Raw genomic sequence first — 144,179 nt, forward strand, 5'->3', positions numbered from 1 at the left:
TCCCATGGGGTGCAGGGCCCAAGCACCTGGGCCATCCTCCACTGCACTCCCTGGCCATAGCAGAGAGCTGGCCTGGAAGAGGGGCAACCGGGACAGAATCCGGCGCCCCAACCGGGACTAGAACCCGGTGTGCCGGCGCCGCAAGGTGGAGGATTAGCCTATTGAGCCACGGCGCCGGCTTTTTTCAGATTTTTATTTGCGGGTTTTTTTTTCTTTCCTTTCTTCTAGATTACTGATTCATTCTTATAGTTGTGTGGGGGGGGGGGAGTGTCTCTTGCAAGTCTTTTGATGTTTTCCATATATGGAGTTTTTTTTTTTTTTTTTTTTCTCTTTGGTTACCTTCAACTTTTTGTTTTTGGTGTGTATGTGTCCTGGTACTTATTTTGCTTTGGGTTTTCTGAAATTCTTAGATCTGTGATTTGGCATCTTTCATCAGTTTTGGAAAAGTATCAGCCATTCCTTCTTCAGATATTTTTCTGCTCCACCTACTCTCTTTTATCTGTTATTCCAATTACATATCTGTTAGATTATTTGATATTCTACAGCTTCTGAAGGCTCCATTCTGCTTTCTGCCCCTTCTCCTTTTCTGTTTATATTGCATTTTGGGTAATTCCTATTGACTTGCTTGAAGTTCACTGGTTCTTTCCTGGGTTGAATTGAGTCTATCAATGAGCCTGTCAGAGCCATTCTTCATATCTATTACCGTGTTTTTGAGTTTTAGCACTTCCACTTGACTCATTCCTTTTTTTTTTCCCCCTCAGTATTTATTTATGTATTTATTTGAAAGGCAGCAGGAGAGACAGACACACACAGAGTACAGAAATCATAGTTTAAAATGATTATGTATTCATTTATTTGACAAGCACAGAAACAGAGAGAGGGAGAAAAACCCCATCTGCTGGCCCAGTGGCCAGGGACTGGGCCAGGCTGAGGCTGAAAGCCAGGATCCCAACCCAGGTCTCCCATGTGGATGGCAGAAACCCAATTACTTAGCCATCACCACTGCCTCCCAAGATCTTCATTAGCAGGAAGATGGAATCACAAGCCAGAGGTAGTATCAAACCCAGGCATCCAGATATGGAATGTGGGCATCTTAACTGCCAGGCCAAATGCCCACCTCATTGTTATCTTCACATCCTTTTCTGACATCTCCAACATCTGAAACACAGGTTTGTGCCTACTTTCTGTTGTCGTTTTTTTATCTCTTTGTTTTTAGTCATTCAGCCCTATTATTTTTAGAATGTTTTGTTAGGTCAAATCAGATGCTGGACAGTGCACATGAAAATCTGTAGATGCTCTGAATGATGTTACACATCCTTGAGGAGAGTCACCATTTCTCTTGTCAGGTAGATATAGCAAAAATGAATTAACTTCAACCTGTTGAGGCTTTGATTTAGGCTTGATTGTGCTGGTCAGTTCAGTTTTGAGTTTCCCTAGAGCATGGATTTAATTCCTGGGATGTTTCCTATTACTGGGCTATGTTTCTTTTATAGTCTCAGTCAAAACCTGAGGCATTTATTAAGGTCCACATCCCTCAGTAGGGCTTGAAACAAATTTACCCACGCAGCTGCTGTAATCTCTTCCTAGGTCTTTTTTTTTTTTTAAGATTTATTTATTTATTTATTTGAAAGGCAGAGTTACAGAGAGGCAGACACACACACACAAACACACACATACACACACACAGAGAGAGAGAGAGAGAGAGAGAGAGAGAGAGGACTTCCATCCACTAGTTCACATTCCAGACAGCTGCCAACAGCTGAAGCTGGCCTGATCCGAAGCCAGGAGCCTGGAGTCTTCTCTGGGTTTCCCACGCTGGCCCAGGGGCCCAAAGACTTGGGCCATTCTCCACTGCCTTGCCAGGCCACAGCAGAGAGCTGGATCGGAAGTAGAGCAGCTAGGACTCGAACCATCTTTAACATTCTAATTGGCACTCTAACTACTTTGAACACTATTTTTTTTTTTTTTAGATTTTATTTTGTTTGTTCAGTTTTTGGATGAATTTATTAGTGTTTTATCTTGAGCACACACAACTTATATGAGTTGGCCAATGACTTGGAAATTTGGTTGTAGGTTTTTGGGCTGCTTCTTCATGGTTTTTTTTTTTTTCCCCCTTTGTATGATTTCCCCCCTCAAATTGCAGCCATTATAACTGCTCCAAACTCGACCTTCTGTATCTTAAACCTCGTAAGATTGAGTATTATTTCTCTGCATTTTGATTTGAAAAATAAAATACCCACAGAAACACAGCCAGCACACTTACATTTGGCACAGCATTAACTGCATTAATAACTTCATTTCGGACACAGCATCCCACATCGCAGTGCCTGGGTTTGAGTCTTCACTCCACTTCCAACTTCACTTTCCTGGTAATTTGCACCTGTGAGGCAGCAACTGATGGCTCAAGCACTTGGATTCTTGCTACCAATGTCGGAGACCTGGATAGAGTTCCAGGCTCCTGGCTTTGGTCCAGCACTAGTTGTTGCAGGCATTTTGGTAGTGAACCAACAGATGGAAGATCTCTCTCTTTATGTCTCTACTTTTGAAATAATAAAAATAAATAAATAATGTTTTGAAATCATTTTTAGAAATAAGAAAGTAAAGAGAAATGAGACTTCAGGGCTTAGGATGGTTAGGGCCTTGAAGAACTTGCTGGGGGCAGTGCTGTGGCATAGCTGGTAAAGCCACTGCCTGCAGTGTTGGCATCCCATATGGGCTCTGGTTCGAGTCCTGGCTGCTCCACTTCTGAACCCTCTCTCTGCTATAACCTGGGAAAGCAGTAGAAGACGGCCCAAGTGCTTAGGCCCTTGCACCTGTGTGGGAGATCTGGAAGAAGCTCCTGGCTCCTGGCTTTGGATAGGCATAGCACTGGCCATTGTGGCCAATTGCGGAGTGAACCAGCAGATGGAAGACCTCTCTCTACCTCTTCTCGTCTCTCTGTGTAACTCTGACTTTCAAATAAATAAATAAATCTTTATAAAAAAAAAAAAAGAACTTGCTGTAAACAAGCAGGGCATTTCTCAAGTTAAGAAAAAAAAAAAAAAGAAGAAGGAGAAGGAGAAGAAAGAAAAGAGCTAGGATGAATGTGGAGCTCAGCTCTTGTTTTCCCTTCTTTCAAGGATCATTTATCCTCAAGTCCTTCCTCCACTGGCTGCTCTGCAATGCCTTTAAACTATTTTTGTATATAAAAAAACAGGATGAGTAAATACCAACTATTCCATTAAGACTACAATTGGAAGGTCCTATATTGTCTCTAGTTCTGCTTGCTTCTACCAGTAAAAAAAGGAGAGATAAAAGCAGGGAGAATGATATCATCCATTACTTTTGCCCTAATTCTTTCCCAGAAGGGTGTGTAGCTGGTCACCTTGTTTTCCAAGAATTGTTTCTAGCTTTAACACAATTATAAGGTTCAGCATCCATGGATATGACCAGAACTGCCTCTGGTCCCGGCTCTGTCCTAATTAGCTTTTATGACTTTAGATAAATTGCTCATCTTCTTTGAGTCTGTTTTCCTTTGTACTTAAAATAGGATTAGTAACTGACTTGCTTGCCTTACAGGAATATTATGAGGACGAACAGTGAAATTATAGAAAAATCTTATGGAAGACTATAAAGTGATGCAGAAACAGGCATCTATACTTAACCTTTAAATTCATAGCCAAGAAACAGCTCAGAACTAGAAGTGATGGTTTCAGTATTTGGAATTGGCTGAATCACTAACTAGCTGTTGATTCTGGGTAAATCATGTCCTTCCTGACCCATAATTTGACAGTTTATCAACCTCCCCTAGAAGTGATATGACAGAAAACAAACAGTGGAGTCCAAATCAGTTAACCGAGGGGAGGCACCTGTAAGGGTAATTCTTTTCCTTCTCTTCCTCTTGGGAGTTGGCTTATGTCAACATCTGCATTTAAAAGAAACCTGGGTCTCTTGGGAAGGTGAGAAGAGTGTTGTAGTCTGCAATTAGAAGATGAAGAGGAGGTTCTTTACACTTATTCAGGAAAAGAAAGAAGGAAGTGGGTGAGAGAAGACAGAGTTGTGATCGCTGATATGATGTTACCTGGACAGGAAACTAGGAAGTGCCTATCGTGATGCTTGGACCTGGTCCCCAAAATGGCAATTATCTAAGGTAAAAATGAAATAAGGTGTGGGATACGGTGAGCAAGATATACTTCACAGTCATATAGAGATGACAATCAGGGATTAGCTCAAAAATATCTGTAATCACATTTACTTGGAACATAGGTGTCTTATTTTCCTGAAGAGCTTCAAATAGCATCCTACAATTGCAAAGCCATCTACTATTTTCCAAAATGTTTCTCCTATATTGTTAAATAAGTAACTTCCATAGTAATCTTATGAGATAGCATTAAGCAAGTGTGTGTGTGTGTGTGTGTGTGTGTGCGCACGCGCATGGAACTAGGGAAACAGAAACATGTGTCCTCATTTTGATGACTGGAATCATTGTCTACATACTAAATAATCTAAGCCAGAATCCTGAGTTATTGTTGGTTTCGTTTATTTTACAGATATTTACTGATTGCCTGGTACTGTGGCAGATTGTAGCCTGGAGATACAGAGATGAACAAGACAGAGAGCCTGTGCCTGAGGAGATCACAGTAAGTGGGAGACAAGTGAAATTTGGAGTCCTCTGTCTTCTGTCGAGTTCTGCAACAATGTGCTGTGGTAGGAGCAGAGGGCAGGGGTTATAAGTCCTGTTGGAGGGAGTCAAAGGAGAGCTTCATTGAAGAGGGTGGACTTGAAGGAATTTGTTAGGTCCATGTATAGGGTCAGGGTCTTAGAGGCAGAGGGAACAACATCCATGAACAAAGTCTTTTGGTGCAAGGGAACACTGGGTGTTATGGAAATGACATTCACCTAAGTGTTACTGGAAGGTAGAATATGGCAGGAACAAGAACATTTTGGCCAATTCTGCAGATTTATCTTCTCCTCTTTGCTTCATCCTCTCCATGACCGGTTAATCACCAAGTCCTAATACAGATCCATTTGCTTCTGTCTATCCTCGTTTGCTTTGGTTAGAGCCTTACCGTGTACCACCTGAACCACTGCTTTTGTCTCCTGACTGGAAGGACTCTGTGTTGCTGGGAAGTATCTCCAATCCATTCTCCTCCTGCTTCTACATTTTGTCCAGAAAAAGCCCAGACTTTGTAGCTCAGCCTACAAAGTCCATGTCTACCCGGTACTTGACTGCAACTCCAGATTGATTTCTGTGTCCTGCTCTTACATCCCCCTGTCCTTAACTTTTTTTTTAAATTTGTTTCTATCTTTCTTTAATTCATTTCTCAGCAATTTTCCCCCATTCTTTAACTTTTGTAGCATGCTTAACTGGTCAGGAAGGGCTGCTCTTCTGTGTCTTGTAGTGTTCTTCCCTGCGCACACCCTTTTCCCTGTCAATGCTTCCTTCATTACCTATCTAGACTCCAGGCTCAGGGCAAGGGTTCCAGCTCTGTGAAGCGTTCACGATATGTCAGTCTTCCCTCCTGATTTGTAAGTTCTTTGTTGTCAGAGACACTGCTTCATTCATCTTTTCATCTTTAGCACTCAAAAACAGTTGCTTGGGAAATAGTGGGTACTGAAGAAATGACTGAATGGGTTAACAACAGAATTCCTAACAGTCGTTTGGCATTGAATAATGTACAGCTTTTATTTCTGCTCTTTTCTACAAAATGTCTTTCTAGCACAAAATGATGGTGGGTTTTGGAGCTCAGAGACTTTTTTTTCTGAACATTTCTTTAACACACTACCCAAGCCTAGCCCAGTCATGAGGAATGCTTCCTCCGATGAGTCTGTGAGAAGTTCCTGCAAAGTTCTTAGTTCTACAAAATAGTCTTAAAGACATATAAATATTTAACCTGAGAGTTTCCCTCCTCCTCTCCAAGAGAAAGGGCAGGCACAGAGAAGGAGGGCCCAAGAAACAAAACAACCAATGACAGGAGCCTCCCATCCCCCATGCTGGTTCTCCCTTGCCACTCTGTTTTTCCTTCAGTCCTTCCCTGAGGAGCCATTAGGAATCCCACAAGCTGGGGTAAGCAAGGGTACCGGGGTGGGTGGGGGAGGGGAGGGCAGATACTCAGCTAAACCAATTTCTTAATGGATCCTATTTAGGCTAAACTCAAAACTCAAGTAATTCTGGTCCTATATGGGAAGGGCCAAATTTACACAATAAAAATAGGGTCTCTGTGTTTCATGAGATTGTATGTTTAATGCTTGAAGAGATCACATTTTTAAAAATAGTTCTATGGGGAGGGAAATTTTCTGCAAAGTAAAGAAACATCTCAGAATGAACTTAGATTATAAATGTGAATGCTTATGCATTAGGTTTACTTATTCTGAGGCTCAAATGTTTGCTTAAGCTTCTTGATTAATTTGGTTTTAAAGGTTTTGTTATTCAGGATCATTAATATTCATACCAATTATTCTAAATGTAGGTTTCTTACAGTCAATAACTTGAAGGTTTGTTAATTTTTTTTCAGCAATATTTTGGGGTCCAAGATTTTCCAGCTGTCTTCCTCTGTTTCTTTCTTATTTAGCACAACTCACTGGGGCCAATCCTAGTTTAAGAGCAGACACCTATGACCTTCCCTCTGAGGGACCAAATAGGGTCTCTGTAGGTCAGGTCCTAGGGCCTGGAGAGCACACTCATCCCTTCTCTTCTCCTATCTTGATGCTCCTTCCTTAGCTATTAACAATAGGAAACAGCTCCAATATTTCATGACTTATGATATTAAAATGATGCATCCAATCATCCTAATTCTTAGCTCTTAAAGAAATCAACTGACCTTCTAACATTTCTGTTTTTGTGATTCTTTTGGGTAACTGGTCCTAAATATTCTTTCTTGCCCTACATGACAGAATGACCCGTTTTTCAGCCTTCGTCCTGAATTTGTTTTTCAGTTCAGAAGAGAGGATGGAGAAAGCCAGTGGAAGAAAGTCTCTTGCTCTGTCCACAGCGGAGAACGGCATAGAGAACGCAGGGCTGGAGCTCACGGTAATTCTCCAGTCCAGTGTCTGCAGTGCTGGGGCTGCCCATGGCCTCCTGTAGGGTCCTTGGCTGTGCTCTGGCAGGGCTCCAGGATTGACCCTACTCTTACTGTGCTTACAGGAAGAAGGGATAAATTCTGAGCAAACCAGGAGGATGGAAGTGCAAGGACACAGTCTCAGCGATGATGTGAGGCCTGCCACTCACCAAAGGTACCGATGTTCCAGAATTCAGTTCAGTAGAACCTGAGTGCCAGGGACAAGCTGACTAAGAAGAGGTTGAAGCTAATCCATCCTCAGAGTTTGTGGTTTTATTGTGGAGACTCACAACCACCCCATATTATATATGCATATATATGTATTCTGAATAATTATTACATAAGCCTGAGCCATAAAACAGGCTTATTAAGTGTTGGTTGAGCTGATAAAAATAGTAGCAACAATGATAAAAACAGCTAATGTTTATTATGTACTAAGTATTATACAGAGAGATTTATGTAATTTGTTACAACAGGTGCATATTAACATCAAAATCTTTCTAGAAGATAATAGAAATTAAATTACCTAGATCATTTAAAAAAAAGTCTTCTAGAATGCTTAGATTTGGGATGGGGAGAATAGAAACCAGGGAGAAAAGGGAGAAAGACCAACTATGACGTATAATAAAGAAACTCAGAAGGTACAGTGTCTTAGAGCTAAGTCAAAAAAGAAGAATTTCGGCCGGCACTGCGGCTCACTAGGCTAATCCTCTGCCTTGCGGCGCCTGCACACCAGGTTCTAGTCCCGGTTGGGGCGCCGGATTCTGTCCTGGCTGCCCCTCTTCCATGCCAGCTCTCTGCTGTGGCCCGGGAGTGCAGTGGAGGATGGCTCAAGTGCTTGGGCCCTGCACCCCATGGGAGACCAGGAGAAGTACCTGGCTCCTGCCATCGGATCAGCATGGTGCGCTGGCCGCAGTGCGCCGGCCGCGGCGGCCATTGGAGGGTGAACCAACGGCAAAGGAAGACCTTTCTCTCTGTCTCTCTCTCTCACTGTCCACTCTGCCTGTCAAAAAAAGAAAAAAAAGAAAAAGAAAAATTTCAAGAAGGGAGGTACAGTCTCAGTGTTATGTGAACAGGGGTCAAGGAAGGAGGAGTGGGCAATGCAGCTTTGAATCTAATGCTGGACTGGGTCACAGAAGTCATGCCAAAGAAACCCTGTTTGGGAAAAACAGGTCAGATGCATACCATGTCGCAGAGTGCAGGAAAGGTCTGGTTTTATGAGAGAGCATTACTTTTATAAGGTCATACTTTGAGAAGTTAGAAGAGGGTAGTTACTAAAGGGAATATAGATATAACTCAGGGTAGCTTCCAAACAAAAGAATATTCCTATTTTTCTTCTGTTATTTATTTTTAAAAAATTTATTTATGTGAAAGGCAGAGTGACAGAGAAAGAGAGAGAGAGAGAGACAAAGATCGAGAGAGAGAGAGATCTTTATTCACTGGTTCATTTCCCAATTGACCACAACAGCTGGGGTTTGGGCTGGGTCTGGTCCAGACTGAAGCCAGGGGCCAGGAATCCCATCTAGGTCCCCCAGGCACTTGGGCCATCACCCATTGCTTTTCCAGGCACATTAGCAGGGAGCTGAGTAGAAAGCAGAACAGTCAGGACTTGAACAGGCATTTTGATATGTGTTGCAAGCAGCAGCCTAACCCGCAGTGCCGTATCACTGATCCCCTTCTTCTGCTTATTTATTTTTTAAAGATTTATTTATTTATTTGAAAGGCAGAGTTACAGTGAGGCAGAGGCAGAGAGAAAGAGAGAGAGAGAGATATCTTTCCTCCATTGGTTCACTTCCCAAATGGCCGCAATGGGCCGAGCTGGGCTGATCTGAAGCCAGGAGCCAGGAGCTTCTTCTAGGTCTCCTACGTGGGTGCAGGGGCCCGAGTACTTAGACCATCTTACACTGATTTCCTAGGCCATTAGCAGGGAGCTGGATTATAACAGGAGCAGCCAGGACACTAACTGGCCACCCATATGGGATGCTGGCACTAAAGGCAGGGGCTCAATTTACTAGACTACAGCACTGGCCCCGACTCTGAATTCTTTTGTTGAAAAACCTTTGTGGCTCTTCTTTGATTCCAGAACAAAGACCAACTCAGCTGCCTGCATTCAAGTCTCCTTACACCCTCATCCTTCAACCATGACCTATAGTCAACTTGACTTTCCAGTGTTAATTCTTAAATTCCCCTTCTAATTGCTACCCTGTGCTCTGGCAAAAGTCACCTATCATTCTTTATACATAACCCTTCATTTTCTACCTCCAATGTCATGTCTTACATCATTGCTTCTGAGTGAATCATCTTCATTCTACATCTTTCTGCCCAAATGTAATATATCTTTCAAGGCCCAATTCAATACAAGTCATGTTCATGATATCTCCCCAGTGCTGCTCCTCCTCAGCATTGCTGGCCCCAGTCCTAAGAGGTTGGTTTTCCCTCCGAAATTCCAGAACATTCTATCTGGTCCTCTCTCATAACACTTAAAACCTTTGACATTTTGCTATGGACTTCTATCTACACTGTATTTCTATATTGGCCTGCAAATACATGTGTATTTCATGTATTTATCTTTACCTTTTACCTCTTATAACTCCTGGGACAATATTTTACCCAAAGTATCTACTAAGGCTAACCATAACCCTAACCCTAATACTAAAGCTGAACCTAGCCCTAGCCCTAAGCCTAAGCCTAACCCTAACAGTAAGGCTAACCATAACTCTAGCTCTAACCTTAAACCTAAATTTAAACCGAACCCATAATTGCATAATATTCAAAGTTTAATGAGTAGACTTTAATAAATTATTTATATATTTAGATAATAGACTATCAGTTATTCTTTCATGTTCACATTTTAATTGGATTCTGTATTAATTTTTAAATATGTTCATTTTTTTCCTTTAAAAAAAAGATTTATTTTTTTACTCGAAAGGCAAAGCTTCAGAGAAAGAAGAGGTAGAGGGATTTTTCTATCCACTGCTTCACTCCCCAAATGGCCACAGTGGCCAGGGCTGGGCCAGGTGGAAGCTAGGAACCTGGAATGCCATCCAGTTCTCTCACATGGATGGCAGGGGCCCAAGGACTTGGGCTATCTTCTGCTGCTTTCCCAGGAATGTTAGAAGGGAGTTTGATCTGAAGTGGAGCATCCGGAATTCATGCAGCCCTCATATGAGATGCTATTGTGCCAAAATGCAGGCCATTTTCTTGTTTTTTGCTTGATTAACTTTGATGAAGTGTGGCCCTAAGCTTATACTCTTCCATACTGATATCCAGTTTCTCTGCAATACTTTCTAAATTTTGAGTGCTTTCTCTGTTCTGATTCAGCTTCAACTTTGGCATTCATTATGTTAATGTGACAGTTTGAATCTATTTTTAATTATATGTTTCATTCAGACACTTCTGTATATTTAATACAATATCATAATTGTTTACACTGTACTTTTTAAGATTTGGTGGGCCAACCCTTTGCATTAATTTTTCCTTTAAAAACATTCCTTGGAATTCTTGTGGGTTTATTTTTCAAATAAATTGTCTCATCAAGTTTCCAAATTGTAAAAATATTCCCAAGGGTAGATAGATGTTATAGTACAGCTGATTAAGCAGCCTCTTGGGATGCCCACATCCTATAACGAAGTGCTGGTTCAAGTCCCAGCTACTCTGCTTCTTATCCAGTTCCCTGCTAATGTGCTGGGAAGGTAGCAGATGATGGCACAAGTACTTGGATCCCTGCTGCCCACATGTAAAACCCAGATGGAGTCTGGGGCCCCTTACTTCCAGCCTGGCACAGGCCCCACTGTTGCAGCCATTTAGGGAGTGAACCAGCAGATGGAAAAATCTCTCTCTCTCTCTTCCTATCTTTCCCTCTCTGTCATCCTGCCTTTCAAATGCATAAATAAATTTAAAAATCTTAAAAAAATAATTCTGTGAGGAGTTATGCATTAAGATTATGTATTAATTTTCAGAGTATTGTCTTCTTTATTCTCTGTAGTTTTCCAAATCAGGACAGTGATTTAGCTCCCTGTTTATTTATGTTCTCTACCTGCTGTTACACATACACGACTTTATTTTATTTAAGATCTATTTATTTATTTATTTGAAAGTCAGAATTACAGAGAGGGAGAGTGGGACAGAGACAGAGACAGAGAGATTTTCTACCTGTTGGTTCACTCCTCAGATAGCTGCAATGGCCAGGGCTGGGCGAGGCCAAAGCCAGGAGTTAGGAGTTTCTTCCAGGTCTCCATGTGGGTGGCAGCAGCCCCAAACACTTGGGCCATCCCACACTGCTTTTTCTCAAGCCATTAGCAGGGAAGTGGATCAGAAGTGGAGCAGCCAGGACACAAACCAGTGCCCATGAGCATTCCAGTGTTACAGGAAGTGGCTTTATCTGCCACGCCACAATGCTGGCACCTACGGTTTTATAAAATGAATGTCTTTTTCCTGACTTATACCATGTTTCAATGTCTCTAAAACTTTTTTTTTTTTTTGCATTTTAAAAAATATTATTTGAAAGGCAGGGATATGGAGAGAGAGAGAGAGATATCTTCCATCCGCTGGTTTACTACCCAAATGGCCACAATGACCCGAGCTGGGCAGATCCAAAGCCAGGAGCCAGGAGCTTCTTCCAGGTCTCCCATGCAAATACAGGGGCCCAAGTTCCTAAGCCATCTTCTGCTGCTTTCCCAGGCACATTAGCAGAGATCTGGATTAGAAGTGGAGCAGGAGGCTGGTGCTGTGGCATAGTGGGTAAAGCTACTACCTTCAGTGCCGGCATCCCATATGGGTGCCGGTTCGAGACCCAGCTGCTCCAACTTCCGAATCAGTTTTCTATTATGGCCCGGGAAAACAGTAGAAGATTGCCCAAGGCCTTAGGCCCCTGCACCTGCATGGGAGACCTGGAGGAGGCTCCTGGCTCCTGGCTTTGGATCAGCACAGCTCCAGCCATTGCGACCATCTGGAGAGTGAACCAGAAGATGGAAGACCTCTCTCTCTCTCTCTCTCTCTGCCTCTCCTTCTCATTGTATGTTAACTGTGACTTTCAAGTAAAATAAATACATCTTTAAAAAAAAAAAAGAATTAGAGCAGCCAGGACTCGAACTGCTGCCCATGTGGGATGCCAGTGCTGTAGGCAGCAGCTTTATCTGCTATGCCACAGCACCAGCCCCATTTTTACATTTTTAAATCAGTGAAATTGGGATATGTCTAATAATAGAATGTTTAATTAGCACCATTTTGCCTTTTTAGCGTAATGTTTTTTAAAGATTTATTTATTTGAAAGTCAGAGTTACACAGAAAGAGGAGAAGCAGAGAGAGAGAGAGAGAGAGAGAGAGAGGTATTCCATTGAATGTTCACTCCCCAGATGGCCACAATGGCTGGAGCTGCGTCAATCTGAAGCCAGGAGCCAGGAGCTTCTTCTGGATCTCCCACATGGGTGTAGGGGCCCAAGCAATTGGGCCATCTTCTACTGCTTTCCCAGGCCACAGCAGAGAGCTGGATCGGAAGAGGAGCAGCCGGGACTAGAACCGGCGCCCATATGGGATGCTGGTGCTTCAGGCCAGGGCTTTAACCCACTGTACCACAGTGCCGGCCCCTTTAGTGTAATTTTTAATGAAGGATAGCATTTATATGGAACAATAAACATAAGCAGGTTTCTTAATGAGTTTTCACGAAGAGAATACACCCATATGATCATCACCTAGATGAAACACCAAAACATTATCAGTGCCCAAGAACCATTTCATGCTCCCTTTTAGACACAATCTGTTTAAAGGTAATTGCTACTCTGACTTTTAGTATCATTGATTAATTTCACCTGTTTTGGATTTTTTACAAAAAATACATTTTTGGGGGGACTGGCACTGTGGCATAGTGGGTAAAGCCACCGAGTGCAGTGCTGGCATCCCATATGGATGCCGGTTGAGTCCTCCTGGCTGCTCCACTTCTGATCCAGCTCTCTGCTGTAGCCTGGGAAAGCAGTAGAATATGGCCCAGTTGCTTGAGCCCCTGCACCCATGTGGAGACCCAGAAGAAGCTCCTGGCTCCTGGCTAAGATTGGCCCAATTTCAGCCATTACAGCCATTTGGGGAGTGAACCAGCAGATGGAAGACCTCTCTCTCTCTGCCTCTGCCTCTCTGTAACTCTGCCTTTCAAAATAATAAATAAATCTTTTTTTAAAAAAGACAAATTTATATTTTTAAAGGAAATGTACCACAGATATTCTTTTGTGTCTGACTTCTTGTGCTTGGCATTATGTTTGGGAAATGGTATGGTCCTTAGTACATGCTTCACTGCTGTACAGTAATTCACTGTAAGAATTTAACACAGCTTACTTATCCATATCACCAAGTTTGAGAATTTGAGTAATTCCCACTTTTTACTATTATGAATAGTGTTCCTAAAAACATTTTTGTACATATCTTTCAGTAAACATAAATACCTAAGCCCATATATATATATATATATATATATATATTAAGATTTATTGAATTAATTTGAAAGTCAGTTTCAGAGAGAGAAATCTTCCATCTGTTCCCCAAAAGGCTCCAATGGCTGGTGCTGGACCTGGCCAAAGTCAGAAACCTAGAACTTCATATAGGTCTCCAACGTGGGTGGCCGGGGCACAAGCATTCAAGCCATCTTGTGCTACTTTTCCAAGCACATTAGTAGGGAGCTGGATTGGAAGTAGAGCAACCAGGACTTGAACCAGCATCCATCATTGGATGCCATCATTGCAGGCAGCAGCTTAACCTACTGTGTCATAATGCTGGACCCAAGCCTGTATGTCTTAACGTGGAATTGTGTCATAGAGGATGTAAAGGTTTATAAAGCTTTGACAGATGCTGAACATGATTGTAGTAAACTGTACTCCCCTGGCTGTGTTATGAGAGTCTGATGCTTTCATTTTCTCTGTTATGCCTGTACAATATTTTCATTTTTTAGTTTTGCTTTGTGTTTTCATAATGACTAAGGAAATTGATTATTTTTTCATATTTTTCCAGCCACTGAATATTCTCTTTTGTGAAGTGCCTGTTCCAGTCTTTAACTGGCAGCATTTTTATTTCTTAGTGTATATAGTGGTACATTTTACAAATGATGAAATAAAGAAGTAGATTTTAAATGCTTTCACATAACGACAAAAGGTAAGTATATGAGGTAATGCTTGATTTAGCCATTCCAGTGTATACTACCTATTTCAAAAGATCAGGTTCTAGGGGCTGGTGCTGTGACGTAGCAGGTAAAGCCACTGCCTGCAGTGCCAGCATCCCATATGGGCACTGGTTCTTGTCCCAGTTGCTCTACTTCCGATTCAGCTCTCTGCTGTGGCCTGGGAAAGCAGTAGAAGATGGCCCAACTCTTTGGGCCCCTGCCCCTGCGTGGGAGACCCGGAAGAAGCTCCTGGCTCCTATCTCCTGGCTTCGGATCAGTGCAGCTCTGGCTGTTGCAGCCAACTGGGGGAGTGAACCAGCAGATGGAAGACCTCTCTCTCTCTCAGCCTCTCCTCCTCTCTCTGTGTAACTCTGACTTTCAAATAAATAAATAAATCTTTTAAAAAAAACCAGGTTGTATACTATAGATGTACAGTTTTTATTTGCCAATTTAAAAATACAAAATTAATACCCTATATGTTTTTTGTTCCACTATTAATAATTTTTTTAACTTTCTAGCCATCCATCACAAGTTTATAGGCAATTAATTTTTGTGGATTTATTATATCTGCCCAGATATCTGCCTATTCCTTTATTCAGCAAACACTAATTGAACATCTGTGTATAATGGACAGGTACTTACTAGCTACTTAAAACAATAATACACAATGTATGCTAGGTACTCAGTTGGGTACCATGAATGTCAAAATGAGAAGATAAACTCACCTTTCCCTGAAATGCCTACAACCCGAGAGAGGTAAACAGAAAAATGGCAATATCATGCCACATAGTAAGTGCTAGAACAGAGATATAAAATGCTGTAAGACCACAGTAGATGAACAATTGACTCTTATTTTTAAGAAAGTCTTCGCCTAGGAGGTAGCAGTTGGATCCTGGAAGATGAATAGGCATTTATAAGATGGAGCATGGTAATAGAGCATATATCAGGCATGAAATTGTGAAAGATTGTTTCTTTGTTCTTTTTCTTCCCTTCCCTTCCTTTCTCTTTCCTCACCTCTCCTCCCTTTTCTCTCCCTTTTCCCCTTCCCTTTCTTTCCTCTTCTCTTATTTATATGGCAGAAAGATAGGAAAAGAGGGAGAGAGAGAAAGATCTTCCATCTGATAGTTCACTCTGCTAAATGCCAATAACAGTCAGGGTTGAGCAAGGCCAAAGTCAGAAACTCCTTCTGGGTCTTTACACGGGTGGCAGGGGCCTAAGTAATTGAGCCATCACTTGATGCTCCTTAACTTCTCCTTAACTGCTCAGCCAAAGCCTGCCCCTGGCAGGTTCTCCTGGGAGGGCAAGACACCTGGTGTGGCAAGGTACTCATTCATGGAAGCAAGCACCGAGACTGCGAGGCAGGCAGTGTCAGCAGGGACAGGTTAGAAAGTTATCTGGTTTTAAACTAGGAAGCCAAAGGGATTTCTAGGCAGGAGATGGAAAGGAACCATACTGCTTCTTAGGAAAGTAACTGCCAGCAGCGGGGAGAGTGGATTAGAGTTGGGAATTTTTGGTGGCAAAAAGCAGTTAAAAGGCTCTGATAATTAACTGTCCAGGCAAGAGATGAAGAGAATCTAGGCTTAGGCAGGATGAGTAGGGATAGATCAGAGAAGTCAGGTTCCAGGGATACTTTTGGAGAAGCATTGACAAGCTGTCATGACCTGTTAAAGGCCAGCAATGCTCAGACTCTGCTTCCATCCTCCCTTATCCTGCTCTTGCTTCCTCAGGACATCCTTAATCCAATCTTCCATTGCAGACTGATTTTGTCTTCCCTTTATTATTCTTTCTGAACTGACCCTTCTCTCTAAAGCAATTTAACAAAAACAAAAACACATGAGGGAGAGTTCTTTCTGTGGTTAGAATTCAAACCAATTTGGTGGTGGTGAAGGATGTTTATTTTTAAAATGTACTGAATCTGAGTACATTTGATGATGGAAAGAAGGACCCAGGAGAGCCAGAGAAAGGGAAGGGGGAGGGTGGTGGGAGAGGAAAAGAGCAAGATAATGAGACACTTGTTAGAACAGGGCCCTGAGGAACGGATGGAGGGGGAACTGAGATTAGGAGTTGGAGGACTGGCCCTGGTTAAGTGGGAAGAGCAGTTTTTCCTAAGCCATTTGAGAGGAAGCTGAGAAGCTGTTGGATCGGAGATGTGCTGAGGTGAAAACAAAGGAGAGCAAGGGATCTAAGTTTGGAGAGGCTGAGTTTCTGAAATGCAGAGGGTTTTTCTGCAGAGAGTGAAGGAGGCCAGGCCACTGGAGAGTCACCCTGTCCCCATGCCTTCCACAGGCCCTCTGAATGCCTTCTGCTCTGAGTGGTAGAGCTGAGGACAGCCAGGCTCCTGGGACTGGCCCGGCAGGACAGCATCCTGTCCTAAGCTTGGGGTCTGCCTGGGAAAGCAGCAGCACAACAGCCAGCCTTGGAAGAAAGAGTCACACTATCCTAGCTTGTCTTCTCAATACCACTTCTTCCAGTTCTGGACTTCAGAAAGGAAGAGCTGGGTCATGTTGAAATGTTTGTTTAAGTGAATGGTTTGCCATTCAAGATAATTACCAGACAAAAGGATAATGATCATATCCCAGATTAACTTCGTGGTAAACCTCAATGAATTTCGACTCCAAGTTCTTTTCAGGTAAGCCTACACTTTACATGGAGACCAGTTAAATAATCACAACTTAAAACAGTTGTAATTGTTGTAACATGCAGAATTCTGGTCCCAAACTGGACTGCCTGGGCCTTCTTCATCGATGGACACTTCATTTCATCACTGTAGATATATGTGCTCAGTTTTCTTTAGAAGTTTTTTTAGAACTTTCATTCTTTTCAAATTCCCAATTCCACTTAATCTACCCATTTTGCCATTCCCAATCCCATCTCCATTGCTATTTGGTTCATAATTTGATATAATTCCTTTTCTAGATTGATTAAGTATTTATGACTAGCTTCCTTTTCATTATGGCAATATCACTTATAATATAGCCTAATCATTTTTTTCTTTGCCTTTGTCCTTTTTTTTCTTTCTCAGAAAAACAGCAGTCTCTTCTAAACTTTATAGCCAATCTGTCAGTCTCTGTTTTTAATTGAGTTGTTTGGGCCATTTATGTTTAATGATTTAATCCTACCATCTTGCTGTTTGTTTCTATTTGTCTTATCTATTTCCTCTTTTGTTCTTTTTATATCTTCTTTTATATTAATAGACTACATTTAAATGATTCCATTTTATCTCCTTTGTTGCTTTATTAGCTAAAATTCTTTGTTTTGTTATGTTAGTGATTGCTTTAGAGCTCATAGTGTACATCTTTAACATATCAAGTTTACCTGCAAGTGACATTCCCATTCATATGAGTACAGTACTTGTATAAGAACTTTAATAGTATACTCCTTTTTTCCCCTTCCAGCCTTTGTATTACTGTTGTTACACATTTTACTTTTACATATGTTATAAACACCACACTACACTGATGTTATTTTTACTTAAACAGTAAAAGAACTTCCTATTTTCTCCAACTTTAATGTTCCTGCACCCACATGAATCCTTCTCTTTCCCCTCCTTTAGCAGAAGGCTCCCGGCTCCCAGCCTGACGCCAGTCTCTCTATCCATCTTCTTAATCCCATTCTTCTTAATCCCCTTCTAATAGGCCCTTCCCGGGATCGTCAATCACTCTTTTCTCTTAGACCCTTCCCCTGTCTCTAAGTCTACTCAAGTTTGTTTGCTTTATTTTATTTTTACAATAAACTTTACCTCAATTTTGTGATACCTTTCTTCTTCATGGCTAAGTTTCTTGCAAAAGTGAGATTTCCTTTCTGTTTCCATTTTCTCACCTGTCATTTACTTCTCAGCCCAATGCAATCTAATTTCAAAACTACCTTCACTGCTCAACTAAATAGTCTAAATATTCTCGTCATGGGACCAATGAAACCTACTTTTCAAACAGGTAACTCCTCGCTATGACTGTCTAACCTTTTCTATTTGGAACTCATGTATAGGCATGTATACCCTATTTCTCTTGATGCTGCTTCTTGTCTGTTTTCCAGGGTTTTGTGCTTTGTCTTCTCACTCCAATACTTAATATCTTTCTAAAAAATATTTATTTATGTATCTGAAATTCTGAGTTACAGAGAGAGAGAAAGATACAATCACAGAAATCTTCCATTTTCTGTTTTATTCCCCAGAAGGCTAAAATAGCCAGGGCTCAGCCAGATCAAAGCCAGAAGCCAGAAAATTCATCAGGGTCTTCACATGGGTGGCAGGGGCCCAAACACTTAGGCCATCTTTTGTTGCTTTTCCTAGACCATTAGCAGGGAGCTGGATCGGAGGTGGAGCAACTAGGACACAAACTGGTGCCTATATGGAATGCTGGAGTTGCAGATAACAACTGTATCTGCTATGCCACAATACCAGCCCTGTCCAATACTTAATATATCTTGACTCAAATCCATATCTATAGTGTGCACCTTTGTTCTAAGCTTCAGCCCAATATATAATAATGCTTTGTCAAACCAAACATCTACACCAAGATGTTACATATATTTTTCAAATTAAACATGTCTCAAATCAAACTCCTGTCAGTGTAGACTTCATGCTTTCTTACTATGTTAGGCACAGGGCTGGGCTCTAGGCACATAAACTCACTTTTCATCTTCGTGGTCTTCTCCTCCTCCTGGATTTTCTGTTTTGTTGTATGTTATCAGATTTATTGAGTGGCTCATAGCAGAAACCTCATTGTCAGGTTAGGTTTTCATATCTCTCTTCCTTCACTTGTGCTGATCCTTTCTCTTAAACACCTACTCCACTCACACCTTTCATCAGTCCTCCTCTGCACATCACAGTTACCCCCCCACTTGGCCTCCAGCCCATCTTCCATCCCATCCACCAAAATGATCTTTCTAAAACACACATCTGCTATGTTACTTGCTTAGATTCCCTTTGGGTTCTCCTTGTCCTACAATGTTTAAATTCCCAAGCATGACAAATAACCTACATAATTTCTGCCCTTCTTTCCAGATTTTCTTCCTATCATCTGTCCACATACTCCCTTCATCTCAATGACAGTGAAACATGCTGTTCTTTCAAAATACGGGGCACACTCAGCATGCTTTCTCTCTTCTAGGGAAACTCCAAACCTCTCCTAACTCTACAACATATGCACCAAGCAAACTTCTTTGCCTTTTAGATCAATTCATCTGTCTCCTTCTTTGTGAATGTTCCTTTGTTATTCACAGACAGTATTTGCTCCCTCTTCTTCTCTACTCTCTTAGCAGTCCTAACTTTTTTTTTTTTTTTTTTTTTTTTTTGACAGGCAGAGTGGACAGTGAGAGAGAGACAGAGAGAAAGGTCTTCCTTTGCCGTTGGTTCACCCTCCAATGGCCGCCGCGGCCGGCGCGCTGCGGCCGGCGCACCGCGCTGATCCGATGGCAGGAGCCAGGAGCCAGGTGCTTTTCCTGGTCTCCCATGGGGTGCAGGGCCCAAGCACCTGGGCCATCCTCCACTGCACTCCCTGGCCACAGCAGAGGGCTGGCCTGGAAGAGGGGCAACCGGGACAGAATCCGGCGCCCCGACCGGGACTAGAACCCGGTGTGCCGGCGCCGCTAGGCGGAGGATTAGCCTAGTGAGCCGCAGCGCCGGCCTTAGCAGTCCTAACTTTGGAACCCTGGAATGCCCCTCTAGAATTCTAGTCTTAACATCTGTAATTAGAAGCAGCTTCATGTAATGGAAAGATCTGAGTTTAAACCCTAATTCTGCCACCTGCTGGCAGGCTCTGTTTCCTTACTTACAAACTCCTTAAAATATGACCTCTGCGTTATTTTGGGATGATGACTCATGAAGTTTTGCAGTACCTGATAAAAGGTGCCTAATAAACAGCATCTGTTCTTCGCAGGCAAAATTTTGGAAAAATTAGTCCATATGTGCTCATGCTCCCTCTTTAATTTCCTGCAATTCAGTTTCCAGTAATTCTCCTGGAAATAGCTCTCTCAAGCAGAACCTCACTGCCAAATCTAGCACCTTCTTTGTCATTCTTTGTCATGTCATTGACCTCTCTTCTTCCTTAAAGATCATTCACCTTTTTGATTTCTCCACTAGCTCTCCAACTGGCCTTACTAAGTCTGCCCTATAAGAGTGACTGTTCTGACTTCCTGGTGAGAAGGTGGGAAACCTGCAGGGATTGGTGGGTGTTGACAATAGAGTCTTGGACGGGTGTCTAGGGGCCTGACTATGTTGCAAATCACTGCAAGTCCTAAGGAAGAATTTTAAGCAGCCCATCCTTGCAGGATACCCCCACCTCCACATTTTTTTTTTTTTTCCATTAGGGTCTGATTATGCTCTCAGTAGCTGAAGAATCTAGAACTCCTTAGTCTTCAAATTCCTATTGAGGGGCCAGTGTTTTGGCATAGTGGGTTAAGCTGCCACCTGTGACGCCAGCATCCCACATGAATCCCAGCTGTTCCACTTCGAATCCAGCTCCCTGCTAATGGCCTGGGAAAAGCAGCAGAAGATAGCCCAAGAGCTCGGGTTCCTGCTCTCCATGTGGGAGACCTGGAAGAAGTTCCTAGCTTCAGCCTGGCCCAGCCCTGGCTGTTGCAGCTATCTGGAGAATGGACCAGCAAATGGAAGATCTTTCTCTCTTTCTCTCTCACTCTGTCTCTCTCTCCGTCTCTGTAACTCTAAATTTCAAATATATAAATAAACACTTTTAAAAAATTCCTATTGAAATCATTCAAAGAATTTGTAAACAAGATAAATAATATCAGAGGACGCCCATGATGGACATTATCTGTATTATAGAAACTTGGAGAAACTTTTGCTTACAATAGAACTAAAGGGCCTGGCCTTGGAAGTAGAGTCACAGCTCTCCTTTATGAGAGAGCACCTTCCTTGGGAAGACCCCACTGCCTGTCAGAACCACTGCTACCTTTAATTTGGAGAGGTAGGATTCTGGAAAGTAGAGATTGTGGGAGATTGAAGGGCTGGTTGGAAATCCCACTTTGCAAGTCTTTCTGAGCCTTTGGCATTGTGTCTCCACCATTAGTATGGAGAAGATCTGATGTTTGCTTCTAGCTGAAATAAGCGCATCAAGTAAAGATGTGGTTACCTGAAGAGGGAGAGTTCTTTTCCTAGGCAACACATCCACCCTAACTCAGCAATGAGGTGTCTAGCTATATGGGCCGAGTGCACTCAGAACTGGCCATCTCCAGCTGTACAGAGCCTTTGCCTCCAATATACAGTCTGCTGGCTTCCCTCTGAGTGGCCTTTCCTTGCCTCTCCTGGCTTTGACTTTCTACCTTGGCTACTGACCTTTTTGCTTCTCTGACCAGCTGTCATTCTTCCTTGGACACTTTTGGTAATTGTTTTCTGGTCTCTAAACAACACCACCTAGCTTTTCTCTAGTTCAAAACCAGTTGCATACATTACTTTGATCCTGATAAAGTGCTACCCAGTATGGTAGTTATTAGCCAATTCTTTTTATGCCATCATCAAAATAAAATCTTTGACCCCTTGAAAAGATTCTGGTCACTTCTTCCTGGAGGTTTTCACCCTTTACTCATACCACCATTTAGTTCTGGGTTGATTAATTTCCTTTATTTTAGTTCTTACTTCAAGCCCGAGCAGCAGAAATTCACTCAGGGCATCACTGTCTCCGGTCAGTGGAGCTAGATTCTCCGGAGGCTGTCCAAATTTTCTACTCTAATTGCTAAATCATAGTATCCCAGACTCTGGAAGTTCCTGTAGCTCTGTCTGCCTTAGTTGGAAATTTCTACTCTTGTGAGACAGTCATTGAGAAGACACTTGAATACCCTGGCTTCTTGGTCTGACATACAGTGCTTACTAAAGTTACTTTGAGCTAGCACTACCACCACACCACCATCACCTACTTGCCTTGTCATTTGGGGCTTCAGGAAGTAAGCACATTAAGTGAGAGGATTATCATTAGCCCATACCCAGAAAACCTCTCATACACAGAGCTCTCATCAATGAGTTCATATTTCCCAGAAAGTCATGAGAAACATTTATCAAGTTGCACCATCTATCAATTAAATTTCTTCTCAATTCAGCTTCCTGATGTTAAGCCTTTACAGTAAGTAATGCTCAAGCTGTACCATTATGTAAAGAGCGTGGTACTATTAGCAAGGGCCTTGTCCTAGCAGGATACTGGGACCCCAATGGATACCTGCTTATAAGCCTTTATGTACTGCTTCTCAGTTGGCGTGAAAGGGTAAAAAAGTTTGCTTTCTCTTTTTCCTTTGGAAAGTCTCTATGGTTTTTCTTTTTGCTTTTTAGTTTTTAAACTAGAAGGCTAGTTTCAGCTTGATAGTCTAAGATCAGGTTGTTAATGGGTGTTCCAGAAATAGATATTCTTAATTAATTTCTTGTAGTACCCACTAATTTAGTGTTTTTTTTTTTTTTTTTTTTTGACAGGCAGAGTGGACAGTGAGAGAGAGAGACAGAGAGAAAGGTCTTCCTTTGCCGTTGATTCACCCTCCAATGGCCGCCGCGGCCAGCGCACCGCACTGATCCGATGGCAGGAGCCAGGTACTTCTCCTGGTCTCCCATGGGGTGCAGGGCCCAAGGACTTGGGTCATCCTCTACTGCACTTCCTGGCCACAGCAGAGAGCTGGCCTGGAAGAAGGGCAACCGGGACAGAATCTGGCGCCCCGACCGGGACTTGAACCTGGTGTGCCGGCGCCGCAAGGCGGAGGATTAGCCTAGTGAGCCGAGGCACCGGCCCTAATTTAGTTTCTGTTCAGTCTGTGGTAGCAGAAATATCTGCTAGGCCTATGGTTTATACCTACTCTTGGACTAGCTCGTGTTCCCTCTTGTTTTGCAGTGGCCTAGCTCAACTGGCATTTGACTGAGTGTAATTTTAAACCAGATTTAGCTAGGGTAACAGTTTGTGTCCCACTAGGAAACAGATGGCACACTTAAATTAGGATAATTAGGAGAGGGTTAATTTGCAAAGACACCATTATAAAAATGTGTGTTAGGCATAGTGGAACCATGAAAAGACAGTATAAGCTATCATTAAACCCAAGGCTTTAAGCAGTGAGCAGTTATTCTTCCCAGACTTGAAGGGACAAGATGTAAGAGAACCCAGGGAGAGAGTCAGATGAAAAGATCTCTTTCCTCAACGTGCTAACCTCAGTTAGGTCCCACTGGCAGAAGCCAACTTAACAAGCCAGAGGGCATTGGGAGCCCAACATGTATTCCACATGGATTAGACTTCCAAGGCACAGAGAACAGTGGGGAGAATGAATCTGGAGGAACAAACCCAAGAGATCTGGCCTAACCAGGAAGTCTAGGATTGAAACACTTGATATAATCTATGAATGATGTTCCAACACCAGTATCTCCAAGCAAAGCTTTTTACTATTTTCTCTTTTAAACATGGAAAGGTTGTAGAGTTCTTGAAATCCCAAAATAGTCTCTTGAATCTATCCAGTCAGATGATAATAGAGACTTCTTTCTCCTTACACAGCTTACCTGTATCTGATAATAGACACTCTGCTCAGCTAACACAGGGGTAGGTTCCCTGCAGAAAGGGGCACTAAGGAGAGGGTGGAGGCAGGAGTGACAGGAAGGCTATAAATGAGAAGCAGGGAATGTACTGGACTGGAGAGGAAGCAATGAAGAAGTAGCCATGGTACTCCCAGGACCAGTGCCTCAGGGGATTTGGAGTTAGTGGCTGCTCCAGCACTGGCTAAGGTGTCTGGCCTCAGCCTGATGGCCACACTGGGATCTTCTGGTTGGGTCACCTTCTTTGGAGTTTCTCATAGTTTAGACATTAGAGCTTTTCACTCATGTGGCTGCAGTGTACCAAGGATTCTTAGGGTGGCAAAGACAGCTAAACCTGGGGTCTAGGTAAGATGCAACATAAAATGAAGGTTAAGAGCTCAGATTTTGAAGCTAAACTTCTGGAGTTTATATTCTGTCTCTGATCCCTTTTTTTATGTTTTTTTTTTTTTTTTTAGTTTGAAAGGCAGAGTTACAGAGAGAGAGAGAGAGAGAGAGAGAGAGAGAGAGAGAACCTTCCATCAGCTGGTTCACTCCCCAAATGGCTGCAATGGCTGTGACTGGGCTGGTCCAAAGCCAGGAGCCATGAGGTTCATCTGGGTTTCCCACATGGGTGCAGGGGCCCAAATACTTGGGCCATCCTCCACTGCCCTCTCAGGAATATTAGCAAGAAGCTGGTTTGGAAGTGGAGCAGCTAGGGTTCAAACTGGCACCCACATGGATACCAGTGCCACAGGATGCCACAACGCTAGCCCGTCTCTGCTCCTTACAGCATCTATAACCATTTGAAAGTTACTTAACATGCGTGTTTTTCATTTTCTACATCTGTAAGATGGGAATAATAGTAGCTACCTTCATGGTTCTTAGAAGGATTCAATGAGTTAGTATTACATAATTCTAGGAAGAGCCTAGCACATAGAAAGCACTATAATGTCCACTAAGCCAAACTTGAATGGCCCTACTTGCTGGGCATCTTCTCTCATGCCTAATCATCCAAGGATTCTTGAAATAGATGGTGTTTCCCTTCTTAACAATGTATAGCTGAATGGCTATTCAAGGTTATTGGTTTGTGTGGTTTTTAGGGAAGGATAGGCCCTATTCTGAATATCATAGCTGTCCAATCCCCTGTACTTTGGGAATGGGGAAGGAGTCAACCCCTGATATGACCAGTGTCCACTTCTACTGTAGGTTACCAAGGGCACTGCTAGCAGAGGGTCATTTTGATTTGCTGCCCATTGGCGAGGTTTTGTCTGCCTTTTTTTGGCCTTGCCTGGACACTACCTAATTTCTCCTTCGCTGAATAATTTTCTTTGTTGGTTAAAAGCAAATTCGAAGTTCCTAGAATGAATACAAATGGAATAGAATAATTCTTGTGTCTTAACTTTTGTGCCCTCATCAGGAGTTATCTACAGCCTCTCACCAAGGCAAGAACTTTCTGCCAAAGACATGCAAGCTTGTTCAAGAAGATCCTGTTGGGCCTGTTGTGTCTGGGTGAGATATTGAGAAGTCATGGGACCAAGAAACACGATCATTTTAGGAATGTTACTTTGTGATAAGATGATGACCAGATGGAAAGCATTTTTACTCAAAAACTGATCTAAAGGGCTATTTGATGTATAAGTACATCTTGCTGAATCATAATTTATTGAATTGTGCCTATAGGAATAAGCAAAATATGAGAATAATCCATTTATCAAAACTGTATTATTTGATAAACTTGAAATATTTCTGAGAATATAGACATCTCTTTTTTAGTGTCTTGATTTGATGCTGGGCATAATTTCTTGTAGTCTTTATGAGAGAAGACTTTATTATTCCATACTTATTTGTTGGTTTACTAGTAAGATCAATGATATAAAATATTTTTAAAAGACAGCAACCTCCTGTTTCATATATATTGCCAATGATTATGGGCCTTTGTTGTCAACGTTAGAGGCAACTAGGATGATGAGAACAAAAATTATATAATGAGATGTGTAAGGGAGCCATGAGGCTGTACTTCCTAGTGGTAGCCTTGTTTCCATGGTTTTGTTGAAGAGGAAAGGTTAAAATGACTAGAGTAATAAGGTTTCAAGAAGAGGGGTGGGAGTTGTGGTGTAGTGGGTTAAGCTGCCACTTAGAATACTAAAATCCCATGCTGGAGTACCTGGGATGGAGTCCTGCCTCCACTTCTGACCCAGCTTATTGCTTCTGAGCCTGGGAAGCAGTGGGTGATGGTCCAAGTACTTGGGTCCCTGCCACCCACATAGGAGATCTGGATGGAATTCCTGGCTCCTGGCTTTGGCCTGGCTCAGCCCCAGCTGTGGTGGGCATTTGGGAAGTAAACCAGTGGATGGAAGACCTCTCTCTTTCTCTGTGTCCCTCCCTCTTGGTTATCCTGCTTTTCTAATAAATTGATAAACAGATTTAAAAAAAAAGGTTTCAAGAAGAGATGACTGACTTTTGAAGTCTGTGGTGGATGCTGATCCCATTTACTCCAAGGTGCAAAGAGAAGTCAAATAAAATAAAAAGGGAGTGAGATCATCAGGGGCAAGTGAACACATGAGGTCTTCAAACTAAATTGGCTTCTCCTTGGGAATCCTCAAGAAAAGAACAGTTGGATATCTATACTGGCCTCAAGAAATACAGCCTAGTGCGACAGCAGGGTTGGGTGGCAAGGTCTTGGAATGGTTTTCTTGCTTTCAGTCTTGGGCATTCAATTCATTGTTGGAGTTTTATATGCCTCTTGGAAGCTCTGCCTTGCTGATCCTTACCTGACTTTCTCTTTTTAGCGTATGCTGCCTATTTCTTGGCAGCTTGCATCTTGGATTTCCAGAGGGCACTGGCCTTATTTGTCATCACCTGTTTGGTGATCTTGGTCCTGCTTCTCCACTTTCTGAAAAAGTTCTTGGGTAAAAAATTAACAAGATGCCTGAAGCCCTTTAAAAATTCCCAGCTGAGACTTTGGATAAAACGGTAAGATTTTTGGTATTCTTGGCCCCATGATGGATCCTGAACCACAGCCTGCTTCCTTATCCCTCTTTGACAGTTCCTGAGTGATCTCTCAAACCTTCACCTATACTTTCCAAACTAAGGTGTAGACCACAAACAGCCATAGACTTTTGAGCACATGACCTCAGTCCAATATCTTTTTTTTTTTTTTTTTTTTTAACAGGCAGAGTGGACAGAGAGAGAGAGAGACAGAGAGAGAGGTCTTCCTTTTGCCGTTGGTTCACCCTCCAATGGCCGCCGCGGCCGGCGCGCTGCGGCCGGTGCACCGCGCTGATCCAATGGCAGGAGCCAGGAGCCAGGTGCTTTTTCCTGGTCTCCCATGGGGTGCAGGGCCCAAGCACCTGGGCCATCCTCCACTGCACTCCCTGGCCACAGCAGAGAGCTGTCCTGGAAGAGGGGCAACCGGGACAGAATCCGGCGCCCCCTCAGTCCAATATCTTATAACCTTGGTTCTCAACATTGCCAAGGGTCAGGGAGGGTTCAGATTCAGAGAAGAGTTACAGGGGGTCTGGGCCAGAAAGCAGGAGAACCACGGTCCTCTTCAACCAAGTGCCTGGACAAAGACACTGTGGCTGCAGGAAACTGTCACGTTGATTTTGTGGTTGTCCATGTCTCCCTCAGTTCCTTGATACCTTTTACGCTTTTTTACCTCTAGTCCTCCAGACTTACTATACCCACTGGTGTCTTTTATAACTCTTTAAGGAGCAAATTCACTGCTTAGAATATACTGAACTGGATTCTAAAGCAGCCACAGCTCATCTAACTATGGTATACACACATCCATAGGCCAGGAGTGAGATAGTAACTTTCAGACTCTACAAAGTTCCTCTTTTCTGCCCATTTGCCAGTGGGTACAAAGAAAATTGGTGCTAAAGATGCTTGCAACAGTGATAATTTAGAGAAATTGCCCTAGACTGCCATCGGAATTCAAATTATTGATTTATTTGACAGCTGGAAAATAGAGCTGAAAGGATATTTTTCATTAGCAAGATGGATATGGAAGCCAGATTTTATTCACCTTAAGTGAAATGGAAGAACACCAACATTCAACCCCGACTTGAGATGCTCTTTGTTGTTTGCTTCCATGGTGTCTCTCAATGGACAACATGCTCATTTTGTTTCATTTTCATCTGTGATCTCCCTCCTGATTCCTTTCCCTTGAACCTGAAGAACTCTAACACTCAGATATGATGAACTCAGTTTGTATATTGACGTAATAGGTCATAACAGACCATGAGTAGTTGGTGCGTGGCTAAGGCATTGCTCTTTCCCTTGGAGTGGTTTCAAAGTGGGTGGAGATCCACGGAGTACCAATAAATACTTTTCCTCCTTCAGTTTTTAGTATCTTGGTTATTCATTAGAATGACCTTTAAGAATGAGTATTTACATCACATCTTATTAATATGGAAGCTTGAGGGAAAGGAAGTCACATGATTTGGGTACTCAGATTGGAATCTTTCAACTTCATTCTGTGAGTAAAATAGTTGGAGGGGGAGAAGTAGAAGGTGGGGAACTCCCAAATGAATGTTCTCAAGCTATGTCTGTGTGTCTAATCAACAATAAACTCTTGACTTATTTAATTTATTGTTGGGGTGAAGTTAATTCTTTGTTATTTATTCTCTGAGTTGATGACATGGCCTTGGCATTCCTTCTTCAGGGTGTTCGCAGGAGTCTCCTTGGTTGGCCTTATCCTGTGGCTGGCACTAGACACAGCTCAAAGGCCAGAGCAGCTGATCTCCTTTGCAGGAATCTGCATGTTCGTCCTCATCCTCTTTGCGTGCTCCAAACACCACAGTGCAGTGAGTTTTGGGTATCGGGGTTGGGCACTGCAACACATAGCCAAGGGCCAAGCGGTAATTAGAAAGTTCATGTGTCCAGTATGAAATACAAAGGCAGAACTAAGTTTCTAACATCTCCTGATATTTACCACTTTGGTAGTTTTCTTCCTAAGAAGAAGTTTAATGTATAGGGTCCAGAGTCCCGAGGCCACTTATTTTCAATCTGTAGATTGCCATCTATTAGTGAATCATAATGTCAATGTTGTGGATCCAGGCCAGCATTAAAGAAAGAGCAAAAGAAAACAAAGAAGGAAAGAAAGAAAATAGAATACAATAGAGAATCAAATTACATTTTACATAGTGATGTTAAAGTGTTGATTTACGAAACTTTCATTTACATATATGTATGTATATACATATTTTAGATATATATGCATATACATAATTTCTAGACAGGTTTTTAGAAACCACAAGAACATATGTGGCTCTTTACATATTACTGCCTTGTCTCTCCTTCCTATTCCCCCTGCTCTTTATGCAATCTCACCCCGGATTTACTGTTAACATCCTAGGTTGGTTTCACCTAGAGTTCATATATCTATGCTTATAACCCCAACAGGTTGTGGACAAGTAGGGTTTATAACTCATATTGGAATAATTTTCTTATTGATCCTAGGTGTCCTGGAGGACAGTGTTTTGGGGCCTGGGTCTTCAGTTTGTCTTTGGATTATTGGTCATCAGAACGGATCCTGGATTTATTGCATTTCAGTGGCTGGGAGATCAGGTCCAGGTATTGGAAACTGAAAGTGAGGGCTTTGCTCTTTTAGAAACCTAGAGAAGAGAGATTTGAAGGAAGCATGAGAAAATAGGTGGTGTCTTGTTAATGATAGTGGTGGGAAATCCAGTTGGGAACGGAGACAGGATACTGGGGTACAGCTAAGAATAAGAAGGAAGAGTACTGAACTGCTAAGTCCTGTCATTCAATAAATCCTTCATTGGGACACGAAAGCTCTCAATGGGACCTGAGTGGCGGAAATGCGTCCTAATTATGCATGAGGCAGGTCTCATTCCCCTGTGTCTTTCATGGCTTAACCTTTGTTCTCTGTTTTATTTTTGTTTTTGCTCCTTTAGATTTTCCTGGCCTACACCGTCGCTGGCTCCAGTTTTGTCTTTGGGGATACCCTGGTCAATGATGTCTTTGCTTTTCAGGTCTGTATGCATTATGAGCAGGAGTCAAGGCCAGTGGAGGAGAGGGGAGTAAAACATGGATGAAAATTTATGTCCATCCAAGGGATCATCCAGCCTGCATGCCAATTTGACCCTAAGAAGAGGGCTTAATTCTATGACTAAAAGAAACATCATCCATTTCTTACATTTTGACCATTAGTACAGGTGGGGCAGAAAATATCTTGTGGGTTAATTCCAGTGGGGTAATAGATTTGCAATACATTTTAAATTCATTCCTAAACCAGTGTGTGTAGATAGTGAATGTGGAGAGCTGAGCCTAGTCCACTTATGGTATACATAGCACAAACAGTGCAGGGTCTCACCAGCTACCCACCACTCTCATTACAGTCGTTACCAATCATCATTTTCTTTGGATGCGTGATGTCCATTCTCTACTACCTGGGCCTTGTGCAGTGGGTTGTTCAGAAGGTGAGTCATTCTCCTGTACCATTCAGGAGATGGGCCCTTGTGACTTGTTAACAGCATGAAGATGACACTTGCTTTGGAAAAATTCTCATATGTAGGATGTAGAGGGTAAGAACCAATATGAAAAGACAAATTCTTGCAAGCTCACCTGAAATCAAATAATCAGTCCAGGACCTAGATAGGCTGAGAAGCAGAGCAGAGAAGATAGCCTGGATTACCTTTTAATTCTATTCTGAGTTTTACTACCCTTGGTCTACAGTTGGGATCTACTCTAGAGTACTGAGTTCTGCTCAAGGCTCCATAAATTGTTCTGTGGCCTTGCCTTCTCCTCTTCTAGACCTTAGTTTATTTATCTGCAAAATGGAGGAAAAGGGTTTTTTTTTTTCCTGGACATTCTCCAAGATTCTTGGTAATGCTAATGGTACAGATCTCTGTATCTTTTTAGATCGCCTGGTTTTTGCAAGTCACTATGCGTACCACTGCCACAGAGACCCTAGCTGTAGCAGGAAACATCTTTGTGGGTATGGTAAGCACGCTGAGGCCTTTTTTTCCTTTTCCTAGGGAACTGAGAATTTTCAGAAAACAGTTCAGAAAGTATGCTTTCCTTCTGAAAGATCAAATAAATGAAGGCTATGGGGCAGCCAACCCCTGATAAATGAAAGCTCAGACACTCAGTGGGGGCTCTGATCATTGCTTTCCTATCCTCAAGCCTAAAATACTTACCTGGGCATCCCTAATATGGACACCTTTAGCCATTGATCCAACTTCTTATACAGAAAGTTAGGGGAATGTCTTTGTCCAAATATTATCATCTTTTATGGGTCACAAAAGAATGTGTGATCTAAATTCTAGTTTCTCCCTGTGACTCCCGGTGACCCTAGTTTTCTAGGGTCTCTAAGGAAGACATAGCTTGCCTTACTCAGGACTACCATCAAGGCTTTCCCCCAGAATACTTGTTTGGTACATTTGTTTGTAAGGAATAGGTGTTCAGCATATGCTATTGATGAATTAGCTCAACTTTAAGGAAAGTGACTTGTTACACTGATAAGGAGTTAGTACTGAGATCATTCCTCCCAGGGCCCTTAGCTGGTTATCTGCTTCTGAAATGTTCTTGAAGCACTTATGGATACTTCTATCACACCCCTCCACATTTTGCTGAAATTATTCATTATCAGCTTAGTTTCCTCTGTTGGACTATAAGCTCCTAAGAATAGGAAACTTGTGTTATGCTAACAGCCCTAGCTTCTAGCTAGCACTAAATATCTAGTCATCACTTGCTAAGTGATAAATAACATTATCTTACATCAATGCTAGATATAATTTACATAGTCAGGCCTTCATAAATTTATAACATTTTCACAATTTTTTTTTATTCTTTCATAGACAGTCAACTTAGACAATTTCTTTGTAATTCATTTAGTGAGTACTTTTGAAGCATCTAATCTGTACTCAGTAAGTGCACTGTATTTCCCAAGCTAGTTTCAGACATTTCTCTTCTACATTCTAAAATGTAAACAGATGAGACAAAGACATATGGAAGCAGATGAGAGCAATGCCAGCTGGGACAGAAGTAGGTACCAAAGGGAGTGAGACAGATGCTGGGAGGGGCTGAGAACTGAGAACTGAGCTTGCTGTTCACTACTTGGGACTATGTCTTACTGAACAGCACATACACTGGAAGGAACTGCATCTTATGGTCCAGTCCCAGAGGCTGGGGTGGGCACTCTGGTGTGGGGAGTTGCGCCTTCTTGGAATCTGATTGTTTTCTCCTTGTTTATAGACAGAGGCACCTCTGCTCATCCGCCCCTACCTTGCAGACTTGACCCTCTCTGAAATCCATGCAGTGATGACTTCAGGGTTTGCCACCATTTCAGGCACTGTGTTGGGAGCCTTCATATCCTTTGGGGTATGCACAATCTGCTTTATCCCTGCTGGGTGAGCCTGGGTTGGGATCTACAGACACTGATCCCTAAGTCTGGCCTTGCAGATTGATGCATCATCCTTGATTTCTGCTTCTGTGATGGGTGCCCCTTGTGCACTTGCCTTGTCAAAGCTGGTATATCCAGAAGTGGAGGAGTCCAAGTTCAAGAGTAAAGAGGGGGTAAAACTGCCTCGTGGGTGAGTCCAAGGAAGCAATGATTTGGGAGATGGTGGGGAAGATGCAGAGTCAAGAGTGGCCTTGTGGTGGCAGAGACTTCAAATCTCCTTGGGGGAAGTATATGATTCGATATCTCCTCTTGCATCTTCCTGCCTCCAGCTGATCATGTTATTTTTGCTTTCTCAACCTCCCTATTTGCAATAGCTTCTGTATGCTAGTGCTCTCTGTCCTGGGCATCAGTCCAAATTCATGGCTTCAGAGTAATTTCCATTAATAAGGTCACTAAGGGACCCCTTAGCTCTCAAACTGGCCTTGTACCCTTCTCCTTTGCTATAGGGACAGTGCGGTTTCTCTTCTTCTAGGGCTGAGACTCCTCTAGACACCATATTATTCCCCTTTGTTCAATAACCACAGGAAGGAGAGCAATGTCCTAGAAGCTGCCAGCAATGGAGCGACAGATGCTATAGCTCTTGTTGCGAATGTCGCAGCCAACCTGGTTGCCTTTCTGGCCGTGTTGGCCTTCATCAATGCTGCCCTTTCCTGGTTGGGGGAACTGGTGGACATACAGGGGCTCACTTTCCAGGTAAGGGATTATATTCACTGGGCTGCCCCTCTGGGATATGTAGTTAAATAGTCCTTTAACTGTGCATGTTCTCCTGACCTGTGGGTAAGCTAAGAGAGCATGAATATTGAGAAAGGGGGAAGAGTTTGGGTGAAGCTCCCAGAGAAGGTCTTTGGCATCTGATCTTTGTTATTTGTTCTTCCTTTCCCTGAGATATCTCTCTCTCACTAAGGTCATCTGCTCCTATATCCTAAGGCCCATGGTTTACATGATGGGTGTAGAGTGGACAGACTGTCCAATGGTGGCTGAGATGGTGGGAATCAAGTTCTTCACAAATGAGTTCGTGGCCTATCAGCAACTGTCTCAATACAAGAAAAAACGTCTCTCTGGAATGGAAGAATGGATTGATGGCCAGAAACAGTGGATTTCTGTAAGTAATAATAAAAAAAAAAAAAGTATAACTAGTATGAGATCTCAGCCATGGCTATCCAAGGGTAGACAGAAAGTGCTACATGGAAGTTTGTGGCAGACCCAGAGAAGCCTTCTCAGTGTTACAGCCCAACCGCAAAGCAACCTTGTCTCCAGGGTCTGAGCTACTCTGAGGTCTGTGTGCTTTCTTCTCTGCACTCTGACCCAACTTCTCTCTATAATGTATTTGTGGGGTCTTTACAGTTGGGACAATCCAGGGAAGATCCCATTTTTTGATGGTTTAAGATTCTCTTCTTCATTTAGAAGTTTAAATGGTTATAAATTGATCTTGTGTTTCTCTTCCTTTGTCTCTTTAGCTCTTCCCTCTCAATCATCTTCATTCTCAGGCCTTCTTCTTATTCATTGGCTTCCACAAGAACAGTGTTGGGCAAGGAGGCCTGTGGTGTTTTCTATATCTTTATTTCTATAGTAACTTAAGAGAACAGTTATTTTCTGAGAGTCCTTTGCATATTCTTTTTTTTTTTTTAAAGATTTATTTATTTATTTGAAAGAGAGGCAGAGGCAGAGAGAAGTCTTCCATCTGCTGGTTCACTTCCCAGATGGCCACAATGAGCTCTGCCGATCTGAAGCCAGGAGCCAAGAGCTTCTTTTGGGTCTCTCATACAGGTGCAGGGGCCCAAGGACTTGGACCATTTTCTATTGTTTTCCCAGGGCATAGCAGAGAGCTGGGGCAGAGGTGGAGCAGCCGGGACTTGAACCGGCAACCATATGAGATGCCACCGCTGCTGGCAGCGGCTTTACTTTCTACGCCAGAGAACCGGACCCTCCCTTTGCATATTCTTAGGACAGTGTAGAAAAGATTGGGGGTTCTAAGTACTCTGAAACTTGTCATGATTATAAGATTACACACATGGACAATTTATTTACTTGTTTATTTTTATTTCCCCTAGGTGAGAGCTGAAGTCATTACAACATTTTCACTCTGTGGATTTGCCAATCTTAGTTCCATAGGAATAACACTGGGAGGCTTGAGTGAGTTAATTCATTTCCCCAGGTCCCTAATAAGCCAGCCAGATCCAAATCTGTAGAAGGCAGTCCTGGTACTTCAGTAAAAGATGAGATCAAATAGAGAAGCTGATCCTAAATGGGCCCTCTTAGGTTGCAGTAAATGTGGAGCTAAGACAATCAGGCCACCTGGCTATGCTTAAAAACCCTTTACAATCTCAACTTTACTTACATTTCCCCTCTAGATTAGAGACCCAAAAAGATCAATGTTATCTTTATTTTCCCTATGAGGGATAAAATGTTTTAACATTCTTTCTTTTTTTTTTTTTTTAAGATTTGTTTATTTATTTGAAAGTCAGAGTTACACAGAGAGAGGAGAGGCGGAGAGAGAGAAAGGTCTTCCATCCGATGGTTCACTCCCCAGAAGGCTGCAACGGCCGGAGCTGCGCTGATCTGAAGCCAGGAGCCAGGAGCTTCTTCTGGGTCTCCCACGTGGGTGCAGGGGCCCAAGGACTTGGTCCATCTTCTACTGCTTTCCCAGGCTATAGCAGAGAGCTGGGTCAGAAGAGGGGCAGCCGGGACTAGAACCGGCGCCCATATGGGATGCCGGTGCTTCAGGCCAGGGCATTAACCTGCTGCGCCACAGCGACGGTCCCAATGATATTATATCTGTTTGCCATTATGGGCATAGTTCATGTATAAGTAAAGATCTTTTGTTTTTAATTCAGTAGTGAAGGTACTTTCTGAAATTTCTTACTGGTTGTCTTTACAGAAGAATTTTCACAGTGAATCAAAAGACAAAATGTGCCTAGGTATACGGCAGATAGATAGCAAAAGCAAGTAGTATAAAATGTTGGATTAAAAGCTGCAAGTCACTGGTGCCATGGCTCACTAGGCTAATCCTCCGCCTGCGGCGCCGGCACCCCAGGTTCTAGTCCTGGTTGGGGTGCCGGATTCTGTCCTGGTTGCTCCACTTCCAGTCCAGCTCTCTGCTGTGGCCCGGGAAGGCAGTGGAGGATGGCCCAAGTGCTTGGGCCCTGTACCCACATGGGAGACCAGGAGGAAGCACCTGGCTCCTGGCTTCAGATTGCGCTGGCCATAGTGGCCATTTAGGGGGGTGAACCAACGGAAGGAAGACCTTTGTCTCTCTCTCTTTCTCTAACTCTGCCTGTCAACAACAACAACAAAAAAGCTGCAAGTCACCAAGTGTGAGAGGAGTCTTTGAAGCAGACACAGATAATTTAGATTGGATGAGTTAATGCTGAGTCTGGGCAATGGTTAGAGGACTAATAAGAGAGATGTGGAATTGTCCTTGAGACCAGGGTCAAGGGCATCACTAACAAATCCCAAGAGTTTGGAAGATCCAAGTTAGAAATGGATCTTAGAAGAAATGGAGTTTAAGTATGGATCAGTGTGTCTATTTTTAATGGCAATCATAGTCTGGAGTAGAATCATTAAATTCATTTAACTGGTAGCTGATTGAAAAATTTAAAGGCAAAGTAATTTCCTTTCCGTTTAATGCATGTCTGCATTGTTCTAATTCTGATGCCTGAGTACTATCTGATTACGAGATTGCCATCTAGAAGCAGGGTATGTGTGTGTCTAAGTGTGTCTAAGATTTAAGTGAATGTTGCCCTCTTTAGCCCACTGGCTCAGAAAAGTCCATCCAATTCTGGTCCAGGCATAAAAGTACAGATCTCAACTGGTGAACACCAGGTATTGCACCTGCCTGGAGCCATCTAAAGCTTTGCTTGATCCAGATACATCTTGGGTATGCTCCCAGAACCACTGAAGTTAGGGTCCGATGCATGGTTCCTGACCTAGTTAGGGATCTCTCAGGACTAATAAGCATATACACAACCAGGGCAACGCTGGCCAGTCTTGGTAAGGATGATGTTCATCTAAATTCTTATCAATGGGGGTTAATGGGATATACCTAATTGCTAGATAGGGAAGAGATCAAATTCTTTTGTTTTGTTGTCTGCAGCTTCAATGGTGCCCCACCGAAAAAGTGATCTGTCCAAAGTTGTGATCCGGGCCCTCTTCACAGGGTCCTGTGTATCCTTTATCAGTGCCTGTGTGGCAGGTAGGTGCCTCACCTTGGTCTCTTGGCAGAAATCACTTTCCTCAACCATGACAGGTTCTTTCTCAGAATATGGATTTAACCATCCATCTCACAGATACATAGAAAAGTCACCTAATCTAGTTCTCAGTCAACAACAAAGGGTACAGAGCTTTGAGGAACATGTGTACAATCTTCCCCTTGGTATCTCTGTCTCCTTTATCCAGGAATCCTCTATGTTCCCCGGGGAGCTGAAACTGACTGTGTCTCCTTCCTAAGCACAAGTTTCACCAACAGAAGCTATGAGACCTATGTGTGCTGCAGGGAGCTCTTTCAGAAGTGAGTGAGCACCAGGACCCCTGTTCCCTTCTTATACGCTTTGTGAAGACATCTTTCGGGGTTGGGGAGAAAGGTGATCTTTAGGGTAATCCTAAGGAGGCTGAAGAGAAAATAGAGAAGAGACATGGGTATTGGTGACAGCCTGGATTTGTGTTTTTTTTTTTTTAGTTGAGTTTTCAGGATTAGCTCTACTATGCTCAACTGACAGGTTCCATCTGGGGTACTGAGATGAGAGGTAGAGGGGCAAATGAAAAAGTAGAGAAGGGTGGCTTCCCTGACAAGAAGATCCTGCATTAATTGTGATTGGAATATAGATAGATTATAAGAGAAGCCTTCGCAATGGTCCTAAGTAGCTAAAAAAGTCTTCATCGTACAGAAATAAAGAAGACTGACAGCAGATAAAATTGAAGTTAGAAAGCATGATGATTTCATGTAGTGTAAATATGAGTATATTCACCAATTTTAGGCTATGGAAAGAAGAGACTATCATTATACTGAAAGAACTAGTTTGGGGACACACAAAAGGAAGGATTTTAAGAGCTAGTGTTTGGTATAACAGTGTTTTTAATAACTAGTTTTTGGTAAAAATAAAAGGTGTGTGTATTGGTGGTGACATACAGGTGAGTGAAGAGAGTTCTGGGAGATGAGGCTGAGAAATTATAAAAGGCCTTGGATGAAATGCTGAGGAGTTTAGGTTCTGACCTTCAAAATTCTGAACACTGGCATGTCAGCTATGCTTTTTCAAAAGATCATTCTGGTAGCCATATGGACGTCAGAAAGACCAATGAACACACCACTGTAATAGTCCTAGGAAGAGATGATGAGAACTGATATTAAGTGGTTGTGAAAATGGGTAAGAGGAAAGGGTAGGGTGAGGAAGAGAAGGAAATCTCAAATGAGTCTTTTCTGCTCCAGCAAGTGGGCCTAAAGGAGGGTCATTCAGTCGCTGACAAGAAAAGGATTAGCTTCAGGAATGGGAGTAAAGGGGAGAGATAATGGCTTCTATCAGTTTTGGAACTGTTAACTTGGAGGAATCTATGACACTGTCATGTGAAGCTACTCATAAGCTAAATGGGGTCTAGAGTTCAGGAGAGCAATCCAAGCTGGAGATAGCTTTGGAAGTTATCATTAAGTAAATGATCTGTTCAGTATATAGGTTAATGGTCAAGTGTTATCTGCTTAACAGATTACTTGTCCAAGTAAATGAATGTTACTCTTCCTGTGTTTGGAGGTTATCAGAAAAGGCAATTAACTCTTCCAAGAAAATAATCCTTTTGACATACTTTTTTTAATTTTTATTTTATTTTTTATTTTTATTTTTTGACAGGCAGAGTGGACAGTGAGAGAGAGAGACAGAGAGAAAGGTCTTCCTTTTGCCGTTGGTTCACCCTCCAATGGCCGCCGCGGCCGGTGCGCTGCGGTCGGCGCACTGCGCTGATCCGAAGGCAGGAGCCAGGTGTTTCTCCTGGTCTCCCATGGGGTGCAGGGCCCAAGGACTTGGGCCATCCTCCACTGCACTCCCGGGCCACAGCAGAGAGCTGGCCTGGAAGAGGGGCAACCGGGACAGAATCCGGCGCCCCGACCGGGACTAGAACCCGGTGTGCCGGCGCCACAAGGCGGAGGATTAGCCTAGTGAGCCGCGGAGCCGGCCTTGACATACTATTAAAGATAAATTATAAACTGGACAGATCATTGGTCTGGCATAGTTTTGATTCCTATGACCTGATGGCAATCAGTGGATTTCCTAAAGCCACATATTGAGGGTCATTAGCAGTAACCCTCATTGAATCTGAAAGAGATATGGTTTTGGCCAATTAATTTATACTAATTAAGTCTGAACTGTTTTCTTTCCTTAGGAGGAGACTGGCTTTAGGATACCGCCCTGCTTTCTAGAATAAATTTGATACAAAATCATTACAGGGAATAAACTGTGACTCAGAGATTTCTAGAAAGGAAATTTCCAAATGGGCCATGGTTAGGAATTGGGCACAGGAGCAGACACAATCATATAGGGTTTCTTGCTAGTATTATATTGGATATGAAAGAGAAAACAAATCTAACTGAGTCCAATTTATTTGGTCACGACTCATAGATCTGTTTATTGGTTCTTGGTTTTGTTTTCAGTTGCTGACATAAAATTTATTGATCTATTGTGCTGCCTTGCTATCATCTGACCCAATATGTTATCTTTCTTTTCAGTACTTATCTGAATGGCACCAATCCACCTTCTTTTTCTGGTGCCTGGGAAGACAAGGCATTCAGTGCCATGGCCCTTGCTAACTGCTGTGGATTCTACAACAATACTGTCTGTGCCTAAGGATGGTTGGTCCATTTCTACCACAGTTTTAATCTTAACAGCTTTTTGGTGCAAAGGTGTTTATTTACTCAGGATTCCAACCCTTTAACCAACTCTCCAAGATCCTTAACAGTAAATGTAAAAGATTCATTTGGTTCAGTGCATTCCACTAATGAAAATTAGCATTCATCATTCCACTATTTCACTGAACCATAAAGGTACTCATGGGTAGGTACTGCTTGAGCATTTACTTGAAAAAATAAATTTTATAATATCAGATAAATCTTGCTTCTAGTCCCCTCTTAAAAACTATGAAATGCAGTGTACTACAAATGTGATTTCTTAGTATTAATATATATGAGGGACGGCTGTATTTCTTGGAATTCTGAGGATGAGTTGGTTTTATTATACTAAAGTTACAAATGAAGAGTGCATGAATATTCAATGAAAAGATTTTTCTGGTTGTCATATATTCGTAAACCTGCAAACTCCAGGGGCCAGCGCTGTGGTGTAGTGGGTAAAGCTGCCGCCTGCAGTGCCGGCATCCCATATGGGTGCCGGTTTGAGTCCTAGCTGCTCCACTTCTGATCCAGCTCTCTGCTATGGCCTGGGAAAGCAGCAGAAGATGGACCAAGTCCTTGGGCCGCTGCACCCACATGGGAGACCCGGGAAAAGCTCCTGGCTCCTGAGCTTTGGATCAGCTCAGCTCTGGCCATTGTGGCCAATTGGGGAGTGAACCAGCAGATGGAAGACCTCTCTCTCTCTGCCTCTCCTCTCTCTGTGTAACTCCAACTTTCAAATAAATAAATCTTTAAAAAAAAATCTGCAAACTCCTTAACATTATATAGTAAAACAAAAAACACATCACATATACAGACTTCTAAGAATTTCTTAATGGCCCTTGCTTTGTTTTAGTATCTGCCTTAGTGTCAGCCATATATGCTTCATGTTTACAGAAATCCATTAAAACAGTAGTTTTCAGCAGGAAGTGGGAGTGGGAGTGGGGAGGAGACACTTTTGCTTCCCAGGGAACATCTGGCAATGTCTCCAGACACTACTGGTTGTTACAACTGGGAGGATTCTACTGACATCTACTGGGTAGGGGCCAGGATTGCTGCTAAAATTTTTACAATGCTCCATCAGCCTCTCACACAGAGAATTCTTTGACACTCCAACATCAACACTGTTGATGCTAAGAAGCTTATTCAAAATATTTAATAGGTTTATAATATCTCTTTTAGGTAAGGGTTTCAAAAGGATATAGGAGTTCCTTAAAAAGCTAAACATAGAATTATCATATGGTCTCACAATTCCACTCTAACATATACTCAGAACTGAAAACATGCTAATACATGCACATGCATGTTCAGAGCAGCACTATTTACTGTAGTCAAAAAGTGGAAATAGTGGCAATGTCCATCAAGAGACAAACAGATAAGCAAATCATGGGATGTACATATAAGAAAATGTTATTCGGTCACGAAACGGATGAAGCACTGATATTTGCTATATAGAGGAGCCTCAAAAACATTATGTTAAGTGAAAGAAGCAGGCACAAATGGCTTATTATTATATGATTCAATTTATATGAAATATCCAACATAGATAAATCCATAGCGACAGAACACAAATTGCTGGTTGTTAGGGACTGGGAAAAGGAGCGCTGAGAGTGATTCCTTAATGAGTATGTGGCTTTATTTTGGGGTGATAGGAACTAGATGTTGTGGCTGTGAAACATAGTGAATGTACTGTCACTGGACTGTTCACTTTAAAATGGTTAACTTTCTGTTATTTGAATTTCACCTCAATAAAAGTTTTTAAAAGGATGTGGGTACTTGTGTGTTCCCTTAGCTAACCTATCCCCTCCAACCTCCCACTTTTCTGAGCTCAGAACCTCTTGATCTTTGATTAGCTTCCATTCCTATCCCATCTCCTTTATTTTTCCAACTTGACATTAAAAAGCCAATAAATTGCTTCTTCAACTGCAGACTAACTGGAATGCAGCAAAATACAATGGTTGGTGGTACTGGGCACTAAGTGGGACTGACTCTGCTTCTGGCTCGGCCACTTACAGAGACTGATCATGGGCCAGCTCCTTGACCTCTCTCTGCCCCCTGGCATCTTCATGTGTAAAACAGGGCTGGTGAGACATGCCTTGTAGATCGTGAGGAAACTCACTGCTTCCCTCAGTCCAATGTAGAGTTAGCTACTATTATTTTTTTCTTTTTTAAATTTTCAATTAATTGTATACACATATGATTAACTCTATGTTAAGTAAAGAGTTCAACAAATAGTATGAAAAAAAAAACCCTGTTCCTCAACAGTCAAGACAAGGGCTGTTCAAGGTCATTGCTTTTCAAAGTCTCAATTTCACTTCAACAGATTGCCTTTTAGCTATTATTATTAAGGACTGCACAGATATCAATTTGCTGCATGTGAAATTTGGTTCACAGAAGGAAGCATGTGGGAAGGAGGGAAATTCTTATCTCCTTTCAAAGGGCTAGGGCTGGTTTTATAATTCAGTTTCTAATTTTCAGTTTCCTATTTAAAGTAGATCTGGCCTAAATCCTCGCCCTTCCAGGGCCTCGCAGTAAATCTGGGAAGCCTAATAATCTTACCAGCATCTTCAGAACAGTCTCAAAAATAGGAGCAAACAGAAAAAGGTGGGCTAACTGTGGTAACAACAAACAGGACGCCTTGTCTTCCTGGCCAAGAGTTGCTCCCAGGCATGGATGGAAGTAACCCGAAGGGCAGTGAGCTGGGCCCACCTCGGGGCCAGGGGCTGAAGAATCCCAGGAGGCAAGAGAGCTCCATCAATAGCTCTCCAGCTCCGCCCTAGGGGCGGTGCAAACTCGCAGACACTGCAGTGTGGGAGTTGTAACAGCGCCTGCTGCGGAGGCGGTGGAGGACGAAAATAAGGTGGTAGAGCAAGAGTGTGGGGAACGGCCCCCAAGAGAAACTGGAGGCTTAGGAGCAAAGGGTGTTGCGGAAAGGGGCTGTGTTTGCACGTTGGGGTAGCAGTGTGGAAAGGACGCCACGGGGATAAGGAAAGGAGAGAGCCAGGCTGGGTGGCCCAATGGGTAGTTTGTTGTCTCAAACACAAGGCCTCTCCTGCACATACTCTTCCACCATTTACCTCTTTGCTTAATGTGTTTAGACACCTTTCTAGGCTGGTGCATACCGAGCTGCCTCATTCATTTTATTGGCTTCATGGGAGTCCACATAAGGATGCACCATAAGTTATCTGTTTCCCTATTGATGGACACTTAGATTGACTTATGTGCCAGTTATTTCTACAGCCTACATAAGGTGGACAAAGTGTGTTTGACTCCCACTTCTGACCCTTCTGATCTGCTCTTGAAAGTCTTTGGTTAAGCTATTGGTTGTTCAGCATGTAAAGCATTTATCATCTCTAAGGAGCAGTTGATTTTTAATTAAAAGTAATAAAAAGAATAGGAGCCACAGGATTTAGATTCAAAGTCCTGGCCTGAGTCCTTTTCAAGCCATGTGAAAGTTCTTAATCTTTGAGCCTCAGATTCCATTTCTGCATAGTAAAGGTGATGATAAATCTACTTAAGAGTTACTAGAAAATTTAGTAATATTTGTGAGGAAAAAGCCACATTGGGTAAACAGCAAAGTGTTCCAAAAATATCCTTTTCACAAGTGGTTCAAGTGAAATGACCTTAAAAGCCTTTGCTGCTTTTCACACAAACATTTACTCGACACTTGCCACACTCCTGGCACTGCTTCAGGAGCGTTACATAGTTTGGTTTGTGCTTCCCCCAATCCCCATTAGTCCACACAACTCTTTGAGGAAGGTACTATTTTTTCTTAAGGAGGTACTTTGGTTTTCTAAAGGACAAAAGATAAAGTAGTTTACCTATAGTTACACTGTAAGTGACAGAGCTAGGATTTGAGCCTAGGGTCTTCCAAAGGCCTTGCTCTTATCCACTGCATCCACTCTCACACTATCCCAGCCCTTCCTGCCTGCCTTCCCTCTGCTTACTCCAATCCAGTGTTTCAAGGTCCACCAATTTGTTCCACATGACCTCTTCAGCTTCTAAACTTAAACTATTTATACTTTCTGACCTACATGGTGCCACTAATATCCTGTTGTAAGGCATCTTTTGTATTTTTGTCTTATCTTGTTATTTGTTTTATTGTTTTCTTGTATTGCAACAAGTAGAAAAACAGTCCCTATAAAAGCTGGCAATTCCCTCAAAGACAGAATTTACTTAATTAGCAAGTTACTTTGATCAGCTCTTTGATTTCTAAGTCTCTTTTATTTGTTACCAAAGCCCCAGGAGCTAGCACCAGGCCTATCTAAAAAAAGTGAGGTGGGGAGTTGGGAGCAGGTACTTGCTATTTGCTGAATGAGTAAAAAAGATGAAGCCCCAAAACCTAGACCTGAACACTTGGAGAGAAACAAAGGGAGAGAAGATATGGGCTAGATGAAAGAACAAACATAAAACATTTATACTGCTTGGTGCAGAGTAAATCGTTTAACTGGTATTAACTATTATTGCTACATAAGTATAACAGGAATTGGAGGAGGTGGCTTATGGGTAACAGGTTGAAAAGGGAAAGGTAAAAGAAAGAAAAATGGATCAAAATGGTACTAGGCTAGAATTGTTTGTGAAGAGAAGGCCAGTGAGGACTTCTCAAGCAGGAATTGATCAAGAGGGTATTTAAGAACAGAAATACCTAATATTTGCCTTGCTGTAAATCTCATCCTCACTGGCCTCAAATCTTACTAAAAGGCTACTCTACATAAGATTCGGTACCAGTGTATTATGCAGAATTCAAGAATCCAGGAGGTGTCCATTGTGGGTGGTGTGGTGTCAGCAGCCCAGTGTGAGGGGCAGAGCATTGGGCAGCAGTTACACAGAGCCATGGAATTTTGTAAAGGGAGAGGTAAAGTGGCCAAGAAACCTCAGGATATTGGAAACAATGCTAATTTTTTTCATTGCATATAGGATGCATGTTCCAGGCTGTTTTCCTTCAGTCTTAAAATAGGCCAGAGGACTCTAGGGAAATCAAGATGGATAAACCTTCAAAAAAAAAAAGTGTAATTCAATTACACTTTTGTGATTATTCTATATAAGTTTTGTTTATGTCATGTCCTCTCAGCTGGACAGCAAATTTCTTGAACTAGAAACTATGACAAAAGATTTAAATTTGTATAGCATTTTTCTACATATGGATTTCTTTTCTTAATATTAATCCATTGAAACTGACAAAACTTTTTGTGGTAGGTATGGCAGGAAACACACCCCATCCACCATTCTAAGGTCAAGGAAATGCAGAGAGGTTAAGTACACTTGCCCTCTGTTACAGAGCCAACAAGAACCAAAGTCAGCCTCAGAGGGAAAAGGACATAGGAGCATCAGATTTTTCACCATGGGTGAATTCTGGCTTTCCAATGCCTTTCTGATCACTATTTCCTGTCACCTGTCCATGTATAATGTATGGTACACAGAGTTGCCCTAAGAAATCTACACTTGGCTCCTAGGTGACTTTGAAAACGGTACCTACTCTCTCAGAGCCTCTGTTCCCACATTACACAAATGAAGGTAATGGCTTCATGGAAAGGTTGCTGTGAAGATTAAATGTCTTCATTTTAAAGCCCTTGGCACTTATAGATATTTAATCAGTGTTTTCTTCTCTGCTTGGTTTCCTGATTTTCCAACATAAATATCAGACATGATAAACATTTGTCATCAACAGGAGAGCAAGAAATTTCTTTGAAACCACCCTTGTTACAGCTGATACTTTAATTAGACTAGTTTTGATCATTTTTTACTTAAAAACTCAACTCTTTCAGAAAAGCAAAATATATTTTTGGAAAGCCCAAAATTCACTTTATCACTGTCACAAGGTTCATGTCTGTCATACTCATCAGCAGATTTCCCTTGACTATAAAAATCCTTTTCATTATTTGAAGCAGGAATCAAAACAGAATATTGAAGTAGTTTTTAACAAATACAGAGCAGCAAGTTTTCTGCTGAAATCGTATTTCACGTGTCAAGAGCATTTGTCCCCTTGAGGGAAGTAAACAGTATGTCTATGGCACTGAATGCCTCACAAAGAGAAATAGGAGAAGACAGCCTTCTTTTCCATGGTGACAAGACTCAGATTTGAATTATTCATCAAATGAAGGATATTTCTTTCTGGTTAACCAAACTCAGAGGATAATGTAGCACATTCCCAAAGAAAACTATTCTTCAGTTATTTGACATTTGAGGGCTCCTGTATTTATGGTTTCAGAAGCAAATCTATGACTCTCTGAATAAGCAAACTATCCTTCAGCTACATGACTGTAACTTATAGAACAAGAAACTAATATCAATTTATTTCCTTAGTGGATTCTAGAGACAAGTTAAATATTTAAAAGGATGTTTTAAGGTGGCTAGAGAAATGGATGGCATTCCATCCACTCCACTGCATCACCATATGCTGCCTGGATGGTATTGCCATTGTTGTGGATTTGCTACAGGGCCATTTGGCTGCCAGGCTGCCCATGCTTCGGTGGACCACAGCCTGAGGCATTATGGGACCATTCAGATTTGACTGGCTGTGTGTTCGTGCTGACTGAGCACAATGGTGTTTAACAAAATATAGATAGCATGGAGACACACATCCCAGCCATATGTCACACACCAAAAGTTTACTTAATTGCTATTAATAATAGCTGACATTGACTCTGGGCTTACTAAATGCCAGACACCAGATATTACTTGATCAAATCCTCACAAACTCTTGATGTGCCTTATAGCCCCTACTCCCTTGTGCCCACAAACTAAAGGGCCTCCACATGCCGCAGGGAGCAGGAAAAAAGACTGAAGAATGAGCATCTTCAAGAAGCTACATGTAAGGGCTGCATAATTCAATCAAGAAAGGAGAGGAATTTAATGTCTAGGGTGGGCTTAACTTCAACCACTGGTAGACAGGAGACAGAAGCAAGCCAGCATCACTCACTCTGCCTCACTTCTGATAGCCAGTTCCCAGAGACAGTAGTTTCATCTCTGGAGATGCCCTGGAAAATCAAGCAATCAGCTTTGTTTGCCATGAAGCTACAGTCCTCATGTAGCACATTCTTTTATGTCTGTTTCCACTTCTTCCCTACCTCACTTCCTTTTCACTCTCCCACTTTCTTCCCTGGAATTTCACTGATCAACAAAGCATTCACCGCAACAAAAAAATTTTTTAAATAAAAATAAAATAATAAAGTGCATACTTCTTGTTACCTTAAACTTTTATTTTCTTAGGAACCTAAGTTTAAAAAGACTGCTGCCAAAAATGGGCTTTAGGAATAGACCTTCAAAATGCAATTTTGGAGTTTAATAGCCCACATGCCTAAAGGCAACAGGAACTGTTTTCCTGGGGGGTAAGTGGGATAGTAAAAATCCCTGCCATGCAGTGGCACGCATCAGAATTACTGGTGCTTTCACATACAGTTAACTGTAATGAGGTGCAGGTGATAGATAAGGCATTGGGATACCAAGTGAATGCTGTACTTGACTGTTATGGAAGCAGTGCTAACGATACAGATTGGGGGATATACAGGCTGCCTTGGCAGCTGTGGAAGCCTTGCAAGGAGAAACTGACAGTTTAAAGCAGCCAATTGCTAATTTAGAAAGCTTGTGAAAACCAAAAGACTCCTATGACAGTCATAAATGACACTCCTATCTCTTGAAGCAGCAGGCTAGACACTGTTGAAAATTAGTTCAGGATCCAGAATGGCAGAGCTGCAAAAGAGACTGAATACACAGCTTCAACAGGTCTCCTAAGCCAAAGTCTGTTCCAGAGAAGAATGGGAGACCTTAAGATAAGAAATATTTGAGTAGATGAGCCTCAGAATCCTATTTCCGATCATCCCTAAATCTCCCAGGCCAGCACAAGCAGTCTTTTTTCTCTTCACAGAGGAAAACAGCAAGCCCCCTTGCCTGGAGACCACAGATAAACTCACCGAGAACACGGTTGTAGATGAATCCACTTCTCGTCAGCATATGCCTCCATCACCATGCATTTGACTCCACTCTGATAACCTTCATCATAGCGTGGCAAAGCCTGAGCAGGAAAGTACAGTTCTTATACAGAACTTACAGGATCTGGAAAATACGAGAGAATCAGGATAATGCACGTGAGAAAATACCTTGAAGCTGTAACCCTGGAGAGAGGTCTAGTGCACACAGTAGGATTTTTAGGAGGGAATTCATTGAGGTGAGAGTATCTGGCCATGAATATTTCTTCAGTTTCCTGGCATGTACACTTAAGGTAATTTTAATTAGTTTGTTGTGATGGTTCCTGCAAGTTTGGACAGAAGGTAAAAACACCAAAAATTTCTTGGCACTAATGCGGAAGGTATTAAAAGTGAGAATATTATAATAGAAAAATTAGAATACTAGAATGGACTTACCATATAAGACCTGGTAACTTGATCCTGACTATATATATACTCCAGGAGAACCAAAGGAACTTCTCTTAACTAAGGAACCAAGGAATACATTAGTAAAGGGAACCCTGGCATCTTTGTTCTCCATAATCAGGGTCAAAGCGGATGATGGGATTCCAGCATGGCAGGGGCCAGATAATAGCGCTCACTAACAGAGCTAAGGCAAGTGTAATCATCATCAACGGCAGTAAGGCCTGAGTACCAATCAAAATGCCCCAACTTGCAAGAAATTTTGGCAATTATCAATCACTTAGGGTGCTCCCAGGATTGACATATATGGCCAGTTAGGACATTGCTTAGTTTATAAAATAAAAAAAAAAATTAAGTGTAACAGTGGTTACCAGCAGGCTGATATCAATGACCAAATCTGGCCTGAACATCGCAGTTTGCCAGTCTCTGTTTTAAATCCCCATCAATTGGGAGACTCAAAGCATTTACTTGGCCAGAGTAGCAGTACTCTTGGCTGTTTTGACTCATGGCTATGTTAATTCTCCTGGTCTCTCTCAAAATACAGTCTACAGGGATTTTTATTATCTGGATTTCTCACAGCATGATATGCTAGTCCCATTACTTTGCATCATGCTAATTGGATCTGGAAAACAGGAGGCATCAAGTACCCTAGATGCTTTTGACTCTTTTGCTGGTGAAGTTTTTTGTTTTCTTCTCTGCCTTCAACTGCTAAAAACAACAATTTTGTATTGACAGGGGTGGGAATTGGAAGCCATATTTTACAGCCAACTACTGCTCTAGTTCTCTATAGCTTTCTATTGCAGCTGAAATTCCTTAGGAAACAAAGCCTGAGGCAAATGCTTCTGTGCTGATGCTCTGTTGGGAGTCTCATGCTAGGAAAGCATGGGAAAAAGAGCAGCAGGGCAAGGAAGAAGGAAGAACAAAGGCAAGGAGTATTAGAGCTGAGCGGCACACAGTCCTTACTTCATCTGACACCTCTGCAGCATGGCCCTTCCAACAATCCTTCCATCTTGAAATTAATCGCTTTGTTTCCATTTCAACAAATTTTCGTGTTCTACCTTCCTAGCTACCTGTTTTCTTAGCTCTTCTTTCTCCAATTGCTCCTGTGTATTTTCAATGCTTGCCTTTCTTTTGAGAGGCAGTGAGACAGTGAAAGAGACAGAGGGGCCGGTGCTGTGGCGTAGCGGGTAAAGCTGCTGGCTGCAGTGCTGGCATCCCATATGGGCGCCTGTTCAAGTCCTGGCCGCTCCAGCTCTGATCCAGCTCTCTGCTATGGCCTGGGGAAGCAGTAGAAGTCCTTGGGCCCCTGCACCCACATGGGAGATCTGGAAGAAGCTCCTGGCTCCTGGCTTCAGATCAGCACAGCTTCAGTTGTTGTGGCCAACTGGGGAGTGAACCAGTGGATGGAAGACCTCTCACTCACTCTTTGCCTCTCCTCTCTCTGTGTAACTCTGCCTTTCAAATAAATAAATATTTAAAAAAAGAAAGAGACAGAAACAGAGAAGTTCCCATCTGCTGGTTCGCTATCCAAATGCACACAGTGGCCAACGCTGAGCTGGGAGTGGAGCCAGGAGCCAGGAACCTAATCTAGGCCATCACTACTGCCTCCCATGTCTGCATTAGCAGCAAGCAGGAGTCAGGAGTTGCAGACAGGAATTGAGCCTAGGTACTGTGATGTGGGACACAGGCATCTCAACCACTGGTTTAAGTGCCCACTCGTTTATTATCTCTTGATTCATAAAGCAACTTTGTCATCCACAAAACAGCTTTGTGGACCCACATTGTTCCCTTAAGTTCCTATATTCATATTTCCAACAGTTTACTGAATATTTACATCTGCATACTCCAGTGGAATATCAAACTGAAATCAACATACATTTAGAGCCTGTCTTCTCAGTCAGTCCTAAATTACATTATAGGTATACAATGTCAAATAAAAACTTCATACTTCCTTCCTTTGTCTGCATTCTCTATGTTTTGTAAATATTATGGGCATTCCTGGTGACCTTGGAAAAGTCCTTTTGGTCATCCCATATCTCTTTTCCCTTCACATCCTATTGCTTCTCTTTCTCTCTCTTTTAAAGATTGATTTGTTTTTCATTCACTGATTTCAGAGGTAGAACGACAGAGAGACAGAGGAAGACACACACACATACACACACACACACACCTGCACACATACTACGTACACAGAGAGAGATCTTCTTTCCACTGGTTTACTCCCTGCCTGAGACAGGCCAAAGCCAGGAGGAGCCCAGAACTCCATCAGGATCTCTCACATGGGTGACAGGACCCAAGTACTTAAGCCACCATCTTCTGCCTTCCAACTGCATTAAAAGAAAGCTGGATAGCAAGCAGAGATGGCAGAACTTGAACAGGCTCTCTGATATGGGATGGAGGTCTCCAAAGTGGCGGCTTAACCCCCTGTGCCACAGTGCCTGCCCCTTATTCTCTCTCTTCATCCTTTCTACTCTGGATCATCACAGCTACTTCCTAATTGGTATATTAAGTCCAGCTCACACTATTGCAACTAGCATGACCTTTCTGAAAACAAAGCTGGTTAGACTGATGTCTTGCTTAAAACCCCTCAATGACTCCCCACTGCCTACATGAAAATTCTCATCTCCTGGGCTTGGTAGATAAGGTTCGTTAAGACAAAACCATCTCCATATTCTCCCTGTTTTCCAGAAAGTTTACATTGTGCTGTTGTGTTCGAAATGGAAGACTCACTCAAGCTTCAAAACCATTTCCCTGGTATTTTCCTTGATCTTGATTTTCTAAGAGGCAGCATAGTGCAGGTTAAATTCAGAAGTTGTAGGGGTTAGCGTGAAAGGGGTGGGGTGGTCACTTTCCATCATAGGTCAGGCTTCCCGGTAGCAGATGTGCAGTGAGGAGGACCCACAGACAAGGAAACAGGGAACTTGCCAACCCTGGAAACCATCTCTCCTCCACTGGCCCAGCATTCTCTACCTTACAAATCTTCCTCTCTTTACGTTACCCCCTCTTAAGCTACAAGCCAGCACTCACTCTCCTTGTTTTCTTGCTGATTGTATGTGGCCAAAGGTCTTTAGAAAGCAGTGACACCTGCTGTTTCCATTGCTGCGTGTGCAGTTCAGGTTACACTCACAAACTCTATCCTTTACTGATATGGTTGACACCACTGGCCACTTGTTTTCATGTAGATCTCCACGGCACTGCCTTCTTCTGGTTCTTCTGCTTCTCTGACTGCTCCTTCTCAGTGTCTTCTGCCTGCTTTTGAGCAGGATGTGGTACAGTGTGGAAGCCTAGCTCCTCCCTTCTAAAAGTTAACTGAAATAATCAATAGAACATAGAAGGGAAAGTAATTTATCACTACTAAAATCCAATGCTGGAATCGTCTATAAACTAGAAGCCTACAGTAATTTCTGCTAGCACTAAGGATGGGTATAGATTGAAAAGAGCCAGTATCTTCTGAAGGGAAGACAATTTATCTACAAAGAAACTCCTTAGTCACCTCCACGGCCTCTTTGTAATTCAGAGAGGGAAGGACAGTGCTGCTCTGGTAGAGGAGGGTGAGGAGGGTCCTACACTTGACGACTCCATCCAGAATTAGCTTCTGGTCTTTGTCTAACACCAGGACCCTGCTGCTAGCCTGCAAGGACTAAGATTTGCTACAGTCTGAAATGAGCATTATGCAGAGAGTGGAGTGCTGTGTGTGTAGAGACCTGGGGGTCCTTTTCCAGAGCACTGGAGCAGTGCACAGACAAAGCTCCCAGCTGTGGCTTCTGCCTTCCCTCCCTCACAGCCCAGCCTGTGGGTCTCAGCTCATTACCTCCCTGCCAGCTTTAGTCCAGGCCATCTGCTACTTGCCCACACCCACCTATTCCTCCTCTCCCGACTTCCTGTCCTTTCCAACTCCCATTTGGCCCTTGACCAACCCAGTCCTCTCAGGGATGTCATTCAGCTCATACACACAGTTTTAAAAAATAATGTCTATAGATACAGCCTGGTGGGCTGGTTTGTAAAATCCCTGCCTCCTTTCTTGGGAAGTTATCTGCCTTCTGTCCAAGCTCAGGACCAAGATAAAGACAAAGGAGTTGTTTAGGAAGATATTTTTAGCAGTGAGAGAAATCTGCCATTCTGTTCCAATTATTCCCCCTCCTTCTCCCTCTCTGGCATAGAGGCAGTGAGGCAGGGAGGGGCCAGCTACATGAAGGCAACTTGGCAGTGTGCCCTTCCACACCAAGGACACAGAGAACTAATGTGGAGAGGAAGGCACTGTGCCCACTGGTGCCTGAGAACAAAGACAGGGAGCATACAGGTGTTGGACAGAGGAGACAACCAACATGGAGACTGTTTACACTGAGAAAATACAAAAATCAATCTAACAAATAATTCAATATATTTAGGCTAAAACAGCCAGAGTTCTCATCATTGGAGAAGGTGAAACATAGAAACAGGCAACATGTGAAAGAGCCCAGCAATGCTGGGTTGGAATTAAAAGTGTTGGTATAAATTGATGGATATGTACACTGAAAACTATAGAACTCCAGGCAAATAATGACTCTGTCCAAACTCCTACCCCAAGTGACTTGGCCAAATTTTAGTACCAACTCTAGCAGCTTAAAGCTGTGTCCCTAAGATGACCCAAGCCCCCCACTAAAATGCCTACCTGAGAAAAGCTCAATACTGCCAGGAAAATTTACTGTTCATGTCACACTTAAGTTGTAGATCTGCTTCTTGGTGAGTAGGAATCAAAACCTCTATCAGAAGTTGTTGTTACACAAAGTAATTTATTTGCAGCAAATAAGGAGGCCACAGAATCATTTCCAAATTTGTGGCTCTGTGAGCAAAGAGAAGTGGGTATCTATTATCTCAGGTGGAATGAATATGCAAGAGGGGAAGTACTTATCACAAGCAGAGGTGGGCATGGGCTCACACAAGCAGTTTTGAAACATGCTAGCATGTTTAAGCTCCTCTTGGGGTAGAGATCTTGGCATTAAAATTAGGGAAAGGTTAATACTCTGACATTTGCACATGCTCATTGTCCTCCCTGTGTTCATGTCTGAGTCTAGCTAGATTCAAGAGTTGAAGCCACCTGTTCCAGCCAACACCTGATAACAGGTCCCCATCTCTGTTTGTAGGGCTTACAACTGTAAATACATGTCTCTTGCAAATCAGAAGCATTTCTCCCAAGACCTCAGAGCCTTTGCTTTGAAATGTAATCATTGAGAAGGATACAGCTTGGTCCCCCAGCCTCTGTGTGAGGACAGACCCTGAACTTTGACAACCTCAGCTAATAAACACTGCTGGCCTAATCTCATGTAGACTGATCAGCCCTTTGGACTTTACTTCTCTGACTCTAATGAGTCTGCAAGCTCCCCTCCCTTTTCTCCTTTTAAAGCTTTATTTATATATTTGAAAGGCAGAGTGACAGAGAGGGATCTTCCATCCACTGATTCACTCCCCAAAATGTGTCCCAACAGCTGGGGTTGGCCTAGGCCAAAACTAGGATACAGGAACTCCTTCTGGGTCTCCCATGTGGGTGGCAGAAACCTAAGTACTTGAGATCACCTGTTGCATCCCAGGGCCATTGCAGGAAGTAAGACTCAATCCCAAGCACGATGGGATGTGGACATCCTAAGTGGCAGCTTAACCCACTGTGCCACAATGCCTGCCCTTATTCTCCTTTTAAGGTACTCAAACTAGGGGCAGACATTGGGGGCAGTGGTTAAGATGCTGCTTGCAATGTCTGCATTACATATTAGAGGGCTTGGGTTTCAGTCTAGCTCCCCTGTTGATTCTAGCTTCCCGTGGTTTTTTTTTTTTTTTTTTTTTTTTTTTAAGATTCATTTATTTATCTGAAAGTCAGAATTACATAGAGAGAGGAGAGGCAGAGAGAGAGGTCTTCCATCTGCTGGTTCACTCCCCAATTGGTTGCAATGGCTGGGGCTGTGCCCATCCGAAGCCAGGAGCCAGGAGCTTCCTCTGAGTCTTCCCACATGGGTACAGGGGCCCAAGGACTTGGGGATCTTCCACTGCTTTCCCAGACCATAGCAGAGAGCTGGATCAGAAGTAGAACAGCTAGGACTTGAACTAGCGCCCATAAGGGATGCTGGCACTGCAGGCTGCAGCTTTACCCACCATGCACAGCACTGGTCCCTAACTTCCTGTTAATGCAAACTGGTGCAGGCAGTAGGTGTTGGATCAAGTAGTTGGGTCCCTGTCACCCTTATGGGAGACCTGGATTGAATTTCCAGCTCCTAGCTTTAGCACGGCCCAGCCCTGGCTGGCATTTAGGGAATGGACCAGTGGATAAGAAATCTCTCTCTCTGCCTCTCAAATAAATAAATAAATAAATAATTTTTGAAAAAAAAATTTTAAGTGCACAAACTGGAATGGAGCTCAGCTCTCTCCCCTGCTGTCAGTACTTACTGAATAAAATCTGTTTTCAGTAATTTAACCAACTCCTGGCTGTGTATTTCTTTGGCAGTACACATTTATGAATACATACACACATATATACACTTGCTAGCTCTGTCCACTAAAGAAGTCTAGAAGCAGTGACACTCCACTAGCAATGTTTTGAAATACTGCTTTTCCTGTAAAATACCAGGACTCCTTGGAGAAATAGCTGATTCTAGGGCTAGGGCAGGGAAGATGAAAGATGATTCTAAAATATGTTGTTATGCCAGAAAATAAGAATACACTCAAAGAATGATGGGGGAAATGTCAAAAGATCATTAGTGCCCCTTGCTGGGACTCCCATTGGCTAACCCTGAATCAATCTGAGCATGAAAATGACAGTAATTTACTATAACCAATGAAAAAAACAGGATTCCATGAGACCATACTATACAAGTAAATGAAAAAAATAAATCAATAGGCAGGAGGGAAAGTATTTCTTTACAGTGAAGAAGTAAATGTTAAGTATGCCAACTAGTAAATAAAGCAGGAATGATGGAGATAGCAAAATCACAACAACCTTCACAGTAGTGATTCATCCAGGTCAGACTGTCAAATGAAACTCAGGGTTAAAACTGGAGGTTTGATGGCATAATTTTGGAACACATTCTCACAGAGCATTAATCTTAATAATAATATAATTAATCTTGGGGGTAAGTATTAATCTTAATATAATTAATCTTGAGGGTAAATGTTGGCTTTATGATAGATAAAACTACGATGACACCTTGACCAGGTGGTGAACATCAACATCACCAGTGGAGGTATGGTTTCACATTGTGTGCTCCTGTCTCAACAGTAAGACATGCACAGCAGTGTTTCTGAAGTTTTCCTGCCAAGAAAGCACCTACTGAGCCTGGTTGTGAGGAAACACGGGTCTAAGGCTCAAGGTCATCCCTACAGAATGGAAGACTTGTATTCTCTAAAATCATCAAGGACGTGAGAGGTAAAGCTGTTGAATGGAAAATGGGGAGAGAAGGACTATTCCAGACTGGAGGAGATGGATGAGACAGGTCAATAAAGTATGTGTTACTAGAAGGGAAAAGAGGCATTGCTGGAGAAGTAGTGAAATCTGAATTGGGGCAGGATGTTGGGGCAAGTGTCTGTGAATTAAATGATGGTGTTGAATCAGGGTTGATTTCTGAACTTGTAAGGTTATATAGTGGTAAAGCAGTCAAGAGTCCTTGGCGTGGAGAAATAGACTCTGAAGTGTTTAGGGATGATAGGGCATCATGGATGCAATTTGCTCTCAAATAACTCAGAAAAAACGGATTTTATATGTGTGTGTTTGTGTGTGTGTATATATATATACACACACATACATTATATATATAAACACACAGTGCATATATAGAGACAGAGCAAATGTGATTTGTTAACATTAGTTAATAACTAGGAATTTGGGTGAGGGGTATATGGAAACTCTTTGTACTGACAATTCTTTCAAAATAAATAACTTTTTAAAAATTTATTTGACAGGTAGAATTATAGATAGTGAAGAGAGAGAGACAGAGAGAAAGGTCTTCCTTCTGTTGGATCACTCCCCAAATGGCCACTACGGCCAGAGCTGCGCGATCTGAAACCAGGAGCCAGGTGCTTCTTCCTGGTCTCCCATGCGGGCACAGGGGCCCAAGCACTTGGGCCATCCTCCACTGCTTTCCCGGGCCACAGCAGAGAGCTGGACTGGAAGAGGAGCGACTGGGAGTAGAACCCAGTGCCTATATGGTATGCCAGAGCCACAGGTGGAAGATTAACCAAATGAGCCATGGCGCTGGCCCCTCAAAATAAATCACTTTTAAAAAAGAATATCAGGGGGCTGACGCTGTGGCACAGCAGGTTAAAGCCCTGGCCTGAAGCGCTGGCATCCCATATGGGCGCAGGTCAGAGTCCTGGCTGCTCCTCTTCTGATCCAGCTCTCTGCTATGGCTTGGGAAAGCAGTATAAAATGGCCCAAGTCCTTCGGTCCCTGCACCCACCTGGGATACCCGGAAGAAGCTCCTGGCTCCTGGCTTCAGATACGCACAGCTCCAGCGGCCATCTGGGGAGTGAACCAGAGGATGGAAGACCTCTCTCTCTGTCTCTACCTCTCTCAGTAACTCTCTTTCAAATAAATAAAATAAATCTTAAAAAAAAAAAAAGAATATCAGGGGTTCCAAGATGGCAGAGTATGGAGAGAGCTTATTGCTCTAGCCCAGGAGAAGATAGTTTAAAAAAAGTGGAGAGAGTATAGTCTCAGGGAAGAGTTAGGGAGAAAATGGCAGAGGAAACTCTACTGAAATTAGAGGGACATGGTGGACTTACATGGAGGGCATGAGCGCCCACAGCTAGAGACTCCAACAGCCAAGAGCCTACGTACCAGCATTGGAAAGTGAGATGAGACGAGACCGCAGCAGCCCAAGCCACTGGTGAAAAAGCTCTACAAAGAGCCTAGAGGGAACCTGGCTTGGAGCCCCCGTAGGGGAAAGTGTATCAAACAAACTAGAGGAGATTAAAAAAAAAAATAGACGGGACTGACACATTTCTCTCTCCCCATCACTTTTCAATGACGTCCTGTAACAAGCCAATAGAGCAAGTACCTTTTTGGACATACATAACAGCTGTGCCAGCTCATGTCTGTGCCCAGCAACCAGCCGAGCAGAGACATAACAGAGGGGAGAAATAACAGGGAGCTAGGAGTTTGTAACTGTGTTAGAACTCCTGTACCATGACTGTGAAAAAAATAGGGTGTATTGGAGGACTCACGGTGTGGCCAGCACTTTGAGCGGTCACAGTGGGAGACTCCACATGCTCAGGGTTTCCTGGTTACCTGGTGAGAAACATTGCTGGGGAATCTGAACGTATACTGAGGACTGCACAGATCCTTTGTGTGGTCCTTAGGACAGAGCAGACGATTATTATACCCAATGGGGCTAGTGCTCAGGCACTGGTCTCCACTGAGGAGAGGAGCTCATCTGAGCAGAATAAATTTCTCTTCTGATTTAAGAAACCAAAGAGAGAGAAGATTTACCACACCAAACCTGGGTGTGCCATCTTAGGCAGGCCCATAATCCTGTAGAACTGAACAGCGCTCTCTCACACCCACTAAAGCCTCTAGCTATTCACTGAAAGCAGACATTTCACTTATCTACAGAGTCATAGTACAAAGATAAAAGCCACCATAGCAAAAAAACAAAAACAAAGCAAACAAACAAACAGAAGTATCTCTACAAATGCCAAACAACAAATGCACCAATTCAAGAAACAAGAATAAATAAGTCAACATGATGCCCCAAAAGAACACGACACTTCAATACAAGCTTGTGAAGATGATGAGATGGAAGAAATGCAAGAAATGGAATTCAAAAAATTGATCATAAGATTACATATAATAATCAGAAATAAATGCATGAACTATTGAAATCTGTACAGGACATGAAAGAAGATTTCTCCCATGAAATGGAGATCTTAAAGAGAAATCAAAATGAAATGAAGAATTCAATAGAACAAATAAAAAATGCAGTTGGAGAGACTTAACAACAGAATAGGTGAAGCAGAAGAAAGAATATTCGACTTAGAAGACAAAGAACAGGAAATTATACAGTCAAATAGAAGATAAGAAGAGGAAATTAGAAAACTTAAAAACACTGTTGGAAATCTACAGGATACTATAAAAAGACCCAATAAATGGGTTCTAGAAGTTTCTGAAGGAATGGAAAGAGAGAAAGAATTAGAAGGCCTTTTTGGTGAAATAATAACAGAAAACTTCCCTAGTTTGGAGAAAGGGACATCCAAGTACAGGAAATACATAGAACTTTATGTCTCATAGACATGAGCAGAAAAGATCCTCACCATGACACACTGTAATCAAACCCACCACAGTAAAACAAAAAGAAAAGATTCTAAAATGTGCATGAGAGAATTACTTTCAAAGGATCATAATTACTTTCAGAGGATCTCCAATTAGACTCACAGCAGACTTCTCATCAAAAACCCACAGGCTAGGAGAGAATGGAGAGATATAGTCCAAATCTTTTTTTTTTAAAGATTTATCTTTATTTATTTGAAAGAGCTACACAGAGAGGCAGAGAGAGAGAGGTCTTCCATCCGCTGGTTTACTCCCCAAATGGCTGCAACAGCAGAGCTGAACTGATCTGAAGTCAGGAGCCAGGAAATTCTTCTGGTCTCCCATTTGGTGCAGTAGCCCAAGCACTTCGGCCATCCTCCACTGCTCTCCCAGGCCATAGCAGAGAGCTAGATTGGAAGTGGAGCAGCTGGGACTAGAACTGGTGCCCATATGGGATGCTAGCACTTCAGGCTGGGGCTTTAACCTGCTGTGCCATAGCACTGGCCCCAGCCCAAGTCTTAAGGAAAAAAGAACTGTCATCCCAGAATATTATACCCTGCAAAGCTCTCATCTATGAATGAAGGTGAAATAAAGACCTTCCATAACAAACAGAAATTGAAATAATTTGTCACCACCCATCCAGCCCTACAAAAGATGCTTGAAACAGAAACATGGTCATGACTATGAAAGAAGGTAAAGAAAGAAAATCTCTCAGTAAAAATTCAAAGAAAATTCAAAGTAAAAAGTAGGAAAATTTTTGGAAAAATGGCAGGGCAAAGTCATTACTTATCAAGTCGCCTTGAATACAAATGGCCTCAACACTCCAGTTAAAAGACACAGAGTGGCTGAATGGATTAAAAAACAAGACCCATCTATTTGCTGCCTACAAGAAACACATCTCATCAACAAAGATGCATGCAGACTGAAAGTGAATGGATGGAAAAAGATATTTCATGCCAATAGAAATCAAAAAAGAGCTGGTGTAGCCATCTTAATATCAGACAAAATAGACTTTAACACAAAAACTGTTAAAAGAGACAAAGAAGAGCACCATATAATGATTAAGGAATCAATTCAACAGGAAGATATGCACCTAATTACAGGGCACCAGGCTATTTAAAGATATGTTAAGGGATTTAAAGGGAGACTTAGACTCCAATAAAATAGTACTGGGGGACTTTAATACTCCACTTTCAGCAATGGACAGATAAACCAGACAGAAAAATCAATAAAGAAACAACATATTTAATCGACACTATAGACCAAATGTACCTAATAGATATCTACAGAACTTTTCATCCTACAGTTGTAGAATACATAGTCTTCTCAGCAGTGCATGGAACCTTCTCTAGTATTGACCACTTACTGGCCCATAAAGCAAGTCTCAGCAAATTCAAAAAAAATTAGAATCATACCATGCATCTTCTCGGACCACATGGAATGAAGCTGGTAATCAGCAACTCAGGAATCTCTAGGGCATATGTCAATACATGGAGACTGAACAACATGCTCCTGAATGAACAATGGATCATAGAAGAAATCAAATGAGAAATAAAAACATTTCTGGAAACAAATGAAAATGACAACACAACATATCAAAACTTATGGGATACAGCAAAAGCAGTGTTAAGAGGAAAGTTTATAGCAATAGGTGCCTATATCAAGAAATCAGAAAAGCACTCAATAAATGAGCTATCAATGTATCTCAAGGATCTAGGAAAACAACAGCAAACCAAACCCAAAACTAGTAGAAGAAAAGAAATAATTAAAATTAGAGAAGAAATCAACAAAATTGAATAAAAAAAAACAAAAGATCAGCAAAACAAAGAGCTGGCTTTTTGAAAAAATAAACAAAATTGACACATCATCAGCCCAACTAACCAAAAAGAGGAGAGAGAAGACCCAAATCAATAAAATTAGAGATGAAAAAGGAACTGTAAAAACAGACTCCACAGAAATAAAATCATCAGAAATTACTACAAAGAGCTGTATGCCAACAAACTGGGAAACCTAGAAGAAATGGATTCCTGGACACTTATAATCTACCTAAATTGAGCCATGAAGACACAGAAAACCTAAACAGATCTATAACCAAGACAGAAATTGAATCAATAATAAAGGTCCTCCTAACAAAGAAAAGCCCAGGACCTGATGGCTTCACTGCTGAATTCTACCAGACATTTAAAGAACTAACTCCAATTCTTATCATGATATTCAAAACAACTGAAAGAGAGGGAATCCTCCCAAATTCTTTCAAAGAAGCCAACATCACCTTAATTCCTAAACCTGAAAAAGATGCAACAGAAAAAGAGAATTACAGACCAATTTCCTTGATGAACATAGATGCAAAAATTCTCAACAGAATTCTAGCCAATCAAATCCAACAACACATCAAAAAGATCATCTACCCGGACAAAGTGGGATTTATCTCAGGTGGGCAGGGATGGTTCAACATTTGCAAATCAATCAATGTGATACATCATATTAAGAAATTGAAGAACGAAAACCATATGATTATTTCAGTAGATGCAGAGAAAGCATTTGATAAAATATAACACCCTTTCATGATGAAAACTTCAAGCAACTTGGGTACAGAAGGAATATTCCTCAACACAATCAAGGCAGTTTATGACAAACCCATCGCCAGCATCCTATTGAATGGGGAAAAGTTGGAAGCATTCCCACTGAGATTCGGTACCAGATAAGGATGCCCACTTACACCATTGCTATTTCAATATAGTCCTCGAAGTTTTAGCCAAAGCCATTAGGCAAGAAAAAGAAATCAAAGGGATATAAATTGGGAAGGAGAAAGTTAAACTATCCCTATTTGGAGATGACATGATTCTGTATATAGGGGATCCAAAAAACTCCCCTAAGAGACTACTAGAACCCATAGAAGAATTTGGTAAAGTAGCAGGATATAAAGTCAATACACAAAAATCAACAGCCTTTGTATACACAGGCAATGCCATGGCTGAGAAAGAACTTCTAGGATCAATCCCATTCAAAATAGCTACAAAACATCAAATATCTTGGAATAAATTTAACCAAGGAAGTCAAAGATCTCTACGATGAGAATTACAAAACATTAAAGAAAGAAATAGAAGAAGATACAAAAAAAAAAAAAAGGGGAAAAATCTTCCATGTTCATGGGTTGGAAGAATTAATATCATCAAAATGTCCATTCTTCCAAAATCAATTTACAGATTCAATGTGATACTAATTAAACTACCAAAGATATTCTCAGATCCAGAAAAAATTATGCTGAAATTCATATGGAGGCAGAGGAGACCTCAAATAGCTAAAGCAGTCTTATACAACAAAAACAAAGCCAGAGGCAGCACAATACCAGATTTCAAGACATACTGCAAGGCAATTATAATCAAAACAGCCTGGTACTAGTACAAAAATAGATGGATAGCCCAATGGAACAAAATAGGAATGCCAGAAATCAATCCATGCATCTACAACAACTTATATTTGACCAAGGAGCTAAAACCAGTCCCTGGAGCAAGGACAGTATATTCAACAAATGGTGCTGGGAAAACTGGATTTCCATATGCATAATTATGAAGCAAGACCCCTACCTTACACCTTACACAAAAATCCACTCAACATGGATTAAAGATCTAAATCTAAGACCTGACACCATCAAATTATTAGAGAACAATGGAGAAACCCTGAAAGACATTGGCACAAGCGAAGACTTCTTGGAAAAGACCCTAGAGGCACAGGCAGTCAAAGTCAAAATTAACAAATAGGATTACTTCAAGTTGAGAAGTTTCTGTATGGCAAAAGAAACAGGAAAGTGAAGAGGCAACCAACAGAATGGGAGAAATTATTTGCAAACTATGCAATTGATAAAGGATTAATAGCCAGAGTCTACAAGGAGATCAGGAAACTCCACAACAACAAAACAACCCAGTTAAGAAATGGGCCAAGGACTTAAACAGACATTTTTCAAAAGCGGGAATCCAAATGGCCAACAGACACATGAAAAAATGCTCAGGATCACTAGCCATCAGGGAAATGCAAATCAAAACCACAAAGAGGTTTCAACTCACCCCAGTTAGAATGGGTTTCATACAGATATCAACAAACAACGAATGCTGGCGAGGAAGTGGGGAAAAGGTACCCTAATCCACTTTTGGTTGGAATGCAAACTGGTAAAACCACTATGGAAGACAGTCTGGATATAGTCCTACCATATGACCCAGCCATCTCTTGGAATTTACCCAAGGGAAATGAAATCAGGTTAAAAGTTATCTGCACCTCCATGTATATATATATATATATATATATATATATATATATATATATATTTTGACAGGCAGAGTGACAGTGAGAGAGAGAGAGACAGAGAGAAAGGTCTTCCTTTGCCATTGGTTCACCCTCCAATGGCCGCTGCGGCCGGCGCGCTGTGGCCGGCGCACCGTACTGATCTGATGGCCGGAGCCAGGTACTTATCCTGGTCTCCCATGGGGTGCAGGGCCCAAGCACTTGGGCCATCCTCCACTGCCCTCCCTGGCCACAGCAGAGAGCTGGCCTGGAAGAGGGGCAACCGGGACAGAATCCGGTGCCCCGACCAGGACTAGAACCCTGTGTGCCGGTGCTGCGAGGTGGAGGATTAGCCTAGTGAGCCACGGCGCCGGCCCTCCATGTATATTGAAGCTCAATTCACAATAGCTAAGACATGGAATCAACCTAAATGCCTGTCAATGGAAGACTGGATAAAGAAATTATGGAATATGTACTCTATGGAATACTATAAAGTGATAAAAAAAAAAAAGCTGAATCCGGTTATTTACAACAAAATGGATGAATCTGGAAAACATCATACTTAGTGAAATAAGCCAGTCCCAAAGGGACAAATACCATATGTTCTCCCTAATCTATGACAACTAACAGAGCACCTAAAAAGAAACCTGTAGAAGTGAAATTGACACTATGAAAAGAAATGACTTGAACAGCCCTTGTCTTGACTGTTGAGGAACAGTTTATTATTTTATTTTTTGACTATTTTCTTTTTCTACTTAATACTATTCATTGAACTCTTTACTTAACATATAGTTATTCATAGGTGTTTAAATCCAATTGAAAATAGATCCCAGTAAAAAATAAGAGTGGGAACAAGAGAAGGAGGAGATGCACAGTTCAGCACATATTCCCACGGACTTACACCTAAGGGTAAAAACTTTGCCATGGAATTCCAAATCTCATTGGCTGGGTGGTACTAATGCCATCTTACGTGTTGAAGTGATCATATTATCATATTAAGTGTGTAATTGATCATATGGATAGGATTAAATGTCAAAGAGATCACATAAATAAGACCAAGTGTCTGGTAATAACAATAGATAGAATTAAAAAGCAGAGAATGTTCCAACATGGGAAGCAGTCCACACAGCCAACTCATAGAATGATAAATGCCCTAAACAGCACTCTGACCTCAGAATCAGCCCTTAAGGCATTTGGATCTGGCTGAAAAGCCCATGAGAGCATTTCAGGCATGGGAAGCCAAGACACTGTGGCAAAATATGATCTACATGAAGGATCTCTGTGAGTGAGATCCCAGTGGAAAGAAGGGGCCATCAAAGAAGGATGTACTTTTCTCTGAAGGGAGGGGAGAACGTTCACTTTGCTTATGGCCCTGTCTAAATACTGACAGAGTTTGTGGACTCAAAAGGCTTCCATATCCTTGGCAGCTCATGACAAGAACCTCAGGTGATCACTGACATCATAAATAACAGTGTCAATTGGTGTATGAAAGTGAAAATACGTCTTTTATTCACACAGCCATTGCTAGAGGCTTCCCTCCAGCTTTTTAGTTTGGTGATTGGTTCAGTCTTGCTGCTGCATATCAACTACCACATACTCTTTCATCTCTGCACTGGCACTTCCATATAGGGCACCACTTTTCCCAGTCCCTATGTGGGACAGAGGGTATTTTTAAAATTAATTATTTTCATGTTTTATTTCAAAGGCAGAGAGACACACAGGGAGAAGGAAGAGCAATTTTTCTGTTCACTGTTTCACTCTCTAAAAGCCTACAACAGCCAGGGCTGGGCCAGCCTGAAGCCTGGAGCAGGGAAATCAATTCAAGTCTCCCTTGAGGATGGCGAGGACACAACTACTTGAGCCATCACCTACTGCCTCCCAGGGTGCACATCAGCAGGAAGCTGGATCAGAAGCAAAGTAGAAAAGGACTCAAGCCAGGCTTTGGAATATAGCATGAAGGCATCTCAAGTGGTGTCTTAACTGCTGGACCAAACACCTACCCTTAGTTCAGTGTTCAAGAAAACCACCATGCCTAAGTCTGGCCCATTTCCTTAGCAGTCCTCATTCAGACTACCTTTTTGTCAGCAAAAACGTCAGTTCCTGCTCTATAATTAATTCATCATGATCTCTAATAGAAAATGCTGATGTGAGGTTAGTTCACTATAGCCTAACAACGAAAACTTACTGAATAATAGTGTGAATTGCCCATGGGCTCCTACCCAAATTTAGATTTTTCATAATTTAAATTTGTATATATTTGGGAGGCAGAGAGATACACAGAGTGGGAAAGAGCTCCCACCTACTTTTTAACTCCCCAGATGGGTGAAATGGCTAGGAACTGCAATTCAGGTCTCCTATGTGAGTGGCAGGAACTCCACCACTTGAGCCATCACCACTGCCACCGAGGGTCTGCATCAGGAATTGGAATATCTATCCCTGGCCCTCCAATTTGGGGTGCAAGTGTTTTACACAGCATCTTAGCTGTTAGACTAAATGCTTGCCTCTGGACTTAGATTTGAAATAATAAGTATTAGCGTATCAAAATCTTAACATTTTTATTTCTGATAATCATTCCATAAATTATATGATGTACTGTGGAATACATGTGGCACAGTGAGGAATGGTTCTTGGGAACAATGGTTCTAGTTCTATTTCTGGAAACTTTGAGGATAAGCTGTGGTTTACAGGACTACAAAATAATTTGAAAGGTGCATATAAATAATATGTACCCCCACATTTATATAGTTGCTGTATATCTCTTTAAATATTAACAGATAAAGTATTTTAATACTTTAGCAAGTTAGCTTTAAAGAATTGTGTCAAGAGGCCAGTGTTGTGGCTTAGCAGGTTAAGCCACTGTCTTTGACACTGGCATCCCATGTAGATGTCAGTTTGAGTCCCAGCTGTTCCACTTCCAATCCAGCTCTCTGCTAACGGCCTGGGAAAGTAGCAGATGACTCAAGTACTTGGGCCCCTGCCACCCATGTGGGAGATCTGGATGATGTTCTAGGCTCCTGACTTCAGCCTGGCCCAGCCCCGGCATTGTTGCAGCCATCTGGGGAGCGAACCAGCAGATAGAAGATCTCTCTCTGTGTAACTCTACCTTTCAAGTAAATCAATAAATTAAAAAATTTTTTAAAAAAGTCATAAGGATACCCACATCCTTTATGTTCTCTCATTGGAGCCCCTCCCCTTTCCAATTCACCACTCCATTTCTTAAGTCTAAACCTCCTTACATTTTTGGCAAATCTAATTATCTATACCATGTATGAACAGTACATAAATATGCTTTAAGCTTATTACTTCTGTTTGATCCTGCAGAGCATTTTAGTTTCTAGAAAATTTATATTTTGGACTTTCTTGCAAAATTAGGAGATACAGAATGCTGACTTCACAGCTTTGACTGTAGCAATAGGTTGTGGAGTAGGCAATTAGGAGGAGAGGGAGGAGGGGGAACAAAAAGCCAGAAATTACTGCATTAACAACTACTGACACTTTTGGGTTTAATCTGCTGTACTCTCCTTTACTGAAGGCTCTCAAGTTGAGAAGTAATGTAGATAACATTTAAAGCTTTGAGTAATGGTTTTATACAGTGAGTACCAACTTCTGAAGTGAGTGCTGTGACCTTGGAGTTGTCCATCTTTCTGTGTGCTCAATTTCTGCACAATAAGCAATGCCATAATCTTTTGGCATTTCATGAGATTTTATAATAAACTCAAGTTCCTGCTACATAAAATTTGTCATTTTTACACTAACCATTAAATGACAGAGCATTCCTCAGTCATGAAGCAGTCATTTAATATCTTAATTTCTAAAAATTGGAATGAAAACCTGATGAATGCATAGGTAATATTCTTGTTCCAAAGCTGGTTTTAGGTTAACTTTTTTCCAAATATATTTTAAAATACATAATCTATGTTTCAAATTATGTAATCCATAAATTACTGTTTATTATAAAGAATTCAAAAAGAAAAGTATTCATGGTTAAATGATAAAATCCTCTGATCCCATTCCTTTAATCTTATTCCTTTTCCCAAAATATTCACTGTTATAATTTGGTATGTTCCAATCATCTAGACCTTTCCACAAGTATCTGGGGGCCTATCTATCTGTGTGCATACGAAGATTCTTCAAGAAGTTTGTGGAAATTTTAATTAAAAGAGAAGTTTCTTTTGGTTCATACATTTTTGAAATTCATGCAGGCTTTTTATTTATTTATTTATTTTTAAATACTATGCCTGTTCTCTGCAGGGATTTCAAAAATAGTTGCACCAAAATAAACTTTTCTTTTAACTTCATTTCCACTATCATTTCTGGTTTTCTAAAAGATTTATTTATTTATCTAAGAGGCAGTGTTACAGAGAGGGAGGGACAGACAGGTCTTCCATCTGCTGGATGGAAGCAGCTGAATGGCTGCAAGGACAAGAGCTGGGCTGATCTGAAGCCAGGAGCCAGGAGCTGCTTCTGCGTCTCCCACACCGGCACAGGGGCCTAACCACTTGGGCCATCTTCTACTGTGTTAGGCCAGCACAAAACATACCAAACACCAGAGTAAGGGAAAGGGTTTATTGACAGGGGAGACAGGCGGGAGGGAAGGGGCTACGAAGAAAGAGGGGGTGGGCTGAGAGCGAGATCAGGAGAGAGGGAGCACGTGTGCGGGACCTTTGCAGGGGGCAGGGAAATAGGAGCAAGGAACCACGAACCTTTAGTATGGAGGTGGAGCTGACACTTGTGGCTGGGCCATCTGGTCACCTGGCTTCTAGCAGTGGCTGCGGGGGCCAGAGCCTAGGAGGATGTCCAGGGCGTAGATCTCACCGGATAAGACAGTGCCATTTTACTAACACACTGCTTTCCCAGGTGCAGTAGCAGGAAGCTGGATGGGAAGTGGGGCAGCAGAGACACGAACTGGCCCCCATACGGGATGGCGGTGCCGCAGGCGGAGGTCTACCCTACTACCTCACGGCGCTGACCCCACATGTCTTTTTTTTTTTTTCTTCTTCTCTTTTTTCAAGATTTATTTAGTTATTTGAAAGGGAGAGATGGAGAGGCAGAGAGACAAAGATCTTCCACCCAATGGTCCACTCCGCAAATGGTCTCAATGGCCAGGGCTGGGCCTGGCGGAACCCAGGAACCAGGAACTCCATCCGGGTCTCCCACGCGGGTGCAGGGGCCAAACCACTCCGGCCATCTTCCGCTGCGCAACCAGGGAGCTGGATGGCAAGTGCGGCAGCCAGGCCCAAGGGGCGCCCATAGGAGAAGCTGGCGTCCCAGCGGTGTAATTCACAGGCCCTTGTGTGTTTATCTATATGGCTTTTTTTTTTTTTTAAGAGATAGTTTATCAGCCAAGGTTCTAGTCAGGAGACAGAAACCACACATTAAATGGACAAAGTTTACCACAATCATTAGTGGTAAGAGAAAACTTTTAAAGGAGTACAGGGAGCAGCCACTGTCTCTGGGGGAAAGAATATGCGGGAGCCCCTCCTCCACTGAGGCTGCCAGGTCTTCTGGACGGCGTGTGACTGTGCGCACTGACTGCGGTGCGTCTAGGGCTCTGAAACACGCTGCTGTTGATACTCACTGGGAAGACGCCCTAGGGAAGGTTGTCGAAGCTCCACAGTAGGCGAGCACCGCGGGTGTTCCTCAAGCCAAAAAAATAAACCCCGGAACCGGGAAGAGGAGCCCTGCTCCTGAGGTGTGCCTCCGGCGCCCTCTACTGGTGAGTCCTAACGTCGGCTCAGCCGGGGAAGGAGGAACGTTAATATTCGCTGTACCCAACAGGGACCGTCAACAGACAACTGGCACAGCGCAGCTGACGTCTTTGGCTCAGCATTGTAGAGAATGCTCCACGTTGATGCATGCCTATCTATCTCATTCTGTTTCATAATTGCATAATATCGCGTGTGTCCTAATTGAATACGTCGATAGGCATTTGGATTGTTTCCAGTTTGTCACTGTTTGCAGTGAACATCCTAATAATACCTCTTTGTATACACGACAACTCTCTGTTTTAAGATTTATTTACTTTTTTGAAAGGCAGAGTTACAAAGAAGGAGACAGAGAAAGATCTTCCATCTGCTGGTTCACTCCCCAAATGTTTGCAACAAGCAGGGTTGGCCCAGGTGGGAGCCAGGAGCCTGGAACTCCCGCCGGTCTCCCAGGGGCCCAAGCACTTGCACCCTTTTCTGTTGCCTTCTCAAGTGCATTAACAAGGAGCTGGCTAGGGAGCAGAGCTGCCGGGACGGGACCTGCCACTCACATGGGATTCTGGTATCAAAGGCTGTAGCTTAACTGGCTACACCACAACACCACCTCTCAACTATTTCTTTTCTTTTTTAACCATTTCTTTAGGATTACTTTTTGAAGTGGAATTACTGCATCAAAAATTACAAATTTTAAAAGCATACAGATTTTAAACACAACAATACAAATTGTGCCATCTGTTGTATGCTAGTTTTGTCAAATTTTCACCAAAATGAATGTTATAATCCCTCTTTTTTTGACAATCTGATGGGCAGAAAATATTTTAATTTGTATTTTTTCATTTGCTCATGTTCATTTTGTCTCATTCTGTAAAAATTGTTTTTAATTTTAAAGGTAGTTCTGGGGAGCCAGCAAGTTAAGCCTGCTGCTTGCAACATGCTGCCCATATGGGAGACCTGGATGGAATTCTTGGCTCCTGGCTTTATCCTGGCCCAGACCAGGCTGTTGAGGCCATTTGGGGAGTGAACTAGCAGATGTGAGATATCGTTCTAGCTCTTTCAAATAAATAAATGAATAAACTTTTTTTAAAAAGTAAATTTTGTAAAAATTCATTTGTCATAATTCAAATTATATAGACAAAAAGATCATGGGAAACATAAATATTCACTATGGGCCAGGCACTGTCTGAAGGTGTTATCTGACAACTTAAACACACCCGACTATTACAATCTCAGGTAACCACTGTTAATAGCTCAATGTGTGGTCTTCCCTGTTTTTTTTGTTTTGTTTTGTTTTGTTTTTTCTTTTCTAAGTGAGCACAAAAACATACATACATTTATAGAATTTTGTTCCTTGGGACTTCTTGTTTTGGTTTTATCATAATGCAAGCCCTTCTAAATATATTGTTCCATAGTGTGCATTTTTCCTGCTTGGTTATGTTTTGGACCTCTTTCTAAGCCTCATCCTTTTTAACTTCATCACAATAATTCACTGTGTGGCTTTATCATAAATTTTCCATTATTGTATTCATTCTATACCTCCTTGCTTTGTTTTGTTTTATTTGTTTCATGATGTTTTTCTCTATTTTTACTCCTAAGGATTTTTTTTTTTTTTTTTGACAGGCAGAGTGGACAGTGAGAGAGAGAGACAGAGAGAAAGGTCTTCCTTTGCCGTTGGTTCACCCTCCAATGGCCACCGCAGCCGGCGCACTGCGCTGATCCGATGGCAGGAGCCAGGAGCCAGGTGCTTTTCCTGGTCTCCCATGGGGTGCAGGGCCCAAGCACCTGGGCCATCCTCCACTGCACTCCCTGGCCACAGCAGAGAGCTGGCCTGGAAGAGGGGCAACCGGGACAGAATCCGGCGCCCCGACTGGGACTAGAACCCGGTGTGCCGGCGCCGCTAGGCGGAGGATTAGCCTAGTGAGCCGCGGCGCCGGCTCCTAAGGATTTTTTGATAGGTCCTTCAGCATATCTCTCTCTTTCTCCGTCTCCCACTCCCTCCCCCCCTCTCTCTCTCTCTCTCTCTCTCTCTCAAATCAAGATGAAGTGCCTAACATAATGTTAATAATTTAAAGGGTACAATTCAGTGGCATTTAGAATATTCCCGATGCTGTGCAGCCATCACCTGTATTTGGTTCCAAAATATTTAATTTCCCTAAAATAAAACTCCATACCATTAAGCAGTCACCCCTCAGTCTTCCTTCCCCCATCTCCTGGAAACCACAATTCTGCTTTCTGTCTTTATGGATTTACCTATTCTGGATATTTCATATAAGTAAAAACCAAATATGTGACCTTTTGTGTCTGGCTATTTCACTTAGCATAACGTTTTCAAGATCTCTCCATATTGTAGCATGTATCACAACTTCATTCCTTTTCATGGTAGAATAATATCCCATTGTATGTATTATATCACATTTTGATATGTATCCCACCCATTGGTGGATATTTGAGGTGTTCCCATCTTTTGGTTATTGTGAATTGTGCTGCTATGAACATTTGTGTACATGTATTTGTTTTGGTATCTGTTGTCAGTTCTTTGGGAGTGTGTACCTAGGAGCGCAGTTGCTGGGTCATGTGGTAAGTCTGTGTTTAATTTTTGAGAAACTGCAAAATTGTTTTCAACAGTGGCCACACCATTTTTCTGTTCCACCAGCAATGAGTAAGGGTTCCAATTTAAATCTTCAGCAACTCTTTTAATTTTCCTTTTTTGTTTGCTTGAAATTATAACAATCCTAGTCAGTTAGAGGTGGTATCCCATTTGGTTTTGATTTGTAATTTCCAAATGACTAATGATGTTGAGCACCTTTTTATGTGATTGTTGGCCATTGATACATCTTCTTTGGAGAAATTTCTATTTATTTTCAAATTGGGTTCTCCTTTTATTGTTGAGTTGTAAGAGTTCTTCATATATTCTGAAAAGTAGGCCCTCATCAGATTTATGATTTATGAATATTTTGTTCTATTTTGTATGTTATTATTTCACTTTCTGAATAACATTCTGATTCACAAAAGTTTTTAATTGTGATGAAGCTCAATTTACCTATATTTTCTCTTGTTGCTTGTTTTTTTTTGTGCCATATCCAAGAATCTACTACCAAATCTGAAGTGATTAAAATTTACCTTGATGTTTCATTCTAAGTGTTTGATAGTTTTAGATCATACAGCTATATTTATAAATTCATTGTGAGTTAATTTTAAAAAACATAATTACTTATCTATTTTTTTCCCAAATAAACCATTTATTTAATGAGTACAAATTTCACCAGTACAACTTAGGTATATAGTGATTCTTCCCATCATACCTGCCTTCCCACCTCCACTCCCACTCTACCTCCTCCTCCCTCTCATTCCCAGTCCCATTCTCCAATAAGAAAACAACAACAAAACCCAAGAAATTGTTCCTCAACAGTCAAGTACTTGTCTATTTTTATTTTATTTGAAAGGCAGAGAGAGACAGAGACAGATGGAGATAGATGTTCCATCTGCTGGTTCACTTAGGAGCTGGAACTCTTCCATGAGGGTGGCAGGGAACCCAGTACTCGCCATCATTTACTGCCTCTTTTTTTTTTTTTTTAATTTAATTTAATTTTTTTTTTTTTGACAGGCAGAGTGGACAGTGAGAGAGAGAGACAGAGAGAAAGGTCTTCCTTTGCCGTTGGTTCACCCTCCAATGGCCGCCGCAGCCGGCGCGCTGCGGCCGGCGCACCGCGCTGATCCGATGGCAGGAGCCAGGAGCCAGGTGCTTTTCCTGGTCTCCCATGGGGTGCAGGGCCCAAGCACCTGGGCCATCCTCCACTGCACTCCCTGGCCACAGCAGAGGGCTGGCCTGGAAGAGGGGCAACCGGGACAGAATCCGGCGCCCCGACCGGGACTAGAACCCGGTGTGCCGGCGCCGCTAGGCGGAGGATTAGCCTAGTGAGCCGCGGCGCCGGCCCATTTACTGCCTCTTAAAGTGTGCATTAACAGGAACTGGATTAGAAGTAGAGTACCAGGACTTGAATCAGGCATTCAAACATGGGATGCAGGCATCCCAAGCAGCATCTTAACTGTTAGAACAAATGTCTCTTCCATTTTAATTTCTGTATGTGGTACATGGTAGGGAGTCCAACTTCATCATTTTGGATGTGAATTACCAGTTTTCCCAGAAATATTTGTTGTAGAGACTGTTTTCCTCATTGAATGGTCTTATCAAAAAATCAGTTTCTGAATATGTATGGTTTTATTTCTGGACTCTCAGTTCTAGTCCATGGATCTATTACTCTATCCTCATGCAAGTTCCACACATAGTTTTTATTATTGTAGCTATGTAGTAAATTTTGAAATTTGAAAGTATGAGTCATTTTTTAAAAGACTTATTTATTTGAAAGGCAAAGTTACAGAGAGGCAGAGAGAAAGAGAGAGAAAGAGAGAGAGAGAGAAAAAGCTTCCATCTGCTGGTTCAGTCCCCAGATGGCCAGAGCTGTGCTGATCCGAAGCCAGGAGCCAGGATCTTCTTCCAGGTCTCTGACATGGGTGCAGGGGCCCAAGCATTTAGGCCATCTTCTACTGCTTTCCAGGCCATAGCAGAGAGCTGGATCGGAGTGGAGGAGCCTGGGCTCAAACCAGTGCCCACATGGGATGCTGCGCCACAGCACCAGTCCCATGAGTCATGTTTTTTAAAATATCTACTTATTTATTTATTTTCATCTCCTTGAAGTGAGAGTTAACACAGAGAGAGAGAGAGAGAGAGAGAGAGAGAGAGAGAGAGAGATCTGCTGGTTCACTTCCTAAATGCCCACAATGGCCAGGCCAAATCTGGGCCAGGCCGAAGCCTGGATCCCAAGCCTTCATCAGGTTGCTAACATGGGTTGCAGGGACTCAACCACTTAAGCGTCATCTGCTGCGTCCCAGGATGCATTAGCAGGAAGCTGGATTGAAGTGGAGGCGGGACTCGATCCCAGGATTCTAGTATGAGATGTGGGCACCATACGTGGTGGCTTGACCTGCTGTATCACAACACCTACCTTAAGTTCTGCAATTTTATTCTTTTTCAACATTTTTCTGGATAACCAGAGCTGCTTGTACTTGCATGTTAATTTGAGAGGATCAGTGTTTCCATTTCTGCAACAACAATAAAAAGAGCCTGGGAATTGTGATAGGGATTACATTGAATACGTATATAACTTTGGATAGCATTGCTATTTTTAAAAATTTTTTAAGACAATATTAAATCTTCTAATACATGAACATGGGATATCTTTCCATTTATTTCAGCGATGTTTTATAGTTTCCAGTATACAACTCTTTCACCTCCTTCATTGAATTTATTCCTAATTATTTTATTCTTTTGTATGCTAGTGTTAACAGAATTGTTTTCTTAGTTTCCTTTTTGAATCATTCATGCACTTCCTCCATTTTTAATATGTGCTGAAATAGTCTAAGATTTTCATTAACTGTTACTTTGTAATTGTCCTCAAATCATTAATTACCCAATAATATCTGAAAATATTGATCATAAAAGAATACCACCAATTTCCTGAGCACAGTTCTTTCTTCTCTTTATTACATATAATACACTGTCCTCTCCACTAATATTCCAGACACTCAGTAAATTCTTATTGATTTACCAATTTTGATTTAAAAATGCAAAATCATGCCCTTTATGTACCCTCCCTTGCTTTTTTTCTACCCTATCAGCATAACCTTAGTCAGACACTTGCAGAATCTCCCTATGGAATTTTCAAGTTTTTTAGTATTGTGTTCTTCTTCTTCCAATTTATTTGTACAGGAGACACCAAAGTTTTCTCCATTTAGTTTCCTTCCATTGTCTTCCTCAGATAAGCTCACTACACAAGTCTTGATTTCATGGTAGCTTCTTTTTATAGTCTGGAAGAAGATCAAGATCAAGATTATTGCAGGCCACCTAAGCTTTCTCTCTCTCTCTCTCTCTCTCTCTCTCTCTCTCTCTCGACAGGCAGAGTTAGACAGTGAGAGACAGAGAGAGAGTTATAGACAGTGAGAAAGGTCTTCCTTCTGTTGGTTCACTCCCCTGATGGCCGCTACTGCCAGCGCTGCGCTGATCCGAAGCCAGGAGCCGGGTGCTTCCTCCCAGTCTCCCATGCAGGTGCAGGGCCCAAGCACTTGGGCCGTCCTCCACTGCCCTCCCGGGCCACAGCAGAGAGCTGCACTGGAAGAGGAGCAACCGGGACAGAATCCGGCGACCCAACTGGGACTAGAACCCGGTGTGCAGGCGCCGCAGGTGGAGGATTAGCAGAGGATTAGCTAGTGAGCCGGGGCGCCGGCCTCAGCTTTCTCTTTGGTTTGCCTCTACTGCTCTAGAAATAAAGAAAAAAGGAGATGTGCCGGCCGCAGTGGCCATTGGGGGGTGAACCATTGGAAAAAGGAAGACCTTTCTCTCTGTCTCTCTCTCACTGTCCACTCTGCCTGTCAAAAAAAAAAAAAAAAAAAGGAAGGAAGGAAGGGAAAGAGAGAGGGAAGGAGGGAAGGAGAGAGGAATGAAGTATGGACAGATGGGCTTCAGATATACTTGTAACCTGATTTTTACTTCAGGAGCTGGTGCTGTGGCATAGCAGGTAAAGCCACCGCTTGCCAGGCCGGCATCCCATATGGATGCCAGTTTGAGTCCTGGCTGCCCCACTTCTGATCCAGCTTTCTACTGTGGCCTGGGAAATAGTAGAAGAAGGCCCAAGTCCTTGGGCTCCTGCCTCCACATGGGGAAACGTCCCCTCTTGGGGAACTTTCCATGTGGGAGACCTGGAAGAAGCTCCTGGCTCCTGCCTTTGGATCTGCCAGGGGCCGGCTGTTGGCCATCTGGGGAGAGAACTGCCTCTGCCTCTGGTTCTGCCTCTCTGTAACTCTGCCTTTCAAATAAAAACAAAGCGTCTACTTTCTACAAAGCTTTCTCTAGATTGATTATTGAAAACTTAAAGTTAATTATCTTTTCCTGTCTCATTTGCATGATATTCCCAAGTTGTAATCTCTCCAATATCATATCCAATTATATACTTACTCTTGCCTTAATTGAAATGCATTTAATGTCACATAATTAGAAGTTGGAGGGGAGCTTAGGAATACAATACAAACCCTTAGTTAAATGCCAGATGAGCACATTAATATATCTGTGCTGCTTATCCAAACTCCTGTAAAATGCACATGCTCAAAATATGTAAATGCTCAGAGACAAAGGAAACTGGGTAAGAAGGTGACAGAGACCACATTTCAGAAGTTGTGAAGCAGATGGTCGAGTGGAAGCTGATGCAGCAGAGTGGTGACCATTAACCTGGTAATAAGGGAAGCCCCTGGCAAGCCAATTCCTAGAATCCCAGGAATTCCTAGATATCTCTGAAAGGGGCAGAGTGGCTAAGACAAAAACAAAACAAGACATGGCTAAGAACAGGGATACTGTTCTAGATGAAAGTCAGTGTTTATTTGATGGTGACATCCCAATTCCCTTCACCATCTCAGCTCTGAGAATGCTGGCAACCAGGCTCACCCTCTTCAACCCACAAGCACCTGCACAGTGCCTCTTGGCGAAACTTTCCAACCTAAGGGAGGGAAACCAGAAAGCCTGCTTAGATCATCCTACACTGGCCAGCCCAGTCTTGTCACCGCCTCACCCCTGCTATGGTCTCAATGTTCCTTTCTTATGTGTACTTTTTAGATTTTATTCTATTGTAGTAAGAGCATTTAACATTGGATCTACTCTCTCAACAATTTTTAAGGGTACAAAGCATCTTAATTAAATGCAGGTACAGGGTTGTTCAGCAGATCTCTGGAATGTATCTATCTTGTTTATCTGATACTTACATATTTTAATTCATCATTGCTCTTTAATGGACAGTCAAGGGTTACCTTGAGACAACCAAAGAATGCATACAGTGTGAAAGACAAAATGAACAAAATGGAACTCAGAGGAAATAAAGGCAAGGATGTTGGTAGGAAAACAAATTTTAAAAATCCCACCTAGGGGCCAGTGTTGTGACATAGCAAGTAAAGTTGCTACGTGTGACCCTGACATCCCATATGGGCTCCGGGTCATGCCCTGGCTGCTCCACCTCTGATCCAGCTCTCCGATAATGGCCTGGGAAAGCAGTGGAGAATGGCCCAAGTCCCTGGGCCCCTGCCAACCACATAAGAGACCTGGAAGAAGCTCTTGACCCCTGGATTTGGCCTGGGCCAGCCTCGGCCATTGCTACCATCTGGGGAGTAAACCAGCAGATGGAAGATCCCCCCCTCCCCTCCCTGTAACTCTTTCAAATCAATAAATACATCTTTATTTTAAAAAAAACAAAACTACCATCTGTTCTTGTCACTAAGATCAGATATCATATCTCCCCTCTCCGAAAAGATACGAGGCCTTAAAAAGAAACATTTAAAAGAAAAGAGACTTAGAAATTGAAAATATTTTAGTAGAAATGAAAAATTCAACAGAAGGGAGGAGAATAAGGCGAGGGGCTCTCTCTGGGGACTGAAATGATCTGTACCCACACTGCTGACTCTGTGTTTTCAAGATTTTACTCTTTTGGTCTTATCGTCATGTATAGCTTTGCTATTATTTATTTATTTATTTATTGACAGGCAGAGTGGACAGTGAGAGAGAGAGAGAGAGAGAAATGTCTTCCTTTGCCGTTGGTTCACCCTCCAATGGCCGCTGCGGCTGGTGCACTGCGCTGATCCGAAGCCAGGAGCCAGGTACTTATCCTGGTCTCCCATGGAGTGCAGGGCCCAAGCACTTGGGCCATCCTCCGCTGTACTCCCTGGCCACAGCAGAGAGCTGGCCTGGAAGAGAGGCAACCGGGACTAGAACCCGGTGTGCCGGCGCCACAAGGCAGAGGATTAGCCTAGTGAGCCGCGGCGCCGGCCCAGCTTTGCTATTTTAGGGAACTCTTTCATGGGACAGTAAAAGATGCAAATAATTTTGTTTATTCTGGTACTGCACCCCATCCATTAAAATGAACATCAGACTATTCAGTTTACCAATGCATAGCATCAAATGACAACTGGCTTCCCAACTCTTGCTGCCTGGGTCCACATAATTATTACCCTTGTCCAGTGTTGACCAAGACCTGGCAAGGAAAGACCTGCCTCCAGTGAGACTTCAAAAGTTCAGAAATATTTCTAGTTTTTCCTTCCCTCGTCTGAGAAGCTATGAAGCTCCCACTGTAGTGCCCTTCCTTACTCCAGTAAGAATAAATCTGGCTTTGTGTAATCAACAGGTTGTCTTGGTGATATTTTTGGAGGCTCAAAATCATCACCTTTCAGAAAGTATTACAAAAGAGAAGGGTAAATGGGGCGGGGGGAAATAGAATGTAGAAGATCAGGAGATGTAACATCCAAATAATAGAAATCCCAACAAAAGAAGACAGAGAAAATGGTGGGGAGAGAAATATCAAATAAATAATTCAAGCAAATCCTTCAGGAATGAAGGGGACAAATTTCCAATACAGAAGGCGGTGGGGTAGGGGGGCAGTGCTGTGGTATAGCAGTTAAAGCCACTGCCTGCAGTGCTGACATCCCATGTGGGCGCTGGTTTGAGTCCTTGCTGATCCACTTCCAATCCAGCTCTCTGTTATGGCCTGGGAAAGCAGTAGAAGATGCCCCAAGTCCTTGGGCTCCTGCACCCATGTGGGAGACTCCTGGCTCCCAGCTTCAGACTTGCCCAGCTCCTGTTGTGGCCATTTGTGGAGTGAACTAGTGGATGAAAGACTTCTCTCTCTCTCTCTCCCTCTCCCTCTCTTTCTCTCTCTCTGCCTCTGCCTCTCTGTAACTATGCCTTTCAAATAAATAAACAAAACTTAAAAAAAAAAAAAAAAAAGAAGGCATGAGGGATCAAAGGAGACTCCTACCAAATTTCAAAAAAATTGGGAGAAAGCGGAGGGAAGTTCTTGGCTGCCTGTAGATTAAGATTACTGCCACTAGATGGCAGTAATGCTTCAAAGGCTCCCACTCTAGGGATTTTGTTGATTATCCTTCCTCTTTCCAAAGGAGGGGCTCTTGGTTTGGTTTCTTTGTCTATTCAGGTTCAGTCCCTGAGAGGCTCTGCTACAAGGTCTCCAAGCAATCCACACGTTCTCTGTGAGGAATTGGCTCCCGTGTCTCCAAGGGGAGAAAGACTTTTAAGGGAATAGTCTCTGAATTACAACTGGCTGTTGTGGATGGATGGACTTCTTTCAGGCAGAGATTCTGCAAAACATTTATCCATTCATTCTCTCAAGTTTGTATCAATGTCTACTATATGCCACGTACTGTGCTGAGTGCCAGGAAGACCTTAGGTCCTTGGTCCTTGTCTTCTTATAGGTTAAATTATGAGGAGAGAGATATCCAATAAATAAATACATATGTAACTATATTTCTAAATTATGATAAATGGTATGAAGGAGAGAGCTAGGTCTAAGAGAAAAGGAGACCTACTAGGTCTCCCTGAGGAATGTGATGGAGGGAAGGCTAGAAGTCAGCAGACAGGGAGCGATGGGAGGTGAAGGTGATGAGGGTAGGATGTTGCTAGGCAATGAGAAGCAGGTGAATTTGGGATGTGGTGGTGGTAAACTGATAGTCTGGGGTTGCTGTCTGGATCTGGGGAGGTAGAGAGCAGGTGCACCAGGCCTGAGCCCCAGGTCTTTGGCTGGCCGGGTTGCCTTTTCTGAGGTGGAGAAGCCTGGGACAGACTGAGGTTTTGGAGGAGAGGGTGGAGAATAGACGTGAGAGTCCAGTGTGGGGAGTTTACTAACTTGCTCTTCCTCCCTAGGTATTTGGACCACCATGGACATCACTGATTCATGATGGGGATTCTCCTGACCTACTGCCTGCTAGGATGATCTTGCTCTGGCTTACTTGCTTTAAACTGGCTCACAGTTGGCATTCCTTAAGGTAAAAATTGCTGTTCTCTCAGCGCCCCTACAGAGCAATAGAATAATCAGCTTATATTGGTTATGTTTCTATTTTTCATTTGTAAAATTCATGATTAACTGCTAATATTGTACACTTTTAAAGATGCCATACAAGATCTCAACACAGGTATACAGTGTACGCTGACCAAATCAAACAGTTGGCATTTCCGTTTCCTCATATTTCATTGTGTTTGGGGCCCACCTGCTCTTCTCTTCCCTGCTCTTCTCTTCCAGTTCTCTGTAGTGTGTATTATACATTATTGTGAACTATAGTCACCCCACTGTGTAGTGGAACACCAGAACCTATTACTTCTATCTGACTGTGCTTTGGTACCCATTATCTCGCCTCCCTGTGTCCTCCCATCCCCCGACCCTTCTCTGCTTCTAGTCACTGGTAGTGTCTTTTCTGAAGAGGGCATTTGAGAGGTAAAGAGAATGGATCAGAGCAGCTTCTGCATTTTCTTCTGGTTGTTGTTACTTGCCCGAACTGAATTCACAAGAGGCACACAGCCTCCAAGACAAAGAGATGCGGCAAAATGCAAGGCCAGTTGCTTTGGCGGATCCCCCTGAATTATGGACAGGTAAGATCCTGCGCATGATCCTGAGACAGCCGAGAGGAAAACTTCCCCTGACCCTGGAGATACAGACTGTATTGGCCTTATGATGTCCCCAACTAGTGTCTAGTGCACACTGTGACGAATTGATGCTGCTCCATCTAGATTTTTCCAGTCTCCAGACCTGAGTCGAATCATAGGACTTACAAGCACTTACATGCAAGCAGGTGAAGAGCTGCCACCTGCTAAGCTGTGTGCTGGGGGCAGGTGCTTCTCCAGGCTCATTTGGGCTTAGAACTGTATCACTGAATATGTTAGGATAGATCATACTTCTTCCTTTTCCCATACTCCCCTCCTTGGAGATATCAATGTAGTGTTAAGACAGAATTTAAAATCAACTTAGCTCTCAACATCAGTGGTTTCATTCAGGGACCTAGAGCTGAGTACTTCTTTATGTGTGCATAAACAATTTGATTGACTTTTTGCTCGCTCTCTCTGTATCTGTATCTATTTACACAATTTGGATATATATATTTTTAATGATTTATTTATTTATTTGAAAGGCAGCATTACAGAGAGAGAGGGGAGACAGAGGGCAGGATCTTTCCTCTGCTCGTTCACTCCCCAAATGGCTGCAAAGGCCAGGGTTGGGCCAGGCCAAAACCAGGAGCCTGGGACTCCATTTAAGTCTCCCATAGGGGTGTCAGGGGCCCAAGCACTTGAGCCATTCTTCACTGCATTCCCAGGTGCATTAACAGGGAGCTGGATCTGAAATGGAGCAACCAGGATCTGGTGTTCATATGGGATGCCAACATTGCAGGCAGTAAAAACTCACTGCACCAAAGCACCAGCTCTGAACTGTACTTTTCTGAGGGCAAGAATTATATCTTTTTAGATATGTAAATTGTATATTTTTTTACAATTTATTTTTATTGTTAGGCAGAAGTAAATATTGTATACTCTGTGTTGTTCAACATGACGTTAATATATGTATACACAATACGATATTTTTTATTGTCTAGCAAATGAACGTATCCATATCTCCATATCCCCACATCATTATTGTGGTTTTTTTTTTTTTTTTTTGACAGGCAGAGTGGACAGTGAGAGAGAGAGAGACAGAGAGAAAGGTCTTTGCCGTTGGTTCACCCTCCAATGGCCGCCGTGGCCGGCGCACCGCGCTGATCCGATGACAGGAGCCAGGTACTTCTCCTGGTCTCCCATGGGGTGCAGGGCCCAAGCACTTGGGCCATCCTCCACTGCACTCCCGGGCCACAGCAGAGAGCTGGCCTGGAAGAGGGGCAACCGGGACAGAATCCGGTGCCCCGACTGGGACTAGAACCCGGTGTGCGGAGGATTAGCCTAGTGAGTCGCGGCGCCGGCCCATTATTGTGTTTGTGTGTGTGTGTGTGTGTGTGTGTGGTGAGAGAACCAGAAATTACTGTCCATTTGGAACAGTGCTTTCCAACACTCGTAAAGGGAGCAGGTGGCCTGGCAGAGTTTCAGCTCCTCCACCAAGTTTCATAGACCTCATGATCCCCTCTGGAATGATAATTTATATATATATATATAAGTTATATATAAACTTATATATATATATATATATAAAGCTAGGGCCAGCATTGTGCATCCTGTGTCTGAGTGCTGGTTTGAGTCTGACTGTTCTGCTTCTGATCCAGCTAATGTGCCTGGAAAGACAGAGGAGGATAGCCCAAGTACTTGAACCCCTGCCACCCATGTTGGGAGACAGGGAGGGAGCTGCTGGCTCCAGGCTTCAGCCTGGCCCAGACTAGGTTGTTGGTAAGACCAGGCTTACTATGCAGAAGTAGCCTCAGGACAGGGCGTCTGACTTCCTCTTCCCTTGACACTACCCCTAAGCGTTTGCCATGCTAACAAGCTGACACTCTCACAGGAAAGACCTTAACAGCCCTCGAGCAGAGCCAGTGGCTGCAGCCTGAGATCTCCACCTCCTTGTTTTCCTCCCGGTGGGTTATGCTGTTTTCGTGTTGGTGGCCTCTCTCCTGGATTTTTAGAGGACTCTGTACTTATTTATCTTTACATGTGTGAGTCTTATTTTCCTGATCCCAAGCTTATTATTTAATAAACTCTTCAGGGAAAATATGTCCAAAGTCCTATGAAAAGTCCCCCCCTTGAACTTTTACCTGAAATGGTGAGAAAAAAAGGGCAAGGCTGGACCTGGAATCTGGACTCTGTTGTAAACCCTTTGAAAGAAATGCAGATAGGGGGTTTTAAACAAACTGCAGTTCTGGGAAGCTGTTTATGTAAATAGTTTTGGTTCAAAGCTCTTGGGAATGGTAGTTTGGAAACACCATACTACATTTACACCTAAATAATACCACAACCTAAATAAATGTAAGATGTATAAAATAATTTCCCTGAATATTATTTTCCCCCAATTTGCAAGATTTTGCCCTAGTCCTGGGTTTTTCTCTCAGAAATTATAACTGCTTGATAATATAATCAGTTAAGAGGATAGAGCAAAAGGATTAAATACTAAAAAGGAAATGGCAAAATGTCATTATTTGTACTTGATGTTATCCTATAACTAGGAAACCTACAGGAATCAACTTAACATTTACTAGAAATAACAGGAGCATTCATTCAGGCAGACATCACAAATAAATGCATAAAAATCACCAGTATTACGTTCCAGCCAAAACCTGCTGAAAAATATCACAGGTATAACCACAAATCAAAACAGTAAACAGCAAACACTAACAGGAAGTATTCATGACCCAGATAAATCAGAATACAAAATCTAAGAGAGGGTGAGAAAAGCCATCATCAGAAGATTACATTCTATATCAGTAAATCAGTCTGCTAATCTATGGTTTCAATGAGATACCAGCAAAAAAAAAAAAAAAAAAAAAAAAAAAAAAACACAACTAGATTATTTTATTTTATAACCTGACTTGCTTTTAGTCAAACTGGGGGAATAATTATATGAAATTGACCAGAACAAAGAATTTAATTTTTAAGGAAAGACTTGGCTGTGATAGCCAGCTGCAAGCTGACCCCCAAAGACCTCTGCCTCCTGGTTTTCACACCCTTGTGTAATCTCTACCCACACTGTACCAAGGTAAGGTTGCCAGATAAACCATAAAATGTTGGTTAAATTTGAGCTTCAGATGCACAAGGCCGTGGTGGGCATTTGGTGAAGCAGTCAAGATGTCACTCGGGATGGATGCATCCTGTATCGGAGGGCCTGGGTTTGAGTCCTGGCTCTGTTTCCAATTCCAGCTTCCTGCTAATGTGCACCCTAGGAAGCAGCAGGTGATGGTTCAAGTTGTTGGGTCCCTGACACCTATGTTGGAGATCTGGATGAAGTGCTTGGGTCTGGCTTCACCCTGGTCCTACCTGAGCTGATTCAAGCATCTGGGGAGTAAACCAGCAGCTAGAAGATGTGATGTGTGTGTGTGTGTGTGTGTGTGTGTGTCACTCTGCCTTTCAAGTAAACAAAAATAAAATAATGTTGATAAACAATACCTAGGGTTCTGCATTTCTCACAAGCTCCTGGATGACATCTGTGTGAACATGCCTTATCCCTGCACAACATGCCCATCCAGATGGATTTAACTCAGAATTGTAAGTTCAGTCTCAGTGCTAATTAAGAAGATTGGAGTCACAGGAAAGAGAAAAGGGATGTTAGAGTTATTTTAAAATGTATTATGCTTTGGCAGCTCTGTGGTAAAATTTTTAAGAAGTAATCCATTGAAAAAACTATAGAGCTTTGTTGCTGGTTGTTCCCACAGGTTTCACCAGTAGCTGTTTTTTTCTAGCTGAGTGATGTGTAGCCTCTCATAGACGTCATGAGGTGGCTAATCCTGGAATTAAGCAGCTGAGGGTTCATTTTATTTCAGACATTAATATGCTGTAGAGGGAAAATTATGAGATGATGTTAGAAGACCTGGGTTCTTGTCTTTGAACAGGCCACTCAGTCTCATTGAGCCCCAGTCCTGTCTGTAAATTTAGGCTGATGGGGCTGGTATTGTGGGGGCAGCAATTTAAGCTTCCATTTGTGATGCCAGCATACCATATGGCATCTTGCTTGAGTCCCAGCTGCACTGCATATCATCCTGCTCTCTGCTAATGCACCTGGGAAATCAGCAGAAGATGGCTCAAGTCCTTGGGCCCCTGCCACCCATGTGGGAGACCCAGATGGAGCTCCAAGCTCCTGGATTTAGCCTTGCCTATCCCTGACTGTTGTGGTCATTTGGGGAGTGAACCAACAGACCTTTCTCTCTTTGTCTCTCCCTCTCTGATACTCTGCCTTTCAAATAAGTAAAAATAAATATTTTTAAAAATAATCTAGACTGATAATCCCTGTAAAAACATCTAGGTTTGGACTTTTGCTATCTCATGATTTTGTTTAGATTAGCAAAGCCAGCATTTCAGAAGTTGCTTCATTTCCACCTAGGTATTAATTAAACTACCACTCAGTGCCATTCTCATGGACAGTAGTTAACTGGGTCAACTATTGGCACACATTTGGTTTTTATTTTTTAATAATATACTACTAAAGTAAGTAAACACAAATAATTTCTAGAATTATTCCCAAGTTGAAAGAATTATGCACTATTAGGAAAGGTTTCAAAAAATAAACAATTATAAATTAGATCCCATTCTTATTTTGAAATATTAGCAATCATTACTTATTCTAGTCTTAGAAGTATAAGAACAAAATTTCCAAATTCATCCTGAACTCTTCTTGAATTTGGTCTTCTGAGGGAGGGCCCTGTCAACCATTCTGGGATCTTCAGCAACTTTATCAAGTATCCAGATCTCTGTTTCTTCCATTGAGGCTTTACCATCTTTAGCTTGGTATCTGCTATTCTTGAAAAATCTCAAGATGACATTTCCCAGGGCACTCAATTATGTCCCTGAGTCTTAGGGTTATTTTCCTTCTTCAGCTGAAGAAGAAATAACAGTCCCCTAAAAAAGATTTAGTTTTAAAAAGAATTTATTTGAAAGGCAGAATTAGAGAGCGGGGGGGGGGGGGGGGAGTATACTCTAGAAAGAGATCTTCCAAGTTTTCAAGATGGCAGAATAGGGAGAGAGCTTACTACTCTAGTCTATGGAAGATAGTTTAAAAAAAAAAAATGGAGAGAATGCAATCTTAGGGAAGAGGTAAGAGAAAATGGAAGAGGTAACTCCATGCAAATTAGAGGGACACTGTGGACCCATGTGGAGGGTGTGGACGTGCACAACTCAGGACCCCAGCAGCTGAGAGCCTCAGCACCAGCTTTGGAGGGAGGTAAGACCAGACTACAGCAGCCCAAGCCACTGGCGACAAAGCTGAGGGAATAGCCTAGAGTGAGTCTGGCTTGGAGTCCTGTCAGGGACAGTGTACCTGCCAACCTAGAGCGGGGAAAAAATGGGGTACATTTCTTTCTTCCAAGCCACCCAGAACCGGTGTCCTGTAACTAGCCAAGAGAGGGCAGGCGCCATTTTGGACACATGTAACAGCTGCGTCGGCTTGTGACCATATGCCCAGCAACCAACCGACAGGAGATGCCTGAGTCTGACTGGGAGAACTGATAGGGGCTGAGTGCTTGTGACTATGGGAGGTTTGTGTGTTGAGACTATGAAACACTGTGAAAACACTGTAGCTGAGTGGGAGGCTAAGAGTGTGGCTAGGACTTTGGGCAGTCACTCTGAGTGGCTCCACATGCTTGGGGCTCCCTGATTCCCTGGTGAGGGTCACTGCTGCAAATCCGTGCTCCCACTGAGGACTGTGCAGATTTTTTGTGTGGTTCTTATGACAGCATGGATGAATATTGTAGCCACTGGGGCTAGTGCCTAGGCATTGGTCTCCTTTGAGAGGAGGTGAGCATGAGAATACACCAACAGAGCAGAACAAACTTCCCCTCTGATAAAAAAAAAAAATTACCATGCTCAACTTGGGTGTCACCTTGGATACGCCCCTCACACTGGGGCACTGAACAGAGCTCCCTGGCCACACCCAGGACACGCCTCTTGGTAGTCACTGAAAGAGAGGGCACTCCACTAGCCACAAAAGCATAGTTCAAAGATAAAAGCCATCACAGGTTTAAAAAAAAATCACCACAAATGCCTGATAATAAATGCAGCAATTTAAGAAACAAGAATAAGGAAGACAACATGAAACCCCCAAAGGAACACAGCAACCCTTCAATAATAGAATGTGAAGATGAAGAGATCAAAGAAATGCCAGAAATGGAATTAAAAAAATTGATCATAGGATTAGTTAGAAGTAATCAGAAGCAAATCCACAAATTAAAGAAATCCATACATGACATGAATGAAAATTTTACCCATGAAATTGGGATTTTAAAGAAAAATCAAAATGAAATATTGGAAATGAAGAATTCAATAGAACAAGCAAAAAAATGATGGAAAGCCTTAAGAACAGACTCAGTGAGGCAAAGAAAGAATATCTGAGTTAGAAGACAAATCTGGAAATTTTACAGTCAGAACAAAAAAAGAGAAGAAGAAATTAGAAAGGGAAAAAACAGTGTTGGAGATTTATGGGATACTATCAAATGACCTAACATACAGGTCTTAGGAGTTCCTGAAGGCATGGAAAGAAAGAATGGATTAGAAGGCCTTTTTTAAAAAAATTATTTATTTATTTGAAAGTCAAAGTCAGAGAGAAAAGAAGAGCCAGAGAGAGACAGATGTCTTCCATCCACTGGTTCACTCCCCAACTGGCATCAATGGCCAGAGCTGCACCAGTCCAAAGCCAGGAGCCAGGAGCTTCTTCCGGGGCCATCTTCTACTGCTTCCCCAGACCATAGCAGAGAGCTGGATTGGAGTGGAGCAGCCAGGACGCAACCCGGTGCCCATATGGGATGCTGGCACTGCAGGTGGTGGTTTTACCCAGTATGCCATAATGCCAGCACCTAGAAGGCCTTTTTAGTGAAATAATTACAGGAAATTTACCCAGTTTGGAGAAAGAAAGGGATGTCCAAGTGCAGGAAGCACATAGAACTCCTAACAGACATGACCAGAAAACATCTTCACCATGACACATTGTAGTCTAACTCTCCACAATTAAACAGAAAGAAAAGGTTCTAAAATGTGCAAAAGAGAAATTCCAGATTACCTTCAGAGGATCTCCAGTTAGCCTCACAGCTGACTTCTCACCAGAAACCCTACAGGCTAGGAGAGAATGGAAAGATATATTCCAAGACTTAAGAGAAAAAACTGTTACCCCAGGAACTGTACCCTGCAAAGCTCTTATTTATGAATGAAGGTGAAATAAAGACCTTCCATAACAAACAGAAATTGAAATAATTTGTCATTACTCATCAACCCTTACAAAAGGTGCTTAAGAATGTGCTACACACAGAAACATGGTCATCACTATGAAAGAAGGTGAAGGCAGAAAATCTCCCAGTAGAAGTATAAAAGAAGTCGAATGTAGGGCCGGTGCCGTGGTTCACTTGGTTAATCCTCTGCCTGCGGCACCGGCATCCCATGTGGGCACTGGGTCCTAGTCCTGGTTGCTCCTCTTCCAGTCCAGCTCTCTGCTGTGGCCCGGGAAGGCAGTGGAAGATGGCCCAAGTGCTTGGGCCATACACACACATGGGAGACCAGGAGGAAGCACCTGGCTCCTGGCTTCAGATCGGCATAGCTCTGGCCATAGCAGCCATTTGGGGGGTGAACCAATGGAAGGAAGACCTTTCTCTCTATCTCTCTGTCTCTCTCTCTCTCACTGTCTTACTCTATCTGTCAAATAAATAAAAAAATTTTAAAAAGAAATCCAATGTAAACAATAGGAATATTTATGGAAAAATGGCAGGGACGAGTTGTTACTTTATCACTAGTCACTTTGAGTGTAAACGGCCTCAACTCCAGTTAAAGGATACAGACTGGCTGAATGGATTAAAAAACAAAACCCATCTATTTGTTGCCTACAAAAACACATCTCACCAAAAAAGATACATGCAGACTGAAAGTGAAAGGATGGAGGCTGGCGCTGTGGCTCACTTGGTTAATCCTCCACCTGTGGCACTGGCATCCCATATGGACACCAGGTTCTAGTCCCGGTTGCTCCTCTTCCAATCCAGCTCTCTGCTGTAGCCTGGGAAAGCAGTAGAAGATGGCCCAGGTGCTTGGGCCCTTGAACCCACATGGGAGACCTGGAAGAGGCTCCTGGCTCCTGGCTTCAGATCGGCGTAGTGCCGGCCATGGCTACCATTTGGGGAGTGAACCAACAGAAGGAAGACAATTCTCTGACTCTCTCTCTCACTGCCTATGACACTACCTATCAAATTAAAAAAAAGGATGGAAAAAGAGATTCCATGCCAACAGAAACCAAAAAAGAGCTGGTGTTGCCATCCTAATATCAAACAAAATATACTATAACACAGAAACTGTTAAAGGAAACAAAGAAGGGCACTATGTACTCATTAAGGGATCAATTCAACAGGAAGATGTGACTATTGTAAATGTTTATGTAGCTAATTACGGGGCACCTGGCTATTTTAAAGAAATAAATTCAGCAAATTCAAAAAAATCAAAATCATACCATCATGCATCTTCTCTGAGCACTATGGAATGAACTGTGAAATCATTAACTCAAGAATATCTAGAACATATGTAAACACATGGAGACTGAACTACATGCTCCTGAGGGTACAGTGGGTCATTGAAGAAATAAAAAAAGAAAAAAAAACTTCTGGAAATGAATGAAGATGACAATACAACATAAAAAACTTATGGGATACAGCAAAAGCAGTGTTAAGAGGGAAGCTAATAGCAATTAGTGCCTACATCAAGAAAATGTAAAAACACCAAATAAGTGAGCTATCAGTGCATCTCAAGGACCTAGAAAAACTACAGCAAACCAAACCCAAAACTAGTAGAAGAAAAGGAATAATTAAAATTAGAGGAGAAACAAGCAAAATTGAAACAAAAAAAGCAATACGAAAGATCAGCAAAACAAAAAAGCTGGTTTTTGAAAAGTAAATAAAATTGTACACACAATTGGTCCAACTAACCAAAAAAAAAAAAAAAAGAGGGAGAAGATCCAAATTAAATCAATAGAGTTAGAGATGAAAAAAGAAATATAACAGCAGACACCACAGAAATAAAAAAATATCAGAAATTACTACAAAAAGCTGTATGCCACAAATCAGGAAACCTAGAAGAAATGGATAGATTACTGGACACATACAACCTTCCTAAGATGAGCCATGAAAACATAGAAAACCTAAACAAACCAATAATCAAGATGGAAATTGAATCAGTAATAATGACCCTCCCAGCAAAGAAAAACCTAGGACCAGATGGCTTTACTGCTGAATTCTACCAGACATTTAAAGAAGAACTAACTTTAATTCTTCTCAAGCTATTCAAAACAATGGAAGGGGAGGGAATTCTCCCAAACTCCTTCTATGAAGCCAGCATCACCTAATTCCTAAACCTGAAAAAGATACAACAGAGAAAGAGAACTAATTTCCCTGATGAACATAGATGCAAAAATCCTCAACAAAATACTAGCCAATCGAATTCAACAACACATTAGAAAGATCATTCACCTGGACCAAGTGGGATTTATCCCAGGTAGGCAGGGATGGTTCAACATTTGAAAATCAATCAATGTGATACATCATATTAAGAAATTGAAGAACAAAAACCATATGATTATTTCAATAGATGCAGATAAAGCATTTGATAAAATATAACACCCTTTCATGATGAAAACTTCAAGCAAATTGGCTATAGAAGGACATTCCTCAACACAATCAAGGCAATTTATGACAAACCCATGGCCAGTGTGCTTTTGAATGGGGGAAAATTGGAAGCATTCCCACTGAGATCCAGTACCAGACAAGGATGTCCACTCACATCATTGCTATTCAATATAGTCCTCGAAGTTTTAGCCAAAGCCATTAGGCAAGAAAAAGAAATCAAAGGGATATAAATTGGGAAGGAGGAAGTTAAACTATCCCTATTTGGAGATGACATGATTCTATATATATGGCATCCAAAAGACTCCACTAAGAGACTGTTGGAACTCATGGAAGAGTTTGGCAAAGTGACAGGATATAAAATCAACACAAAAAATCAATAGCCTGGGGCCAGCGCTGTGGTATAGCGGGTAAAGCTGCTGCCTGCTGTGCCGCCATCCCGTGTATGCACCAATTTGAGTCCTGGCTGATCCACTTCCAATCCAGCTCACTGCTATGGCCTGAGAAAGCAGTAGAAGATGGCCCAAGTCCTTGGGCTCCTGCGCCCACATGGGAGACCTGGAAGAAGCTCCTGGCTTCAGATTGGTGCAGCTCTGGCCATTGCGGCCAATTGGGGCGTGAACCAGCAGATGGAACACCTCTCTGTCTCTCCCTGTCTCTCTCACTGCCTTTCTGTAACTCTTTCAAATAAACAAATAAATAAAAGAAGTCTAAGATTTTAGAGACCTTTAGAGCAGGGGTTGGGAGACTTTTTCTGTAGGGGGCCAGATAGTAAATATTTTAGTCTTTGGAGCCAAGAGTCAAAATCAAGACGCTGGGGTGGGCATTTGGCACAGTGGCTGAGTTACTGCTTGGGATGCCCACTTCCCATATCTGAGTGCCTGGTTTGAGTCTTGGCTACTCCACTTCTGATCTAGCTTCCTACTGATGTGCACACTAGGAAGCCATTGGTGACGGCTCAAGTACTTGGGTCCATGCTACACATGTAGGACAGCTGGACTGAGTTCTGGCTTCCATGCTTCAGCCTGGGCCTGACCTGGCTGTTGTGGGCATTTGGGAGGGTGAACCAGCAGATAGAAGATCTCTATCCATCTGTCTCTCTGTCTTTCAAATAAAATGAAAATAAATAAAGGTTTTGAAAATCACAATGCTGGAGCTGGTATTGTGGCATAGCAGGTAAAGCTACCACCTGTACCACTGGCATCCCATATGGCAACAATTTGAGTCCTGGCTGCTCCATTTCCAAACCAGCTCTCTGCTAATGTACCTGGGAGAACAGCAAAAGATGGACCAAATGCTTGGGCCCCTCCACTCATATAGGATAGAAGAAGCTCCTGGCTCCTGGCTCTGGCTTGGCCTAGCCCCAGCCATTGTGGCCATGTGGAGAGTGAACCAGTGGATAGAAGATATCTCTGTCTCTGTCTCTCTCTTTGCCTCTCCCTCTCTCTCTAACTGTGCCTTTCAAATAAATAAAAATAAATATATTTTTAAAATCACAATATGATTATGTGGGAGCTTACATAACAACGAGAAAACAAATTTCCATACAATTTTTTAGCCAAATTCCAAGTACAACAAAAACAATAAAAAAAAACTTTTTTGATAATACAGTTTTACCAATGAGAAAAATGAACTTTTCTTTTGGTGGATAATAATTAGCATTCAAAATTAGTGTTCTCTATCATCAAAATAAATTGCTAATGCTTGTGGATTAATGATGATCTTTAATAAGGTTTTAAAGATTTTTTAAAGATTTCTTTATTTATTTGAAAGGCAGAGTTACAGAGAGGCAGAGGCAGAGAGAGAGAGAAAGGTCTTCTACCTGCTGGTTCACTCCCCAGATGGCTGTAATGGCCGGAGCTGTGCTGATCCAAAGCCAGGAGCCAGGAGCTTCCGCTGGGTCTCCCACACAGGTGCAGGGGCCCAAGAACTTGGGTCATCTTCCACTGCCTTCCCAGGTGCATTAGCAAGGAGCTGGATGGGAAGTGGAGCAGCTGAGTCTTGAACTGATGCCCATATGGGATGCTGGCAGTGAGGCGGCAGCTTTACCTGCTGTGCAACAGTGCCAGCCCCAGTTTTACATATTCCTATAATTTAAATGTCTTTTCATGCATTCAGGTACTGACAAATATTGATAACCATTCATAGGTATATTATTCAAACTGAGCATATTCATTGCTTGGAAAGGCATTTATAGAATTCTATTAGATTTTTCTCTTGATGGTTGATTTTTAGCATGTCATTACTTTGCAGATAAATCACTTTCAATTCAAAGTTAGATAAAAACTCCTAAATTGCTCGTTAAATGGACATTTCCTTTGTACTCACATTGAGGTCAGAAAAACACTACTGGAAATGTAATTTGAGCTCAAACAATACATTTGTTGCAAATGGACAATGGAGATCTTGCTTTTTAATTTTTGATAGCATGGAAAATGTGTAAGGAAATGATATTACTTGACATCTAAATGATTTCATCAAACTAAGTTTTGAAAATACTGTTTTGTCTCTTAATTTTAAGTTGAATTAAGAATCATTATTAAGTCCACAAGAAAAACTAATTTCCAAAATCATTAATAGTGAGGGCAGTTCTCCAGAAAAATTTCAATCTAAATCCTGAGGTGAAAAAATTGCAGTAAAACTTTGCCATTGCTAAGCCATTGAACTGCTATGTGGAAGGCAAGTTGATAGAGTCACACAATTCTTTAGTTATTTTAGACAGTGTTGATTCCTGGAATACCAACAGCAGAGCAGTATGGGTGACATCTGTTGCCTCCTCAAGAGTTCAGGAAAACCACTTGGATTGTTGTTTAATTGGCTATCAGTATGGCTCCCAATATCCTAATTCTTAGAGAAATTCTGCATACACAAAAGGCTAAAAGCTTTATTTATTTTTAAAGGTTTTAATTATTCATTTGAAAGGCAGAGTGACAAAGAGGGAGACAGAGAGAGAGGTATCTTCCATCTGCTAGCTCACTCCCCAGATGCCCACATAGCCAGAGCTGGGCCTCACTGAAGCTAGGAACATCATCTGGGTTTCTACGTGGGAGGCAGGGACCCAACTACTTGAGCTATTATCTACTGCCTCCCAGGTGCATTAGCTTATGGGATGTAGCTATCCCAAGTGGTGGCTTAACCTGCTGCACAACAAGGCTCAGCCTGAAGGCTAATAGTTTTAAATGAGTTTGTGTTTTCTGGACACATTTCTTCAGCTGCTACAATCAAATATGACTTGATTAACTAACCATTAGTACTGGAAATGACTTTCCTTGCTTGGCAAAAAAATTAGCAAATAGGATACTAACTTTGGTTGAAGACTTTTTTTAAAAAAGATTATTTATTTGAAAATTAGAGTTACACAGGGAGAGGAGAGGCAGAGAGAGAGAGAGAGAGAGAGAGGTCTTCCATCCACTGGTTCACTCCCCAGTTGGCTGCAACGGCCAGAGCTGCGCTGATCCAAAGCCAGGATCCAGGAGCTGCTTCTGGGTCTCCCACGCGGGTGCAGGGGCCCAAGCACTTGGGCCATCTTCTTCTTTCCCAGGCCATAGCAGAAAGCTGGATCGGAAGTGGAGCAGCCAGGTTTTGAACCTGTGCCCATATGGGATGCTGGCACTGCAGGCCAGGGTGTTAACCCACAGCACCACAGCGGCGGCCCTGAAGACTTATTTTCATTTATTTTTGTGAAGATGTTTTGCTATAATGAGTTGTTTCATTTAAAGTTTTCTTTTTCTGATGTTTTTTTTTTTTTCCTGAGATGGGAATATTGTAATGAATGCCTCCAATAATGTTAACATATATAGCATTATTATAGTATAGCTACAATGTCATTGTATAGTGACATTGTAAAATATGCATTGTAGATAATGTTTTGCCATCTATTTTAATAAAAATAATTCATATTCCACTGTGCCTCAGAAATATGATATGTGATATCTACTTTTCTTGTTTTGACATGATGGGTATGGATTGGCAATTTAAAAAAAGAATAACATATCATGAGTACAGTGGCACATGAGGCACTTGAAATGCTGTCAGGTTACAACTGTGTTACTGACTTGTGTTGCATGCGAAGTGGTGACAGCAGCTACTCAGCTCTGCCTTTACTGTAACATAATAGCAGCCAAAGACAGGGCATAACTAGTGAATGTGGTTGTGTTCCAAAGACATTATTTAAGGACATTGATATGAATTTGTATAATTTTCATGTGTCTTAAAATAGGCTTTTAATTTTTTCCCCACTATTACAGAATATAAAGATCACTGTTATTTCAGAGGACCTGTTGGGAACAGGTGGCAGTCCAGATTCTACCTGCCAGCCACAATTTGCTGAATCTTGCTGTAGGATGACATGTGTTTCAAGATAAAGAGTGAAAGTGGCCACTGGATCTCTCAGTTCTTTGTTGAACTCATAGGATGTAGGTTTTGACAAAGTTGGGGAAAATTTTAGCCATCAGTGAATTGAACAGGAAGTAGGAATCAAGAAAATGAATGTGGAAAGTATAGGTAGCCTTTGGTGAAATTTGGCTTTGAAAACGAGGGGAAAAAAATGATATGATTTAAGAGACTGTTTTTAATTAAAACAGGACAGACTGGAACATGGATATTTATCTTTTTAAAAATCAAGATTATATTGCCTTATTACTCCCCTACCCCTTGCTATAAAAGCCCCAGCAAACTGTGTCTGGGAGGCCAGTTTCTTTAGGGGACTCTGCCTTCCCATTGTCTCCTTTACTCTGAGCAGCACCTGCTGGAGGCTGATTATTCAGTGACATCGCAAACAAATGCATCCTCTTGTGTCTGCTAACAGGATCACTCAGCAACTGGGGAACACAGACTCTTTTTCCTTTCTGGGGCCCAAGATCAATAGTCCCTTTTACCCAGAAGATATTCAGGTATTTTTCAATGAGTGGATTAACTGACCACTAAACGTTTCTGAATTCAAGCGCGGCCGTGCGATGGTGATTCCATCAGATTGTATTGTCTTAGTTGTAGCTGTCTTAGTTTGTGTAAAGATGCTCTTTTGATATTCACATGAAAAAGAAACCACCCCATTACACATTTCTCAGAATGCATTCCCATGGGTAAACAACATGTGACTATATTGAGTTTAAATTTGAGATGAATTTTGTTCAGAGAATTAGAATTCTGTCCCAAGAGCCATACTTAAACACTTCACTTACACTAAAATAATTAGACTGACACCAAACTCTGATAAAATCCAATCTGGAACACAACGTTTATTAGAATAAAAATACATGTGCAGTATCCAATATTAAAATTATTTCACATTGCATGTAGGTTTTACCTCCATTAGTTTTTAAAAATGTTTTTAAAGTCTATGCTTTAAATAACTTGCACATCTGTAAACAAGACTTAGATTACCAAGATGCAACATATCTATTATATATTGAAAATTTAGGGATAGGAACTCAAAGTTATATCTTATTACACTAAATATTTCTGTAAAGTTTTAGAAAGAGAGGGAAAAGATTAAAATAGTTCACTTGAAATGAGGTAAGTAATATGAAAAGGTTTTTAGTTGTACTATGTTGACATCAGAATATTAAAAACTTTCATGGAAAATTCATGTTAGTTTTTGCATGGTCTAGGTTTATTTTTAAAAAACAAAAAATGAAAAATTCCTTATTAGAAAAAGAGACAATTACCTGTATCTATTTAGGGTCTGTTTATGTTCTAAGTCTTTCTCTCATTTAGAAAATAATAAAAACATTCACAAGTCTACCAAAAAGGAAAAAAAATTTAAGATTAGAACCAACATTTCAAGCTGCCTTTTGGAAAGAAAATTAAAAACAGAGGTAGATGGTTAAATATTAGTGGCCAAGTTACTCAAATGACTGATTTTTGTCTTGGTACACATTCACCAAGTTTTATACTGGAAGCCAAATAGTAAATAACTTTAGGAGTAGAGAATACCTAGAAGAAGTTATTTTCCTTATGTCAAAGAAAGGTAATAAAAGTAAACCAGGCTTAAGACCCCTATTAAGGATATGATTGTTTAAAGCACTATAATTCATGCACTTTTTAAAGCAGTAGAATGAACCTTGCCCCTAAGCTTCAAGGTGTATCTGAGGCCCCGCCACAAGCCCCTTAAGGCCTGCTCAGTCGAAGTAGGACTGCAGGGTGCCTCTGCGGCGGATGTCGCAGGTCCAGCAGTGGAAGCCTCCTCCCAGGGAATTGGCGTTACGGATGTTCACCTTAATGGTACTGATGCCTGCCATGAAAGAGACGTGTGGTTAGGGAGATGGACTAACATGAAGACTCCCCTACAGAGGGTAAACCTAAAGACTTGGAGGAATCCTGCGGTTCTAGCCCAGCCTGGAGTAGTCTTTTCTCTTCTATTTTATTTTCACCAGTGATATTTCATCTACTCTATTCCACTGCTAATATGAAATCCTCAACAAAAAGTCAACAGAGACTTTGAAGTTTTGTTTTATTAATTATTCACAAATCTACAGACTTGATGAGCAGACATAGGGGTATTCAAAAAATTCATGGGAAATGCATGTTATGAAAAAACTGCAAGGATTCCAGAAATGTTTGCACTAAAATAAACATATTTTTTAATTCCATTTGACCCACAAACTTTTTGAAATATGATTGCATATCTATAAATGTTTAAAATCATCAAGTACTAAAATTTCAAGACATTTTCGAACTATATTTTAAATACTTTGTCAGATTGCTTCTACCATGTTGATTTGGCAGGAAAAATGCAATTTAGCCAACCTGGAAAGTTGGCTTTATATACACATATTTAAGGAAAGTTTAGCTGATATAAACTAACTTTACCAGGCTACCTTAAAGAACAATGGAACAGAACTGGTATTTTAATATCTGAGTTTTATGGTTATGTAAGTATCAAAGCTAATCAGACAATTTATATAATCTGCTACCCTCTGTAAGGGCATGGCTGTGACATGTAGGGCCTACTTACTCAATGGTATTCATGAAGAATCTACTATGTTACTGTGGTTTAAAAGTCCATTTTCCTCCCTCAAGGAACTCACTATTTTGAGGGAGCAGATAGCCACAGAGTCACAAAGGGTCCAATTGGCATAATCAGGAAGAGGAAAGTGGCAGGACTCACTCAGGTAGATGTGCCTGAGCAAAGGAGGCCAAGTAGGGCTTTGAAGAGGAAGAATAGGGTTTGGACAAGAGTAGGAAGTGCATTTGGGTATGGATTGGACTTTTAACCATGAGCATGTTTCCTGCTAGAATTATGTTATTATCTTACATGGCTACAGCCACTTTAATCCTGAATTGGAGGGAATTCAGTTCCTTTTGTTAAATTTGCTATAACAGGTTCCCTGTGGTCTAAAGGAACCTCAGCTATTGAAAGTAAAACAATAACTCAGATATTTGGTACTTTATACTATTTTAAGATGAAAAATAACAAAATCTTAGTAGACAAAGAAACTGACCCCATGCAAATAGGTTATTTAATGAAAACCAGAAGAAAAGTGGCTTTGTATGAGCAGGGGTCAATCTGCTCAACTGAAAACTGAGAGACCAATCTTATTAACTGATAGTTAATTAAGAAGGGACATGCCAAGGGGGAAAATCATTTCTTCTGGGCAGTATGCCTGAAATATAGAAAATACATTTGTTCAAAAAAGGCTCGATTTTTTTTTTTTTTTTTTTTTGACAGGCAGAGTGGACAGAGAGAGAGAGAGACAGAGAGAAAGGTCTTCCTTTTGCCGTTGGTTCACCCTCCAATGGTCGCTGCGGCCGGCGCACTGCAGCCGGCGCACCGCGCTGATCCGATGACAGGAGCCAGGTGCTTATCCTGGTCTCCCATGGGGTGCAGGGCCCAAGCACTTGGGCCATCCTCCACTGCACTCCCTGGCCACAGCAGAGAGCTGGCCTGGAAGAAGGCAACCGGGACAGAATCTGGTGCCCCGACCGGGACTAGAACCCGGTGTGCCGGCGCCGCAAGGTGGAGGATTAGCCTAGTGAGCCGCGGCACTGGCAAAAAAGGCTCAATTTCAATCAGTAAACTGCTTAGCTTTATTTGACACTCAGCATTTATCAAATATGTTAAGAATAATAAATATATGAATTTATATCTGTACTCTATATAATAGCTCGAATGAAAATCTTTTCCTTATTAATAGTACCAGAATCATCGGTTTAAAAAAAAATTTTTTTTTTTTTTTTTGGACAGGCAGAGTGGATAGTGAGAGAGAGAGACAGAGAGAAAAGTCTTCCTTTGCCGTTGGTTCACCCTCCAATGGCCACCGCAGCTGGCGCACTGTGGCCGACACACCGCGCCTATCCGAAGGCAGGAGCCAGGTGCTTCTCCTGGTCTCCCATGGGGTGCAGGGCCCAAGCACTTGGGCCATCCTCCACTGCCTTCCTGGGCCACAGCAGAGAGCTGACCTGGAAGAGGGGCAACTGGGAAAGAATCCGGCGCACCGACCGGGACTAGAACCCGGTGTGCCGGTGCCGCAGGTGGAGGATTAGCCTGTTGAGCCACGGCGCCGGCCATAAATTTTTAATATTAGGATAAACAATCTCCCACTTCAGTAAAACCCAGTCCTGCTCTTTAATTCAAAGGTGAATGATTTACTCACATCTTCTAATGCACATAATCTGTTAATTGTGTTTACTGCACATATAAGTCACTTCTACATCTTTTCCTTTCTAAGCTCTTTAAAATATGTAATGACAATTAAGTTACTTTTCAGGGGCCCTCATGATTTCCTGTTTGGGGAAGGGCGGATCATTCTGTATGTTCATCTACAAAGAGCTGGTTCTTCACATAAAGACACTTAAGACTGATAAACTTACTGCTAAGGGAGTGTTTCATGAATTTTAAGTGAATCTCCAATCTTTTGTAGCTATGCTTATTGAAAACAAACATTGGTCATCTACAAAATAATAATTTAATGCCTCTAAAAGGAATAGAAATTAAATTAATTATCCATCAGACCTAGTGTGTCATTTCTTTAGTTCTTATTTAACATTTTCATGTATGACATCATGTTGCATTTACTGTACATACCCAGCTTTTCAAACATCTTTTGAATTGGGACTTCATTGGCATCTACCATAACGCGTTTCTCATCTAACATTAAGACATTCATGGAAAGCCATTTGGATGACATCCAGAGTGGGTGATCTAAAAATAACAACAATGATTAAACCACAGCTATTCTCATTTTTGTTTAAAGCAAAGATTTACAAAGAATAAATATTTAAGTCATAGTTTAATTATTTTGGCAGTTCACTTTCCATTTGAAAACTTATTTTAATCTTTTTTTTTTTTGACAGGCAGAGTGGACAGTGAGAGAGACAGAGAGAAAGGTCTTCCTTTGCCGTTGGTTCACCCTCCAATGGCTGCCACAGCCGGCACGCTGATCCGAAGGCAGGAGCCAGGTGCTTCTCCTGGTCTCCCATGGGGTGCAGGGCCCAAGCACTTGGGCCATCCTCCACTGCACTCCCGGGCCACAGCAGAGAGCTGGCCTGGAAGAGGGACAACTGGGACAGAATCCAGTGCCCCGACTGGGACTAGAACCCGGTGTGCCGGCACTGCAAGGTGGAGGATTAGCCTAGTGAGTCGTGGCGCCGGCCTATTTTAATCTTAGAACAACTCATATGCATTTGGATTTCACCCTGTTTCCTTTAAAACATCATACCTTACTTTCTGTAATCTTATGTTATCCTATTCTCTCACTTTCATCTTCTATGGGAGGAAAAGTTGCAACCCAAAGCCCCAGTCTTGTATTCTCAGTCCCAAGTGCTATGTTACTCCATACTGGAGAAACAGTTTCTCCAAATGGTTAAAATTTGGGTTACTCCCTCTAGTTCTCTAGTGATCCTGGATCACTGATGTAATCACTTAAGTCTCTAAGTATACTGAAGTAAACATACCATCTGGGATGACAGGTATGGGAGGAGTAACTATGGTCCATCCTGCTTTCTTAAAAAGTTCAATCTGCAAGACAAAAAAAAAATACAAAACATAAACATAAAGAGGCTTAAATTAACTTACACCATTCTTACCATCCTTGGTTTCTGATAGCCCTTACCAGTAATAATTCTTTTGGGGATGCTATCTTCCCAAAGGTGTACTACAGCATTGCAAATAACATAAAATCGCCTACTGCCTGACTGGAAGTAGTGGGTAGTAGGCAGAAATAGGAGGTAGGAGGTGGTGGGGAGAGCAGCTGCAATGTAGCAGATTCTCCTTCTTATAGGGTAAGCTGGACCAAAGGAGCCTGATCCACTAGATAGGGAAGACAACCACTGCCCATTGGCATCACCCTAGCCATGCAGGAATCATTTTACTTACAACAGAGCTGCCAGTTATGAGATAATACCACACTCTGATAAAAATACACATGCAAGCACAAACTTGAGGCTTTAGTAAGAGCAAGCAGCCAAAGTCAAAGTCTGACAACACTACACTAATTATCATGGCAACGATGTGTATTTCTGAGTGTTGGACATTTTACAATGAATACATCATAAACAATCCAATGTTTGATCACAATCATGTTGAGCATTGCTGAATTTGTCATTTACAACCATTAAGATTAATGGAAGGGCTTAAAATAAAAGTGGCAGTATCACTTAGCTGCTAGACTCTCTTACCTGGAGACACGGTCGGTCAGGGTTGGAAAGCACGAGACCAGGTCCAATGATGTTGAAGGTGGCATCAATGTGCATGGGATTGGGGTCTTTAAAGGAGACGATATGCACTCTGTAGTCAGGAGCCAGATGCCTACGCATCCACTCAATGCCCAGGTAGTTTGTGACCTGGAAATAAAGACAGACAATCTGTAAAGACTCCAGGTTTAGAAAACCAAACATATTTAGGATAAAACTATTTTAATTTGAAATAAGAAATACAGTAATATAGTGTGAAATTTAAGAGGTCGCTTTTATCAACCTGGCTTCTCTGTACAAAAATATCTCTTCCAGCTCGAATGAAGTCAGCAGCATCAAAGCATGGTTCAAACTCCGTCGTCACAAACTTTCCCTGAGCAGCCAATTTGTGTCTGTCCTCTACAGAATGGATGGGGTAATTCTAATTGGAAGAAGAATGAACACACACAATTGGTTCATGAGAAAATTATTTTTTGTCAGACAATTATTTATAAGGCATATATTGCTAACCAAAAACCTTGCTCACATCATCATTTCCTAAAATAATACTACTTCTCAGTTCTAAACTAAAACATTCATAAAGAGAAGCAGGTCCGTTATAAAGAAACCATAACAGCAAATGAAAAAGGTAAGTACAACTAGAGTATTGTAAAATATTAATGGAAATGGAGTTAAAAGACAAGTTTATTTTGGTGCGAACATTTAAAAAAATCCATGCATATGAGTAAAATAGTTTCCTTTATACTTAGAAATAAGTGGGACAAGACAGTAATTTATTCTGAAAATATCCTATGACCTATACATGCATTTATTAAGCTATCTTCAATATTAAAAACAAACAGGATGAAGTCATTATGTTCTTTTAGAAAAGGCATTTGGTCTCGAGCCTAACTCATACCATAAAATGAGATTCATGCTTCCTTTGCCAAATTTGAGCAAGTGCAGTGGAATTAATTCATTATTTATTTCTGTCTTTAAACTCCTAGATGACATTTTGATTTTCGAATTTTTTTCTATGAATGACCAAACAGTAAGTGATTTGACAAGGGACCTACATTTCATTTTAATGTGACCAGGTTCTTTTCTAGAAGAGAACAGATTTCAACCTAGTGACTTCTATCTCCACCAGAGAAAAGCAATGTGTCCTTTGGCAAGTTTCCCCGCCTCTGTAAAGGAATGCTACTACACCCTTGTCCAGTAGCTGTGAAGAGTACGCAATGATGGCCATTGTATATAAAGAACAATCCCATGGCCAGGCACAATGTAAACATCAAATCAGTGTTAGATATTATTGTTAACATCTTATCAGATGATCATTTACTTTTATTTTCATTATAGAACACATCTTTCTTTAAACTTAGGTGATGTTCTCTGTTTTTGAACTCTTTTGAAATGCATAATATATACACAGTACTAGAAAATCTCTTTGTGGATTATTTAGAAAAGTTAGTAGTAAACCTATATAATTAAGGACTTACCTGGTCATAAAGCTCATCAGCCATTGTGGGCTTAGGGGCTGTGGTCCACTTGGCACCACGATGGAAATAGTCTTTGATAATTGATCGGTATGCTCGGTACTCAAAAAAGCGTGCCCGCCACGCCATAGGAGCCTCGATAATCTCATTTCCCACAACCATCAGGATGTCTCGGGGCATGGCACCGTATAAACCTGTTAGACCACAAAGTTCGTGACAAGCTCAGTGATGAAAACATGAACATCTCCAAGATAGGAAAGTCTATATAACATGATGTGGGTTTTTTTGGTAAAAATATTACTGCAAACACTGTACATGTACATTTGTATATATATTTATTATATAAAATGGGGGAAGTATATTAGCTTAACATGAATTCTATATAGGGATGAGGAAACCAAGCAAAAAGGAAAACAAAAATTAAATAATAAAGTAATTCAAAAAGATCTTGAACCATCAAGCCTTCATCTTCTCTAAGCTCCTTTCTTTTTTTTTTTTTTTTTTTTTTTGACAGGCAGAGTTAGACAGTGAGAGACAGAAAGAAAGATCTTCCTTCCATTGGTTCACCCCCCAAGTGGCCACTACGGCCGGCGCACTGCGCCAATCCGAAGCCAGGAGCCAGGTGCCTCCTCCTGGTCTCCCATGCAAGTGCAGGGCCCAAGCACTTGGGCCATCCTCCACTGCCTTCCTGGGCCACAGCAGAGAGCTGGACTGGAAGAGGAGCAACTGGGACAGAATCCGACACCCCAACCAGGACTAGAACCCGGGGTGCTGGTACCACAGGTGGAGGATTAGCCAAGTGAGCTGTGGCGCCGTCCTCTAAGATCCTTTCTTGTAATATAGGAATAGATTTCCTTAAGGGATATCAGTATCACAAGATAAAAATTGAGTCAAGAATCATTCTAGAACTATAAATTAGAACACAGTCCTCAGGCACAAGAACAGTCATTGAATCAGAAATAAAATAGAATTTTTTTTTTTTTTTGACAGGCAGAGTGGGCCGTGAGAGAGAGAGACAGAGAGAAACGTCTTCCTTTGCCGTTGGTTCACCCTCCAATGGCCGCCGCGGCCTGCGCACCACACTGATCCAAAGCCAGGAGCCAGGTGCTTCTCCTGGTCTCCCATGGGGTGCAGGGCCCAAGCACTTGGGCCATCCTCCACTGCACTCCCTGACCACAGCAGAGAGCTGGCCTGAAAGAGGGGCAACCGGGACAGAATCCGGTGCCCCGACCGGGACTAGAACCCAGTGTGCCGGCGCCGCTAGGTGGCGGATTAGCCTATTGAGCCGCGGCACTGGCCTGTATTCCCTCTTAATATCTGTTCTTGAGGAAAATTAAATGTAACCCACTGTTGCCATACAAGGGAAAAAACTAGAAAGTTTTAGGAAAACTGCTTCTCTCAAGGAGATTCCATTACATTTACAAGGGAGCTTAGAATGTATGTATTTTAATCATACCAAAAGAATCAGGAGCAGGCACTGTGGTGTAGCAGGTAAAACTGCCACTTGAAGCACCGGCATCCCATATGGGCACCAGTTCTTTGTGGCCATCTGGGGAGTGAGCCAATGGATAGAGAAGACCTCTCTCTTTCTGCCTCTGCCTCTCTATAACTCTGCCTTTCAAATAAATAAATAAATATTTAAAAAAAAAAAAAAGAGAGAGAGAGAGAGACTAGCAGTTAGAGTTATCCCACATCACTTACCAGTCGACTCAAAGTCAGGAGTTTTATATTTCAATGACCAGTCAATGGGGTCAGGTCTTTTCACGGTCACTCCTTCCATTTTTAAAATATTGCACATTTCTTCAATTTCGGCAACAGCCTTTTTCAAGTGATCTTTGGGAAAATAATGACCTCCATGCTTCTGGTAAAATGGCCAGTACTTTTCATACGTGTTGGCCTAAAAGTAGAGGAAATGAAATGAAATACTTATAGGAGAAAAACACAGCTCATGGATATGTTCAGGAGTGGTGAACAACTCTCTTTATGATGAATTGAGTCCATCACGTCTTGTTCAGTGTTGATCCACAGCATGGAGCATACTGGCTCTGGGAAGACACCCAATATTTGTGGAGTGAAGAACTCTAAATTATCTTGATATTTTCAGGCCTTTTGCTTCTCCTGCCTGAGATCCTGTGCTCAACCACTCACAGCGTGTATGCCCTCAGTCAGGCTTGGCATTCTCAGTGCCACTTTTTACCATGCTTCACCAAAGAACAGGACACAGGTGTTCCCATCTGAGAGTTCTCAACAAAATTAAACAAGACAACAACAACAAAATAGCATGAGATAAAAATCCGATACTAAGCCCAAACCATGGGCTATCCCAGTATTCCAGTATTCTGTCTGGAAAATGGTACTTCTAAATATTTTGTGGGGGTCAAAAAATGATAGCCTCTTCCTGTTAAGGTTAGGGACATACTTAGAAAAATGCTTTGTTTTTCTTAAAAATCCATTATTGATTTTCCCATTTAAGAGAATTTGGCAAATTTATATGGCAGTACAAGTCTGCCTTTGGTACTGTCCAGTCGATGTGTTTCACATCAACCATACCTTTCCTTTCCCCAACCTATCTAAGCTCCCACTTTGCTTCAGATCCTTTTGTCATAAAAGTCATTGATCTTGGGGCCAGCGCTATGGCGCAGTAGGTTAAAGCCCCAGCCTGCAGCACCAGCATCCCATATGGGCACCAGTCTGTGTCCCGGCTGCTCCACTTCTGATCCAGCTCTCTGCTATGGCCTGGGGAAGCAGTAGAAGATGGCCCAAGTCCTTGGGCCCCTGTACCCGCGTGGGAGAGCTGGAAGAATTCCTGGCTCCTGGCTTCAGATGTGCACAGCTCCAGCTGTTGTAGCCATCTGGGGAGTAAACCAGCGGATGGAAGACCTCTCTCTCTCTTTCTGCCTCTGCCTCTCTGAAACTCTGCCTCTCAAATAAATAAATAAATCTTAAAAAAAAAAAAGACATTATCTTTTAAACCAAGTTACAAGTTTTCAGCAGCTGAAAAAAGCTTCACATTTAGAAGGTTCCCAGGGGTTATATGCATTTTAAAAGACAGCCAGGGCAGGCATTCTGGTACAGCCTGTTAAGCAATTTTGAGATGCCCATATCCCATATCAGAGTGCCTGGTTCAAGCCGTGGCTACCCCATTTCCAATCCAGCTTTCTACTGATATGTCTGGAAGGCAACAGTGATAGCCCGAGTACTTGGGTTGCTGCCATCTGTGTGGGAGACCTTGGCTCGTGGCTTCAGCCTGGTCCAGCCTTGGCTATTACAGGTATTTTGAAAGTGAACCAGCAGATGGAAAATATCCCTCTCTCCTTCCCTCCCTTTCCCTTTCTTCCTTCATCTCTCTCTCTCTCTCTCCCTCTCTCTCTCTCTCTCCCCCCACTCCAGTCACTCTGCCTCTCAAATACGTAAGTAAATCTTTATTTCTTTCAAAAACAACCAAATGGAAAACAGTTGAATATTTTAAAATGGCTTGTTCAATTTGTTAAAAATTACTGTTGGATTATGGTAAGCACAACTATAACATACTGGTTTTAAAACATCTGGAGGCCAGCGCTACAGCTCACTAGGCTAATCCTCTGCCTGCGGCGCCTGCACCCGGGTTCTAGTCCCGGTCGGGGCACTGGATTCTGTCCCGGTTGCTCCTCTTTCAGTCCAGCTCTCTGCTGTGGCCTGGGAAGGCAGTGGAGGATGACCCAAGTGCTTGGGCCCTGCACCCACATGGGAGACCAGGAAGAAGCACCTGGCTCCTGGCTTCGGATCAGCGCAGTGCGCCGGCTGCAGTGCACTAGCCATGGAGGCCACTTGGGGGGTGAACCAATGGAAAAAGGAAGACCTTTCTCTCTGTCTCTCTCTCACTGTCTAACTCTGCCTGTCAAAAAAAAAAAAAAAAAAAAAAAAAAAAAAATCTGGAAAGATCCAGACTGGGATTATCTTACAAGTGTCTAAATTTTCAGTCAATTTAAAGAAAGACATTGGGAAATGTGATGCAACTTATAATTTATCAGGGTAATGAAGCAGAACTCCAATTAGATAATCTACTCTCTAAGAAAAAGTCTTGGAACTTCACCAAAAGATTGGTAAAGCAAATTACAATTACATTTTTAGTTAAAAAACACACTTAAAGCAAGTTTTTTTTTTTTTTTTTTTTTTTTTTTTTCCCAAAGGTTCTTTATATTACTGATTGGCTGACCAACTACCAGTCCCGACTATGGGCAATAGGAGTATTTCCATCCTAAATCAGATCATTTCTGATATGGGCAAAACTGGGTAATGGGCTCAAGTGTATTGGAGCAAATATACTTTAATTACATGGTCTCTCAGTTGGTGTTCTGGATAATCCTAAGAGACAGGGCAAATCCTCACACACTGATTTTGTAAGCAAGGAAAGAGGCTCTCAGAGTATGTGTTCACTGGACAAGCAGGATCAGAACTCAACTGCACTGACTCTTTGTCTGATATTGTGCCAAACACACAAAGGGACTCGGATATGTTCCAGTGGTTGAACATTTTTAACTAGATGTGCAAAATCTTTTAAAACTGGAATTGTTTAGCATGGTTCATGTTGCTGCCAATGGGATCTGCCCATTGAGATGGACTAAAAGTCTAGATACCTTACTCTTTATTTTCAAAGACAGTATCTTGGGGCCCACACTATGGCGTAGTGGGTAAAGCCGCCGCCTGCAGTGCTGGAATCCCATATTGGCTCTGGTTTGAGTCCTGGCTGCTCCATTTCCGATCCAGCTCTCTGCTATGGGCTGGGAAAGCAGCAGAAGATGCCCCAAGTCGTTGGGCCCCTGCACCTGCGTGGGAGGAAGCTCTTGGCTTTTGGTTTCGGACTGGCTCAGCTCAGGCTGTTGCAGCCATTTGGGGAGTGAACCAGAAGATGGAAAACCTCTCTCTCTCTCTGCCTCTGCCTCTCTGTAACTCTGCCTTTCAAATAAATAAATATTTTTTTAAAAAATATATTTTCTAGATTTTGTTTCCCTGTTTCCATTTTCACCTCAGGCTGTTGAACATCAAAGATATGCAGGCAGATGTGCCTCTTGTTCCTTCGTTATCTAGAATTATCATCAGCTGGGCTAGAACCAAACCTGGAAGAGGAGAAAAGGCAGCTGAAAAATAGATCTTTAGAAAGTACGAAGGATGCCAGTGAAGCTCTAAAAAGGGGGTTGGGAAACTAAGGTCTACACACTGAATCTGTCCCATGGCCTGTGTGTGGGAATAGTTTTATGAGAATACAGGCATGCTCATTTGCTTACACTTGGTCTACGGCTGCCTTCCCAGGCAAATTAGAAGGGATGAGAGTTGAGTAGCTGCAACAGATATCTATGGCCTGAACTCATTTATTACTTAGCCATGTATGGAAAAAGTTTGCTGACCTCTATTTGAATCATTAACTTGCTTCCTTACTTTTAAAGATCTATAGTCAAACAACATCCAAATATTTTTTAAAACCAATGTTCTCTTTCAAAAACAAGACAAAAACATCCCACTATGTTTTAGTCCTAGTAATTTCTGTAGCAGCAACCAGAAAGAGAAAGTAATAATGACTCTTTATATTCTGCTCAGACACATCCTGGGTACTGCCCAACCATTCACCACTTCCTGCTTCTCATGCCAGGCACATCTCTCACACTCCACAAAGGGACAAGAAGCCTTTGAAAATTTAACACTGGGTTACAACAGATGAGGTTGTGTTGTCTTGCCAGACTCATTCCAAAATGTCCTGTGTGACTATTTGTACAAAGTGAAGCTTGCTTTGATAAATGTAAACTCCTGGGGGGAAAAAAGTTATTTGAACAAGTGTGAGGGCTTTTTTTTTTTCTTTTTGTATAGTTTATAATCTGGCAAAGGTTGGACAAAGTCCAAATGATCAGGGCAAATTATATTTTACAAGAGATATTTGGAAATTGTTTACTCTTCCTTAATAACCTTGATAATGAGTTAGCAATCATTTACCAGGCATGTGCAAGATAACAAGCACTATACTACATGCTTAGCATATGATATTTTTAATAATCTGTGGCAGAGATGCAGCATTCCTAGAAACAATATAGTCTTTCAGAGTCTGAAATCCTTTACAGGGTTTAAAATGAACTTTTACACAATGTCTTTGGAAAGCTAAGAAATGTCAATAGAAACTTACTTCTATTTATCCAGCTGTAACTGTAACATTAACCTTGATTAATCTTATATTTTACAAAAGGTCATTTTTCAAGAGCTTTGTAAAAAAAAAAAAAAGATGAGCAAAACAAAAAGCATACATTGTACAGCAAAGATTTAGTATGTTTCATAGAATAAAAAGCCATATGGGGGTGGGTATTGTGGTGTAGTGGGTTAGGTGGCCTCACTTGGGACATCCACATCCCTTATTGGAGTGCCAGCTTGAGTCCTGGCTACTTTGCTTCTGATCCAGCTCCCTTCTAATTTGCCTGGGAAGGCAGCAGATGATGGCCCAAGTGCTTGGACCCCTGCCACCAATGTAGAAAACCCAGATGGAGTTCTGTGCTCCTGGCTTCTGCCAGACCCAGCTCTACCTGTTGTAGGCATTTGAAGAGTAAACCAACAGATGGAAGATCTCTCTCTCTCTCTCTCTGTCTCCCTCACTCTGCCTTTCAAATAAATAAAACAAAAAAATTGTGCTTCCTGACAACTGTGTTCATCATTCTTTTCCTTAACACTTCTCTAGCACTTATATCTTCTAACATCCTATGCTCTAGTTGTGAATAACTAGTTTACTATGTTATTTTATCTTTTATTATTCTGTAATCAATTAATAATCTGTGTCATTCTTCTATTCTAGAAGGCAAAGCCCTGCCTTGTGGATGCGATGCATGTCTTACATGTACTTCTTCTCCCTCAATAACTAGCTTAGTTTACATAAGACACAAAACAGAAATAACCAAATTAATGAAATCAGTACTGCTAATATTACTAATACTTACTTACAGCCATTTCACTTTCAATGTGTTTTTGTAACGTAATTGGCACACTAGAGCCATACAACTATGATGAATTGTAGATTGTTTTTTAAAATATTAAACATGGCCTTCATATTCAATCATCTTAGGTGGAAAGCAAACCGCTTAATACTGCCATTTCACCAAGGCCCAGAAATTTGTGGAATCTTGTACAAGGTCAGTTGATTAACAGAGACTAGATATCAAGCTTTTATCAAATGCCTAATTCATCCCAGACTCCTGACTTCAGCATGGTACGCTTTACACAAGTCTATGGAACGACAAAGTCTGAAGTCAGAAGTCAAGTGACAAAGAGCTCATTATGCCTAAAAATCCTGATTCCGGCCGGCGCCGCGGCTCACTAGGCTAATCCTCCGCCTAGCGGCGCCGGCACACCGGGTTCTAGTCCCGGTCGGGGCGCCGGATTCTGTCCCGGTTGCCCCTCTTCCAGGCCAGCCCTCTGCTGTGGCCAGGGAGTGCAGTGGAGGATGGCCCAGGTGCTTGGGCCCTGCACCCCATGGGAGACCAGGAAAAGCACCTGGCTCCTGGCTCCTGCCATCAGATCAGCGCGGTGCGCCGGCCGCAGCGCGCTGGCCGCGGCGGCCATTGGAGGGTGAACCAACGGCAAAGGAAGACCTTTCTCTCTGTCTCTCTCTCTCACTGTCCACTCTGCCTGTCAAAAAAAAAAAAAAAAAAAAAAATCCTGATTCCATAAGTTCACACAGTATGAAAGTCAATCATTTTAAAGACAAGTAAAATGAAAAACTTTTGCCTGAATTTACCAATTAAAATGGTTACTAGATAGGACGACTTCTTTTCAAGAAAAGATGTAGAAAGATGATGCTTTTTAGTGTACGTGCTGCCGAGCTGGGCGTGGAAGATCACGCTTTTTATTTTTATTTTTTAAGTTTTTTTTTTTAATTTATTTATTTGACACATAGAGTTACAGTGAGAGAGAAAGAGAGAGAGAGAAAGGTCTTCCTTTGGTTTACCCCCCAAATGGCCACAACGGCTGGAGCTACCCAATCCGAAGCCAGGAGAGCCAGGTGTCTCTTCCTGGGCTCCCACGTGGGTGCAGGGCCCAAGCACTTGGGCCATCCTCCACTGCCCTCCCAGGCCACAGTAGAGAGCTGGACTGGAAGAGGAGCAACCGAGACTAGAACCTGGTGCCCATATGGGATTCTTGCGCCGCAGGCAGAGGATTAATCTAGTGCGCCACGGCGCCAGCCCCAAGATCATGCTTTTTAAAAACACGTGTAGACATGTCAGCTATTCTGTTCATCAGATTCCAAATATCACAATTAGAAGAAATTACTATTTTTTCTATTGCTTTGTCTTCTAGGTCTAATTCAAGAATTCATTTTCTACAAGAAGTCTTCCTAACTATTCAGCACTTGATCATTGCTTAGCTCTCCTGGCTCTTCAACTGCCTTGCCAGCTGGTGGGCACCAAATACTTAGTCTTCACTGCCATGTGAACATCACACCTCCCTAAACAGAAGGGAAGTTCTTTTGTGTCAGTATCTCTGAATCCTGGCCCATGGCAGGCAATATTTCAGATGATGATGGTGGTGCAATTATAGAAATTATTCCCTCAATTCACATTACAAATGAAAATGTAAAGATTCAGGAAGACCTAAGTGTACTGAAGATAAATTTGTCACCCATTATTAATGGAAGCTTTGGCTTTATCTACAAATGTGAAGGAAGCTCCCTGAGATAAGGGATTCTGATGCAATATGCAACATGAACACCAACCCATCAAGGCCCTAGACAAAAGAATCCTATGGATAAAGAACAAGAAAAAGTTTTGCTTTTTTGGAGGAGCTATTATGCATTGTCAGGGAAATTCTGGAAGGCTTTGTGAAAGCACTGGAGCCAGGTGGTGGCAGAGAAGAGGGTACAGGATGGAAGAGGCTTAGGTGGGAGCAAAGGCATGGGACCTATCAGGGAACAGTGAGTAGTTTGGCTACTTTCATAGTTGTCTTATAAAGTCTTCTGAAAAGAATGAATATCTGCTACCCTATCATTCTAACACATCCCTAAGATGAGCCAATGACTGAAATGCAGAGTCCTGGAAATGCAGACAAGAGCCAACTTGTGAAGGCTCCTGCATTCCAGGACCTGATCCCAAGTAGCAGGGGCACAGAATGGCAGAAGGAATGATGGGAGCAGGATGAGTAACATGACTAAATTGGGATTGAAAAGAATCACTTTGATAGCAGCTAAAAGGTGGTCTACAGAGAAGATCAGTTAGAGTGAACTACACTAGTATAATGCAATGACTGACTACAGTGAGCTCCTGGCCCAAGGCAGAAGCAGAGGAATAGAGGCAAAATTCATTCTGATAAAACACCTGCTGCACCTTGCAGAACAGATGTAGAGGACGTGACTGCAGCATGAATCAGATGATTCTTTGGTATTTTAGGCTGATTAAACAGGAATGCCAAAAAATTAAAAGAAGAGATGAAGGAGGTTCCAGTTTAGCTGGATGGCTGGCAACTGAACTCTAAATGTATCGAGTCTGAGGTACTGTGGCAAAATCCACTAAGAAGTTTAACATGGGACCGGCACTGTGGTGTAGTGGACTAAGTAAGCCTCTGCCTGTGGCACTGGAATCCCATATGGGCGCTGGTTCATGTCCTGGCTGCTCCTTTTTTTTTTTTTTTTTTTTTTTTTTTTAGATTTATTAGAGAAGGAGAGAGAGAGAGAGAGGTCTTCCATCTGCTGGTTCACTCTCTAGTTGGCTGCAACAGCTGGAGCTGAGCCTATCTGAAACCAGGAGCCAGGAGCTTCCTCCGGGCCTCCCTCATGGGTGCAGAGGCCCAAGGACTTGGGCCATTTTTCTACTGCTTTCCTAGGCCATAGCAGAGAGCTGGATCAGAAGTGAAGCAATTGGGACTCAAACCGATGCCCATATGGGATGCTGGGACTGCAGGTGGCAGCTTTACCTGCTACGCCGCAGTGCTGGCCCCACTGCTCCTCTTCTGATCCAGCTCTCTGCTGTGGCCTGGGAAAGCAGCAGGAGATGGCCCAAGTGCTTGGGCCCCTGTCCCTCTGTGGGGAAACCCTGAAGAAGCTTCTGGCTTCTGATCAGATCAGCTCCAGCTATTGCAGCCACCTGGGGAGTGAACCAGCAGATGGAAGACACACACACACACACACTCTCTCTCTCTCTCTAACTCTCAAATAAAAACTTTTTTTTTTTTTAAGAGACTGAAAAAAAAAGTTAAACATGTCATTTGGATGGTATTCAGGAGAGTGAACTAGACCAGAGTGAAGGAGGGAGCTGAAGCTGTGAGCATGGCTAAAAGGAGGCCGGAAGTGAAATTCTGTTCAACCCAACACTGTGGACTGTGAAGGAGTATCTTCTGGCGGCTATCAGAGTGATCACTCTCAGTTGGGGAGGGAAAGGAGTAAGCTAAAATGAAAACAGTCATGGAGGAGGGGAGAGCAGAGACCACACTGCAGGAGGAGCGGCGGGAACCCACTTCCAAACCCCCGAGTCCCTGGCGTTACCTTCACCTCCACCGTGAATGGTGGAACGCAGGCATTCTCTGCTCTGCCCACTATCACTTCCTCCAGAGGGTCCCATTCATTGTAAGAGGAGACAGGGCAGTCCTTGGGCAGAGGATCAGTGGCCTTGTCATCAGCTGCACAGGAGTTCTGGGAGGAAGCTGTAGCTGCCTGGGTGCTCTGGAAAGTTCGCTGCACCCATCCTGTCACGGTTCTTCCAAGCTTTCAAGAACGAAAACAACAAGAGGTTATTGTGCAGCCCTATAGAATACTTGGGAGGAGGAAGGAGAGATGGGGTGAAAACCCAGTGTAATATGGTCAGACATTTAAAGTCCCTTAGGAGAGGATAAACCAATAGTGCATAGGCATAGTGGGATTACAGGTGATTATCCACCTTCTAGTTCATGTGCATATTGCCTTTTTAGCTATTGTTATTCGCTGTAACTCCTTAAAACTCTTAAGTAGATTTTTGTGTCTGGTGACCATACACCATCATCTAGGCCTCAGATCAGATCTCTGTAAACAAGCTTTCATCAAACTTTCAGCAACTTTTCTAAAGAAAACCACAGAAAGTTGCTTCACAGATCTCTGCCAAGTCCTGCCAGGCGAGAGAGCCTCCTCCACCCTTCAGGATCAAAGGTTACTAACATTAGGCCTTTTAAAAAGTATTAACTTTTACAAATGGCAATGTGGAAGCAGGTGCACAATAGGGCCTTATCCTTCAGAAAAAATCAACTTCAGACTCAGCAATGTTCATCTCTTACATCCACTTCTTGTTCTATGGCACTGAGATGATCAGCTGCCATCTGCTGCATTTTACAGATGGCACACAGTACCCTAGTCAAAATAAGGTTTACCCAGGCACAGATTTGAACAACTCAAAAGGAAATCTAAGAATTGCAAAAAAGTCCTTCAGAAATACAGGTCCTATAAGAGGTGGAGCATGGAGAGAGTCTCAGCCACCGGGCAAACTTCAACCACCCAAATTTCTGCATGCTGTTAAAAGGGGAAGGAGGGCAGCAGGGCTGGAGACCAAAGCCAGAGGGAGAGTGACAGCTGTTCTGGACCCAGCTGCTGGGGAAGCCAGGCTCCCTGAGCTATTCCTGTCCTGAGAGCAAGGGAGGGTCTGCAGGCGCAACCCGACATCCCAGAGAAGTGGAGGGCGGGGCTAGGCAGAAACTCCGGGTTCAGGGCTGAACTTGCTTCAACTCAACTCCGCTTGTGATTCCAGGACTCCATGTTACGGTAGGAGTGAGCCTGCATGGTAGCACTCCGTCCCCAGTTCCCACTTACCCTCTACTCCAGCCACCCCACACGCATCTCCCCAAAGCTCTCCCAACTCTCTGCACACCCAGAGCACTGAACCCCAACAACGCCACACTTCAAAATGGAGCCCCCGGTCTGCAGCATCCCCTCTCCCTGGGTGGAAAGCTGTCAGGTTGAGGAAGACAGCAACCCTTGAGCTGCGGTGGCCCAAAACGCGTAGAGCAACTGTGCCCCCCACGGGCTGGGGCCGTCACGCGCGCCCCCTGCGCGCCCCCTGCCCGAGGGAAACAATGCCAAGTTCCCAGCAGCCACAGCTCTTGAAGCTCGGCCTCCAAGGAAGGGGCCAGGGAGACTCTAGCAATTCTGTCTGGCTAGGGAAAGGCAGGGAACGCGGCGGGCCCGGGAGGGAGCCGCTCTTCGCTCTGCGCGCTGAGCCCAGCAAAAGGGGAGACGCGAGACCGCCAGACAAGGTGGGTGGCGCACGCACCCGAGACCCAATGTAGTGCACCGCCTCGGCGCCGCGGCTCCCGCCACGCAGACACCGCACCCGCAGCATCGCCCAGGTCCGGCTGGTCCACGAGCGGAATGTTCCCGGCGCACGGCCTCGTCAGCCCGAGCTTCCCGAGAGCGCGACCGAAGCGGGTGTACGGGCGCGTGCAGTCCGTGGCCTTTTGTAGCCGCGCCCCGCCCCGGCCTTCCCCCTCCGCCCCATTGGCTGCCGGGAACAGGTGGTGGGCTGCGGAGCACTGGGCCCCGCACGCGGGGCCGCCCCGAATTAGGAACTGTCCCGGCTGTGGCAACCGTGCCGAGTCTCCAGGCTTGCCCTTTTTTAGTTTGTCAGTCCGCTGATGCTTGTACTGCCCGCCACGAGGTCCACTGGCGTCTCAGGGAAAGGGTGTGTGTAACTTCCGACCAAGGACTCTCCTGTGTGCATGGATTTCAAAATGTTTCTGTACATATATGAGGGGGCACTTTAAAAGTTCGTGGAGATGGCGTTCATAGGGCTTATTTTGGTGCAAAAAAAAAAAAAAAAAGAAAGAAAAGAAAAAAAAAGAAATCCACGCATAGTTTTTTCATAATACGCATTTTCTTGAACTTTTTAAAGACCTCTGTTATTGCTTTAAATGTACGTTTGTGAATTTAAGTATGCAAAACCTGGGTAGTCTTAGTTTTAACTTCAGGTATGCACACTGACTCGGTCCCCTCATTGCACAGTGAAGGAAACCACCTAGAGATTAGCGGTCTTAAGGCAACACCAGGTTTGAGACTTGAGACGGTCTTAGTCTGGAGCTGGGATCCTGCACTCATCTGGGGCTGGGTTTTCCACCCACCAACCTGTCCGGTGTTCTTTGGACCACTTGACTTTGAAATGCTCTTTGGCCACCTGCCTCTGGCTTGGGAAAGTCAATCATGAAAATAGAGACAAATGTGGGTCAGAAATAAGGGAGGACTACTACTGATAGCTCTTTCCTCCCATTTCATGTATTACAATTTTTGTTTCAACTTGATTAGGATGCTTTTGTTTAAAAAAAAAAAAAAAAAAAGGCCGGCGCCGCGGCTCACTAGGCTAAATCCTCCGCCTAGCGGCGCCGGCACACCGGGTTCTAGTCCCGGTTGGGGCGCCGGATTCTGTCCCGGTTGCCCCTCTTCCAGGCCAGCTCTCTGCTGTGGCCAGGGAGTGCAGTGGAGGATGGCCCAGGTGCTTGGGCCCTGCACCCCATGGGAGACCAGGAAAAGCACCTGGCTCCTGGCTCCTGCCATCGGATCAGCGCGGTGCGCCGGCCCCGGCGCGCCGGCCGCGGCGGCCATTGGAGAGTGAACCAACGGCAAAGGAAGACCTTTCTCTCTGTCTCTCTCTCTCTCACTGTCCACTCTGCCTGTCAAAAAAAAAAATAAATAAAAATAAAAAAAATAAATAAAAATTTAAAAAATTAAAAAAAAAAAAGGTGTGGGTGTTTGGCACAGCAGTTATTGCGCTGTGTGGGATGCCCACCCCACATGGGAGTACCTGAATTCACAGTCCAGGCTCAGCTTCTGATCCAGCTTCCTACTAATATGCACCTTGGGAGGTAGCAGGTGATAGATAGCTCAAGTACTTGGGTCCTTGCCAGCCATGTGGGAGATCCACATGTAGTTTCAGGCTCCTGGCTTAGGTCTAGCCCAGCCCTGGATGTTGTGAGCCTTTGTGGAGTGAACCAGTGAGAGGGAGATATTTCTCTACCTTCCAAAACAGAAACAAAGTCCCCCCCAAAAACAGTAGTTTCCTCATACTTCCAAGTCTTAATTGCTACAGATTTGTGAAAAACTAGAGAATTCAGTTTAACATCGAGGCTCCATGCAGGAGAGCACATTCTGGTGTCTCAAACTTGATTTCCAAAGTTCATTGATGGAAGGTACCAGGCTAGCAAGATGGCACTGTGAAAGAGCCTTGGAGAGGGAATTGGGAGAAATGGGTTCTAGTCTTGACTGATATAGACTATGATTTGTCTTCTTTGTTGCAATCTTGTCTACAAAATGAGAACAACTGCATTTATTGTCCCTGGCACAAAGGTTGTCCGGTCCAGGGCCAACATGAGAGATGGTACACACAGAACTTGATGCGGCACAAAGAATTTTATGCATATGAGGCAACACATTTCCACTCTTAACAACAGGGAAGCCCCAAATGTTATATAATATGGTGAAAGGAGTCAGTGAGTAAGGGTTTATATCTTAGTTCTGCTGCTAACTCGCTGCGTGCAATTGAAACAGATCCCTGGACCTTTCTAATGAAGGTTTTACACTTCTAGTGAGAGCTGGGGCAAGTCGTGAACATTTCTCAAAATTTAAAAATACTTCCTCCCAAAAAGAAGTACAGCTACATCTGAGGTCTGATTTTTCTCTGTGTCCTTAGGGTGGCCCGAGATGTGCCCCTCCTCAATGAAAGAATGTAAGTATTTGTAACAATGCCTTGATGTTATCCTATACCATTTCTGTCTGAGATGAGAACATCTTCTTATTACCCATTAAAGACAACATTTCATATTTGTATATATAAGAACTGGGTGATAATAATGAGATTTGAGAGGAATCATTAAGCTTTACATAGAGAAAAAGTCTTACTATAGCCATACAGTACACCCTATCTCCTAGAATTCAATGGACACTGTGTGGACAGAGCCACTCAAACCATCCTAGTGTTAGAAAATTGAATCAAAGCACCTCCCCGCCCCCAACATACACAGTCCTTTTCTTTTCTCTTTTATTCCTTGTTCTTGAAAAAAAAAATATGTAACACTTTTAGAAGGACAGCACAAGTCTTCTAGACTGAGTTGTTTTGTCAAATACTGGATCAATTCCCCAAAGTTTCTATAAAGATACTTGGTAACTCCTTGTTCTTTAGTTGCTGCCTGATTGGGAAGAAAGAGAATAAACTGACAACTCTTGCTTTCCTTTCCCTCATAGGCAACCCCAACAAATTTCATCAAAAAACTTAGGATCTTAGTGGTCCAGACTTAACAGTTATGTATATGCAAGTCTAACAGTAGTGTCCCTCGGTAGGTTAATTTAAAGGCATAATTTAGGTTAGTATGGGTGTAAAGAGAGATTAAAGAACAAAGAATAGAAAATGTACCAGAATCATAGTGCCAAATTTTGCTTTTTAATTTCTCCCTCATCACTTTATGCCTAATTCTACCTGGTCCAACCAACAAAGCCCAGCATTTTTGAAATTTTGAATATTAAAATAATGAATAACAAAAGAGCCTGATGTAAGAATGCATTATTTTGGGGCCGGCACTGTGGCACAGCGGGTAAAGCTACCATCTGCAGTGCTGGCATCCTGTACAGGTGCCAGTTTGAATCTCAACTGCTCTACTTCCAATCCAGCTTCTTCTATGGCCTGGGAAAGCAGTAGAATATGGTATAAGTCCCTGGGCCCTTGCACCCACGTGGGAGACCTGGAAGAAGCTCCTGGCTCCTGGCTTCAGATCTGCCCAGCTCCAGCCATTGTGGCCACTTGGGAAGTGAAACAGCAGATGGAAGATGTCTCGATCTCTCTCTCTCTCTCTCTCTCTCTGCCTCTTGCCTCTGTCTCTCTATAAGTTTACCTTTCAAATAAATATATATATCTTTTAAAAAAAGAATGCATTATTTCACTACCATTGTTGGCATCAGAATCTGTACATAGGAAGCAAATGTAAGCTCAGAGAAAAATATTCCTAGACCTTAGAGGTAAAAAGATACTCTGTGAAACTGTATATATACACACACAACGCATGAGATAAGCTATCTCCAGAAGTTATACATCCTAAGCTACATCTGTACCCAGAGTTTAGGGTAAAGGAAATCTTTTTTTTTTTTTAAAGATTTATTTATTTTATTTGAAAGGCAGAGTTACAGAGAGAGAGAGAGAGAGAGAGAGAGAGACAGACAGACAGACAGACAGACAGAGACTGAGAGATCTTCTATATGCTGGTTCACTCCCCAAATGGCTACAATGGCTGGAGCTGAGCCAGGCTGAAGCCAGGAGCCAGGAGCTTCTTCCCAGTCTCCCACGTGGATGCAAGGGCCCAAGCACTTAGGCCATCCTCCACTGTTTCCCCAGGAATTAGCAGAGAGATGGTTCAGAAATGGAGCAGCCAGGACTCAAACCAGTGCCCATATGGGATGCTGGCACTTCAGGCGGAGGCTTAACCTACTACACCACAGCACCGGCCCCCAGGAAATCTTTAAATCAGAAAAATGATGATATTACTGTTCAAAAAAGGTGACCATAGTATATTCTCATGATTGCAATGTAAATAAAGAAAGTCACATTTTCTAAAATAGTATTATTTGGAATGCATTAATAAAATATCTCTGGAAAGAAACACAAGATGCTGATAACATTAGTTGTCAGGGCCTGCGCTGTGGCATGGTGGGTAAAGCCGCCGCCTGCAGCACCGGCATCCCATACAGGCACTGGGCTTTGGATCAGTTAGCTCCATCTGTTGTGGCCACTGGGGAGAGAACCAGGAGATGGAAGATTCTGTCTCTCTGTATCTGTCTCTCTATCCTTCTGCCTCTCTATAACTCTGCCTTTCAAATAAATAAGTAAATCTTAAAACAAAAACAAAGAAAACCCACCACATAATAACCAGACTCCCCTGTTTGTCATCGGGCAGTCTTTGATTTCAAATGAGTTGCAAAATCTAGTGAAGGAAGCCTCTGCACTGTCTCCTTAAGGATCTTTTTGGAGGTTAAGAATTATAAACAGTTTTGTTATTACTGCCTAGCATCTCCCAATAAGGCAGATTCTTTTATCTTAAGACAACTGCAAAACAGTAGCTCCAGTTAAGTTAAACTCCAAGTATTTAAAGCCACCTCAGCACAAGGAAGCACTCAAACTCTCCAACTTTAAGCAGATGGAGGAGGAAACATCTGGAGTCTGCTCCAAATAATCTTATTTCTTTCACTCTCTGTAATACTCTTCTGTAATTTAAAAGCAATAAATACTTTTTTTAAAAACCGTTCTGACTAAACTTGAACCAGCAGGCAAAGGTCAACCCGTCTGATAACGTCTTGATAACACAGTATATGCTAGGCAATTTTTATAAATGCAAAAACAACTGTATCTGTTCAACTCTCATTTCAGCTTTTTTTTTTAAATAGCTTATTGAGATATAATTCACATAAAATCCACCCATTTTTTAAAAAGATTTATTTATTTATTTGAAAGACGAGTCACAGAGAGAGAAGGAGAGACAGAGATCTTCCATCTACTCGTTCACTCCCCAAATGGCTGCAACAGCTAGGGCTGGGCCAGGCCAAAGCCAGGAGCCAGGAGCCCTATCTGGGTCTCCCATATGGGTAGCAGGAGCCCAAGCACTTATGCTGCTCTCCCAGGAACATCAACAGAGAGCTGGATAGAAAGTGGAACTGGTGCCCATATGGAATGCCAGCATTGCAGGTGGCATAGCCTAGCCTGCTACTCCACAAGACCAGCCCCTAAATTCACCCATTTTAAGTATACTTTAAATATATTTACATTTAAATATACTTAAAAGTACATTAATAGAGATGTGCATCTATCACCACTATTGAATCCCAGAACATTTTCATCATCCCCCAAAGAAACCCTGCACCCCTTCCCAGACACTCCTCCCTCTTCCCCTCCCCAAGAATTTGGCAAGCAGAAATTTACTTTCTATTAATTTGGCTATTCTGGACATGTCATATAAATGGAACAACACAATAGGTAGCCTTTGTGTCTGTTTCTTTCACTTAGCATGTTTTTAAGGTCAATTCATATTGTGATCTGTATCATTACTTCATTCTTTTCTAAGGCCAAATAATATTCCATTGTATGGATTTACCACATTTTATTTACTCATCAGTTGATGAATATTTGTACTGTTTCTATTTTGAGCCATTATAAATGATGCTGTTATGAACTCATGTGCAAGCTTTTTTGTGAACATGTATTTTTCATCTTTCTTGGCTATACCACTATGAGTAGAATTCCTGAATCACATGGTAACTCCATGTTTAACATTCTGACAAACTGGCAAGCTGTTTTCAAGGTGGCTGGACTTTTACAGTTCTACCAGTAATGTATTAGGGTTCCATTTCTCTACATCCTAGCCAACACTTGTTATTGTCCATCTTTCTGATTACAACCACCACTGAGGGCACAGTACAGTAGCTTACTTTGGTTTTGATGTGCATTTCTCTAATACTAATGAGTAGACCATCTTTTCATGTACTTATTGGCCTTTTGTACATCTTCCCTGGGTCACCTCAATCTTAGAACAGGTAGAAAAAACCTTAGGACAGACCTTTATTTACTGAGGAATTTATGCCTATTTTCAAACATTCTTTTTTCAAATAATGCAAAATTAGGGTTTGTTTAAAAACACAAATGGGACATACTTCTTTAAATATATTGCATAGGTCTCTGGGATTAAAGATACCCTTTTATTAAAAAAAAAAAAAACTATGAAAGCTAATTGAGAGGCTGGTGCTATGGTATAGAGGATTAAGCCAACACCTGTAGTGTCAGCATCACATATAGACACTGGTTCGAGTCCCGGCTGCTTCACTTCCAATCCAGCTCACTGCTAATTCGCCTGGAAATGCAGCAGAAGATATCCCAAGTGCTTGGGTCCCTGCACCCACCTGAGATACCCAGAAGAAGCTCCTGGCTCATGGCTTTGGCCTGGCCCAGACTGTGCCAGTGCAGCCATCTGGGGAGTGAACCAGCAGCTGGAGGATCTCTTACTCTCAGTCTCTCTCCTTCTCTCTCTGTATCTCTGCCTTTCAAATAAATAAATAAATCTCTTTTTTTAAACAAAAGAAAGCTAAATGAGGAGAGATTTAACTTTTAGGGTAGATAAATATGAAGTAAAGTCAGTACATACTCAGTGACTTAAACAGTGGGCAAGGAAGAGACATTATCTCCAACATTCCTATCTTTTGGAGGAGCCTTTGAGATTTACTTGGAAGTCAGTTGACAGTGTAATAAATCAAATCCACCCTTTTGAAACATAGTTATAATTCTAATATAAATAAACCCATATAGACAAACAGTTCATATTTTAAAAAAATGAAGGTATGTGTTTTTGGTGTGGGAGGTTCTACTATACAGCCCTGACCTATAGTAGTGCTCAATTAGTATATTTTATTTTAATTTTCAAACTATTTTTCTCTACTTACCAATAATTGCAACTATTTACTGAGTGTTTACTATGTACCAGATAAGAGATCTGTTACCTCATTTATTTATCTACGAGGTATTCTTACAATAACCTTGTTTAGATGAAGAAATTGAGTCTTACAAACGTTAAATAAATTGTCCAAAATCAAACAGCTGCCAAGTATCTGTTAGAGCTAAAATCTAAACCTAGTCCTCTAAGATTAAAAGCTTATGCTCTTATTTGAGCTTCTCATGAATTCTCAGAGAAATATCTACTGCATAAACACGTAGTATATACCATCATGCATCATTTAATGCTGGGGATATGTTACATGAAGTGCATTGTTAGGCAATTTTGTCATTGTGCAGATACCATAGAGTTTACTTACACAAACCTAGATGATATAGCTTATTACATACCCAGACAATATTGTAATTTTTTTTTGACAGGGAGAGTGGACAGTGAGAGAGAGACAGAGAGAAAGGTCTTCCTTTGCCGTTGGTTCACCCTCCAGTGGCCGCCGCGGCCGGCGCGCTGTGGCCGGCACACCGCGCTGATCCGATGGCAGGAGCCAGGTACTTCTCCTGATCTCCCATGGGGTGCAGGGCCCAAGCACTTGGGCCATCCTCCACTGCACTCCCTGGCCACAGCAGAGAGCTGGCCTGGAAGAGGGGCAACCGGGACAGAATCCGGCGCCCCAACCAGGACTAGAACCTGGTGTGCCGGCGCCACAAGGCAGAGGATTAGCCTAGTGAGCCGCAGCGCCGGCCGTAATCTTTTTTTAAGAACATGTTTTTACTGGGGCTGGGACTGGAGCATAGAAGGTTACACCTCCACCTGCAGTGCTGGCATCCCATATAGGTAGGCATTGGTTCAAGTCGTGGCTGCTCCATGTCCAATACAGCTCCCTGCTAATGTGCCTGGGAAAGCAGCAGACAGCCCAAGTGCTTGGTCCCTTGCATCTACGTGGGAGACCCAGAGGAAGCTCTGGCCATTGTGGACCTTTAGGGAGTGAAGCAGTGGGCAGATCCCCTCCCCTCTCCTCCCCTCCCCTTCTCTCTCTTTATTTCCACCTTTCAAATAAATAAATAAATCTTTTAAAAATGTTTTTATTTGAAATAGGTGGGGGCGGGAGAGAGAGAGAATATATCCCATCTACAGGTCCACTTCCCAAAAGTCTGCAACAGCAGAGGTTGGACCAGGAAGAAGCCAAGAGCTGGGAACTCAATCTGAGTCTCTCACACGGGTGGCAAGGACTTAACCACTTGAGCAATCATATACTGCCTACTATGGTGTGCACAAGCAGAAACTTTTGGAATGAGGAGCAGAGCCAGGACTCAAACAGAGGCACTCTGACATGAATGCAGGTACTGCCAAAGGGTGTCCCAACTGCTGGGCCAAACATCCACCCTTTTTACAAATTTTTCTTGAAAGACAGAGACAGAAGAGAAAAAGAGTTTATTGCAATCTTACGGTATCACCATTGTACATGTGCTCAATCATTAAGCAAAAACATCATTATGTGGCACATGACTGTACTTGTATATGTAGTCCAACTATTTCCAATGTTACTCTCCTGGGCACTCATTGTGGTATGGTTGATAAAGCCATCACTTGTGATGTCAGCATCCCATATTGGAGCACCTATTTATAATGCACCTAGGGAAGGCAGCAGAAGATGGCCCAAGTGCTTAGGTCCTTGCTGCCCATGTGGGAGACATGGATGGAGTTCCAGACTCCTGGCTTTGGCCTGGCCCAGCCCCAGCCATTGCAACTATTTGGGGAGTGAACCAGTGGATGGAAGATTGTCTCTCTTTCTCTGTCTCTAATTCTACCTTTCAAATAAATAAACAAATCTTTAAATAATAAAAAAAAGACCCTCTCCTATAAGCTTCATATTGTGTCATATACTGCCATTTATCTTTCAGGATATCTCTGAATCCTTCTTTTGGTAACTATCAGATAACTGTCTTGTTTAGCACAATAATCTACCCATAAAACTGCACTGAAAAATTGAATTTATGTAGGTCAACTATAACTGAATGCTGAAGACAAATTCAAAACATAGTATGAGGACTCTAAATAAGCACAGGAATGGTTTAGATGCTCTATTGAGAACTGCAAGAGATAAGAGAAAAGCATTCTAGTATAGGTTTGGGCAAAGAAGGACGCTCCAAAAGGGTCTGTCCTAAAGGGCTGGCTCTTGAAATACACTACCTATTTAACAGCAGTTGAGTCCAACAATAAGCCTTTTAGCAATAGCTAAAATAGCTCCACTAGCTCTGCTGAGAAAGTTAGGCCTCACATTTCTCCTTGAGTTGGCACTTCTCTTTCTTAACCTGCCAGCACTCAAGTCGAGGAAAGGATATTGGCTAATTACAGATATTGGCTAATTACCATCATTATGTTACATAATGGTAGTGGCACAAAGATGCCTCTGCCCCTAAACAATTTCTGGTTTTGCAGGGAATTGTCAACGGGCATGGGAAGGCAGCTGTCACTGGACCTTCTCCCTCATCTCATTCCTGCAGCCCAGACTCTCCAAGGATTTCTTCGCCCATCTTCTTTAAAACTGACTCCATATTTTCACTGCTTGTATAGATCCTTAAAAAATAAATATCATAAAATAAAGACACAGTGTTGCTGACCAGCAACTAGGCTGAGGAAATTACAACACACTCAGCATTTGCAAAGTTGGCTCTTGAATACATATTTTTTCTTAATGAATATTTTGAAGTGAATGAATAAATTTAGGATATAGGATATATAGATTTCATCACAGAATGGAGCATCCAGCCACTAAGAAGAATCTTTTAGGATAACTGTTATGTCATAGTACTATGAGGAAAAGAACAGAATATGAAATAGCACTATAGTGTCTCTCAACCATGCAGACTACTGAAGGGGTCTTTTTAAAAGTTCATGGAAGGGGCTGGCGCCGTGGCTCACTTAGTTAATCCTCCACCTGCGATGCCGGCATCCCATATGAGCACCGGGATCTAGTTCCAGATGCTCCTCTTCCAGTCCAGCTCTCTGTTGTGGCCTGAGAGGGCAGTGGAGGATGGCCCAAGTGTTTGGGCCCCTGTACCTGCATGGGAGATCAGTAAGAGGCACCTGGCTCCTGGCTTTGGATCGGCGCAGTGCCAGCTGTAGCAGCCACTTGAGGGGTGAACCAATGGAAGGAAGACCTTTCTCTCTCTCTCACTATCTATAATTCTACCTCTCAAATAAATTTTTAAAAAATTTTAAAAAAAGTTCATGGAAACACATATTATGAAAAAATTATTCATGGATTTCAAAATTTTTCACCAGAATATATTTTAATTCCATTTTCCTATGAGCTTTCTGAAATCTCATTGTATATACATACACAATCTTGAAAAAAATTCACCAATATTCTATTAGGGACTTTGGATGGAGATGTAATGAATTATATTCTTTCAGTTTTTCTGCAATTTGTGCACATTTTTCTGAGACATTATTACATTTATAATCAGAAAAAAACCATCGTAAGTGCTATTTTTTATTTTATTTTTTTAAGAAGCAAAGGGTCCTGTGTCTGCTTAGAAAGAACTTTTGTTATCACAGATATTTTGCCTTGCAGCTCTGCCTCAAGAAAACTGTAGACACAGCTCTGGGAGAAAACCTCCCACAGCCACCTGGCTCCTCTCGTGTCTACACATTTGGTAATCTGGCAGGACAAAGGAGATTAGTGTGGGAAGGCATTCCTGCCTGCTTCTCTGTTGTGTACTTTGCCAGGCTCTCTTAGGTCTGTGCTTGCTATTTTACCCTTGTCTGTCTCACTTGTTGCTGGCAAGGAATTTTCCATAATTATCATTCCCAGCAAAAGGCACTTATCCAGTTTGGCTCTGGGAAATTGTGAAGTAATATTTGCCAGTGCTCCACAGCTCTCTAATATTCCCATTTGTTTTGGGCAACATGCCAGAAGAAAGCATGCATTCCTTCCACCAATGATCAAAACAGTGGCAAAACTTCCCCCACAGTCACGTTACCCCTGCCAAAGAAAGACCTGTTGAAACAGAATTACTCAGAATTTGTAAGAAAAGGGTCAACATTCTTGAGCCAATTTTTAACCCTAAAATTTCTGTTTTTATCATGCAATTCAGAATTTAAAAGCAAAACTAAATATTAAGCCAATACATGTATTACAAGGCCTGAGCTAGAAATATTCAGCTGTAAGATGGAAGTGGAATAATCTGAGAGGCATGAGTTTTTTTATGAAGGCCTGATTTAGAAATGACAGACGATGACAGCCAACACACTGCCTTTTCTAGAAAGTTATGTTGTTCATGTGACAGCAATTAATTCATCTCAGGGGACAGATTTCACACATATCAACATTCCCAAGAGAGAATATCTGCAACATGAGACACGTGTGCTTTTCTGGTCCAGCTCTGTAGCAATCAAATTTCTGACTTGGCAGACAATTTTGCTGGGAAAATCTAGTAATTCCCTGATTTTTATACACAGCCAATCAAGATAAATGCTTACCACTAGAGGACTGATTCTTCAAGGACTCTAGATCAAATAGTACTATTCCAAGGTATTCATAGTTTCTTGTGTCCAAAGCCTCTCTAGCCTATACAGGCAGAATGAAGCAATTTCTCTCTGTACATCACTGCACCTTGTTAATGCCTCTTTTATAGCACTTATCACCTGGCTCTCATAGCTTGTTTACAGACATATCTCTTTCACCACGCTGAGACCTCTGGCTCCTGCAACTAGCATAGTGACTGCTGCTTAGTAAATGTTTGTGGAATTTATTGCATAACAAAATTTTATTTTTTCTTAGAATTGATACTACACTTTAAAATAATATTTAAAATATTTGAGGGACAGGTATTTGGCCATGGTTAAGATACAGATTAAGACATCTACATCCCATATCAGAGTACCTGGGTTCAACCCCAGGCTCTGGCCTTTGATAACAGCTTCTGGCAGACCCTGGGAGGCAGCAGGTGTTGGCTCAAGTAACTGGGTCCTGCCACTCACATGTTAGAATTGGATCAAGTTCCTAGCTCCTGGCTTCAACCCAGCCTAGCCCCAGCCTTTGTGGGCATCTGGAGAGTGAACCAGTAGATAGGTGCTCTCACTCTCTCTGTCTCTCAAATAAATAAATAAAAATGTAAACAAAGTATTTTAAATATTCAGAGAGGGGCTGGCATTGTGGTGTAGTGGGTTAAGCCACAGCTTGTGATACCAGTATCCTATGTTAGAGCACAGTTTTGAGTCCCAGCTGTTCTGCTTCTGATCCAGTTCCCTACTAGTGTACATGGGAAAGCATCAGATTTTATTTTCTGTCATCCACATGGGAGACCCAGATGGAATTCTGGGCTCCTGTCTTTAGCTCTGCCCTAGCTGTTGTAGTCATTTGAGGAGTGAACCAGCAGATGGAAGATCTCTTTGTGTTTTCCCCTCTCTGTCATGCTACCTTTCAAATAAATAAATAATAAATTTTTAAAATTCAAGAAACTCTATTTATGGAATGTTAGAAAATATGGGAGGGTTCTCATTTTGTAAATGGGATAATCACAGCCCAGAAAGGCTAAATGAGCCATTCAAATTCACCAAATGCTAAGATCAATCCTCAGTCAATTCTCTTTCCCAGAGTTAAAGTATTAGGGAAACAGACTTTGATTTTACACCCTTGAAATCCAAATCTGTAAACATTTAGCTTCCAGGTTTGGCAAAATAGTTCTAGAGGTTCTAAGAAGGGTTTTAAACGTGGATATTACAGGTTTTAAATGTGGATATTTTACATAAATCTACTATCTTCACTTGTACAAGCCTATCTCTACTATGTTAAAACTATTTTCGTGAGTTTGTGGAAATTTTATTTTCTATTAGGGTTTTTGGAGATTTATGGAAGAGTTTCAAAGATAGTACAGAGTTCCTATATACTCATCACCTTGCCTCAGTTTCCCTTAATGTGATCATCTTAAGTAGCCATGGTACACTTGTCAAAACCAAGGAACCAACACTATAATTTATTATTATCTAAACTCCAGATTTATTTGGGCTTTACCAGGTTTTCCACTAGTGTCCTTTTTTGTTTAAGGATCCAATTCGAGATACTACATTATATTTGGTTGTAATGTTTTCTGATTTCCTCTGCTGTGTGGCAGGATCTTGTTCTTTCTTTGTTTTCCAGAGCATTGACAATTTTTGAGGAGTACTAGATAGTATTTTGTAGACTGTCCTTCAATTTGGGCTTGTTGTATATTTTTCTTATGACTAGACTGGTGTTAGGGACTTTTGGAAAGAATCCCGCAGAGGTAAGTGCCCTTCTCATCACATCAAATCAGGAGGGATATAACCTCACACAGTGGTGTGTGATCACATGGTTAAGGGAGTGTTTGCGAGGCTTCTCTGCTGTAAAGTTAGTATTTTTTCCCTTTCATACTTCATTCTTCAGAAGTGAGTCACTAAGACCTGGAAGGGGAGAATATCCACATATATCATTTGGAATATTTCTATAAGGGAGATTTATCTCTTCTCTCTACCTTTATTTATGGAAATGTTTAATAAATAGTGGTAATTTTTGAGTTTGTGAGAATTGTAAGATAGTTAACTTTTATCAGATATTATGGAAATGTTTAATAAATAGTGGTAATTTTTGAGTTTGTGAGAATTGTAAGATAGTTAATTTTTATCAGATATAAAATTATGGGGCAGGTGTTATACAGCTAATTTTGTTTTTTAAAGATTTTATTTATTTATTTGAGAGACAGAGTTACAGTGAGAGAGAGAGATGGAGAGAAAGGTCTTCCATCCACTGGTTCACTCTCCAAATGGCTGCAAGGGCCAGAGCTGCACAGATCCAAAGCCAGAGGCCAGGAGCTTCTTCTGGGTCTCCCATGTGTGTGCGGGGCCCAAGCGTCAGGGCCATTTTTACTGCTTTCCCAGGCCATAGCAGAGAGCTGGATGGGAAGAGGAGCAGCCAGGACTAGAACCAGCGCCCATATGGGATACTGTTGCTGCAGGCGGAGAATTAACCTACTAAACCACAGCACTGGCCCCTGTACAGCTGATTAAGCCACTGCTTGTGACACCCCCATCCCAAATCAGTGTTGGTTCTAGTTCCAGCTACTCAGCTTCTGATCCAGATTCTTGCTAATACATCCATATGGGCCGGCGTCATGGCTTAATAGGCTAATCCTCCGCCTGTGGCACCAGCACGCCGGGTTCTAGTCCCAGTCGGAGTACCGGATTCTGTCCCAGTTGCTCCTCTTCCTGTCCAGCTCTCTGCTATGGCCCGGGAGTGCAGTGGAGGATGGCCCAGGTCCTTGGGTCCTGCACCTGCATGGGAGACCAGGAGAAGCACCCGGCTCCTGGCTTCGGATCAGCGCGGTGCGCTGGCCGAAGCGGCCATTGGGGCGTGACCCAACGGAAAAGGAAGACCTTTCTCTCTGTCTCTCTCTCTCACTGTCCACTCTGCCTGTCAAACAAACAAACAAACAAACAAACTAGCATATGGTGTTGGGATAGGAGTTTCAGAGATGATAACCTCTTTGGGGGACACCATCATGGCTGAGACACTTCCTTTCAATAAGTTTATTCCTGTAATCATTAAAAATGTTTTAATAAACTTCTCCAATTTTTATAGTTGACTTTCTTTCTGTTTTTTTTTTTTTTTCTTTTAACAGCAGAGTTACATAGTAAGAGAGAGAGAGAGAGACAGAGACAGAGAGAAAGGTCTTCCTTCCGTTGGTTCACCCCCCAAAAGGCTGCTAAGGCTGGCGTGCTGCGGTCGACACACTGCACCAATCCGAAGCCAGGAGCCAGGTGCTTCCTCCTGGTCTCCCATGCAGGTGCAGGGCCCAAGCACTTGAGCCATCCTCCACTGCCTTCCCAGGCCACAGCAGAGAGCTGGACTGGAAGAGGAGCAACCAGGACTAGAACCCGGTGCCCCTATGGGATGCCGGCGCCGCAGGCGGAGGATTAGCCAAGTGAGCCACGGCGCTTGCCCAGTGACTTTTGTTATGCTCCACTTCTGATCCAGCTCTCTGCTATGGCCTGGGAAAGCAATAGAAGATGGACCAAGTCCTTGGGCCCCTGCACCCACCTGGGAGACCCAGAAGAAGCTCCTGGCTCCTGGCTTTGGATCAGTGCAACTCCAGCCATTGTGGCCAATTGGAAAGTGAACCAGCAGATGGAGGTCTCTCTCTCTCTCTCTCTCTCTCTCTCTCTCTCTCTCTCTCTGCCTCTCCTTCTCTCTGTGTGTAACTCTGACTTTCAAATAAATAAATAAATCTTAAAAAAAAAAAAAAAGAATCACTGTGGGAGCTTGTTAAAAGGTTGACTCTAACTCAGGCCTAAGGTTCTACATTTCTAACTGCCTCCCGGGTGATGTCCACGCTGCTAATCACACTTTACAGTGGGGACCCTGGGAAGCCCCTATTCCAATGCTGTAGAGTCTGGCTCTTGACAGGGCCACTGAGCTTCTGGGCAGTGTGGAACCTTTCTCTCAAGCTGCACAGTATTTTGAACCAACAATAAATAATTTGTTAAGTACAAGTAAGAGTTCAGAAAAAGAAGAGTAGTTGAAAAATAAAGAAATTCATTCCTCTAACAGAAACCAAAGAAGGAAGATTCTTTTCCTCCAGAGAACTGGCTTTGAAGTCAAAATAAGTTCCTTGACGTTGGTTCCTTTGATGGTCAAAGAAAATATTCAGACTGTATCAAAAAGACAACAAGCTACTTTTATCATCAGTTTTGTGGCTAGAACTTGACTCTCATCCTAAAGTTGTACTTGAAGAGGTTAGGACAGCATCAATGTACATTTTATTAGATACCTTCTGCTACTATTTTCTCAAGACAGAGAGTGCATTTGTCTTTCCTTCAGGATCTAAGTCACAGCAGCCAAACCCTTACCAGCTTTGAGAGGAAGCTAATATGGCATATAGATCTACTCATTTACATAGAAAATGAAGGATATGATTCCTGAGTGAAATATAACACCTTTCTTAGGGCACCGGGTAAATGGTTTCTTGACTGTGAGAAGCTGTTCACATTATGGTAAGTGTGGCAGCAGCCTGTGTGGAGTAGCTCCAGTCAGAAATGCAGTGCTAGGGCCAGCGCTGTGGCGCAGCGGGCTAACGCCCTGGCCTGAAGTGCCTGCATCCCATATAGACATCAGTTCGAGACCCGGCCACTCTACTTCCGATCCAGCTTTCTGCTGTGGTCTGGGAAAGCAATAGAAGATGATCCAAGTGCTTGGGTCCCTGCACCCATGTGGGAGACCCGGAAGAAGTTCCTGGCTTCAGATTGGCACAGCTCTGGCTATTGCAGCCAACTGGGGAGTGAACCATCGTGTGGAAGACCTCTCTCTCTCTCTCTCTCTCTCTCTCCCTCTGTAACTCTGACTTTCAAACAAATAAATAAATCTTTAAAAAAAGAAAAAAGAAATGCAGTGCTGAGGAAAGTGCATTGTGCAAGCTGATCCAGACACCACAATCCACAATCCACCACTAACTACCTGGGTAACCTTGGATAAGTTGCTTCACTTCTCCCCAGCCCTAAGTGTACAAACTAGTTAATCTCAAGGCTTTTTTTAAGCTCTGCTTTTTTAAAAAAAGATTTTATTACTTACTTACTTATTTATTTGAGAGGTAGAGTTACAGACAGTGAGAGGGAGAGAGAGACAAGTCTTCCATTTGCTAGTTCACTCCCCAAATGGCCACAATGGCCAGAGCTGAGCTGATCCGAAGCCAGGAGCCAGGAGCCAGGAGCCAGGAGCTTCCTCTAGGTCTCCCATGTGGGTTCAGGGGCCCAAGGACTTGAGCCATCTTCTACTGCTTTCTCAGGCCATAGCAGAGAGCTGGATTGGAAGAGGAGCAGCCAGAACTAGAACCGGTGCCTAAATGGGATGTCAGTGTGCCACAGTAGCAGGCAGAGGATTAACCATACAGAGCCACAGCACCGGCCCCAAGTTCTACTTTTTTAACATTTCATTCTGACACCTTAGGAAAATATTTTGTATACATTTTGAAAACTGTTTATTTCTTTTTATAGTGCTATTTATAACACTGATTCTGCCAACTGTATGCTGAATCCTAGAGTAAGGAGCAGTTTAGATGTTAACTATGTCAAGTGATCAGCAGAAGAAAAATATCTGAGATTTTGACTTTCTTTTTTTTAGTTTTCATTTATCCATTTGAAAGACAGAGTTACAGAGAGATAGAGATAGAGATAGAGAGGTAGAGACAGAGATAAAGAGTTAGAGAGAGAGAGAGAGAGAGAGAGAGAGAGAGAGAGTCCTCCATCTGCTGGTTCATGCCCCAAATGACCACAATGGCCAGAGCTGGGCTGATCCGAAGCCAGGAGCCAGGAGCTTCCTCCGGGTCCCCCACGTGGGTGCAGGGGCCCAAGGACTTGGTCCATCTTCTATTGCTTTCCCAGACCATAGCAGAGAGCTGGATTGGAAGTAGAGTAGCTGGAACTTGAATTGCTGTCTAAATGGGATGCCGGCACTCCAGGCAGCGGCTTTATCTGCTATGCCACAGTGCTGACCCCTTGATCTCATTTCTTGAATACATTTCTTGAATATGAATGTTTCTCATTTCTTGAATATGTTTGTGGTTGTAAGCTACATCATGGTTAACATTGTGTAGACTTGTAAATTATTATTTCCCCCAGATAATTAATAAAAATCAAAGTGTGTAGCATGAATTACACCAGTTGGTAAGATTTTGCATTTCTCACAAATGAATAATAAGTATTATGTTGAGGTTAGTTTGGGTTAAAAAATGACTTTGGGGGCTGGCATTATGGGTAAAGCTGCTGCTTGCAATGTCAGCATATGGGTGCCAATTGGACTCCTGGTTGCTCCACCTCTGACCCAGCTCCCTGTTAATATGCCAGGGAAAGCAGGAGAGGATGGCTCAAATGCTTGGTCTCTTGTACCCACATGGAAGACCTAGAAGAGGCTCCTGGCTCCTGGTTTCAGTCTGGCCCAGCCCTGGCAATTGCATCCATTTAGGGAGTCAACCAGTAGATGGAAAATCTCTGTCTCTCCTTCTCTCTTTCCATAACTCTTTCAAATAAGTAAATAAATAAATCTTTTTAAAAAATGACTGGTTTCACCGACTGAATGTAAGGAGGCAAACCAGTGGCTGTTGCCTAAAAGTTTTCACAATGGCAAGACTGTGCTTGCGATGGTATCAGGCATGATGGTGGAGTGGAACACAGTTCAGCACAGTAGAAGAGGATACAGGCTCTGGAGCAAAACAACATAGGCTGGAAGCCTGATCCTGCAGCTTACCAGCTAGTTAACCTGGTATAAAGTATTTAACCCCCTGTACCTCAGCTTTCTCAAAAATAACAGGGATGATAATAGCAAGTGATTCATGGAGTTGTTATGATGACTAAATAAATTAATTCATGTGAAACAATAACAATGGCTAATGTTTAGTAAGTACAAGACCCACTTACTACATGTTAGCCATGGTTGTTTGTTGTTGTTATTATTAGGAACTGAAATTATGAGAAGAGGAACTAATCAGGACAGGAAGGCGAGCTTGGTCACATTAAGAAAGAAAACAACGCACACAGCAACTTCAGCAAAGGAGGAAGTACTTTCCCCGTCTGGCTCCCATAAGAGCACATTGTGTGCGTGACTATGACACTCCTGCATACAACTCTTCAGTCTGTATGTGTACATGCATACATGTGTGTAATTAAAATGATTTCATATAGATCATTTCATTGGCTTCTCAGCAATTTAGAGAAGTCAAGTCTCCTATGAAGCCTAGTGAATATTTCTGACTCACAGAATGTGGGGTTAGTTAAGCACAGGATAGACTCTGAGAGCACCAAAGCCCAGTACAGAAGTGCAAACCCTCCATTCCTACATGCATTCTGAGAAGCGTGGTTGCTGGACTCTGTAATGTATCACCAGAGATGCATTGTGGGATCATTTTGTTTCCCAAGATCACTTCACTATACATTTTCCCAAATCAGTATATTTGATTACCTTCCTATTAACACATTTACCAATGTTCCTCATGTTCTTTGGTAGTAAGTATATTCTGCATGGCTGGCCTGGCCTTTATTATATATTAGATCTACTTCAAAGTAGCCATGAAAAACTTTCTCAGTTTAGCCCTAAGAGATATTTATATTGTTTTTATTTTGTTTTGTTTGCTTTTGCTAAAACAGTAAGGCAATATCCTATAGATCCGCGCCTCAAAACTATTTCAAATAAAATTAGGTGACCAGTAGAAAACAGCTATACGACAATGACATGTGAAAAGTTCACGGAGGGGTGGGCATTTGGTGCAGTGGCTAAGATGCTGCTTGGGACATCCCATATCAGAGTGCCTGGATTGTAGTCCCAGCTCCACTTCTGCCACCTTCCGACTAATGCATGTCCTGGGAGGCAGCTGATCGTGGCTCAATTACTTGGGTCCCTACCACCTATGCTGGGGACCTGGATGGAGTTCCTGGTACCTGGCTTTGCCTTGGCCCAGCTCTCAGCTGTTGTGGGCATTTAGGTAGTAAACTGAAAGATGGAAGATCTCTCTCTCTCTCCCCCTCTGCCTCTCCAAAAATATTTTAAAAGCTCATAGGAAAATAGGATTAAAAAGTTTACTTTAGTGTAAAACATTTTGAAATTAATTTTTCATAATATGCATTTCCATGAACTTTTTTTTTTTTTTTGACAGGCAGAGTGGACAGTGAGAGAGAGAGACAGAGAGAAAGGTCTGCCTTTACCATTGGTTCACCCTCCAATGGCCACTGCAGCTGGCGCACCACGCTGATCCGAAGCCGGGAGTCGGGTGCTTCTCCTGGTCTCCCATGCGGGTGCAGGGCCCAAGCATCCACTTGGGCCATCCCCACTGCACTCCTGGGCCACAGCAGAGAGCTGGCCTGGAAGAGGGGCAATCGGGACAGAATCTGGCACCTGGACTGGGACTAGAACCCAGGATGCCAGCGCCGCAGGCGGAGGATTAGCCTATTGAGCCTTGGCGCCAGCCATTTCCATGAACTTTTTGAAGTCTCCCTCTAGAACATAATATGTAGTGAAGGAAAGGGAAAGATGTTTCACAGAGGTTTTTGTCTTACTATTATTAATTAAAATAATTAACATTGACCACTTAATATATGCCTGGCAGTATACCAAGTGCATTACATGAATCTAATTATCGATATTGCAATATGCCCAGCATATAGTAAATGATAGGTGTTCAATAAATATTTGCTGGACAAATGAACCTTATAAAGTAGGAATTCATTTTATCCTTTTAGAAATGATTAAATTTTGATGGGGGATTTTTAAGTTTTGTCTAAGGTCATATAACTATTAATTAGTGGACCTGGTTTACAAAGCCAAATTTGGTTATAGCATAGCATAGTATAGTGGTTCAGAGTGGGAACTTTAGAGCCAGCCAGCCCACTGCATTTTGAATTCTACCTCTGCTATTTATTAGCTGTGTGAACTTGGGGGAGTTACATAACATTTTGGTGCCTCAATTCTCTTATCTGTAAATCAGAAATAATAGTTCCAAGTTCTCAAGTTAACTGGGGAGAATAAATTAAATCACATAAAGCACTTAGAACTGTGCCTGGAACTTTATATGTACAACTATTATTGGTTTTTTTTAAAGATTTATTTATTTATTTATTTGAAAGTCAGAATTACATAGAGAGAGGAGAGGCAGAGAGAGAGAGAGAGAGAGAGAGAAGTCTTCCATCCACTGGTTCACTCCCCAATTGGCTGCAACGGCTGGAGCTGCACCGATCCGAAGCCAGGAGCTTCCTCTGGGTCTCCCATGTGGGTTCAGGGGCCCAAGGACTTGGGCCATCTTCCACTGCTTTCCCAGGCCATTAGCAGAGAGCTGGATTGGAAGAGGAGCACCTGCGACAGGAACCAGCGCCCATATGGGACAATGGTGCCACAGCAGGAGGCTTAGCCTACTACACCACAGTACTGGCCCCAGTAATCCAAATTTTAATTTACAAGAATCAGGCTCAGGAAGATTAAATGAATTGTTCAAGATCACATGACAGGCCGGCGCTGTGGCTCAATAGGCTAATACTCCACCTGCAGCACCGGCACACCGGGTTCTAGTCCTGGTCTGGGCGCTGGATTCTGTCCCGGTTGCCCCTCTTCCAGGCCAGCTCTCTGCTGTGGCCCAGGAGTGCAGTGGAGGATGGCCCAAGTCCTTGGGCCCTTCATCCGCATGGGAGACCAGGAGAAGCACCTGGCTTCTGGCTTTGGATCAGCACATGCGCCGGCCGCGGCGGCCACTGGAGGGTGAACCAATGGCAAAAGGAAGATCTTTGTCTCTCTCTCTCTCACTGTCCACTCTGCCTGTCAAAAAAAAAAAAAAAAAAAATCACATGACGACAGCAAGCCAGTAGCAATGCTCCCAGACTCTGTTGGGAGAAAGAACGAAAGAGAAAAGATAACACATCGTGTCAACTTTTAAAATCAGGAGAGAGTAGAGGGAAGACAGACAGGAAAACAGCAAACTCATTCAAAGCAAACTGAAGTCAAGAGCTAAAAGGGATGCAGGTTACATCTGAGGAAAACCAGAGGAAGAATTAACTTATTAATTCTTTCTGAAGGTAGTATATTTGCCAAGACTAATCCAATAGCCACAAAGTAGGTCAGATGCTATTTCAATGATTTGAAACATACTGAATGTACTTCAAGTCAGAAAGAATTTGAAGATCTGGGAGTAGCAACATAGAAAGAAGTGGGCCAAAGAAAATTTTGAAAAATGCCTAGGCATTCATGGCCACTCCCACACATTTTTGGGTGTAGGAAGGAAACAGTGACCTTTATTTCAATGAACAAATGAAGCATTTGATACCAAGGGTAATATGAATACTGTCATTATTCCAAAGAAAGCTCCTGATCTGCTCTATTTGAAAGAATTCAGAAAGAGTATCTTTCTCCCCTTGTCTTCAGTTTTGCTATTTTGGAACGCAATGCATCAGCTTCTGGAGTTAGCCTCTTGATTTAAGGTCAAATGATCTCAAGATATCTTTTTCATCTCTCAAAACTTGTACTCTTTCCATGAGATCCTGTCAGTCAGCAAGCTATGATACTGCAGCAAAGAGATAGCTCTATTTCCTCTGTCTGATCTTAAGTCCTAATTTTTCAATGGGATGTAACAAAGTGCTAAAGGAAACTCCAATGAAGTGATACCTAATGATCCCTATGAATAAAGCATTTTCATACCCTCTTTCTTCTCTGTGGTCTGGCCTTGTTTCTGGCTCAGTCCCCAAGACCAAATCTTATATACTATTTGGTTAACTGCTAGACAAGTTTGATTGCTTGAAAGCTCTAAGAATTATTATGATAAGCTAAAATGATATCTACTGTTCCTTAGATATAGTACCCAAACCAAATTTTCTGAGATTCTTCAAGTTTATCTTCCTAAATTCAAATGAAAACTAAGTGAATCTCTAGTAATTGAGAGAATGGACAGATTTAATTATTAAGCCTGTCATTTTGTTCAATGTTGGGGTTGGGAGCAAAAATTGTAAAATATTAGAAAATGGTACAAATTTCCAAATCATTTAAAGATCTCACTGAATAAATGATATAGTCACTTAAAATAACTGCCTACCAATACAAATACAACACAATTAGACATTTAAATGAATACATAATGCTACAGGATTGCAAATAAAGGCAAGAGCAATTTGAACAAAAGGTGTGAAGGACATCTTCCAGGAGGTAGTCAGATTTATGTTGAGGCTTTATAAATGATAAAATGAAGTAAAGGGCTTCTTTGGATGTGTGAATAGCATGAACTCTTTCCTCTTTCCATGAGAGTGCTCTGGGTACCAGCCCTTTCCATTTCCTAGTGTACTGCCTAGCGTACAGAATGAACAAAGAGAATGGTGTGGAAGGCTTTCCATGACTGAGTCCAATTTTACCAATCCAGCTTTGCCACTATTCATTTATTCATCCCACAGATTTTTATTTTATACCAAAATGTTTTAGGCTCTGTGGTACGCATGGGGCATGTGAAGAGCAGGGCCTATTTTCTGTTTACACAGACAAGGACACCATAACAACAATACAGTACAGAGCAGGAACATTTATCTCAGAGGAGGGAACAAGGTTAAGGAAAGTTGATCAGCTCCTTACAAATTAATCATTTTTAAGGTCTTCCTTATTCCTATAGGCTGTTCTTCCTTTTGGGTCAGTCTCTAAGATCAGATCTTATCTAGTATTGAGTCAACACTTAAACAAATTTGCATGTCTGAAAACTCTAGAATTTATTAAGAGATCAAATTCTCAAGTTTAATAAACTCCAAGGATAATGCTTATAAACAAAGTACAGTAGTTTTCTTAACTAGATTAATAAAGTGGTAATGTAAGGAGAGACTGAAGGGAAGGAATTTAATCAGGAGGGTGATGCAAGAATCTTATAAAACTAATAAAGATTCCTATTGATGATAGGAATAGAAGAGGGTAGACAAAGGTTTAGATAAGCTGGTAGCACATGGGTTTCTAACTCATGTTATATTCAACATGAAGACACACTATTAGAATATTACCCATGATTATTGAGGCAATTCTGGATTTTAACAGACTCTTACAATGATTTATTTAGCCAAAAGCACAAAAGCATGCAAATGAAGGAGGGATGAATGACAGGAATGGCAGGAAGGGTGACCTGTAGGGTAAGGACAACTTTCTTGGAGATCACCTAAGGGATTTACTTGTCTGTCCTGAATGGAGTCTGATGTGTCTGGATAGAATTAGATCCAATCCACACAGCAGGACTCACCAGCCTCTATTCTTTAAATTCAATCAGTTCAACAAGTTATTTATTGAGCACCATATATTACACTCTACTACTTAAGATAACAAGTTATCCATCTATATGTGGCACAAGAAAAAAAATTAGAAAATAAGTGCCTAAGGTATGACAAAGACAAAACATTTCTGAAACCCAGAAAGCATGTTCCAATCTCAGGGCACTGACTTGGGCTTTCCCCTCTAACTGGCATACTCACCCTCTTCCCCTCCAATTCTTCTGACTCCTACTCTTCCCTCACGTTTCAGCTGTGATGTCACTTCATCAAAGAGGCCTCCATGCTTCCCTTTTGTAAAATCAGAAGTATGCATATTGGTCTTGGCCCCTGGTCCACGCCACAGAGCTCCTAAATGCTTTGGAATTTCCTGGGCGTTAGGATTCTCTTTTGCCCTAATGAAGCAGTTCTGGCTGGGCTTCTGGATGGGGGCTAGTCATCAGAAAGAGTGTCTTTGATTATAAATTTGGAGTTTTCACTCCCTATCCCCATTTCCAGAGAGCGGAGAGGGGCTAGAAATGGGAGTTAATAGGTCATACATAAGTAAGGAAGACTCCATAAAAATGCCTGAACTATGGGGTTTGGGGAGTTTCTGAGAAACACATTTATGTGCCAAAAGGAGGATACATCCCAGCTCTGTGGAACATAACTCAGGGACGCTTCCAGACCCCCTCCTTTGTAGCTCTCCAACTGGTTGTTGATCGGTTTCCTTTATTATATCCTTTACAAGTAAACAAGTAGGCCGGCGCTGCCGCTCACTAGGCTAATCCTCCGCCTAGCGGCGCCGGCACACCGGGTTCTAGTCCCGGTCGGGGCGCCGGATTCTGTCCCGGTTGCCCCTCTTCCAGGCCAGCCCTCTGCTGTGGCCAGGGAGTGCAGTGGAGGATGGCCCAGGTGCTTGGGCCCTGCACCCCATGGGAGACCAGGAAAAGCACCTGGCTCCTGGCTCCTGCCATCGGATCAGCGCGGTGCGCCGGCCGCAGCGCGCCGGCCGCGGCGGCCATTGGAGGGTGAACCAACGGCAAAGGAAGACCTTTCTCTCTGCCTCTCTCTCTCACTGTCCACTCTGCCTGTCAAAAAAAAAAAAAAAAAAAACAAAAAAACAAAACAAAAACAAAAACAAGTAAACAAGTACATATAAATAAACTGCTTCCTTGAGTTTTCTGAGCTGTTCTAGTAAATTAACATTAATTTAAAGTAAAATAAATTAAATTAAGAAGGAATCATGGGAACCCCAGATAATAGGCAGTCAGTCAAAGGCACAGGCTACAACTTGGAACTTGTGATTGGCATCTGAAGTGGCAGTAGTCTTGTGGTACTGAGCCCTCAACCTGTGGGGTCTGACACCATCTCCAGGAAGACAGTGGTAGGACTGGATTTAATCTGAAGACATCCAGGGGGTGTCTACCACTGAATTGCTGGTTGTGTGGGGAGCCAACCCTTCCCCACAAATCTGGTGTCAGAAGTGTTCTGATGATTAGCTAATAAGAGTAGGAAAAATATTTTGCTCTTTCCCCTATCCTTTTTAAAAAGAATTATTTATTCATATTTGAAAGGAGGAGATACAGAGAGAGAAGAGAGAGAGAGAGAGAGAGAGAGATCTTTCATCTGCTGGTTCACTCTCCAAATGGCCACAACAGCCAAAGGCAGGAGCCAGGAGCTTCTTCCTGGTCTCCCATGTGGGTGCAGGGGACAAAGGGTTTGAGTCATCTTCCACTGCTTTCCCAAGTGTATTAGCAGGGAACCAGATAAGAAGGGGAGCAGCCAGGACTTGAACTGGTGTCCATAGGGGATGCCGGCACTGCAGGTGGAGGTGTAGACTTCTATACCACAGTGCCAGCCCCCATCTTTCCCCTATCCTTAATACCTATGTAAATTAGTCCTTTTCTGTTTATTTCTTTCATAGCATCTTCATTACCTTTAATTATATGGGTTATTTACTTTTTTGATTCCTTTAATGTGTGACTTCCCCATTAAACTATAAGCTTCATGAAGGCAGGAATTACAGGTTGGTTGGTTCTCTTTTTGTTTCTGTTTTCATGTATGTGTGTATGTATTTGGAAGGCAGAGTAACAGAGAGCAAGAAGGAGAGACAGAGAGAGAATTTTCCATCCACTGGTTCACTCTCCAAATGGCTGCTACAACTGGGCCTGGGCCAGGTGAAAGCCAGGAGCCAGAAGCTTCATCTGGGTCTCCCATGTGGGTGCAGGTACCCAGAGACTTGGGCCATCTTCTGCTGCTTTCCCAGGCACATTAGCAGAGAGCTGGATCAGAAGTACGGCAGCTGGGACTCCAACCAGTGACCACATGGGATGATATGATAAATATAAAAATATATATAAAATATATTAATTAAAAAATTAAATTTTAACTGGGAAATTTATTTCTATAAGACCTGAGGCATTCAGAAGTTATATGAAAAAATGTTAGTTATTGCTGGAGTCTGAACATTTGTGTCCCCCACAAAATACATGTTGAAATTCTAACCCTCAAGAGAACAGTATTAAGATGTAGAGCCTTTGGGTTATGAGAGTGAAGTCCTCATGAATGAGATTAATGACCTTAAAAGGCCTGAGAGATACAGCTCAATTCACAATAGCTGAGATATGGAATCAACCCAGATGTCCACCAACTGAAGACTGGATAAAAAATTTATGAGACATATACACTGTGGAATACTACACAACAGTTAAAAAAAAAAAAAAAACTTGGGGCCGGCGCTGTGGTGTAGTGGGTAAAGCTGCCATCTGCAGTGCCAGCATCCCATATGGGTGCCGGTTCGAGTCCTGGCTGCTCCACTTCTGATCCAGCTCTCTGCTATGGCCTGGAAAGCAGTGGAAGATGGCCCAAGTCCTTGGGCCCCCGCACCCTCATGGGAGACCCGGAAGAAGCTCCTGACAGTTCTGGCCGTTGCAGCGAACTGTGTAGTGAACCAGCAGATGAAAGACCTCTCTCTCTCTCTCTCTCTCTCTCCCTCCCTCCCTCTCTCTGCCTCCCCTTCTTTCTCTGTGCGTAATTCTGACTTTCAAATAAATATATATTTATATAAAAAAAGAAATCTTGTCGTTTGCAACAAAATGTATGAAACTGGAAAACATCATAGTTAGTGAAATAAGCCAGACCCCAAAGAACAAATACTGTATCTTCTCCCTGATCTGTGGTAACTAATAGAGCACCTAAAAGGTAATCTAGAAGTGAAATTGACACTTTGAGATGTGACACCTTTGAACAGCCCCTGTCTCTTCTGTTGAGGAACAGTGTTTTTACTTCATTCTATTTGTTGAACTCTTTAGTTAGTATAGAATAAATATTGAAAACGGAAAATTGAAATTGAAAATAGATCTTAGTAAAAAATAAAAATGGGAATAGGAGAGGAAGGAGGAAGCAAGGTGGGAGTGTAGGTGGGAGGGCGGGTACAGCAGGAAGAAAAACTATGTCCCTAAAGTTGTACTTAAACAATGCATGAAGTTTGTATTTCTTAAGTAAAAGTTTTCTGGGTGGGGGGAGTCTGAGAGAGAAAGCTAGTCCTTTCCATAATTTAGGACACAGTGGAAGCTGTTGTCTATGAATTAGAAAGTGGTTCCCCACCAGACACAGAATCAGCCGGTGTCTTGATTGTTTACTTCCCAGCTTCGAGAACTGTAAGAAATGTTTGTTGTTTATAAGGTAGCCAGTTCAAGGTATTTTGTGTCAGCAATCCAAACAGACTAAGACACTAAATAGAGACAACAAATGGTTTCATACACCTGGGTGTGAATGTTGGGAAATCTAATGGAGACCACAATTGAGAATACTTCTATTTCCTAACAGTCCTGTCGTCTGCAGGGTTCTGACTCCCTCTAGTGGTTCAACCTTTTGGTGCTTTAATTGGTACTCTCCAATTCACAAAATTAGCGAATTTGGGATTATGTTACAAATAAGCTAAAGAACCACATAACTGCCATTAGAATAGTTTTCCTCAAGATAAGACTGTGTCACTGACTGCTATGATAAACATAGTGTTCAAGTTGTTGAAATAATGATATTGCCGGGGCTGACGCTGTGGCTCACTTGGTTAATCCTCTGCCTGCGGCACCAGCATCCCATGTGGGCGCCAGGTTCTAGTCTTGGTTGCTCCTCTTTCAGTCCAGCTCTCTGCTGTGGCCCAGGAAGGCAGTGGAGGATGGCCCAAGTGCTTGGGCCCCTGCAGCCGCATGGGAGACCAGGAGGAAGCACCTGGCTCCCGGCTTTGGATCAGCGTAGCTTGGGCCATAGCGGCATTTTGGGGGTGAACCAATGGAAGGAAGACCTTTCTCTCTATATCTCTCTCTCGCTGTCTAACTCCATCTGTAAAAAAAAAAAAAAAAAAAAAAGAAAGATAGATAGATATTGCCAATGGTCTGACCTAAAGGAACGCAGTGGATTTTAGTGGCTGATTAGAAAAAAGTTATAGTTTTGCTATGAGTGAGTGGTTAAGAGCTGAGGGTGCAGGATCAGGATTCCTTGTTGCTTTTGTTTATGATTTAATCTGAGGACTGGACCTTTTAGGGGGAGGGTGAAGTGACTATTCAGTGCATATACTGGTCCTATTAGAGGATTCTCATTTGATCTTGTATAAAATCAACCTCTCAGACAATCCAAAGCAACATGTTATTTCCTCCAAATCACAGTCCTAATATCACAGCCACCATCTGTATTTCAAACCAATGCAGTAAACTTTAAGACTGATTTAACTTGGCCGTGTCCAAATACCGATGGAGTCTATGGTCACAAAAGGCTTCCACAGCCTTGGCAGCCCATGACAAGAGCCTCGGATGATCACTGATGTTATAAAAACGGAGTGTTAATTGTTAAAGGAAAAACATTAGTCACTGTGCACTTGCTCCCCAGGTAGCATCTCTGTCCCTAATGAATTGTAATATGAGAACTGACTGCAAATTCTAAATGCTAATACTAAAAATGATCCATGCCGGCCCACTAGGCTAATCCTCCACCTGCGGCACCAGTACTCCAGGTTCTAGTCCCAGCTGGGGCACCAGTTCTGTCCCGGTTGCTCCTCTTCCAGTCCAGCTCTCTGCTGTGGCCTGGGAAGGCAGTGGAGGATGGCCCAAGTGCTTGGGCCCTGAACCTGCATGGGAGACCAGGAGGAAGCACCTGGCTCCCGGCTTTGGATTGGTGCAGCACGCCGGCTGTAGCGGCCATTTGGGGGGTGAACCAATGGAAGGAAGACCTTTCTCTCTGTCTCTCTCACTAACTCTGCCTGTCAAAAAAAAAAAAATCCATAATAAAGAAGGAGATGGGAGAGGGAATGGGAGATGGGATGGGAGCGGAGTAGGAGGTATGGAGGAAAGAACCACTGTATTCCTAAAGTTGTACCTATGTAAAAATGCATTAATTAAATTAAAAAAGACTGATTTAACTCTATTTGCCTCCCTATATTTGTTTTGCTATGCTGCTTTCAGTTATGCCCCTTGCTATGTTTTTCACATGCTCAACATATGGCTGGGAAGACTCTTAAGTTGATTGCATTAAACTTCTGCTTCTTGGCCAGTTCTGCCATATAGATATATTTATCTAATGTATAAGAGTAGGTAGGTTTATTTATCTATCCCATATAGATATACATATTCATATCTATGTATATCAGATGTATATCTACTTATATCTATATACCATGTATAGCTATAAATTTACCTACTCTTCTACATAACAGTTCTTTACACATTTTAGACCATTTTCATGTCCTCATTTATGTCTTCTTTCCCTTTCTAGATACTCAAAGCTTCTTGGAACTGGAATAAAAGAGACTTCATAAGGTACTGGTATCATGACAGAATACCTTTATATGCATTTTACTCACATTTCCAGAGGTCAGTAAAAGTGATGGGTTTTGTTTCAGAAAATGCAAAATTGTTATTGAGAAAACACCAAAGAAAACAGAAGCCAATGTGTTTAGAAGAAAGAAAAAAATAGGAAGCAAAGGGTGACTTACCCATTTCAGAATCTTCTCTTGCTATGCTATTTTCTGATTTAAGTTGTTCCAGCACTGAAACCAGAAAAGTACGGTGGAGACCAGACAAGTTTTCTGTGAAGTCTAGAAGTCTGCCACTAAATTTGGACAGAAGGAGACTTGGAATTAGCAGTGGTCTTAAGACCCCAGATCCAACAGTATTTCCCATTGATGTTGCCATACAGTCTGCAAGGGATTTTAAATGCTAATTGCGCATCTTTCTCTTATCCTGGTGATTTTCTGTAGGAAAGCTGTGCCTGGATCTCCCAGAAAGGTTGAAATCCCGGTCACGGAAGACAGGAGTATTCTGTTACTGCAGCTCACCTAAGACATGAGACCCTCAGCACCCAAAAATACTGCACCCCGGGGGATAGTAGGAATTTCTTCACAAAACAGCAGTCCCTAGGCGGATATTACACCAGCAGCGGTGGGAACGCTCCAGACAGAAGGCCATGAAAAGGGTATGCAATGCGATGATGCCCACAGTGTTTGTAACAAAGTACATGCTAATATCCTACTGAAGTTAGTGTACGCTACCTCCCAGCCACCTATAACGAAGACCACATCCACACAGCTCTGGGAGGAGCCGCTCTGCATCACCAAAGTAGACCCCAAAACTTCACTCGAGCGTCTACTAGCTTTCCAATTGGCCCTTCCGGCCTTCACTCAGCACCTGGCAACAAAACGTCTCCCCTTGCGCGTGCGCGCCACCAGCTTCCGGTCCAGGAGCGGGGTGTTCCGGCCTTTCCCGCCCGGGTGGAATTCCTGCCCCAATTTTCTGAGACTCGTTCTTTTCGCGTGCAATGTCCACGGACTCGGGTGCCTGTACCAAAGAGCCGCTCTTACAGCTGCTACCCGTAGACGCTAGAGATAGGGGTACCCAACGCTGCCGTCTCGGCCCGGCAGCCCTCCGCACTTTGGGCGCGCACTTAGGTTCAGCGGTGAAGATCTCGCTGCCCGACGGCGGCTCCTGCCTCTGCACTGCCTGGCCGCGGCGGGACCGAGCGGATGGCTTTGTGCAGCTGGACCTGCGGTGCGCGAGCCCCGGGGCGGCGGTAAGGGCGCCGGGGTCCCGGGGGAGCCTCAGCCTGAGCCGCCTCCGCCTTGTGCCCTGTCCGCCCCTACGGCGCCTCACCCTGTGGCCGGTGTTGCGAGAGCCGGCGGGCGCGCCCGGCG

General features: G+C 42.4%; 3 protein-coding genes and 1 long non-coding RNA gene across 15 annotated transcripts in view; 2 read left to right on the plus strand and 2 right to left on the minus strand.

Annotated features, from left to right (window-relative positions):
- The first annotated feature begins 3,930 nt into the window (after window positions 1–3,930).
- SLC28A2 (solute carrier family 28 member 2) lies at window positions 3,931–39,718 on the plus strand. Of its 5 annotated transcripts, XM_070053273.2 has the most exons (19): window positions 3,931–4,129; window positions 4,530–4,619; window positions 6,916–7,009; window positions 7,124–7,212; window positions 25,083–25,174; window positions 26,455–26,638; window positions 28,332–28,473; window positions 29,129–29,242; window positions 29,584–29,661; window positions 30,028–30,108; window positions 30,551–30,631; window positions 31,886–32,011; window positions 32,093–32,223; window positions 32,618–32,786; window positions 32,998–33,195; window positions 34,145–34,226; window positions 36,187–36,285; window positions 36,489–36,600; window positions 38,800–39,718. In XM_070053273.2, exons 2-19 carry the CDS (start codon window positions 4,582–4,584, stop codon window positions 38,915–38,917), a joined length of 2,028 nt encoding a protein of 675 aa, XP_069909374.1. In that variant the 5' UTR covers window positions 3,931–4,129; window positions 4,530–4,581; the 3' UTR covers window positions 38,918–39,718.
- Window positions 34,494–67,605, minus strand: LOC149123094 (uncharacterized). 2 transcript variants are annotated; one of them, XR_016218085.1, is made up of 3 exons: window positions 67,445–67,605; window positions 46,866–47,007; window positions 34,494–34,741 (listed from the first exon to the last, which is right to left on the minus strand). It is a non-coding gene; the product is annotated as an uncharacterized LOC149123094 (long non-coding RNA). The 2 variants fall into 2 exon arrangements; XR_016218084.1 differs by having other exon boundaries at window positions 66,570–67,605.
- A 26,308-nt stretch (window positions 67,606–93,913) lies between these two features.
- GATM (glycine amidinotransferase) lies at window positions 93,914–143,722 on the minus strand. Of its 3 annotated transcripts, XM_089310262.1 has the most exons (10): window positions 143,541–143,722; window positions 142,986–143,101; window positions 111,297–111,515; window positions 102,515–102,710; window positions 100,817–101,007; window positions 99,622–99,759; window positions 99,324–99,488; window positions 98,601–98,664; window positions 97,732–97,848; window positions 93,914–94,938 (listed from the first exon to the last, which is right to left on the minus strand). In XM_089310262.1, exons 4-10 carry the CDS (start codon window positions 102,609–102,611, stop codon window positions 94,826–94,828), a joined length of 885 nt encoding a protein of 294 aa, XP_089166388.1. In that variant the 5' UTR covers window positions 102,612–102,710; window positions 111,297–111,515; window positions 142,986–143,101; window positions 143,541–143,722; the 3' UTR covers window positions 93,914–94,825. The 3 variants fall into 3 exon arrangements, with proteins under 3 accessions (XP_089166388.1, XP_089166389.1, XP_002717940.3); XM_089310263.1 differs by lacking the exon at window positions 111,297–111,515; XM_002717894.6 differs by lacking the exons at window positions 142,986–143,101; window positions 143,541–143,722 and adding an exon at window positions 113,047–113,205.
- The window catches only part of AFG2B (AAA ATPase AFG2B), a 19,509-nt gene continuing 19,047 nt past the window's right edge, over window positions 143,718–144,179 (plus strand). For 2 of the 5 annotated variants that reach the window (XR_007910436.3, XR_016218086.1), the window contains exon 1: window positions 143,719–144,179. This exon is cut by the window's right edge and continues 722 nt beyond it. Coding sequence is in view for 3 of the 5 variants with exons in the window: in XM_089310260.1 (XP_089166386.1) it covers window positions 143,807–144,179 (373 nt within the window). In the remaining 2 variants the exon portion in view is untranslated. The other 3 variants (XM_089310260.1, XM_008269066.5, XM_089310261.1) reach the window with 3 other exon arrangements.

This window comes from Oryctolagus cuniculus, chromosome 12 (genome assembly GCF_051225735.1).
Source record: "Oryctolagus cuniculus isolate XC-2025 breed Fujian yellow rabbit chromosome 12, ASM5122573v1, whole genome shotgun sequence".
Lineage (NCBI taxonomy): Eukaryota > Metazoa > Chordata > Mammalia > Lagomorpha > Leporidae > Oryctolagus > Oryctolagus cuniculus.

Excerpts from the sequence above, each read along its gene's own strand:
- SLC28A2 (XM_070053273.2), top strand. The coding sequence starts at position 4,582 with ATGAACAAGACAGAGAGCCTGTGCCTGAGGAGATCACA. Across the intron at positions 32,787-32,997 it reads TACAGGGGCTCACTTTCCAG|GTCATCTGCTCCTATATCCT; the intron begins GTAAGGGATTAT and ends TCTCTCACTAAG. Across the intron at positions 33,196-34,144 it reads GCCAGAAACAGTGGATTTCT|GTGAGAGCTGAAGTCATTAC; the intron begins GTAAGTAATAAT and ends TATTTCCCCTAG.
- GATM (XM_002717894.6), bottom strand. The coding sequence starts at position 113,115 with ATGCTGCGGGTGCGGTGTCTGCGTGGCGGGAGCCGCGGCGCCGAGGCG. Across the intron at positions 111,516-113,046 it reads TGCACTACATTGGGTCTCGG|CTTGGAAGAACCGTGACAGG; the intron begins GTGCGTGCGCCA and ends CGTTCTTGAAAG. Across the intron at positions 101,008-102,514 it reads TCCTGACTTTGAGTCGACTG|GTTTATACGGTGCCATGCCC; the intron begins GTAAGTGATGTG and ends GTGGTCTAACAG.